The sequence below is a fragment of the Macaca mulatta genome, chromosome 18, assembly GCF_049350105.2.
Source record: "Macaca mulatta isolate MMU2019108-1 chromosome 18, T2T-MMU8v2.0, whole genome shotgun sequence".
Lineage (NCBI taxonomy): Eukaryota > Metazoa > Chordata > Mammalia > Primates > Cercopithecidae > Macaca > Macaca mulatta.
Window position 1 is genome coordinate 71,890,593 of NC_133423.1, and position 113,535 is coordinate 72,004,127.

A 113,535-nucleotide genomic window follows, 5' to 3' on the forward strand; every position below is an offset into this window, starting at 1 on the left:
ATGAGTACAATTATTAGCTAGTACCATTCAACAAGCACTAAAGAAACAAATACCTCTACAATACATCAAAGGTATGATTATAGTAGATTTTATAATGCCATATAAGGTTTCTTATTTAACTTCATTCTTAATTCTCAAAATAAAATGAAATTACATAGAAGCAAAGTAATATAGTTACCAGAATAGTATTTTTACATGTCTTTAAGTGATTTTTGTTGTTGTTGTTGCTGTTTTTAAGGTAATTATGTGATGTTGTGGAAAGAACAGAGACCTGGGTTAGATAGAATGCTAGTTGTCTACCTTAACAGTTTGTGATAGTGAGCAAATTACTTACCTTCTCTGATCCTTATCTTGTTTATCTATGAAATAGGATTAGTAATATTCATCAGGTTGAAAGGATTAAATGAGGCTCTATGTAAAACTTCTAATATGGTGCCTGGGACAGTAGAAGATGCTTAATAAAGATAGCTTTCATTATTATTATTAACTTTTTCAGGTGATGGTGATTTTAAATGTTTAGGTAATTTTTTAAACTTTAGAAAGAGTCGATTTTCAAATGATTAAGACTGCTGATTTTAATCATTTATTTTTGTCACCAGATTTATTTTTATTACCCAAAATGTCAATGACTGTCATAAAGATAAAAATTAATAATAATTGGCCGGGCGGGGTGGCTCACGCCTGTAATCCCAGCACTTTGGGAGGCCGAGGCGGGCGGATCACGAGGTCAGGAGATCGAGACTATCCTGGCTAACACGGTGAAAACCCATCTCTACTAAAAATACAAAAAATTAGCCGGGCGTGTTGGCAGGCACCTGTAGTCCCAGCTACTCGTAGTCCTGGCTGCTCCTAGTCCCAGCTACTCAGGAGGCTGAGGCAGGAAAATGGCGTGAACCCAGGAGGCGGAGCTTGCAGTGAGCCGAGATCGCGCCACTGCACTCCAGCCTGGGCGACAGAGTCAGACTCCATCTCATGAAAAGAAAAGAAAAAATTAATAATAATTTAAACCCGAAGTATGAACTGAATTATTTCCTTCAATAGCACATTACATAGGCTGATGATAGTTTTGGTGACTGGTTTATCTATTCTTCCTAAAAGCAAACTGTTGTTAGATGGATGATCACTTGCATGTTGTGACTGAACTCAGCAGTTGGATTTTATTTTTTATTTGCTTCAGTAGCATTAGCATTTCCTACCAAGATTCGAACAATCCATTTGCCTTTTTTTCCCCTAAAATCTCTCATACATTATAAATAATGGCTAAATATTTCCTGGACAGACATAAAGAACACATAAATCAGTCTCTTTATGATGTTTCTCACTGTAAAGGAGTTTATCTGGTTCAAGACCAGGACATTTATTGCATATCAGGTTTCTACAGTTCAGCCAAAAGTTTGAGGATAAGGACTTACTGCAAAAAGTCTTCTATTGTTCTCACCATTTTCTCACTTAGCATATGCAGAGATGTGAAATGGTCAGTGGTGCAATCGTTGCGTCTGCGTATTTCTCTTGCAGAATATTAGAACAAGGGATTGGCAGTTTCCAGAGAAGGCTGGCAAGCTGTTTGGAAATACTCAGAAACCTGAGGAAATTAGTGGCAAGAGAGGCTTATTATTTCTAGAAATATGCTAGAGTATGTTTTGATTGTACACCTGAGGAATTAATAGATTAAGTAGTTTTATAAGGTTTGGGGTTACTAGAATACCGGCAGTGAAATTTGTCTTAGGACTTATTTATTTATTTATTTTGAGACGGAGTCTCGCTCTGTCACCCAGGCTAGAGTGCAGTGGCCGGATCTCAGCTCACTGCAAGCTCCGCCTCCCGGGTTTACACCATTCTCCTGCCTCAGCCTCCCGAGTAGCTGGGACTACAGGCGCCCGCCACCTCGCCCGGCTAGTTTTTTTTGTATTTTTTAGTAGAGACGGGGTTTCACCGGGTTAGCCAGGATGGTCTCGATCTCCTGACCTCGTGATCCGCCCCTCTCGGCCTCCCAAAGTGCTGGGATTACAGGCTTGAGCCACCGCACCCGGCCAAGAAGCTTTTATAAATTGCCTACTGTGTGCCATTTTCTGGAGGTGATATTGTTCAACTGATGGACGAGCATCACTGGTTGAAATATTTTGTGGTTCTCATGCTTTGTGTCTTGTGCTGATAGCCCCACATGGATATTTCTGTTTCCAGGTTTGTGTCACTTCTGGAGATATTAGCCTGAACTCAGCAAAATAGGATGATCAAAATGAACCTTTCCAGGGAATTCTGTCCTTGTTGTGCTGTTGTCATCTAACTTAGATACAATGGCCGGGCACGGTGACTCACGCCTATAATCCCAGCACTTTGGGAGGCCGAGGCAGGTGGATCACCTGAGATCAGGAGTTCGAGACCAGCCTGGCCAGCATGGTGAAGCCCTGTCTCTACTAAAAATACAAAAATTAGTTGGGCGTGGTGGCGTGTGCCTGTAATCCCAGGTACTCGGGAGGCTGAGGCAGGAGAACCGCTTGAACCAGGGAGTCAGAGGTTGCTGTGAGCCCAGATCACCCCACTGCACTCTAGCCTGGCAACAGAGTGAGATGCCATATCAAAACAAAAACAAACAAAAAAAATTAGCTGGATGTGGTGGTGCATGCGTGTAATCCCAGTTACTCGGAAGGCTGAGCAGGAGAATCTCTTGAACCCAGGAGATGGAGGTTGCAGTGAGATGAGATCGTGCCATTTTACTCCAGCCTGGGTGTCAGAGTAAGACTCCATCTCAAAAAATAAAAATAATAAAAAATAAATAAATACATAAATAAATGAATACATAAATTAGATATACCTAGAAAAGTATAAAAAAATCTTATGTGAACATAAATTAAAATTGGCCAAAATAGGTAACAGACAGGGTCAGGCATGGTGGTTCATGCGTGGAATCCCAGTACTTTGGGAGGCTGAGGTGGGAGGATCACTTGAGGCCAGGCGCTCAAGACCAGCTTGGGCAACAAAGTGAGACCTCATCTCTATGAAAGAAAAAAAAATTTTTAAGAGGTAATGAATAACTTGCTTGCCTTCCAGCCTCCCTTCCTTAAAATACTAAGTTAAATGCAATACATGCTCTGACATTGTAGTTTGCTTTCACAAGGACTTACTGAATACTTACTCTAGGTTAAACCTTGTGCTATGTGTGGGGCTACAGGGATGAAAGAGAATTGGTCCTGCCCTCAGGAACCTTTCATTTAGTACAGAGATTTAGTGTGGGCTGGTTGGTCTCTGTTCTCCCCCTCTCCTCCAGATCTATTCTCCACCTTTTTCTTCCCCTCTCCCTGCCTCCAGGGAGGGGGGCTGGATCACTGTGGTTCGTTGCTCTGTGGCTTCTGATTGAGTTCAGCCAATGGGAGGGATCATTTCGGCGTGGCAGCTCTGGCGGTTCCTCTGCAATTACAGTTCCCTCCTCCAAGGATCCGGCACTCACTGGGTTCCTGTATCCAATAACAGACTCCCTTAAATGCTCACTTCTGAAAATAGTTTCTTCATAAAACTATTTTTATAATTTCCTCTGAGTGTGCCTTCTGTTTCCTGTGCAGACCCTGATTCAATAGGAAAACAAATTATTGAAGTAGAGGAAGAGAAGTGTAATAATAGAGGTATACATAAGTAGAATGGGGCAATAAATGGCGCATTTTCACGCCATCAAGAGTGCCCATATAACAGAGATAAGTAAATATATCTTGAGTTGAACACTGAAGGATAAGAAACAAATGGGAGAAAGACCTAGAAGGGGCAATATACAGCAAGGAGGGAAAATAAACTATTGTACATTCATGCAAATGTTAGTGTTTAGGACATCTGGAACACAAAGTATATGGGAGAAAGCAGTGGGAGATAGTGTGGAGAGACAGGCCAGGGTCCATCTGTCTCATGTATGTATGGTAAGCAGTTTTGATCATTATTCACACCCACCCATCATGTACCAGACACCATCTAGCCACTTGAGATTCACTAAACAACAAAACAAAGATTCCTATCCTTAGGAAAACGTGAACAATAAGCAATAGAAGGCCAGGCTCGGTGGCTCATGCCTGTAATCCTAACACTTTGGAAGGCCGAGGTGGGCAGATCACCTGAGGTCAGGAGTTCGAAACCAGCCTGGCCAACATGGTGAAACCCTGTCTCTACTAAAAATACAAAAATTAACTGGGTGCGGTAGTGGGCACCTGTAGTCCCAGCTACTCAGGAGGCTGAGGCAGGAGAATCGCTTGAACCCGGGAAGGGGAGGTTGCAGTGAGCCAAGATCGCTCCACTGCACTCTAGTCGGGTAAAAGAGTAAGACTCAATCTCAAAAAAATAAAATAAAATAAAAACATAAACAATAGATACAACATAGAAATAAATTACGAAGCATGTTAGAAAGTGCTAAGTGTTTGGTAAAAGAAAAAGTAGAGAGAGCAAGGAAGGTCAGGAATGAGTTGGGAGGGTAGTAGGTTGCCATTAAAAAGGGGAATAGGCCTCATTGGAAAGGCCACATTGAGAAGAAAATTTGTGCACAGAGTTGAGGGAATTTAGGGAGTTAAGAATGTGGATTTCTGGAGGAAGAGCATTCCAGACAGAGGGATCACCAGTGCAAAGGCCCCATGGCAAGACTGTACCTGGGACATGATCCTGACATCAATAAGGCCAGTGAAGCTAGAGGTGGAGTGGAAAAGGAGAGAGTGATAGGAGCTGGGGTCAGAGAGTTTCAGGGTGGGAAGGTCTTGCAGGACCTTATAGGTCATTGTAAAGCATTTGGATTTTATTCTGAGGGTCACTGGGGTGTCATTAGAGACTTTTGAGCAAAGAGGTACATGCTCTGACTGAACTTTATTCTGTGAACAATGAGAATCAACTAGATGGATTTAAATATGGGTATCCCATGAAAGAAAATTACTTAACATCCTTGCTACTCAAAGTATGATCCAGGACCAGCCACATTGACATCAGCTGGGAACTTGTTAGAAATGCAGAATCCCAAGTCCCCAAGACAAACCGAATCAGAACTTGCACTTTAACAAGATCCCAGGTGGCCCATTTGTATGGTAGAGTTTAAGAAGCATTAGTTTAGGGCGGGGCGCGGTGCCTCAGGCCTGTAATCCCAGCACTTTGGGAGGCCAAGAGGGATGGATCACGAGGTCAGGAGATCGAGACCATCCTGACTAACACGGTGAACCCCGTCTCTACTAAAAATACAAAAAATTAGCCAAGCGTGGGGGCAGGTGCCTGTAGTCCCAGCTACTCGGGAGGCTGAGGCAGGAGAATGGCGTGAACCCAGGAGGTGGAGCTTGCAGCGAGCCGAGATCGCACCACTGCACTCCAGCCTGGGTGACAGAGCGAGACTCTGTCTCAAAAAAAAAAAAAAAAAAAAAAAAAAAAGCATTAGTTTAAAAGATCCATCTGATAGGAGCGTGGAAGATATATTTGAAACAGAATAGACAAGTCAGAGAGAGGTGGGAAGGGCCTAAAACAGGGCAGCAGTAGGGAGGTAAAAGAGGGGAAAAATATAAAGGAAGAAAATGCACAGCACAATGTAGACAATTCCTAAATACTTAAAAAAATTTTTTTGAAATAGTTATAGATTCACACGAGGTTGTAAAGAAATGCGTAGGAAAGAACAATGCACCCTTTACCCAGCCTCCTCCACCATTAACATCTTATACAACTATATTAAAATATCAAAAACAATCAAATGACATTGCTACAATCCGTAGAGCTTATTCAGATTTCACCAGTTATTAGATGCACTCGTGTGTGTGTGTGTGTGTGTGTGTGTGCATAGAGCTCTGTGTAATTTTATCACATGTGAAGCTTTGCTACCACAATCAATATATTCAAGCCATTAGCAGAAGACTTTCTGGTGTTACCTCCTTATAGCCACACCCATCCCTCCATCATTAACCCCTGGGAACAACTAATCTGTTCATCTCTATAATTATTTTGTTTCACAAATGTTTTATAGATGGGTATGTGCAGTATGTATTTTTTGGGACTGGTGACAGAGCAAGACAGGATCTCACTCTGCACCCAGGCTAGAGTGCAGTGTCATGATCTTGGCTCATTGCAGCCTCCACCTCCTGGGCTCAGGTGATTCTCCCATCCCAGCCTCCTGAGTAGCTGGGACTACAGACACGCGCCACCTCGCCTGGCTAATTTTTATATTTTTGTAATGGTGGGGTTTCACCATGTTGCCCAGGCTAGTCTAGAACCCTTGGGCTCAAGTGATCCAACCGCCTTGGCCTCCCAAAATGCTGGGAGTACAGGCATGAGCCACCACTCCCAAGAGCTTTTATTCATTCATAATTTCTTTGAAGTTCATCTAAGTTGTGTGTATCAATATTTCACTCCTTCTAATTACTGAGTAGTATTCCTTGGCTTGGATGTACTAGAATTTATTCATCCCATTCAACCCATTAAAGGACATTTGGGTGGTTTCCAAGTTTCCAGTTTTGGGCTATTATGAACAAAGTTGCTATGAACATTCATATACAATGAATACTTTTTGTATGAATGAATGGAATGGAATGGATAGGATTTAGTGATCAGTTATGTGGGATGAAGAGTGGCAAAAGTAGGAAAAAGTAACCCTCAATGCAATGTGCAGCCAGCAAGTACTACTACTAACAAAAAAGAGTTTATTTTGTTTCATACATATATTTCTATATATACATACACATGCTTTATTAATAACCAAAGAATATCCTTTTCAAATGAAAACAATAATTTAACATAAACTATGAACTTAAAATCTAAAGTAAAACTTGACAACAGTGATACAGGATTTTTTGCTCCTTAGCTCAGTTGGGTCTGTGTTCTTGTCTTATGCCCAGGAAGAAATAGGTACCCGGACATCAGAGAATGAGTGGCGTAGAATTTATTAAGCAAAAAGGAAAGCTCTCGGGAAAGAGTGGGGTCCTGAAAGCAGGTTGCCGGTTGCCGCTTCGTAATTGAATACAAGGGCTTCTATATAAAAGCTGATGGGGCTGAGTTCCCTGTTCATATAAGGCATGAATTCCTGGTGGCTCCACTGCACTCCCCCAGTGCACATGTGGGCCCTTCATCCGCTAGGGACATGTTTGGGCAAGCCGCCTGTGCACGCTCCCTTATCTGCACAAAGCATGGGTTGGAGGTTCTCTGGCGACTCTTCCCTTGCTTTCCACCTAAAGCAAGCTGGCTAACTCCTTTTAACAATAATAAAGACATACAGACAATGGTTCTCAGTACAATCATTTTAAATATTTAAGTAAACTTAAAATGGTGTTTGTTTTGATTTGACATTTTAAAAGATATTGCTGTTCTAAAAATTCTGTTTTTTTAGTTGTTTGGGCTCCTATTCTACAATGTGCTATTACTATTAAGCATTATTGTATCATGGCATTCCTCAAATAGTTTTTAAATTACTTTTAATTTGAAGAAAGAACATTCTATACAGTCATGGAAAGTGTCAAGAATGAAAATGAGGCAGGGCGCGGTGGCTCACGCTGTAATCCCAGCACTTTGGGACGCCTAGGTGGGTGGATCGCTTGAGCCCAGGAGTTTGAGACCAGCCTGGGCAATATGGTATAACCCCCTGTCTATAAAAAATACAAAAATTAGCCAGGTGTGGTGGCCCATGCCTGTAGTCCCAGCTACTTTGGAAGTTAAGGTGGGAAATCCTAGGTGACAGAATGAGACCCTGTCTCAAAAAAGCAGAAAAAAGAAAATGATAAAGGATACATACCAGGAAAACATGCATGGTATTTTGTATCATCTGCTTTAGAGTCATTCCAGTATAGTGGGTTTTTGTTGTTTATTTTATTTTTGAGAAAGGGTCTTGTGCTGTCACCCAGGCTAGAGTGCAGTGGTACGATCTTGGTTCCCTACAGCCTCCACCTACCAGGCTCAAGCCATCCTCCCGACTCAGCCTCTGAGTAGCTGGGACTACAAGCACACGCCACCACGCCCAGATAATTTTTGTATTTTTTGTAGAGATGGGATTTTGCCATGTTGCCTGAATGCCAGCCTCAAGCAATCCACCCCGCTCAGTATCCCAAAGTGCTGGGATTGCAGGCGTGAGCCACCACACCCGGCCCCCGTATAGCAGTTTTTTCTTTTCTTTTTTATTCTATGTTTTAATGAATTTACACGTTACCCAAATGTTCCTTAGTTTTTCTGCCCTCCAAGATCATTCTGGAAGAATATTTAAGAATATACCAAATAAGAATATTCAAGTCCTCCCCTGTGGGTGGCAGGAAGAACCTCCTTCCCCAGATGGTATCTAGCACCTTGGCTGGGAACTGCTTCCTCGTGCTCCTAGGTCCGGGTCCTCTCTTGGAACGACGCTACCACCACCGTGCAGACCCACAGCAGGAAGAAGGACAGCCACAGTCCCCCAATCCCCTGTCCCGGGGTGTGCACAGCCTGACTCCTAACTCCCCACCACTGACTCTAGGGGGAAAACAGCACAGGGCAGGAAACAATTTTCCTTGTCACCAACCTTTCTCTGAGGGAACCTACTGGCCACCTCCCTCTTAGGACCAGCCCATCATCCACAACATGGAAGTCCAGCTTCCCTTCAAATCAGAGTGCTTTCTTCATGACATTTCTTTGCAAAGTACCAGGACCCACAGCTCTGAGACTCTGGCCATCCTCCAACCCCTCATTCCCACCCCATCTTCCTTGTCCTCACCCCTGGTCAGGAGAATCCAAAACATCAGTCAGCGTCCCAGGAATTAATCGTGGCTTTCTCACCGAGGGCTCGCCCCAGATCAACCACCGGCTTCTTCTGATGTAGTCAAAAGGCTATTAGAGTCTTCTCAAATGAAGGAGATTTTATCAAAGACTTGGAGAATAAAAGCAAAAGAGGATTATGTAATAAAACATAAAACAACAAGCATACACACAAACAAAAATAAATGTGAGATATTATTCTCCCAGAGTGTTTAGAGCAGGAATGTTCTTGGGCATCTCTCTTTAGCCTTCCCCCTTGCCACAAGGCAAGGCCAGATCACCCTCAGTGCTCACTACTTTGCAGTGTTCATAGAATATCTGTAATAATTTTAGTAGGCTTCCTAAAACTTCTTTTTCTTTCCTTTCCTTTCCTTTCCTTTCTTTTCTTTTCTTTAGAGTCACGTCCCTCTCCATTGCCAGGCTGGAGTTCAGTGGCATGTTCATAGCTCAATGAAGTCTCAAATTCCTGGGTTCAAGTGATCCTCCCACCTCAGTCCCACGAGGATCTGGGACTACAGGCATGCACCGCTATACCTGTCTATATTTTATTTATTTATTTATTTATTTATTTATTTATTTATTTATTTATTTTGAGACAGAGTCTAGCTCTGTCACCCAGGCCAGAGTGCAGTGACATGATCTCAGCTCACTGCAACCTCTGCCTCCTGGATTCAAGCACTTCTCCTGCCTCAGCCTCCCTACTAGCTGGGCTTACAGGCTTGCACCACCTATATCCAGCTAATTTTTGTATTTTTAGTAGAGATGCAGTTTCACCATGATGACCAGGCAGGGCTCGATCTCCTGACCTCAAATGATCCACCCACTGTGGCCTCCCAAAGTGCTGGGATTACAGGCATGAGCCACCACGCCCAGCCTATTTTATTTAAAAAATTTTTTTAGACAAGGTCTAGCTCTGTTGCCCAGGCTGGAGTGCAGTGGTGCAATCACAACTCACTGCAGTCTTGATCTCCTGGGTTGGAGTGATCCTCCCACCTTAGCCTCCTGATTAGCTGGTACTACAGGTGCATGCCACCACCCAGCTAATTTTTAAAAATTTTTTTGTAGAGACGGGGTCTCACCCTGGTGTCCAGGCTGGTCTCAAACTCCTGGGCTCCAATGATCCTCCCACATTGGCATCCCAAAGTGCTGGGATTATAGGAGTGAACTACTGTGCCCAGTCTTTTAAAAAATTTTCAAGAGATTGGGGTCTTGCTATATTGCCCAGGCTGGTCTCCACTCCTCCTGTTAAGTGATCCTCCCACCTCAGCCTCCTTGAGTAGCTGGGATGACATTACAGGCACACACCACCACCCCTGGCTCTAAAACTTCTTCTGTGCCATTTGTGCACTTCACCCAATTGCCTCTTTATAGTAATTAATTAGGATCTTGGGTGAAAAAAAAAAGCCAACAGTTATATATAGTCCTCAAAATTGTGTATGTATCTGAGCAGTCATCAGTTGCACAGTGCAGAAGGATGAACTACAGTCCCTCCATCTAAAAAGCGTTAGTGACCATCACGGAACCGTCAGATGCGTGCCAGACCAAAGCAGAGCGAGGCTGTGCTGGGTGCTCTGTTTATGTCTGCCCGTGCTCTCACTTCTCTGTCTTGCTCTGTGCCCTTGCGAAGTTGACCCTGCGTTGGCATCACCAGGTCTGAGTCTGCTGGTTTCTTGGGTTCCCCTTGAAGGCTACTGCTCCCACAAGGCAACCACGGTCCCAGCTCTAGCTCTCACTGAGCTCCAGGATCATTGTTTCATCCCCTTAACCAAGTGAGAATAATTCTGTCTTATTCCAGGACCCTGACAAATGGACAGGCCAAAAAATTCCCTAGGTATTATCTGATCTTGGTGATCAGGGAGGTGTTTGTTTTGTTTTTTTAATGCAGACACACAATTTTAAAAATTATTCACTTTCACCTACTATAAGAAAAGTCATATTAATTCACAATTTTGATTAAAAGAACAAACAACTTCTGTGACATTTTGGCTAACAAGTGGTTCAGTATTAAAGCTTTGTCAACCAGGTGCAGTGGCTCATGCCTGTAGTCTAAGTGCTTTGGGAGGCTGAGGTGGGAGGATCACTTGAGGCCAGGAGGTCGAGGCTGCAGTCAACCACGATCTCACCACTACACTCCAGCCTGGGCAACAGAGTGACACCCTGTCTCTAAACAAACAAACAAATAATAAATAAAGTTTTTTCAAGCATGGCAGATAATGGCCTGGATCTCTTACTGCCTTTTAGATAAAAATCTGGCAATAACCAAAGAGTTTTCATAAGGCCTGTTGATCTATTTATAAGATATGCAAATAATTTACTTGACCATTATAATAATCTAAATCTATTGTCTTTATCTTCCAATAATCCAGAGTCAGCACACAAGGATTCTTTTTTCCGTATATAGAATAAGTATTCCTTATCTGATATGCTTGACGCCAAAGTGTTTCAGGTTCTGGATGTTTTGGGATTTTGAAATATTTGCATATACACAATGAGATATCTTGGGGATAAAATCTACGTCTAAACACAAAATTCATTTATGTTTCATATACACCTTATACACGTAGGGTGAAGGTAAATTTACACAATATTTTAAATAATTTTGCACATAAAAGAATGTTGGTATACATTGAACCATCAGAAAGCAAGGTGTCCCTGTCTCAGCCACCCACAAGGACAGTCTGTAGTTGTCTGGTGTCACCATCATTCCTCATTCCGAATTGATACGCTACTGATAAGCAATCATTTTCTTATACTTACACATAAGCACTTAGTTAAAAAATGACATATATATCTGGCATGCTCAGAAAAGTTATATTGCAGCAGAAGGGAGCTGGGAGGGTCCTTTTTCCCTTGGGGAACACTGAATAAATTGTGTATTATGTGCCTGTATTCTGACTGCGACCCCATCACATGAGGTTAAGTGTGGAATTTTCTACTTGTCTCTCTGTGCTTAAAAAGTTTAGATTGGCCAGGCACAGTGGCTCATGCCTGCAATCCCAGCACTTTAGGAGGCCAAGGCAGGTGGATCATTTGAGGTCAGGAGTTCGAAACCAGCCTGGCCAACATGGTGAAATCCTGTCTCTACTGAAAATTAAAAAATTAGAGTGGTGTGGTGGTGCACGCTTGTAATCCCATCTACTCGGGAGGCTGAGGCAGGAGAATTTCTTGAACCTGGGAGGCAGAGGTTGTAGTGAGCAGAGATCACTCCATTGCACTCCAGCCTGAGTGACAAAGCTTGACTCTGTCTCAAAAAAAAAGTTAGATTTTGGAGCATTTTGGATTTTGGATTTTGCATTAGTTCAGTTCAAGTTGAAAAGAAAATCTGATTTGCTCAGGACAAACTTAACAAAACAAGTGAGATATTCTGATACTATATATATGCTCCTGTTTATATTTCCTTAATTAATTTGGACTTAGAACAACTTAGCCAATTACGGATTTGAGGATGAGACTTAAATGTTACTGTACAATGGTTAGAAAGATTCATTCCTCTATGTTATCATCAACTACTTATGGTATTTTACCCATCCTGCTGTCATGGAGATCAAGAACAAAAGTAAAACACATTTGCCAGGGTCATAATAATGTGGCCAGAATTTAAAGAAAAACTTGATTTTTAATTATGTATGATTTTGCTTGTTTAGTCTACCGATTTCTATTTGCTTTAGCTTACTCAAAAATAAAGCGCAGCACTTCTAGGGCTATTGACTCATGTAGGCCTTTATACTGCATGGGTCCAGATGCAATACATCTGGCGGTGTGCTTGGATTGGCCACTGGATTGAAGGAGAGAGAGAAGTCTGGGATGATTCCCAAATGCCGGATCTGGTGACAGGGAGATACGGCAGGGCGAGCTTGAGGGGAAAAAGCTGGGTTAGGAACCGTTGAAACTGAAGTCCCTGAGGGCTGTGCCGACAGAGAGAGAGGCGGTAGAAGGTTGCCTTTGCCTGTCTGTGGTTCTGGGTAAGTTCATTGAAAGAGAGTTCCAGGCAGTAGAAATAAGAGTACCCAGGACAAAGCCCCAGGGAAGAGAAAACATCTGACCGAGGACAGAGGAAGAAGGGTCAGGAATGAGACTGAGCAGGCGTCATGTGTCTGACACCAGAGCCTGACACACAGTACGCAGTAGACACTCAGCAAATACCATAACAGAGATGAATCCAAGGCTGGGGGAGGTGGCTCACGCCTGTAATCCCCACACCTTGAGAGGCCTAGGTGGGAGGATCCCTTGAGTCCAGGAGTTCAAGACCAGCCTGGAAAACATGGTGAGACCTTGCCTCTAAAAAAGTAAAAACTAAACATTAAAAAAGGAGATGAATTCATAACCTGGCTGCTGGAGCCCACTGTGGGTTGGGTGGGCATAAAAACCCAGCCCACTCTTACCAGCAGCTAATCAATAATTTGCCTGGAATTCTGAGGCTCTGTCCCACATCTTGGCTGCTCCTCCTCTCAGATCACCTTCTGGCCGATCCCAAGTCCACTTCCCATGCTCCTTGCTTCCTTCCTCCTGGTCTCCCTCACACTTTCCTTTCCTACTCCCCTTCCCCCCGGGGCCCTGGCTCAGCCCAGCACAGGGAGAGCCCTGTGCCACCTATTACAGCTTGCCTGCACCTTTGCGTCTTTCAGAGTGGAGCACCTACAACATAACCCTCCCCCCAACCTTTTTTTTTTTTTTTTTTTACCAGTACAGATTGCCTCTCATAGCATAATTGGGCTTCATTATTATCCTTAAAGACCCTCTCTCTGTGGCAGATTGGAATGGATAAGATAAAGAAGATTGAGAGGATGAAGAACCCATCCTGTTTTGCCAGTGAGAAGGGGGTAGAAATAAAAAGATTAGGAGGGCTCAGGCGTGGTGGCTCCAGCGTGTCATCTCAGCTACTAAGGAGGCTGAGGCAGGAGGATCACTTGAGCCCAGGAGTTTGAGACTATAGAGCGCTATGATTATGCCTGTGAATAACCACTGCACTCTAGCCTGGGCAACATATCAAGACCCTGTTTCTAGGGGAAAAAATATTTTTTAATAAATTTAAAAATTAAGGGAAAGGTAACCACATCCTGCTACAAATAAAAGAAGTTGGAGAGGTAAGAGGAGGACCAAGAGCTAGTGGCATCATTTACACAAAAAGAGATGCTTTAAAATCAGTTGCTCATCCAATTCCACAAGGACAAAAAGTAAGAAAGAGGATAGAGAGTCACCAGTGGATTTGGTCATCATTGGCTTCTTGATGACTTTAGCAACAAAAATTCTTGTTGGTAGTGAGAGTTAGACCCTGGTGGGCTGGGTAGAGGGTTTCTAGAGCACGAGCAAAGGCCCATGCCAGCCAATGGCCCCCACTACACTCTGCCCTAGCCTTTCTCATCTCAGAAAATGGCATCCCCCATCCAAAGCTCAAGTCAAGAATCCAGCAGCCACCCTTGATTCTGACTTCCCCTCACCTCACAGTCCAGTCCTGTCTCCAAAATAAGTCCCAAATCTCACCACTTCTCACTGTCCAGAGAGCCACCATTATCTCTTTCCTGGCGATTAAAACAGCTTCCTAACTGGCTTCCCTTCTACCTTGCTTTCTCATAGTCCATTCTTCTTAGGACAGCAACAGTGGCCTTTTAAAACTAGTACATTGGCCGGGTGTGGTGGCTCACGCCTGTAATCCCAGCACTTTGGGAGGCCAAGGCGGGCGGATCACGAGGTCGGGAGATCAAGACCATCCTGGCTAACATGGTGAAACCCCATCTTCACAAAAATTACAAAAAATTATCTGGGCATGGTGGCGGGTGCCTGTAGTCCCAGATACTTGGGAGGCTGAGGCAGGAGAATGGCATGAACCCGGGAGGTGGAGCTTGCAGTGAGCCGAGATCGCGCCACTGCACTCCAGCCTGGGAGACAGTGAGACTCCACCTCAAAAAAATAAATAAATAAATAAAAACAAAAATAACAATAATAAAATAAAACCAGTACATTATCGTTACCCTTTGGAAAATCCTCCACAATTACGCAGTCTTTCTTCAAAAAAATATATGTATTTCTGACTTCTTACACTGCCCAACTTAGAGGATACGCACGTTTCTGATCTCCAGCTAATATCACACTTCTTCTGTCCCCGCACTCTGCCACACTCGGACAGGTTTGTTCCCACTCCTCCTGCACTTGCTGTCAGATCTCAGAAGAGGCATGCTGCTTGTCTTTCAGGCCAGCCGGCTTCACATATGGGCCATGTGCACCCCTCACTCAGAAGGGATCTGTACTTGGTTTAGATCTATTGTTGCCATCTTGAAATTCTTAATACTCTTTGAACACGGGGTCCATATTTTCATTTTGCACTGGGCCCTGAAAATTGTGTAGCTGGTTCTACTTTCAGGGATTGTATTAGAAGTCTCCTCCTCAAAGAGGCCTTCCTTGGCCACCTATCCTCAAGTAGCCCCTCCCCTTCTGAGTTACTCGCTATCCCATTATTCCCATTTAATTTTCTTTATAACAGTTGTCATGCTTTTATACATTCTGGCTTCTGTATTTATTTGCGTGTTGTCCAGTTCCCTCCCTTTGGAATGCAGCGTGAGCACCTATAACACAGAGACTGCTGTATGCCCGGTGCAGAATGTAATGAGTGCTCGATACATTTGCTGAACAAACTATTCCAAGGGTTGAACTTGCTGGAAGCAAGAGAAGCACTATTTTGGGTATAATGGAAATTTTAAATGTACTTGATTTTAAATGTACATTCTAATCAATAATTAAATTTGTATAGTGCTGGTCCAAACAGATAAATTCTGGCTTCACAATGATGGTTAAGTGGAATATAATTTTCTCATTTTGTATTCAAACTAGACCTTTTTCATGAAGGAGTTTGAAGTCTAGATTCAATGCCTACCTTTGCTACTTATTATATGAAACTAAAACAATTATTTTATTTTATTTTATTGAAATGGAGTCTTGCTCTTGTTGCCCAGGCTGGAGTGCACTGCTGTGATCTCAGCTCACTGCAACCTCCACCTCCCAGGTTCAAGCAATTCTCCTGCCTCAGCCTAAAGAGTAGCTGGGACTACAGGTGCGTGCCCCCATGCCCCACTAATTTTTGTGTTTTTAGTAAAGACAGGGTTTCACCATGCTGGCCAGGTTGGTCTCGAACTCCTGACCCAAGTGATCCGCCCGCCTCGGCCTCCCAAAGTGCTAAGATTACAGGTGTGAGCCACCGCACCCGGCAATAATTTTAGTTTAGTCTGAAATTTTTTTTTTTGAGACGGAGTCTCGCTCTGTTGCCCAGGGTGGAGAGCAGTGATGCGATCTCAGCTCACGGAAACCTCTGCCTCCTGGATTTAAGCAATCCTTCCGTCTCAGCCTCCTGAGTAGCCAGGATTACAGGCACCTGCCACCACCCCCAGCTAATTTTTGTATTTTTAGTAGAGATGGGGTTTCACCGTGTTGACCAGACTGGTCTCAAACTCCTAACCCAAGTGATCTGCCTGCCTCAGCCTCCCCAAATGCTGGGGTTACAGGCCTGAGCCATTGTGCCTGGCCTAGTCTGAATTTTTTAAAAAGGTTATTGTTCTACCTTCCAATGACATTGCACTCTATGTGGCTCAATAAAACATTTTCATTTATAATGACTAATTTGACCTGCTCAGCAATCTCTAAGAGAGACAAAGTAGCTGTAATTCTTCATTTTACGGGTCACGTCAAATCATTTCGTACATTCCAGCTATGTGGAAGCTTGGGGAGAATATGTGAATAATAATCACAGAACTTCAGAGCTGGGAGTAACAGTTGGAAATATTTCTTCCAATAATCACATTTTTTATGAGAGGACGATGAGGTCCAAGTGGACAGGCCCATGAGACAACCGTGTGGCAAGGAAGTTAATGAAACTTGACCTCTTAAGTCAGTGATCTTTATGCCCATCGTTCCTTTTGAGCAAGTGAGTTAGCCAACCTTTGTCTGCAAAGGGGGAAATTTTTGATTGAGAATTTATATTCTGCTTCTAAAATTTTGCTTATTATTGTGAATCATCTTCTTTAAGTTTATTAAATGAATGACTGAATAAATGGACATAAAGAAAGAAGGAAGGGAGAAAGGAAGGGAGGGAGGAAGGGAGGGAGGGAGGGAGGGAGAGAGGGAGGGAGGAAAAGAGGGAGGGAGGGAAGGAAGGAAGTAAAAGGGAGGGAGGAAGGGAAAGAAGGAAGGAAAGAAAGGGCGGGAGGGAAAGAAGGAAGGAAGGAAAGAAGGGGGGAGGGAGGGAGGGAAGGAAGGAAGGAAGGAAAAAGAGAGGAAGGGAAGGAAGGATAAGTCTGATGACATTAGCTGCTATTATATTCTACGTGGATAATTTATTTAGATCTTTATCTTTTGTTTTACTTCTCTTATGCATATTCTCCTCAACCTTTTTTCAATGGGCCAGAGGAGGAGGACTGCCTCTTGAGACTGCGGAAAGACTTCTATCAGGCTAACGCGCCTGGCCTCTCACCCTCCCGGTTCTCACCCTGAAAAGCAGAGTGTTATTTGATTCATGTTCTTAGTCTGTGGTTGTCAGTTGAGGAGAACTCGTTAGAGATTTGCCCTCTTTCCATCTTTTTTGGACCTTACTGGTGCAAGACAGCAAATCCTAGCTGGTGTCTATGGGACACATGCTCTCCTGGATTACATAACTGCAGGGACCACTGTCATTGTATCCTGGAGCTGGTTCTATATGAGACACAGCCTGAGTAGTTAGTATACAGGCTTCCTAGTCTGCTCTGGGCCAGATGTCCCAGTCGGAAGCCCAAAGGTTGTCTGGCTATGCCAGTGGCAGGATGGGCAAGTCTAACTTAAGGGTGAGATATTAGCAAGACCACTAGGTCATGCATCTAAGATGCTCTGTCCAAGCCTGAACTTAGCAACAATAAACTTGACATTTTGAAATCCATCGATTCCTCTATTTTCCAGTTGATACCACATGCATCTTGTTGCCATCTTTCTTAATTAAGATGACTTTGCTTCTAAATCTCCTTAATTATCAAACTGCTATGTATAATATTTTGTAATCCACTTAAATCTTGAGTATAATGATGTCATAATTATGAAAGTGACCGGATTCACATGAAGTATTGCTTAATCTTAAGAACAAAATGGCAGCTGTGAAAACAGATGAAGTAATTAGAGGAAGAGCCTTTTTGGAAGCTTCGAGGTATTTTCAAAGTAATTAGTACTAGTTAGCAATAAAGCTCTGTTCTCAGAAATTGCTCTTAAAGGAGGAACATGGATTAAAGAAAAAAACCTGCTACTAAGAAGGAAGCCACTAGACTTCCTAAAAACTGGTTCCGTTTTCAACAAAATTTGGGTCTGTTGAAAAAGAACACATCAGGCCGGGCGCGGTGGCTCAAGCCTGTAATCCCAGCACTTTGGGATGCCGAGATGGGCGGATCACGAGGTCAGGAGATCAAGACCATCCTGGCTAACACGTTGAAACCCCGTCTCTACTAAAAAAAATGCAAAAAACTAGCTGGGCGAAGTGGCGGCGCCTGTAGTCCCAGCTACTCGGGAGGCTGAGGCAGGAGAATGGCGTAAGCCCGGGAGGCGGAGCTTGCAGTGAGCTGAGATCCGGCCACTGCACTCCAGCCTGGGCAACAGAGCCAGGCGTCTCAAAAAAAAAAAAAAAAAAAAAGAAAAAGAACACATAGATGCCAGCCTTGACGTCAAACGGACCCAAACTTGGACAATAGTAAACTAATGAGCAACGGTGCACAGAGTCAGGGTAGAGCTGGACAGTTTCCTATAACCAACTTTTCCAGGACTCTGCTCTGCTCCTGAGAAAAATATCCAAAGTGCTGCCTCTTCCATTGGCCAACCATGCATCTTTCAGGATAGGACACATCTGTTTATAGGTGTGGATTGTAGTTGCTCAGAAGTGACATTAGGCTGTTAAAAATAATAATAGTTTGAGTCTTGCTATGAGCTGATCTGTTTTCCAACAGAGCTAAGAGGTTTCCAGCTAAAAGAGGGCATTAATGGGTAATCAAGGCAGCTGACATGGGGTGTGGCTGGGCCTTGAATGTGGGTCACTCTCTGTGCCCAAGCAGAGCAAAGATAAACTCCAGACTGCATGTTGCTCAGAGACCAGGACCAACTTCGTAGGCCCCTAAAATGTAGGTGGCCAAGTTCAGAATTGTCAAGGTCTGACCTGCTTAGACAAGTACTGAGTACATAGTAAGTAAGGATTGGCTAGTCTCTCAAAACTTGCAAACAGGGCCCAGGGTGATCTTGAGATTTCAGTTGCCGGAGAGACCCATTACATAGATTCCAGAGTTGGCTATTGTGACTAACAGCTGTCTAAGTTGTTTTTAAATGAATCATTAAGGGCTACATTTTCAGTTCAGCTAATCAAGTAGCAAATTGCAGTGGACCTAAAATACTCATCTATTGCATTATGTATATGCTAGGCTTTATCACTTTAGTGGGTTATATCGCTTCATATACTAATAGTCAAAAAATGTCAAAAGAACAAACAAACAGAACAAAAATGCCACATGACTGTGTAAGTACACTTTTCAAACTGTTTTATCTAAGCGTTTACTCACTTTCACATTGTGGTTTCTAGTATTTCCAATCTAAGAGACTTATTTTGCCTACCTAGGAAACTACATATTTTAAATTGAAAATTAAAAAAATATTTTTAAGGTTTTAATGAGTCCTATCAAAACACATTTGTATAAAGGAAGGTAGCCCAAGGTCACTGTTCCCAATTGTGTACACAGCCTGCCCCCTAGTGTTTTCTTCTAAACAGTATCAAATTTTAGATCATAGTTTTAATCTCAAAATGTTGGGTTAATAGGATTAAACACTGTGTCATCAAATTGATAGGACACAGGTAAATCCCTGACACAGATGAAACTTAAAGCAGAGAAAAACAAAGGTCCTTCCAGAAGCTGGTGGCAACTTCACTGGGGAGATATTGCAAAGTTAGTGGTAAATATACTATATTAAAAAGTTTTGTTTTGTGAACAGAGTAATGATAAGAAGAAGAGTTAGTTGAAATGATGTATGTAAAATGTGATAACTATATAATTACTAGTACAGTTGCTAGTTTATGATTGTATTAAAAAGATATTCCAAATGTTGATCAAATAATGGAGGTTTCTGTGGTTTTCTTTTTAAAATAGTAAATATATGTAAAGCAGATAAATATCCCCTTTGTGGGAGTTAAAATAATCTAGCTTATTTTATAGTTTTAACTTTATTAAAGCATACGGCTATTCTAACTTATTTAACTTTTCTTAGTAAAGTTTTAACCTCTGTATTTGGAATATGTGTAACTAATGTATATCAAATTAAACTCAAAGGGAAATTCATTAACTGAGAAGAGAAAATTTTAACTGTGCACTATTCACACCGCATAATGGGTTTTATAAGGAGTATGAGAAAAATGTGTGCGGTTGGTTTTGCTTTTTTAAAAAAAAAAAACATAGCGAACCACCTAGGTAAAAACTCACTTGAGAACATAGAATTTTGGAGGGAGATGCCTGGTGCGGTGGCTCACGCCTGTAATCCCAGCACTTTGGGAGGCCAAGGTGGGCAGATAACCTGAGGTCAGGAGTTCGAGACCAGCTTGACCCACACGGAGAAACTCCATCCCTACTAAAAATACAAAATTAGCCGGACTTGGTGGCACATGCCTATAATCCCAGCTACTTGGGAAGGCTGAGGCAGGAGGATGGCTTGAACCTGGGAGGTGGAGGTTGTGGTGAGCTGAGATCGTGCCATTGCACTCCAGCCTGGGCAACAAGAGCAAAACTCTGTCTCAAACAACAACAACAACAAAAAATTATAATAATTTGGAGGGGAAAAAAAATCAATCTAACAGATTCGAATCAATTCTGTGTTTCCAGATGTTTACTGTTGACAAGAAAATAAAATGAAGCTTGGACTCTGAGAGGATGTGATCTATCCTCTCCATTGCATTGAGTTTCAAGTACTTCACATGGCAGCCTTATTTAACTGTCATGAAGAATTTAAACCAAACAGGGACTCTAATTTGTTTGTTTTTTTAACTTATATTTCAAGCTTCCTTATGTCTCCGGCACATTAGCATAAGTTGTCTAAAGTCATAAAGAAAAATCGACAGAAAAATGCTTTGGAGCCCCACGTGTTTTCAACTGATGCCAACAGAAACTAACCTAATGGAAGGCATTTGATGCGAGTTTATTTTTCCTTTGCAGTAACAGCGGGAACATGAAGCCGCCACTCTTGGTATTTACTGTGTATCTGCTATGGTTGAAAGATTGTCACTGTGCACCCACTCGGAAGGACAAAACCGCTATCAGTGAAAACCTGAAGAGTATGTTCGGTTTCTTGTCTGTGCTGTGTCCTGTTTGCATGCTGGCTGTCCTGCTGGCATTTATAGTGAGTCGCAGTTGAGAGATAACCATATTCGCTGTTTTCACGGTGAAATGTTCTCAAGGCACTTAAACCAAGTCATCATGACGCCAAACATCTGGATAAAAATAGAAAATTCCAATGACGTCTCTGCAGGCGTTCACATTTCCAGATGTTCGTATCATGTAGATAAAACCTGCCAATTTTTTCACTGCATTTTTTTGTATCATCCAGATGGTTGGTGTCATCTCAGCACAGCTCTAATGAACAGTGAAATACTTTTCAAGCATTTGAAAAATTTAAACCATTAGAGTAATCTGTGCAATTATTCTTAAACTAGTGAAAGAACGGGTTATAATTACATTGAATCTGGTTGTTCTGTGGCCATTAACTTGCAGCCTTTGCTTGGTGATATATGCTTTGGGTACTTAATATTTAAAAGAACAAATTAGCTAAAATGTAGCTGATTTAGGTCTGTAATTAAAATCAGAGTCAAAAATAAGCTCCTTAGTAGGCCACATTAGCTATTTTGAACAGGGAATGACAATGAATTTTAAATTTATTAAAGGTGTATAAGACACATCCATTAGGTTATTAAGGAAGCTTGTATTACATGGGATACTTTCTAGGTTTCATGCCTCCTTATTAGGTGACTGAAGCTGAAAGAAAGAGAAATTGCTGACTCTGTTTGAGGTCCCCAGTTGGGCGCTTACTATAAATTGTGAAGAAAATGCGAAATTTTATCTGATATAAACACACTTGAGTCTTAAATGAAAGAAAAAAATGGATAAATGAAAACAGGGCCTGAGCAAACTGACAAGAATGAGGTTCAGTGAACTCTGTTTAGGAGCTTACAAGTGAGGAACAGAAGGTATGGTCCATGTGGCAGCTGACAGCTAATTCATTATGATCTGCTTTCAGAATATGAGCCTATAAAAGAACAGTGAAGCCTATCTTTAGGAGACATGAAAGACTGGTGAACTCGGTGTTTTGTAATCTGATCAGATCTCAAAGAAAAAATTGCCACGTGTCTTTTAGGTTTTTCTGAGGTGGGGGAGGTAGACACAGATGAAGAGGTGAAGAAGGCTTTGATTGGTATTAAGCAAATGAAAATCATGATGGAAAGAAAAGAGAAGGAACACACCAATCTAATGAGCACCCTGATGAAATGCAGAGAAGAAAAGCAGGTACAGTCATTGAAAATAATATCTGTTCTTACACAGATCTGGACCGGAAATATTATACTTGTTAGTGCTCTTGATGAATTACTTGCTTTCCTTAATAACACATTTTATGGGTATCTGCTTTTATTAGAGGAAAAGTTTGAGGGAAGCTTCAGACTTCCTTGAAGAACATATTTCGTGTAGGATAGGCTTCTGCAAGACTCCAAACCGGAGTCTGGGGGAGTCATCTCTGTTTAAGCGCTGCTTTCTCAAAAATGGATTATTCTTGGTCTCTTCTGAGTTAGCATATTGAGTCAAAAGTATTTGAAGAGTGTTTTTTACTAGATCAGTGGTCTCCAGAATTGTTTTTGTGTTCTGTTTTGGTTTTGTTTTTGAGACAAAGACTCGCTCTGTCACCCAGGCTGGAGTTGATCCCAGCTCACTGCAACCTTGGCCTCCTGGGTTCAGGCGATTCTCCTGCCTCAGCCTCCCTCGTAGCTAGGATTACAGGCTCCTGCCACCACGCCTGGCTAATTTTTGTATTTTTAGAAGAGATGGGGTTTCACCATGCTGGCCAGACTGGTTCCGAACTCCAGGGCTCAAGCGATCCACCTGCCTCAGCCTCCCAAAGTGCTGGAATTACAGGCATGGGCCACCGTGCCTGGCCCAGAGTTTTTTGGTCTCTCATTCCTATGACTAAAAAATGTGTTAGCACTCACTCCTAAATATATGCATATTAACTTACTTATAAATTAGATATATAAATTGCTACCATTAATATCTCAAGACACAATATGTATGTGAGGTGGGATTCACCACTAGCGAGTGTGGATGTAAGTCCACATTTCAAATAATCTTCTAAATATTTTGAAACTTTTAGTTGACTTGCCAGATCTGATTAGATCACCATAGTTTTCCATTGTCACATGACCAATAAAGAGCTCATAATAATCAAGTGTCAGCTCTGCCATGTTGCTTTTGGTCCACTTGAGCTTAAATTATTCATTTTTTAAAATCTGCCAATTTTTTTTTTTTTTTTCAAGAATCTTGTTAACCATGCTGTGCATTTAGTGAAGGTTGGTTTAGTTAAAACTAGATAATAAAATCCATCAGTCTACCTGAGTTCTCTTACATGGCAACTCATTACAATTGGCTGCATGTGCACAGAGCAAGGGAACTATAGTCGATTCTTCTGGAATGTAGAGGATCCCCTCTTTCCCAAAGTCATCACATACAGTTGGGCACATACGATATCTAACATATGCATCTCAAGAGAGTACCATGTATATCCAATAATGCATCAGCCTAATTCACTTTTTCAAAATCAAATAGCTTTATTTAATAGCTATAGCTTGAACTACATATTTTATCAATGGAGAACACATATTCAAACGTCTTTGGAAGATGTAAAAAATTGTTCCTATGCTACAATATAAAGTTCAGTAAATTTCTAAACTATAAACATTGAATAACTTGCAGTTTAATGACATTAATAATTAACATCACACTCAAAACAATGACTTTTTTTTAAAAAGGTTATCTTCAAACATTACCCTTAAATCAAAGAGGAAATTAAAACTGTAACAAAAATAATTTGGAAAATGTTTCCAATTTTAATATTGAGAGTAAATTACTTTTTTTTTTTTTTTGGCAGAGGGGACGGAGTCTTGCTCTGTCGCCCAGGCTGGAGTGCAGTGGCGCGATCTTGGCTCACTGCAAGCTCCGCCTCCTGGGTTCACACCATTCTCCTGCCTCAGCCTCCCAGTAGCTGGGACTCCAGGCACCCGCCACCACGCCCGGCTAATTTTTTGTATTTTTAGTAAAGACGGGGTTTCACCGTGTTAGCCAGGGTGGTCTTGATCTCCTGACCTCATGATCCGCCCACCTCGGCCTCCCAAAGTGCTGGGAGTACAGGCGTGAGCCACTGTGCCCAGCCAAGAGTAAATTACTTTTTAAATTTATTTTTATTTTTTGAAAAACGTTAAGTTGTAAAATACGTATAACAAAATTTACCATAATAACCATTTTTAAGTGTACCATTCAGTAGTGTTAAATACATTCATACTGTCATGCAACCAATCTCCAGAAATCTTTTCATCTTGCAAAAACTGAAAGTCTATACATATTAAACAATGCCCCATTCCCCCCACCCCAGTCAGATTTTTAATTTAAAAATACAAGTGGAAGTTCTAATATTTTCCAACTATCCCTCTATCTATAAAGTTGGGGGCCACTGAATTTCAGATTGCTGCTTGCATCTTTTTACTACTGAGCATCATGGCCTCTGGGAGTCCATTAAGCAACTGGAGCCGGGTAGTGTGACAGGCTGACCCCAAAGCTGCGTGTCAGCCTGTCACCGGACTGGTTGATGTTGCAGCCCCACCTACTGCCCTGAGTCAGTCAGGGTTCTGGCAAGGAAAGGAGAATGCGGGACCAGCAGCTGCAAACACTTCTCCCTTTTGGCAGCAATCAAAAGGTTTTGAGGAAATCTAAAATAACTCCTCATCAGGAAAATGTGGAAGCCCCTCCAAGACACTAGATAGCAGTAATACACTCTTCACCAAACACATTATCACATGGAATGCTTTAAACATCTGGGTAAACCACTACTTTCATTTTATAGCTAAGAAAACTGGGGTTTGAGATTTTTTTTTTTTTTTTTTTTTTTTTTTTTGAGACGGAGTCTCGCTCTGTCGCCCAGGCTGGAGTGCAGAGGCCGGATCTCAGCTCACTGCAAGCTCCGCCTCCCGGGCTTACGCCATTCTCCTGCCTCAGCCTCCCGAGTAGCTGGGACTACAGGCGCCCACCACCTCGCCCGGCTAGTTTTTTGTATTTTTTTAGTAGAGACGGGGTTTCACCGTGTTAGCCAGGATGGTCTCGATCTCCCGACCTCGTGATCCGCCCGTCTCGGCCTCCCAAAGTGCTGGGATTACAGGCTTGAGCCACCGCGCCCGGCCGCGAAGTAGGTACTATTATTCCTATTATTCTTTTTTTTTTTTTTTTTTTTTTTTTTTTGAGACGGAGTCTCACGCTGTTGCCCAGGCTGGAGTGCAGTGGCGCGATCTCGGCTCACTGCAAGCTCCGCCTCCCAGGTTCCCGCCATTCTCCTGCCTCAGCCTCCTGAGTAGCTGGGACTACAGGCGCCCGCCACTGCGCCTGGCTCATTTTTTGTATTTTTAGTAGAGACGGGGTTTCACTGTGGTCTCGATCTCCTGACCTTGTGATCCGCCCGCCTCGGCCTCCCAAAGTGCTGGGATTACAGGCTTGAGCCACCGCGCCCGGCCTATTCCTATTATTCTTATTTGCAAATGAGGAGACTAAGGCTTATACGTATTAAGTAATTTGCCCAAGGGTACACAGTCACTGTAGTTTGGAATTGGGAATATTAGGATTTTGGCTTAAGAGGACAATGAGCAGAATATGTAAAATTGGGACTAATTGAGAAGATCCTGGAGGTATTGTTACTTGCCTTGGAGAAACAACCTTTTTTTTTTTTTTTTTTTTTTTGAGACGGAGTCTCGCTGTGTCACCCAGGCTGGAGTGCAGTGGCGCGATCTCGGCTCACTGCAAGCTCCGCCTCCCGGGTTTACGCCATTCTCCTGCCTCAGCCTCCGAGTAGCTGGGACTACAGGCGCCCGCCACCACGCCCGGCTAGTTTTTTGTATTTTTAGTAGAGACGGGGTTTCACCATGTTAGCCAGGATGGTCTCGATCTCCTGACTTCGTGATCCACCCTCCTCGGCCTCCCAAAGTACTGGGATTACAGGCTTGAGCCACCGCGCCCGGCCTTTTTTTTTGTTTTTGACACAGAGTCTTACTCTTGTTCCCCAGGCTGAAGTGCAATGGTGTGATATTGGCTCACTGCAAATTCCGCCTCCCGGGTTCAAACAATTCTCCTGTTTCAGCCTCCCAAGTAGCTGGGATTACAGGCACCCACCATCACGACCAGCTAATTTTTGTATTTATAGTAGAGACAGGGTTTCACCACGTTGGTCAGGCTGGTCTCAAACTCCTGACATCAGGTGATCCACCCGCCTCGGCCTCCCAAAGTGATGGAATTACAGGCGTGAGCCACCGTACCCTGCTGAAAAACAACCACTTTAAGATGTAAGATTCAGCTGGGTGCAGTGGCTCATGCCTGTAATCCCAGCACTTTGGGAGGCCAAGGTGGGCAGATCACTTCAGTCCAGGAGGTCGAGATCAGCCTGGGCAACATGGTGAAACGCCATCTCTACTAAAAATACAAAAATTAGCCAGGCATGGTGGCACGCACCTGTAGTCCCAGCTACTCGGGAGGCTGAGGCCGGAGAATCACTTGAATCTGGGAGATGGAGGTTGCAGTGAGCCGAGATTGCACCACTGCACTCCAGCCTGGGTGACACAGCCAGACTCTGTCTCAAAAAAAAAAAAAAAAAAAAAAGATATAAGATTCCACAATTGTTCTGCAAAGTCCAAGGACACACACACACACTCCTGTCTGGGTCAAAATGTGTATTTGGCAAGCTGGGGCCCTGGTAGTTTTCTTATGTGGATCATAGCAAATGCTACCTGGCTTAGCAGCTGAACTTTACAGTGAGAGCAACTGACAAATCCTAGCCAGGCAGAGAACATGTGGAAGACTGTCAGTGCCCAGGTGATTCTTTGGGCTTAATACTCCAGGAAAGGGTCATTTCCATTAGCTCTGAGGCTCTCTTCTTATGGCCAGATCCACTATACTCACTTAATTCCCCTGCACAATATCTCGGCATGTAGGGGGCTGGGGTGCAGAAGTCCAAACTTGCAGGGAAGCCAGAGGTTTAGGCAGGGGCACAGGAAGAAGGTTCTGTTGCACCATAGTGCTGACCCATGAGGCACTCCAGGGGCAAGGCTGAGGCTGGCAGGGACAGGTGCCACCGCTGCTGGGCTCCTCACCACCCAGAGCAGGACTTGGCCAAGTACAGCAAGCACCACAAGGGGGAGCGCTGGGAATATAAACAAGAAGAACAAAGGCTTGTTTATATTCCCATTTATATTTATTTAATATTACATTATATAGAAATATAATATATTTATTATATTACATTCTAATTGCAGAGATGCAGGATGGCATCTCTGCAATTAGAATATAACTCAACGGGAACATTTAATTTGACATACAAGAATGCACTTTCTTGCAATGTTTAAGCATATACAACAACTAAGACAGCATAAATGAAAGAAATAAAATGTGCCAGCTTTATAAAGTGTAAAGCCCTCTTTCCCCATGCCCCAGTGGACGAGAATTGAAGACAAACTTCCCAGTAAATAGGTAAATCACAATTGTTCCCAGATCGGGATGGCATCTTCGTTGTCAGGTCACCCACACCTAGAGTAATGTTTGTCACATAGCAAACACTCAGTAAATACTTAATGAACAAATGAATGAACAGATGAATAAGATTTACAATCTTCAGTAGGGATCAATCAGCACTCTTTTCTTAAACTAAACAGAAAGCTTTGGAGGAGATCTGATAGCTGCGAGGCACCTGAAGGAGAAAGAATGAAAAAGCAGTTTAGAATGTACACATTTCAAGGGGTGAAATCAATTAAGGTGCACATAGATCATGAAATGGAAATTGGACTTTTGTTTCTACTTTTAATTAGGAGGCCCTGAAACTTCTGAATGAAGTTCAAGAACATCTGGAGGAAGAAGAAAGGCTATGCCAGGTGTCTTTGGCAGATTCCTGGGATGAATGCAGGTCTTGCCTGGAAAATAACTGCATGAGAATTTATACAACCTGCCAACCTAGTTGGTCCTCTGTGAAAAATAAGGTAAAAGAAAAAGAGAGCTCAAGATTTCACAGGTTTTTGTTTTGTTTTGTTTTGAGACGGAGTCTGGCTCTGTCGCCCAGGCTGAGTGCAGTGGCCGGATCTCAGCTCACTGCAAGCTCCGCCTCCCGGGTTTACGCCATTCTCCTGCCTCAGCCTCCCGAGTAGCTGGGACTACAGGTGCCCACCACCTCGCCCGGCTAGTTTTTTGTATTTTTTGAGTAGAGACGGGGTTTCACCGTGTTAGCCAGGATGGTCTCGATCTCCTGACCTCGTGATCCGCCCGTCTCGGCCTCCCAAAGTGCTGGGATTACAGGCTTGAGCCACCGCGCCCGGCCTGATTTCACAGTTCTTAAGGCACCTGTTTCAGCTTACTATTTTATTACTTTATGTTAATGTTTAGAACAGAGGCCTTTTGCTTTCCAGAATCTAATACTAATGCTTACATCCCATCACCTGTGTATACGTGATTTATAAGGTAGAGCATCCATTCAGTGGACACTGAATGCATCTCTTAAAATATCCTGGCTTTCTACCTTGTTTTGTTATTTGTGAACATGTTCCCACTAGATAGTAAGCTCTCTGAAGGCAGGGATCATATCTTATTTGTCTTCATTTGCTCATTGGTGGCATCCAGTAAATGTTTACCAAATCGCATTTGGAATCATAGCATTGCAGTCTCTGATTTCAATCCACATTAATTTTTCCTTCTGGAGGCCAAATATTTAAAGATATTCTCTGCCTCCCAAATGTCACCTTCAACATGCTTGCCCCTTATGCATAACACACACACACACACACACACACACACACACACACACACACCCTTTCATGTCCCCTTTCGCCCGACTCATGTATGTTCTGTAGGACTGGCATGTTTTCTTTTTTGTCCCCTTTGGTTATCTTCTGAGCAGAGGGATCACAGAGGGTGGTGACCTGAATAGGATGAGCTCTGCCCCACTAACGGCTCCAATTAGCTGGATTTTCCTCCCCCTTCAAGAAGTGAGCTGAATACAAAATTGAGTGGAATTTCACACTCCATATTAGAGCACATACTAATTAGAATACGTTCCTGGCTTGGCAATGCCATACTCAATTACAAAGGGAGCAACTACTAAGATAATGAATGCGCCAAGTTAATTTGCCTCCACTATTAATTGCATCTGCTCTATTTTTAGAGCCACTGTCACCTGCTAATACACCAGAATATGGCGTAATGAGCAGCAGCAGGAAGTCAGGAGATTTGGGGACCATTCCCATCTGGGTCAGTTGTGTGATCTTAAGAAAATTTCTTGGGGCTTTAAAGGTTTGTTTTTGTGGATGAAGAGTCAAGTAAACAGAAGCTGGAAGAGGGAGAGGCAGACAACCCACCCAAATTCTTTTCTTTATATTTTTCATGAGATGGGGTGTGGCTCCTTTGCCCTGGCTAGAGGGCAGTGGTGCCATCTTGGTTCACAGCAGCTTCCACCTCCTGGGTTCAAGTGGTTCTCCTGCCTCAGCCTTCCAAGTAGCTGGGATTACAGGCACCTGCCACCATACCCAGCTAATTTTTGTATTTTTAGTAGAGACAGGGTTTTACCATGTTGGCCAGGCTGGTGACCTCAGGTGATCCATACGCCTTGGCCTCCCAAAGTGAAAACTTGACCTTTTTAGGTTATTGGTGGGCAAATGTAAACCAGGAGAAATTTCAGATCCTGTTTCCATAGGCAAAGGCAAAGTCAGGTATAAGAGGGTTAAGAAATTATCTTAAAGTTCATTGCCTCATCCTAGCTTGCCAAGAATTATTCTTGATTTGAAATGACTACTGTAAGTTGACTTTAAAATTTGCAATAAGAAATGGTCCAGGGCCAGGTGCAGTGGTTCACCCCTGTTATCCTAGCACTTTGGGAGGCCAAGGCATGTGGATCACCTGAGCTCAGGAGTTTGAGACCAACCTGGGCAACACGATAAAACCCTGCATCTACTAAAATACAAAAAAAAAAAAAAAAAAATTAGCCAGGTATGGCGGTGTGTGACTGTAATCCCAGCTACTCGGGAGGCTGAGACAGAAGAATTGCTTGAACCAAGGAGGTGGAGGTTGCAGTGAGCCGGGATGGTGCCATTGCACTCCAGCCTGAGCGACAGAACAAGACTCCATCTCAAATAAAAAAGAAAGAAAAGAGAGAGAGAGAGAGAAAGGAAGAAAGAAAGAAAGAAAGAGAAAGAGAGAAAGGAAAAGAAAGAACAAAAAGAAAGAAAGAGAAAGAAAGAAGAAAGAAAGAGAGAGAGAGAAAGAAAGAAAGAGAAAGAAAGAAAAGAAAGAAAGGAAGGGTCCAGAAAGAAAGTAATTTTTTATTCCATTTCTGTCCCCTACTCTACTCCACAGATTGAACAGTTTTTCCGGAAGATATATCAATTTCTATTTCCTTTCCATGAAGATAATGAAAAAGATCTCCCCATCAGTGAAAAGCTCATTGAGGAAGATGCACAATTGACCCAAATGGAAGATGTGTTCAGCCAGTTGACTGTGGATGTGAATTCTCTCTTCGATAGGAGTTTTAACGTCTTCAGACAGATGCAGCAAGAATTTGACCAGACTTTTCAATCACATTTCATATCAGATACAGACCTAACTGAGCATTACTTTTTTCCAGCTTTCTCTAAAGAGCCAATGACCAAAGCAGATCTTGAGCAACATTGGGACATTCCCAACTTCTTCCAGCTGTTTTGTAATTTCAGTGTCTCTATTTATGAAAGTGTCAGTGAAACAATTACGAAGACACTGAAGGCAATAGAAGATTTACCAAAACAAGATAAAGGCAAGTATTAAAAGATAACTTTTACTTAGAGGTCTATACCAAAGTCAAGTTTTGTTTAGCTTCAGAAATGGTAGACATTTCTGAGTCATATTGTATGGTGTTTCTTGAAGAGATAATTTATGGAAAATGTTTCGGAGCCTCTTAAAAGAAGCTTTGAAGTCTGCTAAACACCATCCCTCTTCCATCATTGTTGAGAACTGAACTCTTTCTAGAGCAAATTTTCAAAGCAGAAAGAAAAAATGCTAATAGGTTGAGAACTTAAAAAAAAAAAAAAAAGCAGTTCCCTCATTTATTATTTGTTTATTTATTTCATTTTGTGACAGAGTCTTGCTCTGCCTCCCAGCCTGGAGTACAGTGGTACGATCTTGGCTCACTGCAACCTCTGATCCCAGGTTCAAGCAATTCTCCTGCCTCAGCCTCCCGAGTAGCTGGGACTACAGGCACATACCACCACTTTGGGAGGCTGAGACGGGCGGATCACAAGGTCAGGAGATCGAGACCATCCTGGCTAACACAGTGAAACCCCGTCTCTACTAAAAAATACAAAAAACTAGCCGGGCGAGGTGGCGGGCGCCTGTAGTCCCAGCTACTCAGGAGGCTGAGGCAGGAGAATGGTGTAAACCCGGGAGGTGGAGCTTGCAGTGAGCCGAGATCGCGCCACTGCACTCCAGCCTGGGCAACAGCGTGAGACTCCGTCTCAAAAAAAAAAAAAAAGAATAATAGGAATAATAGTACCTACTTCGCGGCCGGGCGCGGTGGCTCAAGCCTGTAATCCCAGCACTTTGGGAGGCCGAGACGGGCGGATCACGAGGTCGGGAGATCGAGACCATCCTGGCTAACACGGTGAAACCCCGTCTCTACTCAAAAAATACAAAAAACTAGCCGGGCGAGGTGGTGGGCACCTGTAGTCCCAGCTACTCGGGAGGCTGAGGCAGGAGAATGGCGTAAGCCCGGGAGGCGGAGCTTGCAGTGAGCTGAGATCCGGCCTCTGCACTCCAGCCTGGGCGACAGAGCGAGACTCCGTCTCAAAAAAAAAAAAAAAAAAAAAAAAAAAAAAATCTCAAACCCCAGTTTTCTTAGCTATAAAATGAAAGTAGTGGTTTACCCAGATGTTTAAAGCATTCCATGTGATAATGTGTTTGGTGAAGAGTGTATTACTGCTATCTAGTGTCTTGGAGGGGCTTCCACATTTTCCTGATGAGGAGTTATTTTAGATTTCCTCAAAACCTTTTGATTGCTGCCAAAAGGGAGAAGTGTTTGCAGCTGCTGGTCCCGCATTCTCCTTTCCTTGCCAGAACCCTGACTGACTCAGGGCAGTAGGTGGGGCTGCAACATCAACCAGTCCGGTGACAGGCTGACACGCAGCTTTGGGGTCAGCCTGTCACACTACCCGGCTCCAGTTGCTTAATGGACTCCCAGAGGCCATGATGCTCAGTAGTAAAAAGATGCAAGCAGCAATCTGAAATTCAGTGGCCCCCAACTTTATAGATAGAGGGATAGTTGGAAAATATTAGAACTTCCACTTGTATTTTTAAATTAAAAATCTGACTGGGGTGGGGGGAATGGGGCATTGTTTAATATGTATAGACTTTCAGTTTTTGCAAGATGAAAAGATTTCTGGAAATACTAATGATATAAGTAAGACATACGATTTTTAAAACATATAAAAGAACAAAATTAACAAAAGCTGCCCTCTCCTACCTTATCTAGTCCCTCTTCTAAAAGATAGTTGTTAATAATTCTTCATGACTCCTCCTAGAAAATAAAATTACATGCATTAATATATTTGTGTATATACTAATACTAAATGTCTAGTAATGAGATTCTTGGATTCAAGAGTATGTGCAATTTTTAATAGATGTTCAGTTGTCCTAGGAAATTATTGCACCAACATGCGTTTCTGTGTCTAAATATAGGAAAAAGGGCCCAGCACGGTGGCTCATGTCTGTAATCCCAGCACTTTGGAAGGCCGAGGCGGGTGGATCATTTGAGGTCAGGAGTTCAAGAAACCGGCCTGGACAACATGGTGCAACCCTATCTCTATTAAAAGTACAAAGATTAGCTGGGTGTGGTGGCTGTCACCTGTAATCCTAGCTACTTGGGAGGCTGAGGCAGGAGAATCACTTGAATCTGGGAGGCAGAGGTTGCAGTGAGCCAAGATCCCGCCACTGCACTTTAGCCTGGGCAACAGAGCAAAACTGTCTCAAAAATAAATAAATTAAATACATACATACATACATACATGAAAAAGATTTTGAAAGCACCGGTAAGAAAAAGCAGTGGCATTGTCTTCACTTCTTTACAGTGCAAACTCTTAGACACTAACGTGTAAATGTTATGTTCCCTGTAGCCCCTGACGACGGAGGCCTGATTTCAAAGATGTTACCTGGGCAGGACAGAGGACTGTGTGGGGAACTTGAGCAGAATTTGTCGAGGTGTTTCAAATTTCATGAGAAATGCCAAAAATGTCAGGCTCACCTATCTGAAGGTAAATACTTGCTATTTTTTTAAATTATACTTTAAGTTCTGGGGTACATTTCGTTATAAAGTTTCGGTGCCACAAAAGAAATAGCACTCGAATATAAAATTTTCTTTTTAATTCTCAGCAAGGCAAGTTACTTCTATAGACGGTTGCACCCTTACAGATGGAACAACGGTGAGCGCGCACTTCGACAAGGGAGGGGAAGGGGTTCTGGCCCCTGCTGCTGTGTCGTTCCCCTATTGGCTAGGGTTAGACCGCACAGGCTAAACTAATTCCGATTGGCTAATTTAAAGAGAGTGATGGGGTGACTGGTTTGGCGGGAAGAATGGTTAGGACAGAGCAGGTAATTGGAATTAGTCAGGGTGAGTAGGTACTTGGAATGGGTCGGGGCGGGGCAGGGTAATCGGAATGGGTCGGGGCGGGGCAGGTAATCGGAATGAGTCCAGGTGGAGCAGATAATCGGAATGAGTCCGGGTGGAGCAGATAATCCGAATTAGGGTGAGTAGGTACTCCGAAAGAATCGGGGCAGGGCAGGTAATCGGAATCAGTCGGGGCGGGGCAGGTAATTTAAAAAGGTTGCTTTAGGAGGAAATCAAGTTTAAAAGTAGAAGGCAAAGAATTGAACATACTGACATATTGATTGATTGAAAAGAAATTCAAAACTCATATCTAACAATTTTTTTAGGGTTTCTTTAGTATTCTGGACAGAGGACAAAATCTCATTCTCACAAGCATGGTGGATTCATTTGCTTTCCTCCTCCAAGCACTTTTTTGCAGGCTCATTTCCATGTGGGGGCGTTCAATGTAGGTTTATAAACTGTTTTTTTTTTTTTTTTTTTTTTTGAGATGGTGTCTTGCTCTATTGCCCAGGCTGGAGTGCAGTGGTGCAATCTCGGCTCACTGCAACCTCCACCTCTCGCGTTCAAGCAATTCTCCTTCCTCAGCCTCCCGAGTAGCTGGGATTACAGGTGTGCGCCACCACGCCTGGCTAATTTTTTTGTATTTTTAGTAGAAACGAGGTTTCACCATATTGGCCAGGCTGGTTTCTAACTCCTGACCTTGTGATCCGCCCACCTCAGCCTCCCAAAGTGCTAGGATTACAGGCATGAACCACCGTCCCCGGCCCGGTTTACAAACTTTCGTTCTTGTGTGTGTGTTTTTTTTTTTTTAAATGATTAATGACCAAACACTACTGTGCGCAAAAGAAAAACCTTGAGCAAATTAGGGCAACTCTTTCCTTCTTACCGCAAAAAAAAAAGAATCCCCGCCTCCAACCATGAAAGAAACCTTTTCATTCTGTAAATCAGTGTTTAGACAAGTGAAATCTTTTTTTTTAAGCGGCATTGGCTCTCTCCCATTGGTGGGTTAATTAACTAATTAGCATTTAAATTGGGAAAATGGCTTCTCCTTCCAAACCCCGGGAATCCTTTTCCCTCTCAGAGTGGCCTTTCTAGTTCCTTCCCCATTTAGGAAATCATTCTCCCTTTCCTCCATCCCTCCCCTCATTCCCTTTTCCTTCTCGAACTAAAGTCACTCCTCCTACCCCACCAGGGCCAAATTACAAATTTTCTTATATAAAACAAGAGCTTGTGATTCCTATGCTTCTGCATTTTATCTCACTAAAGCCCTAAGGGAAGGAAATTTTTAAAGTGTGGCTAATGGCTTAGAGTTGGAAATTGGAAGATACAGGACGGACAGAAATCAATATGTCAGTAAATTCTACAACACTAGCTAGAGATTTTGGGCAAGTCATTTATGCTGTCTAGGCCTCAGTTGAGTATAAGTAAAGGACCCAAGATAATCTCTGGATTCTAACAAAATTCTTCTATAAAACAGTGGTCCCCAGCCTTTTGGTACAAGGGACTAGATTCGTGGAAGACAATTTTTCCAAAGATGGTGGGGCAGGGGGTACGGTTTGGGGATGATCATCAGGCATTATTCTCCTAAGGAGCGTTCAACCTAGACCCTTTGCATGCACAGTTCACAACAGGGTTCGTGCTCCTGTGAGAATCGAATGCCTCTGCTGATCTGACAGGCTCAGGCAGTCATGCTTGCTCACCTGCCGCTCACCTCCTACGTACAGCTCCCTTCCTAAGAGGCCGCAGGCTGGTACGGGTCCATGGCCCGGGGGTTGGGGACCCCTGCTATAAAGGATGTTCAGAAAAATCAGATTATAATTCGTTTACTACCAAGTAATAGCTCTTGTGCCCTTAACTTCCCACAGTGAAGACCGCTGGAGTAATTTTTATCAACAGAAAGAACAAAAAGCATAGTCAGTGGAAACTCCTGTCCCTCCCTTGGCTTTGTCCCCTCAATCTAACAATGAGCAACTTGCAACGAATTTTGCTGTTCAGAGAAAAGGGAGAATGGAATTGTTACAATCTTTTCTGTCACCTAGGCTGGAGTGCAGTGGTGTGATCTTCGCGCACTGCAACCTCTACTTCCTGAGTTCAAGCAATTCTGCTGCCTCAACCTCCTGAGTAGCTGGGATTACAGGCATGTGCCACCACACCTGGTTAATTTTTAGTAGAGACGGGGTTTCACCATATTGGTCAGGCTGGTCTCGAACTCCTGACCTCATGATCCTCCCACCTCGGCCTCCCAAAGTGCTGGGATTACAGGCGTGAGCCGCCGACCAAGAAATTGTTACAATCTTAAACAACATAATATCCTGAACATATTTGGCTTTTAAAGTATCATTAGATACACCACAATAGTAGTAAAGGTTACCTTTGGGTTTTAAGATTAAACATGATTTTAGCCGGGCGCGGTGGCTCACGCCTGTAATCCCAGCACTTTGGGAGGCCGAGGCAGGCGGATCACAAGGTCAGGAGATTGAGACCATGGTGAAACCCCGTCTCTACTAAAAATACAAAAAATGAGCCGGGCGCGGTGGCGGGCGCCTGTAGTTCCAGCTACTCGGGAGGCTGAGGCAGGAGAATGGCGAGAACCCAGGAGGCGGAGCTTGCAGTGAGCCAGGATCGCGCCACTGCACTCCAGCTTGGGCGACAGAGCAAGACTCCGTCTCAAAAAAAAAAAAACAAAAAAAAACCAAAAAAAAACCATGATTTAAAAAAATACTTCTTTCTGTATTTTCCAAACTTTTAACCATAAGATATTCCTTGACTTAGGATAGGATTATGTCACAGTTAACCCATCATAAGTTCGAAAAATTGTAAGTCGAACCATTGTAAGTTGGGGACCATATGTACATGTATGCATATATAATATATTAAAAAGTATTAGACATCTTTAAAATTTATTTGACTTTTTAACATATTACTTTTATTTAATCACCTTGCTCAAGGAGCCTGTAAATTACATATTAATATTCTCTATTATGAAATAGGTCTTTCCATTGTGCAAATTAACGCATTGTAGGGGTTCTAAACATCTATATGCTTTCCAACTCAAAAGGAATAAGGTTCCCTTTCTAAATTTTTTATTCAATTAAATAAAAAAACCATGAATTTAATGGAGTCTATTAAATTAGATCATTATTCGAGTAGTTATTAAACCTTTTTAGAGTGGACAACACTCCCTTTCTCTTTCTTTTTGAGCCAGAGTCTCGCTTTGTCACCCAGGCTGGAGTGCAATGACACGATCTCGGCTCACTGCAACCTCCGCTTCCCAGGTTCAAGTGATTCTGCTGTCTCAACCTCTCGAGTAGCTGGGATTACAGGCACCTGCCACCATGCCCAGCTACTTTGTTGTATTTTTAGTAGAGATGGGGTTTCACCATGTTGGTTAGGCTAGTGGTGAACTCCTGACTTCAAGTGATCCGCCCGCCTCCACCTCCCAAAGTGCTGGGATTACAGGCCTGAGCCACCACGCCCAGCCCCTTTCTCCTTTTTAAACATCACCAGCCTAGGTTCTTATTTCCACTGAATTCTCAGGCTAGTTGGGCTAGTGAGGGAGTCAGGTTACACGGGCCACAGAACAAGAACAAGGATTGTTCTTTCTCTCCCTCTTCCACTTCATTCTCTCTCAGCCTCTCCCCACCTCAGTAGTTGGTCTTTTCTCCCCCTTCTTTTGAAAGCAGAGTCCATTATACAAATGGACTTGTCTACTTCTCCACATCCCTCTTGGGCCAAATTTTCTGCCATGGGCACATCTACCCCGCCTTAGAATGTATATTAGACAATTTGACATCTAGAATGTCTTGTGGCAGAAAAGGTTTTGGAAAGCATTGCTCCAAGTAGTTTTGATTATAAACTGGACCTTTTCGCTGGGTAACCTGAGCAGTTGAGAGTGCTCTTTCTCCTGGCCTGGAGCAGTGGCTCACACTGTAATCCCAGCACTTTGGAAGGCCGAGGTGGGCAGATCACCTGCGGTCAGGAGTTTGAGACCAGCCTGGTCAACATGGCGAAACCCCGTTCTACTAAAAATACAAAAATTAGCCGGGTGTGGTGGCATGAACCTGTAATCTTAGCTACGCAGGAGGCTGAGGCAAAAGAATTGCTTGAACCTGGGAGGCGGAGGTTGCAGTGAGCTGAGATCAAGCCACTGAACTCCAGCCTGGGCCACAGAGCGAGACTCTGTCTCGAAAAAAGAAAAAATAAATAAATAGATAAATAAAATTAAAAAAATAAAAAAGGAGTGCTCTCTCTCCTGAATTGCTGACTCGAGGACTCTCTCAGCCTGTTTTATCATTTGGAAGGTGGGAATAATATATCTGCTTCATACACATCTTTTGAAGATTAAATAAAATGTCTGAAGTATCAGTGATTCTCATTATTCAAGTATTTGTTTTTTAAGTCACAGTTGCAAAGTTATATACAGAAGCAGAGGTTTTTATAACAGAAAAATATACACTTCATATACTGACCTCTTACAAAAATAGTCCCGCTCAAGCATCCCTCTATGTATCATCAACATCTATTTCCTTCTACCCAGCTAAAATAGTTTATTAATAATTCTTGAATGTCACAAGATAATACAGAATAAATCAGATAATACATTAAAATGCACCTGATAATCTATATGCACCAGATAATAGATACAGTATACATCAGGTAATACAGTACAAATTCAATGAAAGTTTAGTGTTGCAAAGGTAAAATGTAAAGAATGTCCTAATGTGCTCCCATACTGCTTAAAATTGTTATTATAAATTGCATTTTATTATAAATATATAAAGAATGATGTAATAGGCCAGGCATGGTAGCTAACGCCTGTAATTCCAGGTCTTTGGGAGGCTGAGGCAGGAAAATCACTTGAGGTTAGGAGTTCGAGACCAGCCTAGCCAATATGGTGAAACCCTGTCTCTACTAAAAATATAAAAATTAGCCAGGTGTGGTGGTGCACACCTGTAATCCCAGCTACTCCGGAGGCTGAGGCAGAAGAATCGCTTGAAACCAGGAGGCAGAGGTTGCAGTGAGTCGAGATCGAGCAACTGCACTCCAGCCTAGGTGACAGAGCGAGACTTTGTCTCAGAAAAAAAAAAAAAAAAATTCTCAATCACCTAGATTGAGAAATAGAACATTACCAAAACAGACAAAGCCCCACTATGTCCCCTTCCACATCACATTCACTTTATCTCCTCAAAAGGAAAGTGCTATTTTGAATTTGGTATTAATTATTTCCTTGCATTTCTTCCTACTCATATCATGTCCCTTATACATATAATATATACACATGCCTATATCCTACATAGCAATGTTTTACATTTTGATTTTTGCATTGTCAATGTAGAACTTTTAACCTTAAAAATATGCTTCATACAGCCAGGCGTGGTGGCTCATGCCTGTAATCCCAGCAATTTGGAAGGCCAAAGTGGGCAGATCACAAGGTCAGGAGTTCCAGACCAGCCTGATTAACATGGTGAAACCCAGTCTCTACTAAAAATACAAAAAAATTTAGCTGGGCGTGGTGGTGCGTGCCTGTAGTGCCAGCTAGTCAGGAGGCTGAGGCAGGAGAATCGCTTGAACTCGGGAGGCAGAGGTTGCAGTGAGCCAAGATCGCACCATTGCACTCCAGCCTGGGCCACAGAGTGAGACTCCATTAAAAAAAAAAAAAAAAATGCATCATACAAACATGAAATGGACACATGTCTGGCTGGGCGTGGTCACTCATGCCTGTAATCCCAGCACTTTGGGAGGCCAAGGTGGGCAATTACTTAAGGCCAGGAGTTTGAGACCAGCCTGGTCAACATGGTGAAACCCCATCTCTACTAAAAATACAAAAATTAGCCAGGCATGGTAGCGTGCACTTGTAGTCCCAGCTACTCGGTAGGCTGAGGCACAAGAATCACTTGATCCCAGGAAGCAGAGGTTGCAGTGAGCCAAGATTGTGCCACTGCACTCCTGCCTGGGCAACAGAGTGATACTCTGTCTCAAACATAAAAAAAGAAAAAGAAAGAAAATAAAAAGAAAAAAGAAATGGGCATGTATCAAATGTCAATTTGACTATTTGACTTATTAATGAAGGAACCAGCAGGGCGTTAGAGCTGGGTCAAAGGAGTATAAGAGAGACTGGAGTGCTTACAGTCAAGGACAGACAGAATGCTGAAAGATTATGGAATTAGATGTAAGTTAGTTAATATTCGAAAAGGCAACTAAACTGTAAATTTTGCCATTATCCTTTCTAACAGACCAAAATAATTTACATCTCTACTAGACAAACATTTGCCACTTTTCATTCCATAATTTACAGGTAATTTCATGGAGTCAGGCCCTAATCAATAGTAAATAGTGAAGACAACAAAGTATCTCTTCCTTAGACCTTGAAGTGATCTTTGGGTCAACCTCTTAGACAATAATTTAGTATGACATTGAAAGGACATGCAAGCCTGGGCAGCAAAGTGAGACCCCACCTCTACAAAAAAATTAAAAATTAGCTGGGCATGCTGGTGTGAGCCTGTAGTCCCAGCTACTCAGGAGGCTAAGGTGGAGATAGCACTTGAGCCCAGGAGTTCCAGGCTGTAGTGAGCTATGATCATGCCACTGCACTCTGGCCTGGGTAACAGAGCGAGAACCTGTCTTGGAAAAAGAAAAAAAGAAAAGAAAAGAAAAAGAAACGAAAGGAAATGCAACCATTCTTTTGCCTTATTTCCAAGTTCTGGATAATTTTTCTTTCCTAACAATATAAATATTATTACTTATGTATTCTTTTGCAATGTGGCTTTTCACTCAGTGTAGTTTGCAAGGGTTAGCCATGTGGATACGTGCTGCTCTAGTTCATTAATTCACTGTTGTATGTTGGTCTATGTAGGCAGATCACTATTTATTTATTCATTCCCCAGCTGAAGTACATTTGCTTTCAAGGTTTTGCTATTATAAACACATCTCATACCTTTAATCAAATAATAATTTTGTCTCTTCAATCAGCTTTGATTTACTTTGTTCTAATACTAAACACGCAACTGTAATTATAATTTCATTATTGATAAATATAAACTAATTTCCAAAACATCACAAATCTTTTTTTTTTCACTATTTACTATGCACTTTTGGTCTTAATTTTAAGTGGCTTCACTATATGTGGTTCTTTTCCTCTTTTCCCATACTGATTACTGGTACTGGACATATACATCCAAAATCAAACAGTAGTGTCCTTTTTAAGGGATAAATGGGATGTGATGTAGAAGGGGCATAGTAAGGACTTCATCTGTTTTGGCAAATGTTTTCTTAATATAGGTGGTAGGCATGTGGAATTTATGACAAAAAGTTCTGTCTCCAGCCCAGTTTCTGTTACATAAAACCATATAATTAACAGTTAAACTGGATCTGGTTTGACACAGATGTAGGCGATATTAGTAATTACTCCAGAATAACAGACATAACTAAAAACTCCCACAGGCAAAAGGGGAAAATAGTGTAAGGGCTGGGACATAAGCCCATGTCGCCCACCTCCAAGTTTCATGGACCTTTTCCTTCTCCACGTTACTTTCTTTGCTAGACTGTCCTGGCGTACCTGCTCTACACACAGAATTAGACGAGGCCATCAGGTTGGTCAATGTATCCAATCAGCAGTACAGCCAGATTCTCCAGATGACCCGGAAGCACTTGGAGGACACTGCCTATCTGGTGGAGAAGATGAGAGGGCAATTTGGCTGGGTGTCTGAACTGGCAAACCAGACCCCAGAAACGGAGATCATCTTTAATTCAATACAGGTAAAGGCGAGACCCAAGAGCAGATACGGAGATGACATGTGCACACCTTGATTTCACTGTTAATTTATGTATTAATTGTATCTGAATTTGAAGACAAGCTGCAGGGGGTATTCATATTTCCATTGTGATTGCCTTCAGGCTGACTTGATTTAACATAGTTCATGGTCTTTAGAAAACAAGAAACTCTATAAAGAAAATCAAGGCCGGGCGCGGTGGCTCAAGCCTGTAATCCCAGCACTTTGGGAGGCCGAGACGGGTGGATCACGAGGTCAGGAGATGGAGACCATCCTGGCTAACACGGTGAAACCCCCTCTCTACTAAAAAAAAATACAAAAAACTAGCCGGGCGAGGTGGCTGGCACCTGTAGTCCCAGCTACTCGGGAGGCTGAGGCAGGAGAATGGTGTGAACCCGGGAGGCGGAGCTTGCAGTGAGCCAAGATCCGGCCACTGCACTCCAGCCCAGGCGACAGAACGAGACTCCATCTCAAAAACAAAACAAAACAAAACAAAACAAAACACACAAAACACTTTCTAATCTAGAAATGGCCAATTCTGCTTAGAGTTATAGGGCTATAACTGATAGAGGTAACCTTGAAGAAATCTGGCCAACGTAGTTTTTAAGAGAGAAGACTTACAAATAAAGCAATTTGAGTTCAAAATTTGACGCTGAAACTTACCAGCTGAGTAAGCTTGGGAAAGTACCTGAACCATTGTAGGCCTCAGTTTTCACCTGTAGTAAAATGGGAATAATAACAGCTATCTTAACATGTACACCTATAAAGTGATTAGTATAGATTTCTTATACAAAACAAGAGCTCTGTAAATTATAGCTCTTATTAGTTGCTGACACAATAAAGCCACTGAGTTATCTTGAGAATTAAACATGTATATGTTACTCTTCACATAAAAATATATTGCCAGCTGGGCACGGTGGCTCATGCCTGTAATCCCAGCACTTTGGGAGGCCGAGGTGGGTGCATCACTTGAGGTCAGGAGTTTTGAGACCAGCCTGGCTAACATGGTGAAACCCCATCTCTACCAAAAACATAAAACATTAGCCAAGTGTGATGGCGCACACCTGTAATTCCAGCTACTCAGGAGGCTGAGGTAGGAGAATCGCTTGAACCCGGGAGGTGGGGGTTGCAGAGAGTGGAGATCGTGCCACTGCACTCCAGCCTGGGCAACAGAGTGAGAGTCTGTCTCAAAAACAAAAACAAAAATAAAAACATATTGCCATCTTAAATTCCACCTATACCATGACTCCCAGGTTCAGTCAATAACTTTTTGCATAATACTCAAGTGACTTTTCTTCCTAAGACATCCCCACTCCAACACACACACATTACCTTAATCTACAATCAGGCTAGTGATTCCTGATGAGTCTGGTATCGAGGGGTTCCCAAAAAGACCCGGATAAAAAAATTACTGGGCAGAGCAATTGAAGATGCAATATTCTGTGTAGTATGTTATGTTGGTGCCCTATCCAGATCCCTGGGGATCCCTTTTACCAGCTCCCACTGGTGCTGGTGCTGCTGCTAACTGCTTATCTCTGAAACTTTCTCCCAAAGATTGCCCTTGGGGCACTTATGCCCCAGAGTTTCCTGCAGGATCAGGCTGAGGCTAATGGTCATCTGAAGCCATATTCTTGCTTAGTTGCTTTCTCTTCTCTAGTTTGCTTTCCTCTCCCCTTAAAAGTCACACCTGAGAGCACTCTTTTCTAAACCATTTCTGTCAGAATCTCAGGCACTGCTTCTAGGAAATTTGACTTACAGCATTCTGTAATCCAGCATTTCCCTCTTTCAAACTACAAAGCTGTGGATCGTGCATGATTTCAGAAATAAGTTTGGAAAGTCACAGCAAGCTCATTAAAAAACAAGGTTAAAAACCATACAAAAAATAGAATAGGACAGGCCGGGCGTGGTGGCTCAAGCCTGTAATCCCAGCACTTTGGGAGGCCGAGACGGGCGGATCACAAGGTCAGGAGATCGAGACCATCCTGGCTAACACGGTGAAACCCCGTCTCTACTAAAAAATACAAAAAAACTAGCCGGGCGAGGTGGCGGACGCCTGTAGTCCCAGCTACTCGGGAGGCTGAGGCAGGAGAATGGCGTGAACCCGGGAGGCGGAGCTTGCAGTGAGCTGAGATCCGGCCACTGCACTCCAGTCTGGGCGACACAGGGAGACTCTGTCTCAACAAAAAAAAAAAAAAAAAAAAAAAAAAATAGAATAGGACAAACTAGAAAATATTAGCATGTATTGCATTTCATAAGTCATATGCACATCATGGAATTTCATTTCCATTTGGTATATGTGTATGTGTGTAAACATATACACACATATGTAGACATACGTGTGTGTTTTGAGTCATGCTATTAAGTGTATTCATTACTACAGACCACAGTCAAAGAGTTTTGAAAGCCACTGTTCCAATCCCTGCCAGCTCTCTGATTCTGTAACTCCATTAGATCATACTCAAGGAAGGTAAAGTAATTCAATATATTCGATCATCCTCGTATATACAGACTTTAAGTTTAATGAGGAAAACGTATTGTCTTGAAGAATAAAACTTGAAGAAAAATTTTAGCAGTGCTTTCAACCTTTAGAAATCTACAGTCAGGCTGGGCGCGGTGGCTCAAGCCTGTAATCCCAGCACTTTGGGAGGCCGAGACGGGCGGATCACGAGGTCAGGAGATCGAGACCATCCTGGCTAACCCGGTGAAACCCCGTCTCTACTAAAAAATACAAAAAAAACTAGCCGGGCGAGGTGGCGGGCGCCTGTAGTCCCAGCTACTTGGGAGGCTGAGGCAGGAGAATGGTGTAAATCCGGGAGGCGGAGCTTGCAGTGAGCTGAGATCCGGCCACTGCACTCCAGCCTGGGCAACAGAGCAAGACTCCGTCTCAAAAAAAAAAAAAAAAATCTACAGTCAATATTTAGTTGTTTTTACCATTGTCAGTATTTCCTATTCTGTGCTTCAATTTACTTCCATTCTAGTGTCTCTGAGTAACACTAACAGATGTATCTAAAATTCTTTATGCTGATAGCAAAGGCACTTCTATATAAAAACCTCCACATAAAATAAAATTATGGTTTTCAATTATATACTTTTATAACAATTATTACCACTAAAGAGCATTTACTAGGTGTCAGGCAATGTTCTAATAACTTTTCCCATATATCAGACCATTTAATACCCTCAGTGACCCTATAAGGGAAGTAGAATTCTTTCCCCAGTTTTTCAAATGAGGCACAAAGGAGGTTAAGCAACTTGTCTGAGCTCACACAGCTAGTAAATGGTAGAACTAGAATTCAAAGTCAAGCAGTATTTCTCTAGAATGAGTGAACGTAACCACTTTGCTAAACTGCCTGTGAAGTTACTTTTCTCAAAACAGCTCTTATGTCACCATGTAAAGAAAAATACAAACCCATAAAATAGCAAGTGCTGAAGAGAAGCCTTAGGAAAGAAATATGCAAATTCCAGCAAGTGAAAAGGGTTATGGCCCCTGGCTGTATAATAGTTACGTAAGTGTTTACTTTACAATTATTTAAACCAAACAAATACTTTATGCCATTTTTATATATGTTATAGTCACAGAAAGAGAAGGGAAAATTTAAAAATCATTCTCTTAAGGTTACATCAAGTTGCCTATCAGTTCAGTTCCATTTAAATGATTCAAATCAAAGTCTATGCACTGGAGAATTCATTAAGAGAGTAACATACATGTTATTCGTTAAGACTGACATAAATTTTGCACTGATTCTTGCCAAAATCACACAAACAACCATAAAGTGTAAATTTTTAGGAAAACTCAGTACAAAGCTTGGTGCAATGCAATAAAGTTTGTGGCACAGACAGTAATACTCAGCAAACATCCCACCTCCTGTCTCATATTTTCCAGCTCCCCCTGTGGTTAAACGTTGCCATGTGGCAAGTTCTGGCCAATGAAGCGTGAGCAAAACTGAGAAGGGTTCTTTGTAGACTGAGACAGTGAAGAGCCTATGTGTGCTCATCTATTCTCTTTTTCTGCTGAGGGCACAAAGAAAGTCATGAATTCATCTGCTACAGCTATGAGATAATGTGCCTCTGCCTACCAGGCTCCTCAGTGTTTACTGGTATGCAGCCCTTGTAACGGACACATAACACGAGCAAGAAATAAATCTTTGTTGCATGAAGCCCTAGGAATGCCGGGACTAATCTGTTACCTCAGCACAGCCTAGCCTATCCTGACTAAGGTGGTATTAAATTACTATTGAACGTGTATTGGGATTTAGTAATTTTTTACTGTATAATCCTTCTTCTGTAGGTAGTTCCAAGGATTCATGAAGGAAATATTTCCAAACAAGATGAAACAGTGATGACAGACTTAAGCATTCTGCCTTCCTCTAATTTCACACTCAAGATCCCTCTTGAAGAAAGTGCTGAGAGTTCTAACTTCATTGGCTATGTACTAGCAAATGTTCTACAGCATTTTAAGGAACATTTTAAAACTTGGTAAGTAGAGTGGCTGGTTAGGAATGCCTTGTTGACAGGAATAGTTAATTCTCAAAAGGGAAAAACAAAACTTGTTTGAAAATACCTGGAAAATATGTTTAACCTCATTAATAAAGACATGAAAACAAATAAGATGGCATTTTCTGCCTATCAAATTTGCAAATTAAAAAACCCCCGGGAAATCCTGATAGGAATGTGATGAAATGGGGATTCTCATATATCATGTATTAGTGGGAACATACATTGGTTTTGCCTTTTTGAAAGCTATTTGATTATGCATATGAAGAGCCATAAAATTTCTTTTTGATATGATAATTACACTTCTGAAATCAATCCTAAGGAATAAATCTAAATTTGATGAAAAGTTCTCCCTCCAAGATCTACATTTACAAAATTATTTAAAATATTAAAAATGTTAAACATTATCTTAATGTGTAAAAATGGGACAGTGGTTAAATAGATTATGGCTAAATACATTCAATACATTTTATGAAATGTTAAAAATATTCAAAAAATTTAAATAATGACTTGCTAACTACTTTAACAAGAGCTTTAATATAAGCCAGTCTTGGAGGTAATATTATTATCATCATTTTACAGAAAAAGATCCTGAGGCTCAACGTCCAAGGTCCAATGAACTACTCAGGTCGGAGGTGGTAGAGCAGAATGTGGAGCCAGGTCTCTCTCTGACTCCTTCATCACACTGTACTGCTTCCTGTTAAGATATTTGCTCAAAACATGCAAGATATAAAAATCTGGGTAATATGCTCAATCTTAAAGAATAATTACATTTTAAGTTACTCATAAAGGACCTTGTTAGTAGGTCACCATCAATGTGTAATTAAGCCAGATGTGACAGGATTTGCTGCCTCTCCCTTTACTTCTGAATTCTGGAGGCCTTTTTTTTTTTTTTTTGGTTGTATCAGTCAAACGGCCAACATCTTTTTAGCATCTACTAAGTTTAGATACAGGAACTAGGTACTGTGAAAGAGAAAATGAAAAATTTGACAAGATCCTGTCCCCAAGGAGCTTCCTATCCAACAGGGAGCACAAGACAGATAGACAGACATACACACAACTATAAAGCAAGGCAGGATTTAGCGAGTTCACAGGAGCAGGCTCTGGGAGTTCGGGGGAGGGTCGTTCACGTTCTGGTAGGGAAGAAACTTCTGAGCTGGATATATTCCCTTTCTCACCGTCCTTCTATCCCCTCTCTTCTTCTCCTTTCCTCTTTCCTCTTCCTCCTCCCACTCTCTCCTCTCCCTTTCTTTCCTTTTTCTCCTTTTTTTTCTTTTTCTTTTTCTTTTTTTTTGAGACAGAGTCTTGTTCTGTCGCCCAGACTGGAGTACAGTGGCATGATCTCGGCTCACTGCAACCTTGGCCTCCTGGGTTCAAATGATTCTCGTGCCTCAGTCTCCTGAGTAGCTGGGATTACAGGTGCACACCATCACACCTGGCTAATTTTTGTATTTTTTAGTAGAAACAGGGTTTCACCATGTTGGCCAGGCTGCTCTCGAACTCCTGACCTTAAGTAATCCACCCACCTTGGCCTCCCAAAGTGCTGGGATTACAGGCATGAGCCACCATGCCCAGCCTCCTCTCCCTTTTCTTTTCCTTTTTTTTTTTTTTTGAGACAGAGTTTAGCTCTTGTTGCCTAGGCTGGAGTGCAGTGGTGTGATCTCAGCTCACTGCCACCTCTGCCTGCCGGGTTCAAGCCATTCTCCTGCCTCAGCCTCCCGAGTAGCTGGGATTACAGGTGCCCTCCATCACACCCGGCTAATTTTTTTTTTTTTTTTTCTTTTTGAGACGGAGTCTCGCTCTGTCGCCCAGGCTGGAGTGCAGTGGCCGGATCTCAGCTCACTGCAAGCGCCGCCTTCCGGGTTTACGCCATTCTCCTGCCTCAGCCTCCCGAGTAGCTGGGACTACAGGCGCCCGCCACCTCGCCCGGCTAGTTTTTTTGTATTTTTTAGTAGAGATGGGGTTTCAACGTGTTAGCCAGGATGGTCTCGATCTCCTGACCTCGTGATCCGCCCATCTCGGCCTCCCAAAGTGCTGGGATTACAGACTTGAGCCACCGCGCCCGGCCCACACCCGGCTAAGTTTTTGTATTTTTTGTGGAGACGGGGTTTTGCCATGTTGGGCAGACTGGTCTGGAACTTCTGACCTTAGGTGATCCGCCTGCCTCAGCCTCCCAAAGTGCTGGAATTACAGGCATGAGCCACCACACCCTGCCATCCTCTCCCTTTCTTAAAAATACATCAATTAATTAAATATATAAATGTAGATACACACACAGGCAGCATCAAAGTGTATAGGTTGGAGAGGAGACTATTCCAAAAAGGGGGACGGCATGGGCAAATACAGCAAGAAAGAGTAGAACATCTAGGTACTGGGGGCGCTGGGAAGTCCTGCTAAACTGGTCCCCTCACACTGTGGGGCCTTTAAGCTTCCCTGTGTCAGGGCACCTCCCCTCTGTGAGTTTGGGTTCCTTCTTTGGTTGCAGGCAACCAAGACCAGCTCAGCTGAAAGAAATGGAAGGATGCTGACTCACGAATCAGAGGGGAAGCTGGACGACTATGCCCAGAGCCAGGCAGAAACGGGTCGGGTCTAGAGTCTGGGAGGAGGAAACCCATGGACAGTTGCTTCAGGGCCCAGCGCTCACGGTGAAGCAGCTGCAATTGTTTTTAGTCCTCAGATCACTCTGCTCAAGATGTGACTTGCCAGGAGGAGTCTGGCTGGCCCAGCTGGGACATGTGTGTCCACCTCTAGATCAGGAGAGAGGAGAGTGTTGGTTGACAGTCCCCATGTCTACCTCTTTGTCTAGGTTACTGAGTCATCAACAGATCTCAGTTCAAAAAGTCACTTGTTCAGGGGCAATATACCCTCTTCTACCCATAAACTCTCCCTCCCCTTTCATACATGACCATAACACCATGCAGCACTCAGCTCTTGTAAGTTGACATTTACCCACGTGGCTCTTTATGAACGTTCATCTCCATCCCGAGACCTACAGTCCATGAGGGTACCACCCTTCTAGGGTTTTTGTTCTTCTCTTTGTCAGTGGGGACTTAGGACTGTGCCTGGCACAGGGCAAACCCTCAATATTTGTTGAACAAATAAATTAATAAACACATGTAAATGAATATTAGTAGAATACAACAAGAGTGACAGTAGGTGAAGGTGGAAAGCAAAGGTGGGAAGAGGTCAGGGCTCTGAGTGCCGGCCTGTGGAGTCTGAGCTTCACTCTGCAGCGCTGGTGAGACGCGATAGGTTTTAGAGAAAGGAAGCCTCATGCTGGTGCCCCAGTGGGTACTGACTTCGCATTTGTAGCCAAATCAAAGTTTTTCCCGTAAAGTCATCTATCTCTTTCCCAGATGTTGGGACTTGCAATGGCAATGGGAAGTGAGATACTGAGTAATTGAGAGATCAAGTATTTTGATCTCTCAAAATATTTTACTAACAAGGCATACAAAGTGATTTTTCACAGGCAATGTTAATGTTTTTCTTTTTTTTTTTTTTTTTTTTTTGAGACGGAGTCTCGGTCTGTCGCCCAGGCTGGACTGCAGTGGCCGGATCTCAGCTCACTGCAAGCTCCGCCTCCCGGGTTCACGCCATTCTCCTGCCTCAGCCTCCCGCGTAGCTGGGACTACAGGCGCCCGCCACCTCGCCAGGCTAATTTTTTGTATTTTTTAGTAGAGACGGGGTTTCACTGGGTTAGCCAGGATGGTCTCGATCTCCTGACCTCATGATCCGCCCGTCTCGGCCTCCCAAAGTGCTGGGATTACAGGCTTGAGCCACCGCGCCCGGCATGTTTTTCTTTTTTATGTATAGTTTTAAAATTCTAAAAGTAACAAAATCACAACTACCAAACATTTAGACGACAAAAGTTATCCATAATCCCACCATCGTAACACAACCACTATTATCATTTTACTGTTTTCCTTATTCACATTTTCTACTTATTTTCTTAGATTCCAAGAAATAGAATTACTTGTTTAGAGGTTATTAACAATTAACATCTTATTTTTCTGGATATATATATTGCTAAATGTAATAACAGCAATGTCTGCAGTACCAATTTCTCAAATACTAATTTGCATTTCAATTTTTTTTTTTTTGAGACAGAGGCTCTCTCTGTTGCCCAGGCTGGAGTGCAGTGGCATGATCTCGGCTCACTGCAACCTCCACCTCCCAGGTTCAAGCGATTCTCATGCCTCAGCCTCCCAAGTAGCTGGGATTACAGGTGTGCAGCACCACACTTGGCCAATTTTTGTATTTTTTAGTAGAGATGTGTTTTCACCATGTTGGCCAGGCTGGTCTCAAACTCCTGGCCTCAAGTGATCCTTCCGCCTCAGCCTCCCCAAGGGCTGGGATTACAGGCATGAGCCACTGTGCCTGGCCTGGCATTTCAATTTTTAAAATCTTCAGTAGTAAATGAAAAATTTTATCTTATTGTTATAATTTTATGGTTTTTTATTGTTCATGAGAATAAACATTTTCCAAGTTTGTTTACTCACTGAATTTCTTTTTTCTGCATCTTATTCAGTATCATGGATACAATTTTGTCAATTTTCTGATTATATCAATGCATTCAGGGTCCCAAACCTGCCAAAGTTTAAAGGCAAAGATACTAAGGGAAAAACCAGGAAAAGATGGTAGAAAAGAGTCACCCTGGCATTGTCAGTCATGTAAACATTTGTCGGGTGCCCTAGCTGCAGGTATGTGGCTCACTGAAACATGAATTCCAATTATAGGGTGAAATATATATTTAGAACCCTCTTTTGGAACTTCCATCTAGTTATCTAGCATCCTAAGTTATCCCGGCCCGCGGGATAGTCGAAGCAGGCCCTGGAGGAGGGGGTGGGAATTTGGGGAACAAGAGATACGAGAAATGGAGACAAGACAGTGCCCTGATCAAGTCTCTTTTAATGGCGGTAATGCAATGCCTTATATACACTTGGAGGGAAAGGGGTTGGGCCAGAGCGAAAATGATCTCATAGTGGAGGCGTGGCCAGATAGGTATTGGTTTCTCTGGTCGAACGTCATGTTGCACCTGCGCTGTCAGTAATTTTCATGGGCGCGGGAAAAATGGGTGAAGAAGCAGCAGGAAGAGCGCCATCTTCAACGAGGTATTAGTACAGGGGAAAAAAGGCAAAGATAGGGAGAAGGTGTGGGGTGGAAATGAATATAGCTCAGGCGTTTTTAATCGTCAGTTATTATTCGCTATGGCCGGGGCGTGCAGCTCCGGACACTAAGTGCCTGGACATTCCTGATTGGTTTGCAATGTGTTTTGTTTCCCATCCCCAAGTTTCACAGCTGCTGGCCCTGGGATTAACAGTCACAGGCTGTAACACAATGTCTTGCACATCCCGAGTACTGAATAAGCTTTTGTAGATGGATTCTTACCATCAACATCATCATGAAAGGCAAACATACAAAATTTGTTGACTAATGTAATGAGTCATGAGTGACCGAAGTTTATTGACCAAACACTACGTACATGTAGAGTACAGAATAAACACTTTATTATCACATCTGAGGAAAAGACCATTTTAGAAGCTCAACAACCCAGGAAAACCGTGAAGATTTCTTCAAATTGTTAAGAATATCCATGCATACAGGTTTCACATTATTTTGCTATATACAGTATCAATTTTTCCAAAAGCCAAGAGCATTTTATTCTATCACCCATCCTGGACATTTACTCCAAGAAAAAATACACTGAGTCTATAAGTAATTGATTAGTATTTTGATCATTGCTGCCTTTTTTTTTTTTTTTTTTTTAAAGGTAAGAAGATCTAATGCATCCTATATCCAGTAAGTAGAATTATCTCTTCATCTGGGACCTGGAGATCCTGAAATAAAAAAGGATAATGCAGTAAACGTAGTTGCAGGAAAGTGTGTTAGCTATATACTATGAAGTACTCTTAGTTTACTTATGTTGAACGGCTCAGCTATTAATACTCAAATTGAGTTAAAATGAAAATTCCTTCTTAAAAAATGTAATGTAATATGTATTACATTTTACGGTACATGAGTAGTTCTTTGTATATTGAAAAAATACTAAATCACCTAGGTGTCTATGTTCTATCACATCTACAAACATGTCACTTTCTAATTAATAAAATGTTCTTCCATTAGTTTGCTTTTACACTTAAAATATATATAATTGACTTTTTGGAAAAAATATCTGAGATTCACTGCTTTGTTTCGTAAAAACCAATAGCTTCTGTGTAGTCTTTTTTTAAATTGTGGTAAAATATACATGGCATTAATTTACCATTTTAACCATTTTAAAGTGTACAATTTGTGGCATTAAGTACACTCACACTGTTGTGCAACCATCACCACTGTCCATCTTCAGAACCTTTTTATCTTCCCAAACTGAAACTCTGTGCTCCTTAAGCACTCACTTCCCATTTCTCCGTCCCCCAGCCCCCAGCCCCCAGCAACCACGACTGTACTTTCTATGAATTTGACTACTCTAGGTACTGCATGTAGGTGGAATCATTCAGTATTTGTCTTTTGTTTTGTTTTTTGTTTCTAAGACAGGGTCTTAGTCTGTTGCCCAGGCTGGAGTGCAGTGGTGCAATCATAGCGTCCTTTTGTGACTGGTTTGTTTCACTTAGTGCAATGTTTTCAAGGTTCATCCATGTTGTTGCATGTGTCAGAACTCCTTCCTTTCTTTGGCTAATATTCTTGCATAGATTTACCTAGTGTTGCTTATGCATTCAGCCACTGATGGACACTTGGGTTGCTTCCATCTTCTGGCTATTGTGAATAATGCTGTTTTGAACATGGGTGTACTACATAGTTACTTTTTAAAACTGACACAACAGCGCTGTCTTTTGACATACTTATTTTATGGAAAACATGAGGTTTTTCTGGCTGACGCTCAACCTCATAATTTGGAGCTTGGTGCAACACAATAGGAGAGCTTTTTGTCAGTATATATCACTAAGGATTACAATGAGAGTACATATAGTCAGTATTTCAAATTATAAAAAAAAAAGTAGGCTGGGCGTGGTGCCTCACACCTGTAATCCCAGGACTTTGGGAGGCCAAGGTGGGCGGATTACCTGAGGTCAGGAGTTCAAAACCAGCCTGGCCAACATAGTGAAACCTTGTCTGTATCTACTAAAAATACAAAAATTAGCCAGGCATGGTGGTGCATGCCTGTAATCGCAGCTACTCAGGAGGCTGAGACAGGAGAACTGCTTGAACCTGGGAGGCAGAGGTTGCAGTGAGTCAAGATTGCACCACTGTACTCCAGCCTGGGCGACAGAGCAAGACTCTTTAAAAAATAATAATAATTAAAAATAAATAAATAAATAAAATGTAATGAAAGAGAGAGAACTCTGAACTTTTAAAGAACTTTTCACCCAGTCTTGATCTATCTGATAGAAAGGCTTGTCAGAGAACGTTAGAGTTCAGAGGCAGCCAGCTGAATATAATTGACTCCAAATTGTCACGCACGTCCGTGTGAAGAGACCACCAAACAGGCTTTGTGTGAGCAACATGGCTGTTTATTTCACCTGGGTGCAGGCGGGCTGAGTCCAAAAAGAGAGTCAGGGAAGGGAGATAAGGGTGGGGCTGTTTTATAGGATTTGGGTAGGTAAAGGAAAATTACAGTCAAAGGGGGGTTGTTCTCTGGCGGGCAGGAGTGGGGCTCACAAGGTGCTCAGTGGGGGAGCTTTTTGAGCCAGAATAAGCCAGGAAAAGGAATTTCACAAGATAATATCATCGCTTAAGGCAAGGACCGGCCATTTTCACTTCTTTTGTGGTGGAATATCATCGGTTAAGGCGAGGCAGGGCATTTGCACTTTTGTGATTCTTTAGTTACTTCAGGCCATCTGGGCGTATATGTGCAAGTCACAGGGGATGCGATGGCTTGGCTTGGGCTCAGAGGCCTGACACAAATGAAGATAAACCTTTTGTAAATCATAACTAAAGGCTATAAAAAATGAGAGTTATATTATTTTTTTGAGACAGGGTCTTACTCTGTTGCCCAGGCTGGAGTGTAGTGGCATGATGTGGGCTCACTGAAGCCTTGACCTCCTTGGCTCAGGTGATCCTCCTGCCTCAGCCTCCTGAGTAGGTGGGACTACAGGTACCATCACGCCTGTCTATTTTGGGGTTTCTCCATGTTGCCCAGGCTGGTCTCAAACTCTTGGGCTTAAGCAATCTGCCCGCCTCAGCCTCTAAAGTGCTGTGATTACAGGCATGAACCACTGCTCCTGGCAGGGAATTATTGATAGAATCCCGGGTTCCTCGGTGTGCAGTAAATCTCAAATACAGTCTATTCAACCATAGATTTTATATATTTGTTAGTGAAGGTGACAAAAAAGTGATTAAGACAGCCTATTTTCTATCCAATGAGCTATCAAAAGCTTATAGAGTGGAAAGACAGTGGGGGAAGTCAGGCTCAAAGCAGCTAAGTGGAAAGAAGATTTTGCATGCAGGCTGACCTGGATTTTCATCGTGGCTACTATATTTTCTAGATGTGTGACTTTGGGCAACATCCTTAACCTCAGTGTCATCTATAAGGTAATTTAAGGACACTAGTGCACCACTCATCTGTGGTTTTGCTTTGCAAGCTTTCGTTACCCAAGATCAACCGCGGTTTAAAAATATGTGGAAAATTCCAGAAATACGTAAGTTTTCAGTTGCAAGCCATTAAATCTCATGCCGTTCCTGCCCCCTCCTCTCTGGAGGTGGATGCTCCCTTTGTCCAGCGGCTCCGCAATGACTGCATTCCCCAAGTTGTTCTCTTAGGAACCCCTTCTGTGTTCAAGGAACCCTTACTTTACTTAATTATGGCCCCAAAGCACAAGAGCAGGGATGCTGGCATACTGTTATAATTGTTCTATTTTATTATTATTGTTGTTCATCTCTACCTGTGACTAATTTATGAATTCAACTTTATCATAGGAAGGTATGTATAGGAAAAAAAACATGGTATATATAAGGTTCAGTACTATCTGTGGTTTCAGGCATCCCCTGGGGGTCTTGGAACATATCCCCTGTGTATAAGGGGGAACTACTGCAAAAGTTTGTGTTTTATAGAGTAGTTGTGAGAACTACATTAATTCATAATGTGTGGTTCATGAGACTCATTGATAGACGGTAGTTGCAACAATAAAAAATTATATTACAAGTAACTGATTCAGACTCTCAAAAACATTAATTTCCTGCTTTCTTTTACCTAAGTTTACCTACATGTTTGAGTTTGTAAAGGGGAGGTTTTTCTAGACCAATAATTTTCAAATGTTTTTGCTCTCTCATGCTTCCTCAAAGGTAACTGAAAAAGTTGCAACATACTTGCATGTGATTTTTCTATATAAGTTGAAAGAATAGCAAATTGTTATTTTCCCATGCCTTGTAAATATTAGCAAGTCATCCCTCTTTAAAATGTACCAGATGGAATCTAAATATCATTGCAATTTGACCCTGCATCATCCATTTACATCTAATTCTTTTTTTTTTTTTTTTTTTTGAGACGGAATCTCGCTCTGTCACCCAGGCTGGAGTGCAGTGGCGCAATCTCGGCTCACTGCAAGCTCCGCCTCCTGGGTTCACGCCATTCTCCGGCCTCAGCCTCCCGAGTAGCTGGGACTACAGGCGCCCGCCACTGCGCCCGGCTAATTTTTTTCTATTTTTAGTAGAGACGGGGTTTCACCATGGTCTCGATCTCCTGACCTTGTGATCCGCCTGCCTCGGCCTTCCAAAGTGCTGGGATTACAGGCGTGAGCCACCGCGCCCGGCCCGCATCATCCATTTAAACAAATATACAAGTTTTTCTTTAACAGTGGGAAATTGTATCTCATTCCATTTTCTCCTTAAACTCTTATTTCAATCTACATTCCTCAGATAATTTTATCCTAATGTAGTACACTTTTATGCTTAAGTATCTTTTGTTGATCAATAAAATACTGATTTTTAAATTTTAAAAATTAAGAATATCCTGTGCATCAAATTCCAGGTATGAAATATTTATTCTAGATCGGGTGATCATTGTAATTATTATTTGTACATAATTGATCAAAATAACATAAATATACTACAAATTTCTATGACTATTAAATATAAAAAAGTAAAATTTTAAACAAATATATCTCTTAATGAGAAGGAAGAGCTTTTTATACTCCAATACGTTAATGTATCCACTAATAATTATTATTTCTTCCTAGAACAAGACAGGATTAAGCATCATGACCATCCCTATTGGGGGATGTTTTTATAGATGCAAGCACTGTGGCACCTACTGGCATAAATGCACCTGCTGATTGGAATGTTCTTTCCCCAGATCTTCCCTGCTGGTTTCTTCCCAGTATTCAGGTCTCAGCTCAAATGTGACTTCCTCAATGAGGCCTCCTGGTGATCAGATCTAAAGCACCTTCTACACAATCACTCTTTAGTGCTATACCCATTAATTTACTATCATCACACTTGTCACTACCACACAGATCTTGTTTGGTTACTTTTGTAGTGTTTGTCACTGCCAGAATGTCAGTTCTATGAAGAAAAGGACCTTGTCTGTCTTGCTGTTTGCAGACATGAGGAAGGTACTATGATATAAATGTGTGTCAGTGAATGAATGAATGATATTTGTCTGAGAGAACCATTCATTCTAACCGACATTTATAGAGTAACCACTTTGAAAAGAACCATTCTCTCTTTACTATCAAGTCAAGATACTCAAGGAAGGCAGTGGAAGAGGAAGGTCCATGTGGGCAGAGAAGCCTAGTCTTGAGATGTGATTTAGCTGGTATTTGGGTGGAACCAATAAACCAGCCTCAAAAATAACACAAGGGGCCGGGTGCAGTGGCTCACGCCTGTAATCCCAGCACTTTGGGAGGCTTGAGGCAGTCGGATTACTTCAGGTCAGGAGTTCGAGACCAGCCTGGGCAACATGGTGAAACTCCATCTCTACTAAAAATACAAAAACTAGCCGGGCATGGTGACGGGTGCCTGTAATCCCAGTTATTTGGGAGGCTGAGGCAGGAGAATTGCTAGAGCCTGGGAGGCAGAGGTTGCAGTGAGCTGAGATTGTGCCACTGCATTCCAGCCTGGGTGATAGAGAAAGACTCCGTCGAAAACAAAAAAAGAAAAAAGAAAGAAAGAAAGAAAAAAAATACACAAAGATGTGCAATTGATGCAGGGCAGGTGAGCCTGGAATTGGGCTTAGCCCAGGAGTGTTCTTGGTTTTGCTCAGGAAAGAATTTAAGAGCTACCTGGTAGAAAAAGCTCATGGCAGCTACAGCTCCCCAAGTGCTCCTGCAGAGCAGAGCTACCCTATAGGCAGTGGGCTGACAGCAGTAGCTCAAAGGCAGGTCTGCAGTCATATTTATAACCTACTTTCAATTACATGCAAATTAAGGGGCAGATGATGCAGAAATGTCTAGAAAAAGGGTGGTAACTTCCGGGTTGTTGGCTCATTGCCATGGAAAGGGGCAGTAAGCTCTGGGTGTTGCCATGACAATGGTAAACTGACATGGCACACTGGTGGGCGTGTCTTATGGAAAACTATTGCCCCATCCTTGTTTTGACTACTCCTCAATTTGGTCCCAAGTCAGAGCCCTGCCTCCAGAGTCAAGTCCCACCTACCTCACAATTATTATGTATCAGGTTTTTAAAAAGTAACACAAGGAAGGCTGGGCATGGTGGCTCACACCTGTAATCCCAGCACTTTGGGAGGCCGAGGTGGGCAGATCACTTCAGGTCAGGAGTTTGAGACAAGCCTGACCAACATGGTGAAACCCTGTCTCTTCTAAAAATGCAAAAAAAAAAAAAAAAAAAAAAATTATCTGGGCATGGTGGCAGGCACCTGTAGTTCCAGCTACTTGGGAGGCTGAGGCAGAACTGCTTGAATCCAGGCAGCAGAGTTTGCAGTGAGCTGAGTGCCACTGCACTACAGCCTGGGGTGCAGAGCAAGATTCCACCTCAAAAAAAAAAAAAAAAAAAAGAATAACAGAGTAACACATGGAAATTAAACACAGATAATGTGCATCTGGAGAATCTGGACTATTTTCAGCCTGGGATCTTGCTGGTGCTCCGAAACGTGTAAGGAAATGTGTAGGGAGTTTTCAGACGGTGTGGGGTGGGGGAATGCCAACATATGGTTGGCTTTCCACAGTCCTGCTAAAAAGCCCTGCAATGTGCAGAACAAACCAGTCCAGCTAAGAAAAGTCCCACCCAAAATGCTGAGAGCACCTCTGTGCTCAATCAACAGTTGAGGCAAAAGGATGCTTTGCAAGTACAACACATGTATCAGTGCATTTTAAACTCATTATAAAATCGTTCTGTAAACCCAAAATAAAATTCTAAGCCCCAGAACCATCTGAAAAGACCCCTCCTCTGGGCCAAAGGCATTCCAAATTTAACCTGAAACACTAGTTCAGGCCGGGATGGGAATGGGAGCCAGACATGCCTCATTATTCCCTCCTCCGTTTGGAATTTAGGCACAGCTGACCAGCATTGACATCAACACTGGCCTTAAGACAGGTAGAACACACTCTTTAAGTCTGACAAGAAACATTTACAATCTACAATCTATCTGTCTAAAGCCTGCTACTTTGAGGCTTAATCTGCATGATGAATCCTTGGTCTCCACAACCCCTTATCTTAACCCAGATATTCCTTTCTATTGATTCAAATCTTTTTTTTTTTTCCCCCCCAGACAGCTCTGTCGCCCAGACTGGAGTGCAGTGGCACTTTCTCAGGTACTGCAACCTCCGCCTCCTGGGTTCAAGCGATTCTCCTGCCTCAGTCTCCTGAGTAGCTGGGATTACAGGTGCATGCCACCTTGCCCAGCTAATTTTTGTATTTTCAGTAGAGACGGGTTTCACCATGTTGGCCAGGCTGGTCTCGATCTCCTGACCTCGTGATCTGCCCGCCTTGATCTCCCAAGTGCTGGGATTACAGGCGTGAGCCACCACGCCCAGCCTCCTATTGATTCCAAATCTTTAGATAACAATTCTTTCAACCAAATGTATAAAAAATCAAGTTGTAGCCCAACCACCTTGGGGACATGTTCTCAGGATCTCCTGAGGGCTCTATCACCGATCATTGGTTACTCATATTTGGCTCAGAATAAATTTCTTCATATATTTTACAGAGTTTAACTCTTTTCGTCAACAGTTCCCACTCCCCAGTGTTAATGTTATAAACAATTCAGTAAAATTGGAAAATGTGGTCTATTAAAAATTTGGGGCCGATTGCGCCAGCACTTTGGAAGGCCAATGCGGGTGGAACACCTGAGGTGAGGAGGTCCAGACCAGCCAAACATGGCGAAACCTCATCTCTACTAAACATGAAAAACAACAACAACAACATTAGCCGGGCGTGGTGGTGCGCCTCTAGTCCCAGCTACGCGGGAGGCTGAGGCAGGAGAATTGCTTGAACCCAGGAGGCGGAGACTGCAGTGAGCCGAGATCACGCTACTGCCCTCCAGCCTGGGTGAGAGAGCAAGGCTGTCTCAAACAAAAAAAAAAAACCTTAGAAAAGCCCAGGCGGTTTTTTTTTTTTTTTTTTTTTTTTTTTTTGAGACAGAGTCTTGCGCTGTCGCCCAGGCTGGAGTAGTGGTCGAATCTTGGCTCACTGCAACCTCTGCCTCCCAGGTTCAAGCAATTCTTCTACCTCAGCCTCCCAAGTAGCCACCACGCCCAGCTAATTTTTGTATTTTTAGTAGAGACGGGGTTTCACCATGTTGTCCAGGCTGACCTGGACAACAGTTGAACTGCTGACCTCAGGTGATCCACCCACCTCGGCACCCCAAAGTGCTAGGATTACAGGCTTGAGCTACCGTGTCCGGCGCCCTGGAGGTCTTTAATCAAGTAAAAAAGGTGCATTATATCACTTGCTCAGGTTGCAAGCCTTTAGTGAGAAAGAATAAATGGAAATAGAAATCACTTATTGAAACAGATCTCAAACAGCAGTTTTGTTGATAAGACCGCAGGAAAACGTGGGAACTGTGCTGCTGGCTTAGAGAAGGCGCGGTGGACCAGACGGTTCCCCAGGGGAGCAGTCCCTCCGGGCCACCGCACCTGCATCCAGGTTCCCGGGTTTCCGAAGACTCTCAGCTGTTACCCAGGGCTCCGTTCCGAGCCACACCTGTGGCTCCTGCGTTTCCCCCTGGCGCACGCGCTCCAGAGCTGGGGCCGCTTGGATCCCGCTGAGCAGGAAGAGGCGGAGCGCGGGACGGCGGCGGGAAAAAAGCGCGCGGAAGGGGTACTGCCACTGCACCACTTCGCCTGCCTCCGTCCCGCCGCGCCACTTCGTCTTCCTCAGTCCCGCCGCTCGCCGTGCCACTTCGCCTGCCTCTGTCCCGCCGCGCCATGCCCGTCGCCGGCTCAGAGCTGCCGCGCCCGCCCTTGCAGCCCGCCTCACAGGAGCGGGACGCCGAGCCACGGCCGCCGCACGGAGAACTGCAGTACCTGGGGCAGATCGAGCACATCCTCCGCTGCGGCGTCAGGAAGGACGACCGCACGGGCACCGGCACGCTGTCGGTATTCGGCATGCAGGCGCGCTACAGCCTGAGAGGTGACTCCGCGGGCCACTGCGGGACCGGCGGCGGGAAGGAGGGAGGCGCGGCTGGGGAGAGCGCCCGGGAGCTGGCGGGCGCTGCGGAGCCCGTTTAGTCCTAACCTCAATCCCGCGAGGGAGGGGACGCATCGTCCTCCTCGCTTTACAGACGCCGAAACTGAGGCTCCCATTAGAGACGTGACACACAGGAGCGAGAGCCGGGTCCCAGCGGCTCCACGGCCGGGGCTCGCAGTCACCCCAGTGATGCCGTGGCCCCTAAGGCGGGCATGATCGGGCAGCGTTTGCCCGGTGCTGGAGAGTGAGGGAGAGCTGCCCGGGCTTGACCGGGCGCTGGTCTAAAAGTCCTGCCTTTTGCCCCTCCTCCTTCCTCCCCTGTTGACCGTTCCTCTTTGCAGAGTTTTCAAAAACTGGAGCGAAAGTGATGTGGGCGGGGCACAGGCGGCGGGGAGAGGAGAGTTGAGGCTGGCGCGGGAACTTGGTTTCCTGGCGGCCTCCCATCCAATCCCCACGAACCAGCTTTCCTCTTAAACCTTGAAAAGAGAAATTCGGGAGTCCGATTATAAGTTCTTATTCGTCCTTTCCTCTTTTCCTTTCAGACAGGATCACCCCAGGCAAAAAATGCCTCGCGGGTTATTGGCGTCAGGCTTTCAGGGGACAGTGGGGCGGGTGGGCACAGGACGTTAGGCAGCCGATGGCCCTGCCTAACATCACACGGTCCTGTCATCCTGGATCCTGCGCCTGCTGCGTGGGGGAGGGGAGACTCCAAGGTGTGTAAGCCAGGGGCTGACCTTGACCTCTCAGATAAATGGAGCGCAGCCTTGACACAGGGTTGGAGGTGGTTTTGAGTGGGGAAACCCATTCTTGATGAAGCAGATTCACTGTGGTTAGGTAGGGGGAAAGCCGTCTAGCCCACGGAACCATCTAGAGACTGGAATACACACCAGCTGCTGTGGCTGATCCGCGTGGACAGCTTGGGGAGTTTTGTCTAAGCAAAGGGATCCACTTTTCTGCAGCTTCAAGCCCAGGGGACTTTGATAAGCCGTAGACCTCACTTTTAACCCATCTTTCTGCTTAGACATTGAGCAAATTACTTCTCTTTTCTTTTTTTTTTTGAGGTGGAGTCTCGCTCTGTCGCCCAGGCTGGAGTGCAGTGGCGAGATCTCTGGTCGCTGCAAGCTCCGCCTCCCAGGTTCACGCCATTCTCCTGCCTCAACCTCCCGAGTAGCTGGGACTACAGGCGCCCGCCACCACGCCCGGCCAAATTTTTTGTATTTTTAGTAGAGATGGGGTTTCACCGTGTTAGTCAGGATGGTCTCGATCTCCTGACCTTGTGATCCGCCCGTCTCGGCCTCCCAAAGTGCTGGGATTACAGGCGTGAGCCGCCGCACCCGGCCCCAAGTTACTTCTCATACAGCTTCCCTATATGTTAAAAATGGAGGAAATAATGCTTGGTAGGCAATTCTGATAAAAGCAGGTGCTTGCAAAAATCTCTCTCTGTTGTCTGAATATCAGCTATACCACAAGAGAGTGTGGGATGAACGAGTACTGCATTTAAAGATAAGTTTTTACACTTTTATTTCTCTGTGGCTCGACACTTCTGATGCCTCCCTTTTTGTCCCTGGGACACAGGCTTGGTGTTGTCTTCACACCTTTGTGACAGGATTAGCACTAGTGGGCAGTGGATAGTAGCTCCTCCCTTTTTCCACATGGTCATCCCTCCTCTTGCCACCATCTCACTGTGTGGAATTCCTGTGTCCAGTGGTCACCGGGGCACAGAAGTGCTGTCTCAGCCTGAATTGGGTTATGATGTGCCTTGCAGCCTGGCAGCTCCACCCTGATCTCTGGCGCACTTTGCGGGAGTCTAGGCTTTCTGGATGCTCCAGGGCCTCGTGTCCCAGGGCAGCTTTCTTCCCTGAAGAAAGTTGGATGGCATGATCTGTCTTCCTCTCTTGAAACTGTGTGGCAAATTGTTTTTCAGGTGAATTTCCTCTGCTGACAACCAAACGTGTGTTCTGGAAGGGTGTTTTGGAGGAGTTGCTGTGGTTTATCAAGGTAAAGAAGTCGCTCCTATTAGAAGTCATTAGTCTGTTTTCAACACAGCAGCCAGTGAGATCCTTTCAAAAGTCAAAGCGGCCAGGTGTGGTGGCTCTCGCCTGTAATCCCAGCACTTTAGGATGCTGAGGCAGATCACCTGAGGTTAGGAATTTGAGACCAGCCTGGCCAATATGGCGAAACCCCCATCTCTACTAATAACACAAAAAATTAGCCAGGTGTGGTGGCACATGCCTGTAATCCCGGCTACTCAGGAGGCTGAGGCATGAGAATTGCTTGAACCCAGGAGGTGGAGATTGTAGTGAACTGAGATCGTGGCACTGCACTCCAGCCTGGGCGACAGAGGGAGAACTTGTCTCAAAAACAAAAAAAGACAACACAAAAGGTCAAAGCATATCATTCCTCACCCGCAAGCCCTTAGTGGCTCCATTTCACTCAGTAAGAGCCACGGTCCTTATGGGGTCCCTTTTTCAGCTCTGGCCTTGGCTGCTGCTCTCTGCACCAGCCCTGCTGTTCTTGTGAGTTTTTGTGCACACCGGGACATCCCCGCTCCCTGGAACCTTCTTCCCCCACACTTGGCTCCTTCCTTTGAGTCTCTACTCAGGCAAGCCTTCCTAGACCTGATTTAAAACTGTGACTCTTCCCCCAACCTCCTTGGTTTTTCTCCATAGACAAACGTCACCATCTGATGTATGTCAGCCTTTCCCCTCCCCTGTTAGAAGGGGGACAGCAGACAGTAAATAAATAAGTGAAATGTGCTGTAAGCTTTATGAGGGCAGAGGATTTGTTTCTCGTGTTCACTGTTTTATCCCTAGGGCCTCAAACACAGCATGCCACATGGCAGGAGTCAATATGTATTGATCACTAAATATAGATACCATCTGTTCCCGTGTTCATATAAACTAGAAGAGTCTCTTCAGTAACAAGGTAAACCCCTTCCAGAGGGCTGAGTAGGTAACCTCAGGCCGGGGCCAGAGTGCTCTGAAGACAGGCAGCAGCCCAGCCCAAGCTCCTCTGTGTTCTGTGTCCTGGTCTAGAACCAGCAATGTTCTGACCAGTGCTTTTTGGAAGGTAGCTGGAGTCTGGGCTCAGGTCTGGGCCATGCTAGAAGCTGGGATCCCTTCTATAGAGCCCTTGATGTGGCTTGTATGGTCCTGGGGCAAGCCAGACCCAAGCCCTCCTCTTATCCCATTTTAGAAAGGGCTTAAATTTGGATCCAGCCCCAGTCTGCCTTAGCTCTGTATTGGGGTATTTTGTTCTGTGTTGGCCTATCTCGATCGACAATGAGCCTTGGATTTGAAACATACCATCAGAAACCTCAGAAGATGACATTCTTAAACCGGCTAGAGCCTGGTCTGAATGGATGAAAAGGAGAGGCTTTTGAAGCAATATGTAAAAGACTGAGAAATGATTTGTTGGGAATAAAGAAAATCAGGACAAACTCAACAATAGAAAGGGAGGAAGCAAGAGACTCAGGAATAAAATGCATTCCCCTGTTTCAACTTAATGCTTGAATTCAGGATTCTAAGAAGTCCTTGTCAGGAACGTCAGACTCACCTCTGATAGAGTTACTCCACTGGCGACTCGATCAAATACAGGAGTTGATGCACCTGTACTGTAAAATACTGATTAGTCTGATCATTAGGAATATCCTGCCAGGTAGCAGATACACGGAACAGATTGCATGTAGGCATTAAATTCATTTTGGGATATCACGTGTAGACAACACATTTGATTAGGAAACATAAAACTGTCAGATCGGTGGATATCACTTAGAGGTGTTTAGTCTAGAAAGCTTAGTTGGGGGGAATGGAAGGAAAGATCTGAGAGGGTGGTTCCAAAGAAGGGATCAGACCGTCCTAAAGCCCCCAGGAATCTGGGCTGGGACCAGCCTGCTTAAAGTTAGGATGGGCAGCTGGGCGCGGTGGCTCACACCTGTAATCCCAGCACTTTGGGAGGCCAAGGTGGGTGGATCACCTGAAGTCGGGAGTTTGAGACCAACATGGAGAAACCCCATCTCTACTATACAAAATTAGCCGGGCATGTTGGCGCATGCCTGTAATCCCAGCTACTCGGGAGGCCGAGGCAGGGGAATCACTGGAACCCAGGAGGTAGAGGTTGCTGTGAACCGAGATCACACCATTGCACTCCAGCCTGGGCAACAAGAGCGAAACTCAAAAAAAAAAAAAGGATGGGTTCCATATGGGTGATGTCAAGTGCCCACCTCCCAGCAAGTCAGCAGGGGCCAGAGGCCCTTGTAGGTGGTGTCTTGGGGGGATCAACTGAGATGGCTCAGGATTTACTTGGATGCCTGCTCTGCCCTCCCCATCTCTTCCAGGGATCTACAAATGCTAAAGAGCTGTCTTCCAAGGGAGTGAAAATCTGGGATGCCAATGGATCCCGAGACTTTTTGGACAGCCTGGGGTTCTCCGCCAGAGAAGAAGGGGACTTGGGTCCAGTTTATGGCTTCCAGTGGAGGCATTTTGGGGCAGAATACAGAGATATGGAATCAGGTAAGGAGACAGAACAATGCCTTCCATTTCCTGAGTGCCCTTCCTGGCATGTGTTTGCTCTGTTGTTTTAGATAAGGTCTGGGGGATGAGTCAGTGTCCCAGGAGCTGATGTATAGCTTTGACCTTGTGAGGGGTGGTGCCAGTGAAGCCACAATTAAGCCTCATGAAGGCCATTTCACACTTTTTTTTTTTTTTTTTTTTTTTTTGAGACGGAGTCTTGCTCTGTCGCCCAGGCTGGAGTGCAGTGGCGCGATCTCGGCTCACTGCAAGCTCTGCCTCCCGGGTTTACGCCATTCTCCTGCCTCAGCCTCCGGAGTAGCTGGGACTACAGACGCCCGCCACCTCGCCCGGCTAGTTTATCATATTTTTTAGTAGAGACGGGGTTTCACTGTGTTAGCCAGGATGGTCTTGATCTCCTGACCTCGTGATCCGCCCGTCTCGGCCTCCCAAAGTGCTGGGATTACAGGCTTGAGCCACCGCGCCCGGCCTCACACTCTTGATGATTAGTACTTACTGGACGCTTGGCACTTTCCATACCTGTGTCATCGGCAGATAGCCGCATGGTTGGTGTTTGTGTTGGGGAATGGGAAGTTCATCCGTGGGACAAGGGACAAAATGCCCCCATTGCTTTGTGGTGGCTTTAATTGCCCTTTCAAGGCTGAGCCACAACATGCTGTAGGTGGCGCAGCTGTGAAGCACAGTGCCAGGGTCACCCTCTGCTGCCAGCTCTGCAGATGTGGAGAAAGAATGAAACATCTCACTCCTGGACTTCCACTTTACTGTCACTGTTGGTGTCACCTCTTGCTGGATGTCAGCCCAGCCCCTCCCACCTGTCCCTAGGAAAAGCAGATGCCACCTTGGGATGTGGGGGTTGTGTGTGCAATTTACTAGCTGGGCAGAGACCAGCAACCTGGAGAGCATGTGTTTCATCTAAGGGGACAGTCACAATTTACCTCCAGCCACCTGGAGGAATTTGGGCCTGGTGATGTCAGAATTATTCGATAAAAGCCTAAAATCTACATTTTATGTGCGATCATGAGATCTTTTAAATGTTAGTAGTTTCGGGAAGTTTAAAAATGCTGTGTGGACCTAGAATAGGCAGGTTCCTAAAGGCAGAAAGTGGAATGGTGGTTGCCAGGGACTGGGGAACAGGGAGGAATGCGGAGTTCATGTTTAATGGGCACAGAGGTTTTATTAGGGATGATGAAAAAGTTCGGGAGATAGATAGTGGTGATGGTTGCACAACATTGGGCATGTGCTGAATGCCTCTGAATTGCACACATAAAAATGGTAAGTTTGATGTTACGTGTACTTTATCACAATGAAAACAGTTGCTGTGTGGGCCAGGTTATTTGTGCAGGTAAGGGTTCTTTAGGTCGTTGCCTGCACCTCAGTTGTAGGGTGTCCTTAGGATGTGAGGCTACTCCCCTGGCTTAATGATGCTTTAAATCCTGCCTAGTGTTCAATTATTTCTTGGCACTGAAGAGGCCTAATAAAATTACGGTTTTAGTTTACAGTTGTATGAGTGCTTAGCTGTTGGATTTTAGTAGGGAAGTTTGTCCCTTCTTTTTTTTTTTTTTTTTTTTTTTTTGAGACAGAGTCTCGCTTAGTCGCCCAGGCTGGAGTGCAGTGGCGCGATCTCGGCTCACTGCAAGCTCCGCCTCCCGGGTTCACGCCATTCTCCTGCCTCAGCCTCCCGAGTAGCTGGGACTACAGGCGCCTGCCGCCTCGCCCGGCTAATTTTTTGCATTTTTAGTAGAGACGGGGTTTCACAGTGTTAGCCAGGATGGTCTCGATCTCCTGACCTTGTGATCCGCCCGCCTCAGCCTCCCAAAGTGCTGGGATTACAGGCGTGAGCCACCGCGCCCGGCCAAGTTTGTCCCTTCTTATATTTGATTTTGTTTTACAGACTCACAGGACATTTTTTTAAAAAAATGCACAGGAAGTTTCCCTGGACTGTACCCAGTTTCCTCCAGTGATAGTATCTTGGGTAACATCCTGTATACATTCACATTGGTGCATTCTTCAGAGTTGTCAGATTTTGCTAGTTTTACGTGCACTTGTATATGTGTGTATTTGCAATTTTAGCACGTGTAGATTGTTGTAACCACTACAATCAAGTTACAGAACTACACCACCACAGTTTTATCTTTTTAAAATCTTCGATGTTACCTTTTTCAGAACTGTGACCATGAGAGGACTTTCCTCCCAAAATTTTGAGAACTACTGAACCAGAATATAGTCTGACACTAATAGGCAGAAATTTAACCAGAGGAGATTATGAAGCTCCACACTTCAGTTAACAAATCACTTCTCAGATTCCAGTTCCATCTCAGAAGGAAGGAAAGGGATTAAAATCCAGAAACCAGAAATGGGAGCAAAGTACAAGGTGGTGTAATCATTATAGAGGTTTCCTGACGTTTCCAAGTCAGTCGTGTGTTGAGCTGCTAAACTCTAAAGTAATTTTAGGTGGAAGTGTTGGAAGCATGCTGCTGAGGTAATAGAAAGGAATCCATGGTCTTCTGTTAGTTGGAAAGTACATGGAATGCTATATTCTACATAAGATACAATACTTTCTGTGAGACAAGGATAAACTAGATTTGTCAGTGAAATTGTGACAAGAATCGTTGATGGGTTTAGAGCATAAGTTCGTGGGGAGCACTGGAAGAAATTAAGATTGTTGAGATTAGAAAGGGTTAGCTATGAGGGGAACAGGAGGAGGTGACTCCATGACAGACCAGATATTCAAAGGACTGTGTAAAAGAGGAAATAGACTTTGTTAGGGCTCCAGAGGACAGAGCCGGGAGTCAGACAGGGCCTTGAACTCAACCCACCAAGATCTGCAAACTTTGTGGAATGCACCAGGTATCTTGTAGCCATGGATCAAGGGGGGACCCTGGGTGAGAGGCTGTAATAGATGACCTCTAAGGCCATCTCATGACATGTGTGATTAATGTGTGTACCTGTCCTCTCTTTTTGACAATTCTACAGATTATTCAGGACAGGGAGTTGACCAACTACAAAGAGTGATTGACACCATCAAAACCAACCCTGACGACAGAAGAATCATCATGTGTGCTTGGAATCCAAGAGGTTGAAAGAACCCCATCATCTTCATTTATACTAACCATACTCTTAGAGGGAAGCAATGTGGTTTTGTGCAGAGGCACCTGAGGGAGGCAGGACCCTGGGAACTTCCCCCAGCCACATGGTTGGTTGTGTGACCTTGGGCAAGTCACATTTTGCTCCACTTTCACCTTCAGATCATGAGGTTGGGTCCAGATGATTTTCTTTTTTTTTTTTTTTTTTTTCTTTCTTCCCCTGAGACAGAGTTTTGCTCTGTCGTCCAGGCTGGAATGCAATGGTGTGATCTTGGTTCACTGCAACCTCTGCCTCCCGGGTTCAAATGATTCTCCTGGCTCTGCCTCCCGAGTAGCTGGGATTACAGGCATGCACCACCACGCCCAGCTAATTTTGTATTTTTAGGAGAGATGGGGTTTCACCATGTTGGTCAGGCTGGTCTCGAACTCCTGACCTCAGGTGATCTGCCTGCCTCGGCCTCCCCACCAGATTATCTTAATTTGTGTATTTATACTCATTCTTACTCTGAAAAGGGCTTTAAATTGCCTAGAAACTACATGTAAGGTGTTAACATTTTAAATGGAAGCCGATGAAGTTCTAGGTCGCTGCCACCTCACTAACATTTTTAACAATTATACTGTAAAATTCAGCTCTACCAGGGTGTAGAGCCAGGTGTGGTGGCTCAAACTTGTAATTCCAACAACTCCAGAGGCCAAGGCAAGAGGATGAGTTGAACCCAGGAATTTGAGGCTGTAGTGAGTCATGATCATGCCACTGCACTCCAGCCTGGGCAAGAGTGAGACCCCGAATATTTAAAAACAAGAACAACAACAAACTCTATCAGGATATCATAAGTACTTAGGATGGAATATTTGCATCTGTAATAAAGACTTTTTTTTTTTTTTTTTTTTTTTTTGAGACACAGTCTCACTCTGTTGCCTAGGCTGGAGTGCAGTGGTGTGATCTCAACTCACAGCAACCTCCACCTCCCAGGTTCAAGTGAGTTCCCTTCCTCAGCCCCCGAGTAGCTGGGACCACAGGCATGTGAATTTTTTTATTTTTAGTAGAAACGGGGTTTCACTGTGTTGGCCAGGCTGGTCTCGAACTCAGGTTGGCCTCAAGTGATCTGCCCACCCTGGCGTCCCAGTGTTGGGATTACACGCATGAGCCACTGTGCCTGGCCATGTAATAGAGACTTTTAATATAGGAGGGTGTACCAGAAGCACCAGTTCCCTGTGGCAAACAATTATTCCTGCTGTATTTGTAATTTGGTGCCACGAAGGTAGCCCAGATCCCTTCAGCTCTGATGAAAGAGCATTGCTTCAGCGGACATCTGCAGAAAGCTTGTGCCAATGGATAGTCTCCCTCAGTTCCGTGCCATCGCTGCAGGGGCTGTGGGTTATGGACATCACTGCAGCCCAGTGGCTCTCCTGGTCTCCACCATATGAGTTGGCTTGTTTTTCTCCTGTTTTACTTGGCCTTTAGCTGTGGTCTTTCAAACCACCACCCCTCCTTATCTTCCTCTGTGCTGCTTCCTCAGATCTTCCTCTGATGGCACTGCCTCCATGCCATGCTCTCTGCCAGTTCTATGTGGTGAACAGTGAGCTGTCCTGCCAGCTGTACCAGAGATCGGGAGACATGGGCCTAGGTGTGCCTTTCAACATCGCCAGCTACGCCTTGCTCACGTACATGATTGCGCACATCACGGGCCTGAAGGTGGGCTGTCTCGGGAAGGGTGACTTGTGAGCCTAACACACTGAGCTCTTCAGTTCTTTAATATGGGAAGACGAATTGCAGAGAGTTTAGTCTCTGAGTTTTTAATTTGATATGTGTAAGTAAGACGTGAACGGGCTTTTACTTTGAAACCTTCCTTTTCTGGAAGGTTTTCTGGCCCTGTGGTATATGCACTAACAGATCTATACAGGTTGTTTGTGATACGGCTTCTATGAATTTTCTCAAAAGCTATGCTGAGGTTGGGTGTGGTGGCTCATGCCTGTAATCCCAGCACTTTGGGAGACTGAGGCAGGAGCAATTACTTGAGGTCTGGAGTTCAATACCAGCCTGGGCAACAAAACAAGATCCTGTCGCCACAAAAAAATGGAAAAGCTACACTAAATTATTATTTTTTTTAAAGCCTTGAGGTATCTGCATACTCTAATGTTTTTAAATGGTGTTTTAAAGGAATTGAAACTAACATACTGTTCTGCTTTCTCCCCCGGGTTTATAGCCAGGTGACTTTGTACACACTTTGGGAGATGCACATATTTACCTGAATCACATCGAGCCACTGAAAATTCAGGTAAGAATTAGATGTTATACTTCTGGGTTTGATACCTTCTCTTGATAAAAGGTTGATTGTGGAGCAGGCATCTGCTCAATGCTGTGTCCAAGATAAAGATGGCTGCTCCGAATGCGGGGCTTCAGTTTAGGGAGAAGTGGTAGGCAGGTGGGCAGGACAAGGCAGGCATCTGCCTCAGCAACCATGGGCACTTAACACGTCAGGTGCTGTGTGGTACTAAGCACCAGCACCAGAGAGGGAAGAGCCACATTCAGGCCAGGGGATTGTCCAAAAGGGGGCATTTAAACTCATTTTAACTTGAAGGAGAATTGAAGTGCAAATGTTTTTCCTTTTTTTTTTTTTTTTTTTGAGATGGAGTCTTTCTCTGTTGGCCAGGCTGGAGTGTGCAGTGGTGCGATTTTGGCTCACTGCAACCTCCGCCTCCCAGGTTCAAGCAATTCTCCTGCCTCAGCCTCCCAAGTAGCTGGGATTACAGGTGCATGCCACCACACCCAGTTAATTTTTGTATTATTAGTAGAGATGGGGTTTCCTCATGTTGGCCAGGCTGTTCTCAAACTCCTGACTTCAGGTGATCCGCCTGCCTCAGCCTCTGAAAGTTCTGAAATTACAGGCATAAGCCACCACCCTGGCCATAAATATTTTTCATTAATTTTACATTAAGTACAATATTTAGGTCTAAACTTCAAAAGTCTTTTGAAATCCCTAAGTTATAGCAGCCAACAATTGATTTGAAATGGCAATAAAAATATAAGTTCATCTGCTTCATGAGCCTTAAGGAAAAAAACTCAGAACCAGAGACTTTTTAGCCCCTTCCAGGTTAGATTCAGGTTTTAAAAGTTACTCCTTTGAGGGAGTTTGACTGCTCTTGAGTGGAGGGTGACTTTAGGCTTATTCTCTCTGGCTTTCTGCTCCAGTCGTTTTTAGACATAGTAAGAAGTTGTAACCTGTCTTCACATCCTAATTGCCACTGTCTGTTCATCCCAGGAATCCTGGCTTTCATCCCTTTCTGTTCACTGTCCATGCATGTTATCTTTCCTTCTTTCTGCCAGGGACAGATGGGTTAGGGATTGTGGAATTCAAGTAAACTTAGAGCTACTATGAGTTACAAATTGACTGTGTTTCTGTCTTTAATAAATTTGCCAAGAGTGATTAAAAGAACTTACACCTGATGAGGCGCCAGGCTCCTGACACTGTAATGTCACAAAATACCCTTTACTCTTGATCTGTGCAAGAAAACAGCTGGTTGCACTCCAATCATGTTATATAACCTACAGCAAGGTACCGACAGGACCATACTCCTGTAAAATAAAACTCTGTTGATCACCTCCTGTGTGCTTGTTTCATGCACATGAGGAGCAGTTACTACAGGTTTTACAATTATAGCAAAATAATGATCTTATTTTGTTTTTAGCTTCAGCGAGAACCCAGACCTTTCCCAAAGCTCAAAATTCTCCGAAAAGTTGAGAAAATTGATGACTTCAAAGCTGAAGACTTTCAGATTGAAGGGTACAATCCGCATCCAACTATTAAAATGGAAATGGCTGTTTAGGGTGCTTTCAAAGGAGCTTGAAGGATATTGTCAGTCTTTAGGGGTTGGGCTGGATGCAGAGGTAAAAGTTCTTTTTGCTCTAAAAGAAAAAGGAACTAGGTCAAAAATCTGTCCGTGGCCTATCAGTTATTAATTTTTAAGGATGTTGCCACTGGCAAATATAACTGTGCCAGTTCTTTCCATAATAAAAGGCTTTGAGTTAACTCACTGAGGGTATCTGAAAACGCTGAGATGATGAACAAAGGAGAATGAAATGTATGTGCTCTTAGCAAAAACACGTGCGTACATTGCAATCCCACGTCCTTATAAAGAAGGTTGGTGAATTTTAAGAATTTCACAAGCTTCCCTCAAATCTGAGGGAGCTGAGTAACACCATCAATCATGATGTAGAGTGTGGTTATGAACATTTAAAGTTACAGTCGTTTTATATGTTGCTATAAAAAAGTGTTCTGCATTTGTCCACGCTTTGTTCATTCTGTAGTGCCACTTACCTGCTCAGTTCCTTCCTAAAATAGATTTAAAGAACTCTCCTAAGTAAACATGTGCTATATTCTGGTTTGGATGCTACTTAAAAGAGTAGATTTTAGAAATAGTGACTATATTTTGTCCTATTTTTCTCATTTTAACTGCATCTTATCCTCAAAATATGATGACCATTTAGGATAGAGGTTTTTTTTTTTTTTTTTTTAAACTTATAACCTTAAAGGGTTATTTTAAAATAGTCTATGGACTGCCATTTTGCCCTCATTAGCTTCAGCATGGTATGACTTCTCTAATAATTAAGCAAGAAAAAGATGCAAAACCACTTAGATTAAGCAAGAAAAAGATGCAAAACCACTTCAGGGTTAATCAGTGAAATCTTTTTCCCTTCACTTCGTACCAGATACCCCCTGGTGTTGCACGACTATTTTTATTCTGCTAATTTATGACAAGTGTTAAATAGAACCAAGAATTATTCCAACAAGTTATGCAACATGTTGCTTATTTTTAAAGTACAGTTTAATGTCTAGGTGCCAGCCCTTGATATTTTGTAAGAACATCTTCCTGGACTTTGGGTTAGTTAAATCTAGACTTATTTAAGTATTAAGTAGGATAATGTGTATTGATTTGCTAAAAGAATCAAGTAATAATTACTTAGCTGATTCCTGAGGGTGGTATGACTTTTCATTGAACTAATCTTGGTAGGATTTTTAAAAATCCATTTCTGTAAAACTATTTCCAAGAAATTTTAAGCCTTTTCACTTCAGAAAGGAAAAAGATGTTGGGGCTGAGCACTTAATTTTCTTGAGCAGCAAGGAGTTTCTTCCAAACTTCACCATCTGGATACTGGTGTTTCTTTACAGATTCCTCCTTCATTTCTGTTGAGTAGCCGGGATCCTATCAAAGACCAAAAAAAATGAGGCATGTTAACAACCAACTGGAACAAAAACAGATTTTATGTATTTATGCTGCTCCAAGAAATGCTTTTACGTCTAAGCCAGAGGTAATTAATTATTTATTTTTTTATTTTTTGAGATGGAGTCACTCCATCTGTTGCCCAGGTGGCAGTACAGTGGCACAATCTTGGCTCACTGCAACCTCCACCTCCCAGGTTCAAGTGATTCTCCTGCCTCAGCCTCCCATGTAGCTGGGATCACAGGCACCTGCCACCATGCCTGGCTAATTTTTTGTATTTTTTTGTAGAGACGGAGTTTCACCATATTGGCCAGGCTGGTCTTGAACACCTGACCTCAAATGATCCACCTGCCTTGGCCTCCCAAAATGTTGGGATTACAGGCGTGAGCCACCACACCCAGCCCCGAATTAATATTTTTAAAATAAGTTTTGAGATTGTTGGAAATAGGGCAGAAGGACACATTTTACTGGCTACTTGCCAGAGTTAGTTAACTCATCAAACTCTTTGATAATAGTTTGACCTCTGTTGGTGAAAATGAGTCATGGTCTCTTGAACATGATCAGAATAAACGGCCCTAACCACACAATTGTAGTCAAAACTTTTTAGGTCACTAACTTGCTAGATGGTGCCAGGTTTTTTTGCACAAGGAGTGCAAATGTTAAGATCTCCACTGGTGAGGAAAGGCTAGTGTTACAGAAGCCTTGTCAGAGGCAATTTAACCTCCAAGCCCTGGCCCTCAGGCCTGAGGATTTTGATACTGACAACTGAAGAACCGTTTGTTTCTGGATATTGCAAATAGGAGTCAAAGCTTGGTGCTCCATGGTCTAGTTCACGAGACAGGCATGGTAGTGGCTGGCAGCATCTCTGCAGGGGCCCCCAGGCCACAGCTTACCTTGGGAGGCATGTAGGAAGCCCGCTGGATCATCACGGGATACTTGAAATGCTCGTGCAGGTGGTCAACATACTCACACATCCTAGGAGGAGGGAATCAGATTGGGGCAATGATGTCTGAAGTCGGATTATTCACATGGTGCTAACTTAAAGCAGAAGGGGCAAGTACCACTCAGAAATGACAGTGTGGGCCAAGGCTTAGCTGTGTTACCATGCGTTTCTAGGCAAGTTCCTAAACCTCTGTGCCTCAGGTGCTTTTCTTCTAAAATATAGCAATGTGGGGTGGGGACTTTGATGAAATGAACACATGAAGTCCCTCTAGAGGTTTTGTGATGCCCTTTAAAAGGCATCAATTCAGACTCTAAATATCCGGAATTATTTGGGTTCCTCTGGTCAAAAGTTAGATGAATAGATTAAAATCACCAAATTTTGTGATCTATTTTTTAAGAAGTGTTTGTATTTTTTCCTATGGCTGCATTAGCTGCCAGGGGCTTGGGGTTTTTTTTGGCTGGGAGGGCTGTTTTGTCACTGCCTCAGCTGGGCATCTAGGAAGCATTAGCACTGTGGACTTTCTCGGTGCACTTTGCACCTGATAAACAATCCGAACAGGTCCATGGGACCACAACTGAGGGAGGTGGGACACACCCACCTCCATCCAAGAACTGAGACATCTAGGGAACCAAACCCAGATGCAGAACAATAAAATATATTCCATGCTCTCCACCCAAAAAATAAAATCACCAAATGAGGTTCCTTTCAGCTATACAAATGATTGAGATGAAAAGCAGAGGATTTAGAATCGGGGCAATCTGTGTTCAGGTTCTGCGTCAGCCACTTTGTAGTTCTGAGCCTTGGGGCCAGCGACCGAGATCTGCTGCCTGACTTCCATCACCTGTTATTGAACAGCTGTGACAGGCAGGCTGATAATGGTTTGGATTTGTGTCCCTGCCCAAATCTCATGTTGAACTGTAATCCCCAGTGTTGGCGGCGAGGCCTGCTGGGAGGTGATTGGATCATGGGAAGTGGTCCTTCATGAATAGTTTGGTACCCTTTCCTTGGTGCTATTCTCGAGATAGTTATCACAAGATCTGTTGTTTACAAGCGTGTAGCATCTTCCCCCCTCACTCTCTCTTCCGCCTGCTCTTTGCCATAAGAAGTGCTTGTTCCCCCTTTGCCTTCCACCATGATTGCAAGTTTCCAGAAGCTGAGTAGAAGTCACTATGCTTCCCGTGCAGCCTGCAGAACTGTAAGCCAATTAAATCTCTTTTCTTTATAAATTACCCAGTCTCAGGTATTTTTTTATAGCAGTGCAAGAATAGACTAACACAGTATAAAATAGTTCCGCTATATTAAAAGACAGCACCTGTCTACTCACTACATACCCCCCCGAAGAGAGAAACGGTTACCATTATTACTGAAGCCTCCTATGTACCCTCAAGGGTCCCATTTATCTCTCACAGTCCTGAATTTGGCGTTTCCCTTTCCCAGTGAATGCTTTTTTGCCTTTGCTATATACTTGCAGTGATCTTTCTGTGGGACATTTAATTCCAGGAGACAAGAAAAGTGTAATAAGCAAAACCCTATGTGTGCAGATGACTGGAAGGAGATTGTCCTAATTTAAAAGACCACCTGGGGCATTCTGAGAAATAAGATGAAATAAATGTATGTCTACACCATGGAAGACTCCAGTACTGGGAAGAGGAGATGGGACAGAAGTATAGAATACACGTGATGAAAACAGGAGCTGGTTAAGGGAGTAGTGTGGTTGCAAGCCTCACTTTCAATGTACTGAAAAAATAAAGTGAGTCAGCTACCAGACCCTATCCTAGGAGGCAAAATGACTGTTCGTTGGTGGGTCTCTGCTGTTACTGCCCTGTGTGGAGAAGTGGAAGCAGAACCCACTCCGCCTGAGAGTTACAGGACGGGCCAGTGGACAAGGTCTTAGTGTTTTTTGGTCATGAAGGCAGAATTTACAAGCTCTGGCCTAGATTGAGGGACCCTACTGAAGCAGAAAGTATTAATCCCACATTACTGACCTGTTTTTAAGGCTTGCAGAGACTGATACGTAGTCAAATATAATCAAGTGCTGCACCAGTTCACAGAGGCCAACTCCACCAGCATGGGGGCAAACAGGAACTAAAAGGAAATTGTTTCTATGTAATACCAAGAGTAGGGCAGGGAGAGGAAGGGGTGAAAGGGAACTTTCTGGTTTTTCTTATTGCCCACAGGTGATTAAATCATTAATTAATATTTAGGGATGAAATTCCAAGATGAAAATCATCAATAATTCCCGGATTAAGGCTAAATGAGTTAGAAGAAATCAAAATGGCAAACTAGAGACTCCTGCGCATGTGAACTGCAAGCCATCAAGGGAGGTGTCTGATTAGTGGGGAAATGAAGGTCTGGTCTGCAGCCACTGCAGCACCCTTACTTTTAAACTTTTTGGCCATCAGCAATACTGAGAGGTTCTCATTGACACTGCCCAGTCTGCAACTGTCAATCTGGAGGAACTGCAGGGCCTTCGCCTGTAGGAGTTGCTTAAATATCACTCTATTGTGGCACTGGAAATAGAATTGAACATAACACCAACAGAAGAGTCAGCCTTGGCCCTCAGGATCTCTAAAACCTGGCAACGCGGCCCCTCTATGCCAATCATTACTCATCAGTGGCCTTCGGGAAGCCCAGACTGTATTTTGTCTTTGTTCTCGCCGGGCATGAGGCACGTTTTTCTAGTGTGGGCAGGGACCTTGTGCTCACTTTACAAATCTGCTAATGCAACAGTGTGAGTCAGGGTAAAATCACACTGGCTCGCCATTTATGAGGGAATGACTGTCACAGCGACTGGTAAGTGGGAGATGAAGCATCAGGATGAAATACGGTGACAGTGATAAGCAGGTGGCACAGACGAAAACGCGGAACCTCGGCAGAGCAGTATTGCTCCTTTTGCCGGGAAAACAGAGACTCTGCTCCTCACGCTGCTCTGCTCGTGGGCTGACTGCAGCAGGTTTTGGCAGGCACTTGGGCTTCGTTTATAAGCTCAAAAAGTGAACACAGTCATGTTTATTCAATTTGAAAGCTGGCTTTCTTAACACCATTTTCTGCCCTTGCAATAGCAACTTTAAATTGCTGCCTTGTCAATTTCAATTAGACACTTTGAAAAAGAACTGACCTTAGTCATATAAATTGGAGAAATAGCCACAAACTTTTTCTATATCTGACTAGACTCTGATAAAATGACCCAGTTTCTAAGATGATGAAAATTTCCCAACTGAAAGTACAGCAGGTAGTGGAGCCTAACACACGACTGTGTCCTTGGTTGCTGGTCAGCGTGTACTGACCCCAAGGGGATGTCACTCACCTGTTCTCCTGTGGCAATGCCAATTCCTAATGGGACGAGTGCCTATAAAATAGAAGGCAGCCTGGTGTTATTTTCCTAAGTTTTGAACTGCAACTCCTAATGTTTAAAAACATTTATAGCTGAAGGAGGAAACGGCCCTGCTGTTGAGCCATGTGAAGACTCAAGACTGGCAAAGGATGTCCAGGGGAACACATGCGTTCAGGAGGGCTCTGTGCATCTGCAGAGGAGAAGGTGAGCCCTGCTGAGCTGCCACCACCAGCCCTGTTCCTGACCAGGGCTCTGCAGATGTCCTTCTGCAGTGTCCTGGCCCATGCTCCAGCTGCGCTCCTCCCAACGTGGATGGCACCTCCTTCTGCAGCCTGTGCAGTGGCATAAGGACAGGGCCACTTGGAGTGGCTCATTGTGAACTCACGGGGTCCAACCTTTGGCCGACTCCTTCCTGTGGGTCATCACTTTGTCATTTCCCTTCTTCTTGCCTCCCTGAGAAACCTCCTAGAACCCTCTCATATCTTTTTTTTTGAGACCAAGTCTTGCTCTCACCCAAGCTGGAGTGCAGTGGCATGATCCTGGCTCACTGCAACGTCTGCCTCCCAGGCCGAAGAGATTCTCGTGCCTCAGCCTCCCAAGTAGCTGGGATTACAGGTGCATGCCACCATGCTGGCTAATTTTTGTATTTTTAATAGAGTTGGGGTTTTGCCATGTTGGCCAGTCTGGTCTCAAACTCCTGACCTCAGATGATCCTCCCACCTCGGCCTCCCAAAGTGTTGGGATTACAGGTGTGAGCCACTGCACCTGGCCTCGTGTCTTTGTTGATTCCAAAATCCTCTTCCTTAAGGAGGAAAACTCTGTGAAAAAAAAACTAAAAAAAAAAAAAAAAAAAAATTCCTCTTCCTTCCAGCTCAGTGGGTGGCCTTAGACCTCAATCTGCAGGTTAGGCTGAGACCACTGCTCACCTGGTAGACTCCTCACCTGCTGAGTTACTGGACTCTGCACCTGAACACAGCCCTGCTGCTCTCTGTCCTCTCACCTGGTCCCTGAACACTACCTCACTCACCTGCCACCTGGCCTCTGGGCAGTCCGTCCATCCTCTACTGGGACTGCGACTCCACAGCTACTCTGCGAAGGCATCCTTGGTTTCTCCCTGGTTTTCCTTCCCTTTTGTTTAGGATAATAGCAATCACACTAATAGCTCACATTTTTGGAGCTCTGAGTACCTGCCAGGCGCTGTGCAAAACACTGTCTTCAATGATTCCTGGTCTCAATCCCATGGGAGAGGAGCCATCGTTATCCCCATTTTACAGAAAATGAGAAAACAGGTGTGCCGGGTTTGAACTGTTCCTGGATCACAAAGCTAGAAAGTAGTAGAGCCTGGGTTGGAACTCCACTGATCCCAGAGCCAGAGGAGGCATCTGAATCATCAGACTAAGCCAACTACTCAGCAGAAAAATCCCTTCATTCAGCAGCCAAGTATCCCTGATTCCAGTGCTGGCCCTGAGTCTCATGGGATGTGTGGCCTTGGGCAAGCCCCGCCTGTGCCACCCAAGGCCTCAGCCTTCTCATCTGCAGAAGGTCTTAGTTTGAGCAGATGGTCTCTAAGGCACCGTTTCAAGCTAACATTTTATGCTTAAAATTTCTAATTTAAGTACTCTTGGTTCTTTATCTCAGAAGAGAAAGGGAGAAACGGAGGACAGGGGAGGAAGAAAGGCCATTTGACTTACTTGTTCTACCATTTTAAGCATGTATGTCAGACTAGGGGCCAAATGTTTTTCTTCCTTTTCAATATTTCCTGAATCTGCTCTATTCAAGCTGCCCTCTCCCTTTATGTCTCCCAGATGCCTGGAAAAGCCTCCTCACTCCCATCCCTGCCTGGATTTCTCCCTGCCCGTTCCTCACCTCCCACACACCCTCTGTCTCAATGGACTCTACATGTAGCCACCAGTCACATCATCTGTGCTCCAGCTGTCACTATGCTATTTTTTTTTTTTTTTGAGACAGAGTGTTGCTCTGTCACCCAGGCTGGAGTGCAATGGTGCAATCTCGGCTCATGGCAACCTCTACCTCCCATGCTCAAGCCATTCTCCTGCCTCAGCCTCCTGAGTAGCTGGGATTACAGGCACACACCACTGTACCCAGCTAATTTGGTTTTTTTTTTTTTTTGAGACAGAGTCTCGCTCTGTCACCCGGGCTGGAGTGCAGTGGCCGGATCTCAGCTCACTGCAAGCTCCGCCTCCCGGGTTCACGCCATTCTCCTGCCTCAGCCTCCCAAGTAGCTGGGACTACAGGCGCCCGCCACCTCGCCCGGCTAGCTTTTTTTTGTATTTTTTAGTAGAGACGGGGTTTCACCGTGTTAGCCAGGATGGTCTCGATCTCCTGACCTTGTGATCCGCCCGTCTCAGCCTCCCAAAGTGCTGGGATTACAGGCTTGAGCCACCGCGCCCGGCTTGTTTTTTTTTTTTTTGAGACGGAGTCTCACTCTGTTGCCCAGGCTGGAGTGCAGAGGCACGATCTCGGCTCACTGCAAGCTCCGCCTCCCAGGCTCACCTCATTCTCCTGCCTCAGCCTCTCCGAGTAGCTGGGACTACAGGCAGGCGGATCATGAGGTCAGGAGATCGAAACCAGCTAATTTTTGTATTTTTAGTAGAGATGGGGTTTCACCATGTTGGCCAGGCTGGTCTTGAACTCCTGACCTCAGGTGATCCACCCACCTCGGTCTCCCGAAGTGCTGAGGTTACAGGTGTGAGCCACCATGTCCGGCCACTATGCCGTTCTTTCATTGGAGAAGCTGCAGTGGCTTTCTCTGACTGGCTGCATCCTCTGAGTGGACAGACCCCATAATCCAGCCCCACGTGGCAGCCTGTCTGACAGCTCCCCAGCGTGTGCCCTGTACTCCCTGGGGCATCTCCATTGCCCCCACCTGGACCTGCAGGCTGTGCAGCTGCTCCTTCCTCAGATGCTCCTAAGGGGATGGCCTCCCTCCTGTAAGCAAAACCTGGGAGGGTTAAAGCCCAGAGCAGCTTCCTGGGAGATGCTCAGTTGGGCAGAGATCAGGTTGGTGCTAGGCCAGCTGGCATTCAGCAGGGCACAGCCACCCTGCAAGAGCCCTAAGGAGGAAAAAGCAAGTGGGACCCAAGGTGAAAAGTCTTGTTTCCCAGGGGCTCATCAGCTGAGATTCTTGTTGTGGAATGATTCCTCGGAAAGTATTTGTCACACACTACAATTATTTCAGCTACTTCATCAGGAAATAAATGCAAGAGGGAACAAGTGAAGAAATTTTAGGATCCGTCCCCAGCACTCTGGGAAACTAAACAAAAAATAAGGTGCCCCAGCAGCAGCCGCCGTTTTCCTACCTTGGAGATGGCAGCATGCCCCAGAATGTCATCAGGGGAGGTTGGCTCCTCAATCCACAATGGCTTGAACTTGGCCAGCTTGGACATCCACTCCACTGCCTCAGGCACATCCCAGCGCTGGTTGGCATCCATCATCTGCAAAAAGAGACTCTTCACAGGGAGGTCTGCTCTGAGCCAACCTCGTGGCAGGGCTGTGGCTCCCAGGGAAGAAATGCTGTCACTCAGTGCCACCAACAGCCGAGTGAGACCCCCTAACACCTCCGCTGAGGCCCAGCACACAGCCCTAACAAAAAGAGTCCGAGAGCAGCCACTGAGACGGGGACTCTGGCTCCAGGTACAGTCTTTAGGAGGAGCTGTGAATTGTTCAAGGAGCCGCTGGGAGGTCCGGCAGTGCCCTGGGCTGGGCCATGAGAAATGCTCGCTGGCCCTGGGCTCTGGTCCAATCTCCATTTAGATACCACCCAAATACATGTGTCTTACAGTGTTGGTTCTGTTTGTAGAAACCATTTTGTCACATTCTGAATCATGTACAATCAACATTAAGTTTGTTCAACAGTCATTTATTGACTATAGCCCACTATGTGTCTGGCATAATAATAAACAGCCTAAACTCTTCCATAATGGCACACCTTCTCCACTAGGCACTTTATGGATTTTGTTCCATTTAATATTTATAATAATGGGCCAGGCATGGTGGCTCATGCCTGTAATCTCAACACTTCGGGAGGCTGAAGCCCGTGGATTTATTTTCTTTTTTCTTTTTTTTTTTTTTTTGAGACGGAGTCCCGCTCTGTTGCCCAGGCTGGAGTGCAGTGGCGTGATCTCGGCTCACTGCAAGCTCCGCCTCCCGGGTTCACGCCATTCTCCTGCCTCAGCCTCCTGAGTAGCTGGGACTACAGTCGCCCGCCATCACGCCTGGCTAATTTTTTTGTATTTTTAGTAGAGACGGGGTTTCACCATGTTAGCCAGGATGGTCTCGATCTTCTGACCTCGTGATCCACCCGCCTCGGCCTCCCAAAGTGCTGGGATTACAGGCGTGAGCCACCACGCCCAGCCGAGCCTGTGGATTTCTTGAGCCCAGGAGTTCAAGACTAGCCTGGGCAACATAGCAAAACCCTGTCTCTACAAAAAATACAAAAATTAGCTGGGTGTGGTGGTTCTCACTTGTAGTCCCAGCTACTCAGGGGGCTGAGATGGGAGGATCCCCTGAGCCAGGGGAGGTCAAGGCTGCAGTAAGCTGTGATCTTGCCGCTGTACTCTAGCCTGGGTGACTGAGTGAGACCCTATCTCAAAAAATAATAACCCCATGAGGCAGTTCATATTAACCCATTTTACAAATAAAACTGTCATGCAGAGAAATAACTTGCTTAAGAACAATAAGTCAAGTGAATGGTGAGTTCAAGTCCAGTCCTCTCCCTCCTAGGCCCTGGCTCTCTGTGTACCACTATCCTTCTTGGAAGCCAGGTGCTGGCTGTGCCCAGCTTAAGGGACAGCCCCTCATCCCTGATCTTATCATGCTTGGAGAAACGGTATCTCCATAGAATGTGCTAAGTGATAAGAGCTCCCTCCCAGGACACTATGAAAACCAGAGGACAGTATGCCTAGAATGATTTTTTTTTTTTTTTTTTTAAGAGACTAGATCTCACTCTGTTGCCCATGCTGGAGTGCAGTGGTATTATTGTAGCTCACTGCAGCCTCCACCTCCTGAGCTCAGTGATCCTCTTGCCTCATCTTTCAAAGTAGGAGGGATTACAGACAAGCACCACCACACCTGGTTAATTTTTTTTCTTCTTTCTTTTAGAGATGGAGTCTCACTATGTAGACCAGGCTGGTCTCAAACTCCTGGCCTCCAATGATCCACCCGCTTTAGCCTCCCAAAGTGTCAGGATTATAGGCATGAGCCACTGTGTTTGGCCCAGAACCAATTTTTTTTCTTGTATTTTTTGGCACAGATGGGGTTTTTCCATGTTGCCCGGCTGATCTCGTACTCCTGAGCTCCGGCAGTCCGCTCACCTAGGCATCCGAAAGTGCTAGGATTACAGGCATGAGCCACAGCGTCTGGCCAGCCCAGAATCAATTTTTATCATAAGTTATTTGGATAAAGATGACCTCATTAAAAAAAAAAACAGCATTAATTCATGTATAAATACTGATCCTGGGTCAAGAACTCAAAATTTCTATTTTAACTTACGCAAAAAAGCCTCTGAAGCCTCATAAAAACATCTTACTGTGACTTTCTTTCATGAAAATAGTTTACACATAAGAACTGGTTTATAAAAATACAAATCAGAAATGACTGATCCTTACATTTATCTCAGTGAAGTTCCAACATTTCTTCAGTAATGGCCCTGACACCCTCCTACCTGAGGAGCTGGGAGGGGAGATTCAATGACTGACACACCAGAGCACCAATGGGAAAACTGTTTGCTCAGGTGCATCTGTGTTAGCAAGAAAGGATCCTTAACCCCAAACTTACTTAACTAGTTCTGCAGAATTGGAAAATGTAAAACTATTAGTCCCTTTGCTTTTTTTTTTGAGTTTTCCTACTGCAAGACTATAGAACTGTACTTCCTCTGACAATTACGTTTTTAAATTCCCATTGTTTTTTAATCTTGAAACGAGTTGCATTTAGCCCTGGACAAAGGCCGCTGCTTCTCAGTGGTGTGAGAGGATATTTACCAAAGTCTTCTCTGGTCCAATCATGTCTCGGATGATTTGGCATCTTCGCACGTCATCCTGGAGATCAGCACCCACCTTTACTTTAAACCTAGAAAATGCATTTGGTTTGCTAGTTTAGACCTGTACCTGGACTTGGCGAGGGCACCTGGAGTTTCTGCAGAAGTGACTGTCTTTCTGTCAACAATTCACAGACCATGTTTTCTAGTAACCTCTTGCTCTTTCCTCATCTTCAGATAAGTCACTTGAAATAAACCTGTGAACTTTATCTCTTCATTCAGTATCAGGGCAATGACTCTCAATTATCTACTGACCTGGAGTTAAGAGGCTAGACAGAGAAGTCAGGTCTTTTTTTTGAGACGGAGTCTCTCTCTGTCGCCCAGGCTGGAGTGCAGTGGCCGGATCTCAGCTCACTGCAACTGTCACCTCCTGGGTTCCCGCCATTCTCCTGCCTCAGCCTCCCGAGTAGCTGGGACTACAGGCGCCCACCACCTCGCCTGGCTAGTTTTTTGTATTTTTAGTAGAGACGGGGTTTCACCATGTTAGCCAGGATGGTCTCGATCTCCTGACCTCGTGATCCGCCCGTCTCGGCCTCCCAAAGTGCTGGGATTACAGGCGTGAGCCACTGCACCCGGCCGAAGTCAGGTCTTTAATACAATTAACTCAGTTTTTGCTGTGCCATGAAAAGGAATTAAGAACAAAAAAGCCACAGTGAGAACTGAAAAGGAGAGCGGGGCTGACAAGGGGTGCTGAGCTACCCTCTGATAGCCTGAATGGGAAGGGTCTGGTTTACAAAGGAGAACTCTGTCTTGAATTAACTCAGTGAGAGGAAGGCCACAGGGATGGTCTGTCCCCTGCAGTGCAGGGGCCTGAGGTTCCGGCAGGGAAAATGATGAGGTCACATAACTAGGGAATAGCAAAGTGCAGCTGGATCCTGCGTGCAGAGGTCTCCTTTACACCACATCCAGACACTTATCGGGAGCTCCTTAATCTGTGTGGATGTCCAGCTATCTCTCGAGACACGGGCCTCTACGTCCACACCCCGTGACGCTGCTGTCAGAAGGGTGTGTTGCTGGCTTCAGTGTGGGCACTGGCAGGTGAAGGAGGGGGCACCACCACAAGGAGGCCAGCATCTGCCCCCTTGAACGCCAGCCTATCCTCCTTGTGCACCTCCCTGGCTGAAGTCCTCCGGCTGCTTTGCAAAGAGCCCCAGCTTACAGAGTGCCTGCGGCACACTCTCAGGCACCTGCCGTTCTCTTCTGTGCCAGCTAGGGGCTTCAACTACATGATCCGTGATGCTCCAGAGAGGGTGGCTGGCCTTAGGCTCTGAGTGCCAGGCTTCCTGTGCTGAGAAGAGGCCCTTTAAATCTCCCCGCAGCCTTCTCTGCCTTACCAGATACGTTGCTGCAGCCTCCCCCGGGTATGTAGAGGGCGGGCAAGCAGCCAGCACTTACAGCAGCTGCTCTGAATCCTGCCCTGTGCTGGTCCTTCTGAGATATGGCAACTTTGAGGAGGACCCAAGCTCATATTATTTCTACTGATAGACAGAAAATGAAGTTCAGAGAGGCTGAGCAATTTACTCATGACCACACAGCAAGTACTTGCAGGGGGTGAGGGGAAAAGGCAAGATGTGATTTCAGTTCCATCAGATGCCACCGCCTCTTTCCATGGCTTCATGCTGCCTCCTTCAAGCTCTCACTCCTCAACCCTTTATTTAGCTGAGGCATTAACAAGAATTCAGTGCCTCTCCAACTTAAGTGTGCACAGGAATCACTCGGGGCTTTTGTTCCAATGCAGATTCCCATGCAGCGGGTCTGGGGAGAGGCCCAGGCTGCATTTCTGACAAGCTCCCAGGTGATGCTGGAGCTCCTGCTCCACAGGATACACTGAGTAGCAGGAGGCTCAGGGGCCAGAGTGGCTGCAAGTCAGATAGGAAGCCTGGTGACATGTCACAGGCAAAAAGTGCCACCATGAGCTGCGCTGAGGGACGCACAGTGACTGGCTCAAGAGAGATGATGGTCCCTCTGCATCCTGCCCTGTGTCAGGACGCAGGGTCGTCAACCATCGAGGCTCATCCAGAGAAGGTCTTAGGATGGCCAGAGGTCTTGACCTGCACAGGCAAGAGTCAGAAGGGAGAAGCGCAGATGAGCAGTGTGGAAAGGAGGTGGCCTGGAGGGAGAGGAAGGTTGTCACTCAAGTGGAAGAGGAACAGCCTGGCTCTTGGGAACTGGGACCTCTGGCTGGGAATTACATGGAAGCAAAGGGTTCCTGACATCAAAGACCCACCTGGCTGGGTGCGGTGGCTCACGCCTGTAATCCCAGCACTGGGAGGCTGAGGCAGGCGGATCACCTGAGGTCAGGGGTTCAGGACCAGCCTCATCAACATGGCAAAAGCTTGTCTCTATTACAAATACAAAATTTAGCCACGTGTGGTGGCAGGTGCCTGTAATCCCAGCTACTCAGGAGGCTGAGGCAGAAGAATGGCTTGAACCTGGGAGGTGGAGGTTGCAGTGAGCAGAGACTGCGCCACTCACTCCAGCCTGGGTGACGAGAGTGAAACTTCGTCTCAAAAGAGAAGAAAAGACCGGCCTAATACTTAGAGCCCTCAAAGAATGGAAAGTGCCTAACCAAGTTAAGCTCGCTGCCTCTGGAGGTGTTCATGCAGAAGCTGAATCAACGCTAGTTACTGATGGTAAAGACTGGATTTCTATTCTAGGTTAGTGCCTGAAATCAACAACCTCCCAAGCCTCTTTCCACTCTGATGTCCTAGAATTCTACTGAGGACACACATCCTGCCTTTAGAGAAAGAGCCTGGCCTAAGGGGAAACTTCTCTTATGCAGCCCTGTGAGCCACAGTGATCCTAACCCGTGGGTGCCTTTTACTCCTTGGCTCCCCTCCACTGCCTGAGTCTCTCCTGCCACCAACTGGGCAAGTCAGGTCCATCATCACACTCACCTGGTCCAGCCGTCCTTCAGCGCCTGGGCACAGAGCTGTGGGAAAGGAGCACAGGGTCATACACTGGAGAGAGCCCCTTGGTCTGACCAGGACATCAGTCATTGCTGATCCATTTCACAAGCACTACGGTTATAGCACAGACCAGAGTAACACTCATGTGTTGTTGAAATTAACAGCAGAAACAGCTTGGTTGACAGAGATCACTTTTTACTTGTAGGGTGACTTTCTTTCCTCATCTCTATGGGAACCATTTTTTTAATGGTCACAACCTTCCTGGAAGGAGAATAAAGCATTGATCTTTCTCTTTTTAAAGCTAGAATATTCTGTGGCATCCACAGAACGATGTAAGAGTAACGTGCAGAAGCCAGCCCCTCCCTCCTCACTCTTTAAAAGTAGGCACAGCGTAAGGAGAAACGGTAATAAATCAACCACGTGCCGACTCCATGCCGTGTGCCAGCCAGGAGGCCTTGAGCATGACACAACTTACAGCATGTATCTGAATCCTCAAAACCACCGCATGAAATAGGCATTATTTCTCCATCTTGCAGTGGGTCTGCCGCTGGTGCTGCCTGGGAATCATACCCTAGGCTGTCACCTTCCAGAGCCCAAAGTGATTCACTAAGTCACAGAGTCCCAGGGTCCAAAAGGTGAATGACTTTGCATTTGCTTGTGTACCTTCAGAACGAGAAAAAATACTTTTTTTTGTTGTTTTTTGAGATGGAGTCTTGCTCTGTCGCCCAGGTTGGAGTGCAGTGGTGTGATCTCGGCTCATTGTAACCACCGCCTCCCAGGTTCAAGTGATTCTCCTGCCTCAGCCTCCTGAGTAGCTGGGATTACAGATGCACGTTACCACGCCCAGCTAATTTTTTGTATTTTTAGTAGAGACAGGGTTTCGCCATGTTGGCCGGGCTGGTTTCGAACTTCTGACCTCAGGTGATCCACCCACCTTAGCCTCCCAAAATGCTGGTATTACAGGCATGAGCCACCGCCCTCAGCCAAAATGATTCAGAAAGGTGAACAAGAAAATATTAAATTTCTCCCGGAGAGGCTGGAATCTAAAGCCCATGTGACATGAGAAGGAATATATATTTGGTCTCTGCCCCCATTGCTGCTCCCCTATTTCCTAGCACACAGCCCCTAAAACCCTTGGCATCTCCTGAGTAACAGGAGTGTCTTTTGTATGTGAATGAGACAGCCCTGCTGAGGTCCCCTATGTAGCTTTAGGATGGGACTGGGGACAAGAAAGACCTGAAAGGCATGATTGTGGGTTGGAAACTTTAGCCTATTCCCAGATCTCTGGGGAGGGGAGGGGGCTAAAGGTTGAATTGATGGCCAATGGCCAAATACTGAATCACACTTAAATACTGAAGCCTCCATAAAACCCCCAAGGGACAGGGTTCAGAGAGCTTCCAGGTTGGTGAACACGTGGAGGTGGTGGGGGCGTGGCTCACCTGGAGGGGACATGGAAGCTCTGTACCCACTCCTCACACCTTGTCCTACGTGTCTCTTCAGTTTGGCTGTTCTTAAGTTGCATCCTTTATAATAAATGAGTAAACATAAGTAGTGTTTCCCTGAATTCCATGAGCCATTCCACCAAATGACTGAACTCAAAGCGGGGTTTGTGGGAACCTCTAATCGGAGGTAAAGCCAGTCAGAAGCACAGATGACAACGTGGACTTGTGATTGGCATCTGCCATGGGCCAGTCCTCCAAGACTGAGCCCTTAACCTGCGGGGTCTGAGGCTAGCTCCAGGGAGATGGTGTCACAATTGAGTAAAATAGCAGGACACCCAGTTGGTGTCCACAAAGCAGCGGAAAACTGGTTGGCGTGAGAAGGAAAACCATACAGGTCTGGTGTCAGAAGCGAGGTACTGAGAGTAGTGGTGTGAGCACAGAAGGAAAAACAGGTTGGTTTCTCCCCATTCAGCCTGTTTACAAAGCCAGGTTAAAATGCCCACCTGCTTCAACGTGTCATCTGAGTACCCCAGCCAGGCGCACGAGGTGGTGTAAGCAGGGTAGCCTTGTGCCAGCATTTGCTTCTCTGTGAAAACACAGCACCGTCAACACTTTGCCCTTCAGAATTGGAAGTGCCTGTAGCTAAGCTGTTTCCCCTGGAGAGTCCAGCTGTTCTCCTGACCTGGCCTTTTACACACACCCAGCCACAAATTACTAGGATGTGAAACCCAGGTGGTCACAATACCCTCACAGACTGCCCTGCTCCCCAAGGGCCCTCCCTACAGTGTAATCCTAAAGCCAAACTTCCTTTCAGCAGTGGCTGAAGCAAACTCTGCAGTCAGAGGTCAAACTCAGGAGGCTTCACCATGCAGACCTGAATGTTGATTTGAGGGCCTAGCTACTCAGCACGGGGCATTTGGGAGGACAATGTGTCCCCAAAAAGGACAGGGGCACTCAAAAGTGGACAATGTTAGCAAAAACAATGAAGAAAAATTTCTTACAACCTACCTCTTTCTTTTTTACCAACTTGACCTTTCTGCAGTATTTCTGGAAGAAATAAAAAGCATCACTCACTATTTTAGGCAACAAAGCATGCCACTACTGTATGTGCACATTGTGTACCCGAGAAAGCTTCCAAACTCACCTAGGGCATCCTCCTCAGTCAGGACATCGGTGATGTACCTGAAATCTATGCAGGACACCAGCGTCCTGGGATCCTGGCAACGTGATAGGAGGGGAAGAGGCCTGAATCAATTCTAAGGTGGGTTATATTTTGTTTTAAAAAATTATTTATTATTATTCTTTTAGAGACAAGGTCTCACTCTGTTGCCCAGGCTGGAGTGCAGTGATGCCATCATAGCTCACTGCAGCCTCAGTCTCCTGGGCTTATGTGATCCTCCTGCCTCAGCCTCCTGCGACTGAGGAGCTGGGACTCCAGGTGTGTGCCACTATGCCTAGCTTTTTTATTTTTGTAGAGATGGGGTCTCACTATGTTGACCAGGTTGATCTTGAGCTCCTGGCTTCAATCCTTCCTCCTTGGCCTCCCAAAGTGCTGGGATGACAGGGGTGGGTTATGTTTCTAAGAAGTTGCTTATGGTGACACATGGGGCTCATTCTTTCCTGGCAGGGACCTTTAGGGCTTTGTTAAATTGTTTGACTCTGTCATTCCTAAGTGTAGAGTCCTTTAGTGGCTCCTCACTGCCCTGACAAAGCCCTCAGACACTGACGCTCTGGTCCCTTGCACCCGCCCCTACCCTGTTCTTTCCAGCTAACATGGCTTCCTGGAAGGAGGGCATGGCCTCAGGCAAACACTCAGCAGGAGCTCAGTGGGGAGATGAATGCCTGGCATCACTGTACATCAGCTTCACACCGCAGGGCTGTCCACGGTGAGCTACGAGGCTGGGGATTCGTGCTGAGACCTCTCCCCACCCTGACGGAACAGTCAGTTGGAAAACAGCCAGTAGTTCCATTCCCACTAACATCTTATAGTGACCAGTGATACTCTACCACAACTGTCGAAAATCCTAAAATCTCTTTCAAACCTGAGATTCTATTTCCAAGAGTTCTGGGCCAGGTGCAGTGGCTCACATCTGTAATCCCAGCACTTTGGGAGGCTGAGACGGGTGGATCACCTGAGGTCAGGAGTTTGAGCCCAGCCTGACCAATATGGTGAAACCCCATCTTTACTAAAAATACAATTAGCTGGGCATGGTGGCATTACAAGCCTGTAATCCCAGCTACTCAGGAGGCTGAGGCAGGAGAATCGCTTGAACCCGGGAGGTGGAGGTTGCAGTGAGCTGAGATCACGCCACTGCACTCCAGCCTGGGTGACAAAAAGGAAACTCCATCTCAAAACAAGCGAACAAACAAACAAACAACAACAACAACAACAATAAAGAAAACAAGAGAGTACTGGCATTGAAAGGGAACAAGATCCAAAAACGGAGAGTCCACAGGTGGGACCTCAAACACATTTCTGGTGGCCTGCAAATCATTCCCTTTTGGTGGCTACCTCCTCCAGCACTGTAAAAGGCCGGCCTTGAGTCTGGAAGGGGGCTCAAGAGCTCTGTGTCCTTCCCCTACGGATGGCCCCGAAGCTACTCTCCATGTCAGAGGCGATGTGACAGCTTCCTGTCTCCACTTTCCACCAGAGGAGGAGTAGTCTCCTGCCCAACACTCTTCAAGGCCATGGTATTCTTTGTTTTTCCTTAATTTTTTGCCAACTAATAACAAGGGCCTTCATTTGTGGATCACGAGGTTTTTAACCACCACCCAGGTGTTGCAGTGAGGCCACCGCAGCTCAGAGTGGGGAAGTCACATGCTCAAGGTCATGCAGCTGGTGAGCAGTGAAACCTGGACTCACAGCCAGCTCTGCACAGGTCTGAAGCTCATTCCCCTTTAATTTGCCCAGTTTTTTCCTCCTCAGCATCCAGTTGCTCACCCCTGCTACGAAAAGGTCAAGGAGAAAGAAAACAGTCAAGTGCATAGCTTTAGAACTCACTGTTGAGCTCCTTCCCTGCTGCAACTGTACAGTACAGGCTACAATGGCCTCATCTTACTCTTGGTGTCATAGTGACTGGATAGTATTTTTTCTTTTTTCTTTTTTTGAGACAGGGTCTTGCTCTCTCACCTGAGTGCTGTGGTGCAATTACAGCTCACTGCAGCCTGAAACTCATGGGCTCAAGCCATCCTTCAGCCTTCCAAAGTGCTGCGATTACAGGCTTGAGCCACCACGCCTGGCCTGGATAATATCTTCATAATATCATCACATCTTGCTTTTCAGAGTTTAAGAGTTGGTTTTCTCATTGATCTTTAATTTTGTGAGGTTCCTAGAGAAGTTAGGATGATCCTCTTGTCATAGTCAGGCAACGGAGGCTCAGAGAACTGGCATCGTGTGTTACAGATGCACGGTGGGGGAGGCAAGACCCCCTCACTGCTTCCCCTCGTGCCACACTGCCTGCATGAGCACAGCTATCCGTTACATCAGATATCAGAAAAGGAATGTCATGTTTTATTGGCTTTTTGCTTTATCATCACCATAGTGATCAACAGATAGTCCTGAATATATTTACTGATCATCAAACGGCATGTCATTCATGAAATCCATTTCATTTACAGAAACAATTGTAACATTAACGATCCTACTCACCATGTCCACAAGTAACTTCCAGACAGGCTTGAAGTAAAAAAGAAAGGATTTGTAAGATATATGTGTAAAGTCCCCATTTTTTTCCTGACAGTAAATGCATTGGCAGTAAATGCTGGCTCTCAGCCACCGGGTCCCTACACCCACCTCTACTGCTGCCTGTGCCTTCCGCCATCCCATCCCCTCTTTCTCCTCCTCCTGCAGTTCCCTACCTACTGCCAAAACCTCTCAGGGGAGAAAAAAACACCAAAGCAATTCTCTGTATTTCCTTTTGGGGGCTGCAGTGTGTCTGTCTCTCCTCTGTGCGTAGGGAAAGTCAGTGTGGTGCAGTTCCCAGGGGCCTCCTAAGCGTTTGTGAGAGGAGTTACCTTTCCCTCCTGCTTGGCCCACAAGTCCCACACCGCATTTAGGACAGCCGCTGTCGCCAGGTGCACCACGCCCTTCTCTGGACCAATCTGGTTAGGAAGCAAAGTACAACAGCACTTTAGAAATGAAAAAGAGGGCTGGGTGTGATGGCTCACGCCTCTAATCCCAGGACTTTGGGACCACAACCAGCCTGGCCAACCTGGTGAAACCCTGTCTCTACTGAAAATAGAAAAATGAGCCAGGTGTGGTGGTGTGTGCCTGTAGTCCCTACTCCAGAGGCTGAGGCGAGAGGATCACTCGAACCCAGAAGGCGGAGATTGCAGTGAGCCGAGATGGCACCACTGCACTCCAGCCTGGGCAACAGAGCAAAAGTCTGTCTCAAAAAAAAAAAAAAAAAAAAAAAAAAAAGAAAGATATTTAGGTCTTCCATCCAGGGACACATCTCAAGAATTAAAAGGCAGCAATAGTAACCCACCAACCCACCTAAAGGTGAAGTTTAAAAAAAAACAAACAAACAGTTGCTAACCCATTGAAGAGTTTCAAGAATAGAAGGAAAAACACCTGTGTTTTCCTCTCTTCTCTCTCTCTATATATACACACATATATATGTATATGTATGTGTATATATGTATATGTATGTATATACATATGAACACACACACACGTACTTCTTTTTTTCTGAACCATTTGAATAAAGTTGCAAATATCATGCTCTTTTTACCCTAAATACATCAGTGTATAGTTCCTGAAAACAAGGATATTTTCTTACATAACCATAGTACAATGATCACACTCAGGGAATACAACATTGATAGAATACTGTTATCTAAAGCCCAGTCCATAATCAAATGTCAATCAAATGGTTTTTTCCTATAATGTATTTTATTTGACCCTAATCCATATCCCATCTGGGATCACATATTGCATTTAGTCGTCATGCCTCTTTAGTCTCTTTTTACCTGGAGTAATTTTTCTTCTTCTTCTTTAAATGTTATTAGCAGGCCGGGCGCGGTGGCTCACGCCTGTAATCCCAGCACTTTGGGAGGCCGAGGCGGGCGGATCACAAGGTCAGGAGATGGAGACCACGGTGAAACCCCGTCTCTACTAAAAATACAAAAAATGAGCTGGGCGCGGTGGCGGGCGCCTGTAGTCCCAGCTACTCGGGAGGCTGAGGCAGGAGAATGGCGTGAACCCAGGAGGCGGAGCTTTCAGTGAGCCAGGATGGCGCCACTGCACTCCAGCTTGGGTGACAGAGCAAGACTCTGTCTCAAAAAAAAAAAAAAAAAAAAAAAAAAAAATAAATAAATAAATAAATAAATGTTATTAGCATTTTAAAAGAGTACAGGCCAGTTGATTTGTACAGCATCCCTCAATTTGGGCTGATCATCAGTTCCTTCATGATTAGATTCAGGTAATACATTTTTTTGGCATAAATACTACATAAGTGATTATGTCATTTGTTTTATTATTAGGGTTGTTAACTTTTACCACTTGGGTAACTTAGTGTCCATTTGGTTTCTCCACTGTGAAGTTACCATTTCATTTTCCAAGTAAGGAGGTTATTATTGTCCCAAAATTTGGGCATCCCTTGATGACTCTTGCCTCAAATTAATTGTAGCTATGACAGTTATGGTGATTTTCTGATGTTATTATTCCTTTTATATTTATTAGATTTTAATCAGCTGTAATGGTGGGCTTGACCTTGTTATTTATTATCTCCTTAAAAATTTTTATTTTATTATTTTTATTTTTAAAAAGTACAGATGGGGGTCTCACTATGCTGCCCAGGCTGGTCTTGAACTCCTGGCCTTAAGTGATCCTCCTGCTTCAGCCCCAAGGTGCTGGGATTACAGGCGTGAGCTACTGTGCCCAGCCGATAGTTCATTATCTGAATGGACTCATGGATTTTATTCAATGGGTCATAAGCCATTACTATCATATTTATTCGGATGCTCAAATTGTCCCAGATTCAGCCAGTGGGAACTTCTTCAAGGTGACATCTTTCAAGGTAAGTTTAATATTCTGTGTATAAAGTAAAATATGAAATCCCAGGCACTATTGAAAGTACATTCTCTTGTGCCCTTCTCTGTGCATGGATGGGAGACTGAACTGAGTTAGGAAAAGACAAAATCCGATATCGTGGGACAAAGACAAAGGTCAGGGTATTGAATTCACCTTACTGTGTTAGAATCCTTTCTCCAGAGCCTAACTTTCTCATGCCTTGAATTTACAGTTCAAATACCAAGCTATGCACATAAAAGGCACGATGGTCTTCCATCTTTTTAAATTTGTTCTTCTCTTACTGTTTTCTCTTTAATGACCTTCTCTTCTATCTCTAATACTACTCACATTATTTCTCCATAAAAAGATTGCCCATTCAGTAGTTTATCTCTAAACCATTTCTCAATTCAGGGAGGATGAGATGAGGTCCTTAGAGAAGAGATAGCTCTCAAGACCCAAATCTCAGGACCTCATCTCCTTAGTAGAACATTTTATTCAGCTAAATTTGGGCTTGAGTCATTTAGATCATCAGTCTTACAGAAATGACTTGTTTACCTCAAAATACTGATGATCTAAATGACTCAAGCCCAAATTTAGCTGAATAAAGTTTATACTTTATTTATACTTTAAATTTATACTTTAAATTTATACTTTATACTTTATATATATACTATATATACACTATATTATATACTTTATTTTATATTATATATTATTTATATTATATATAATATATATACACTATATATAGTATATAATATACTATATTATATACTTTATTTATACTTTAAATTTATACTTATACTTTACTTTAAAATTATAAAGCCATCTCTAGGCCGGGTGTGGTGGCTCATGCCTGTAATCCCAGCACTTTGGGAGGCTGAGGAGGGCGAATCACTCAAGGGCAGGAGTTCAAGACCAGCCTGGCCAACATGGCCAAACACCATCTCTACTAAAATTATAAAAATTAGCTGGGTGTGGTAGTGCGCATCTGTAGTCCCAGCTACTCAGGAGGCTGAAGCAGGAGAATTGCCTGAACCCAGGAGGCAGAGGTTGCAGTGAGCTGAGATCGCGCCACTGTACTCCAACCTGGGCGACAGAGTGAGACTCCATCTCAAAAAATAAATAAACAAACAAATAAACCCATCTCTATTTTCACATTTGTTGCACTCAAAGGATATCTCAGACCTTGGTAGTATTACTTATATAAGCATTTTACGAAATAGGTCCCTTACCCATCTGAGCTGCCCATCACTCGTCAGCTGCCTATAGAAGCCTCTGAAGTCACCAACAATGTCCTTGAGGTCCTTGTTGAGCACATGGTGGGCGAGGGCATTGACAGCACAGACAACTATTTAAAAAGGATTGAACTCTTGTTTATGTTTTTATATTAGGTCAAGAAATTAACACCCGAAAACATCACAAACAAACAAATGTGAACATTTTATGAAAAAAATGAAATCTAGACCAGGTGCGGTGGCTCATGCCTGCAACCTCAACACTTTGGGAGGCCGAGGCAGGCAGACAACTTGAGATCAGTAGTTCCAGATCAGCCTGGCCAACATGGCGAAACCTTGTCTCTACTGAAAATACAAAAATTAGCAGGGCACAGTGGTGCGCACCTGTAATTCCAGCTACTCAGGAGGCTGAGGCAGGAGAATCGCTTGAACCCAGGAGGCAGAGGTTGCAGTGAGCCGAGATTGTGCCATTGCACTCCAGCCTGGGCAACAAGAGCAAGACTCCATCTCAAAGGTATATTCTTTTTAAAATTGCATTAAATATGTTTTTTTTTTTTTTTTTGAGTCTAGCTCTGTCACCCAGGCTGGAGTGCAGTGGCGTGATCTTGGCTCACTGCAAACTCCGCCTCCCAGGTTCACACCATTCTCCAGCCTCAGCCTCCCCAGTAGCTGTGACTACAGGCACCTGCCACCACGCCCGGCTAATTTTGCTTTTGTATTTTTAGTAGAGATGGGGTTTCACCGTGTTAGCCAGGATGGTCGCGATCTCCTGACCTTGTGATCCTCCCGCCTCGGCCTCCCAAAGTGCTGTGATTACAGGTGTGAGCCACCACGCCCAGCCGTTCTGTTCTTTTCTTTTCTTTTTTTATTTTATTTTTATTTTTATTTTTATTTTTTGTCAGAGTATTACTCTGTCACCCAGGCTGGAGTGCAGTGGCACGATCACGGCTCACCACAACCTTGACTTCCCCAGCTCAGGTGATCCTCCCACCTCAGCTTCCTGAGTAGCTGGGATTACAGGTATGTGCCGCCAAGCCTGGCTAATTTTGGTATTTTTTGTAGAGATGCAGTTTTGACATGCTGCCCAGGCTGGTCTCAAATTCTTGGACTCAAGGGATCCACCCGCCTTGGTCTCCCAAAGTTCTGGGATTACAGGCATGAGCCACTGTGCCCGGCCCCATATATGTTTTCTGTGGTTGTCATAAGAAATATCACACAAGTAGAACAGGTGTTAATCCATATATTGAGCTAAACTTCCTGAGTAGAGAACACATTGTGATTGGCTGTCACATGAAAAACAGAATCACAGATTGACAAGTTTAAATAATGTTCCCAAATTATTTTCCTATTTACTTTGTAAAGTGTTTAAACAATCAGATTCAAAACCAAACCATGCTGGTTCATGTTCCTAAGGAATAAGAAGGCTGACTTAATAGAATTTTTAAAAAGAGAAATGCCTTTTTATTATTGACAAGTATAGAAGATGCCTTGAATTCACAATATAAACTATTAAAGATTAAATAAAATGAATTTGCAATTAGCATGCTATTTGCAAAATGTTAAAATACATGAAAACACTGTCTACAAACATGAAATTTCTTACTACTGACTTTCTTATGATATACTACATTTCTCATAAGTAATTTGAAGGTTAAATTTAATTTGTGTTAGCATTACCATCAATTATTTATTTTTGGTACCTTTAATTATTATTATTATTTTTTAGAGATAGGGTCTCACTCTGTCACCCTGCCTGGAGTACAGTGGCAGGACCTTGGCTCACTCCAATCCCCACCTCCTGGGTTCAAGTGATCCTTCCACCTCAGCCTCCTGAATAGCTGGGACCACAGGCTCCAGCCACCATGCCCGGCTAATTTCTTGTATTTTTGGTAGAGATGGGGTTTCACCATGCCTCCCAGGCTGGTCTCGAACTCCTGAACTCAAGTGATCCACCTGCCTCGGCCACCCAAATTGCTGAGATTATAGGGGTGAGACACTGCACCCAGCACCTCACTGTAATCTTGAATGCCTAGTCTCAAGTAATCTTTTTGTCTCAAGTAATCTTTTTGTCTCAGCCTCCTAGTAGCTAGGACCTACACATACCACCACACCAGCTAATGCTTAAATTTTTTGTAGTGACAAGGTCTTGCTGTGTTGCATGGGGCAGCAGGTAGAGAGGTTCTAGAACTCTGGGCTCAAGCGATCCTCCCACCCCGGCCTCCCAAAGTGTTGGGACTACAGGTGTGAGCCACCACGTCCTGTGGTATTTTACTTTAAAAGGATTTCTTGGACCTGGCATTCACTCCTGTAATGCCAGTACTTTGGGAGGCTGAGATGGGCAGATCACTTGAGCTCGGGAATTCGAGACCAGCCTGGGCAGTGTGGCAAGACACCATCTCTACAAAAAATACAAAAATTAGCCGGGCATGGTGGTCCCAGCTACTCGGGATGCTGAGGTGGGAGGATCACTTGACCTCTGGACGCAGAGGTTGCAGTAAGCTGAGATTGTGCCACTGCACTCCAGCCTGAGTGACAGAGTGACAGAGCTGGACCCTGTCTCAAATAATAATAATAATAATAATAAGGCTTTCTTGTGTTGTTTAAGATGATGAATAAGTAAAGTAACCCTTTGATCCTTTGCCAATTGTAGGAAACATTTAGCCTATGTTGTGTACATGGCCACAATAATTGAATCAAGCCATCAACTTAGCTTCAAAGAAAGGAACGTATTCCAAAACATTTTGATAAATTTGTTTGGTGCTGCCATGGATTCAATAGTAAAAGTTTTCAGTCATTTAATAGGACAGTTGTAGAGGTACAGTTTTACTGTCAATAAGATCCTGAGAAGGACACTATGAAAGTGGTGCCCCAGGCTGGGCATGGTGGCTCATGTCTGTAATTCCAGCATTTTGGGAGGCGGAGGCCGGTGGATCACCTGAGGTCAAGAGTTTGAGACCAGCTTGGCCAACATAGTGAAACCCTGCCCCTACTAAAAATACAAAAATTAGCTGGGCATGGTGGCGGGTGCCTGTAATCCCAGCTACTTGGGAGGCGGAGGGAGGAGAATCACTTGAACCCAGGAGGTGGAGGTTGCAGTGAGCCGAGACTGTATTATTGCACTCCAGCCTGGGCAACAAGAGTGAAACTCCATCTCAAGAAAAAGAAAGAATGTGATGCCCCAAGTTTTTGTTTTTGTTTTTTTTCCCTTGAGACAGAGTCTCGCTCAGTCGCCCAGGCTGGTGTGCAGTGGCCGGATCTCAGCTCACTGCAAGTGCCGCCTCCCGGGTTCACGCCATTCGCCTGCCTCAGCCTCCGGAGTAGCTGGGACTACAGGCGCCCGCCACCTCGCCCAGCTAGTTTTTTTTGTATTTTTGTAGTAGAGACGGGGTTTCACCGTGTTAGCCAGGATGGTCTTGATCTCCTGACCTCGTGATCCACCCGTCTCGGCCTTCCAAAGTGCTGGGATTACAGGCTTGAGCCACCGCGCCCGGCCTTTTTTTTTTTTTTTTTTTTTTTTTGAGACGGAGTCTTGCTTTGTCTCCCAGGCTGGAGTGCAGAGACCCGATCTCGGCTCACTGCAAGCTCCATCCCCCGGGTTCACGCCGTTTTCCTGCCTCAGCCTCCCGAGTAGCTGGGACTACAGGCGCCTGCTACCACGCCCCGCTAATGTTTTGTATTTTTAGTAGAGACGGCGTTTCACCGTGTTAGCCAGGATAGTTTCGATCTCCTGACCTCGTGATCCGCCCGCCTCGGCCTCCCAAAGAGCTGGGATTACAAGCGTGAGCCACTGCGCCCGGCCTCCCCAAGCTTTTAGCACATGCCTGGCTAAGGGTGAAACAGCTCTGGGATGACTGCACACTTGTGGTCACATGTAGCAGTTAGGGCTGAACCAGCCATTCCAGGTTCTCTAGGGCTTTTGTTAATGGGATACGCAATCATTCTGGTTCAGATATTCGTTCCCTAGAATTGTGAGAAGACAGAATCCTCCTCACTCCTTGAAGGTGGATGCTCTTGAATTAAAGAAAATCTGAAGTAAGTCAGTGACTCACAGTGAGGTACACTGACACCAAACCACCGTCTTGGCGATTTGATTGTTGCTATAAATCACTGACTGAAGCATACCTCTGGTTCACGTCACAATACCAAATGCACTTAACAAAAGCTAAGGATGATCTCATCTTTATGACTCTCAGCCTTCACAAGCAGCACTTATGCATTCATCTACAGTGTGTGGATTTTTCTTGCTCAACAGGAGACTAGAATTTGTGGCATTTAATAGAAATTTGGGTTGTGAGGCCAGGCACGGTGGCTCATGCCTGTAATTCCAGCACTTTGGGAGGCCGAGGCGGGCGGATCACCTGAGGTCAGGAGCACAAGACCAGCCTGATCAACATGGTGAAACTCTGTCTCTACTAAAAACACAAAAATTAGCCAGGCATGGTGGTGTGTGCCTGTGATACCAGCTACCTGGGGGGCTGAGGCAGGAGAATCACTTGAACCCAGGAGGCAGAGGTTGCAGTGAGCCAGCCAAGATCACGCCACTGCACTCCACTCTGGGTGACAAGAGTGAAACTCCACCTCAAAAAAAAAAAAAAAAAAAAAGAAATTTTGGTTGTGGCAGGAAATTGACTTGGAAAAGAAAAAAAGGCCCTTGAAGGCAGCTTCTTGCCAACTAAACATAGGGGGTTTTCTTTTGTTTGGGTCTGCTCAGGGACTTCAATTCTCTGGAGCCTCTAGCACTGGAAGGACATTGAGTAAAGTCTGTGGGTGACTTGTGGGTGTCTGAAGTAAGAGTGGTGTCACAAACTATTAAGGCTGGGTTTTTAAAAATTTTTGTCTATTTGAAAATTCTTGCCGGCCGTGATGGCTCACGCCTGTAATCCCAGCACTTTGGGAGGCTGAGGCAGGCGGATCACCTGAGGTCAGGAGCTCAAGACCAGCCTGACCAACGTGGAGAAACCCCGTCTCTACTAAAAATACAAAATTAGCCGGGGTGGTGGCGCAGGCCTGTAATCCCAGCTACTTGGGAGGCTGAGGCAGGAGAATTGCTTGAACCCGGGAGGCGGAGGTTGTGGTGAGCTGAGATCATGCCATTGCACTCCAGCCTGGGCAAAAAGAGCGAACCTCTGCCTCCAAAAAAAAAAAAAAAAAAATTATTTCTCTGTACATCTTTTTCTTTTTTCTATATATTCTTTTAAAAACTAACTTAGTCTACATTGTACATATTATTATATATGTGTCCAAACCCACCAAATATACAACACTAAGAGTGACCCCTATTGTAAACTACAGACTTTGGGTGATCATGATGTGCCGATGCAGGTTCATCAGTTGCAACAAATGGGCCACTCCGGGCAGAATGTTGATAAAGAGGGAGGCTGTGGCTGTATGGGGACAGGGGTATGTGGGAAATGTTGATAATGAGGGAGGCTGTGCCTGTGTGGGGACAGAGGTATGTGGGAAATCTTTGTAACTTCCAGTTTTGCTGGAAGTTTTGCTTCAGTTTTAACTTCAGTTTTGCTGTGAACCTAAAACTACTCTAAAACAAATTAAGTCTTAAAAAAAAAAAATGGCTGCCTCTGGTTGCTCACGCCTGTAATCCCAGCACTTTGGGAGGCTGAGGCGGGTGGATCACCTGAGGTAAGGGGTTCGAGACTAACCTGGCCAACACAGTGAAACCCCGTCTCTACTGAAAAATACAAAAATTAGCTGGCATTATAGTGGGCACCTATAATCCCAGCTACTCGGGAGGCTGAGGCAGGAGAATCACTTGAACCCAGGAGGTGGAGGTTGCAGTGAGCCGAGATCACGTCACTGCACTCCAGCCTGGGAGACAGAGTAAGACTCTGTCACAAAAATAACTAACTAAATAAATAAAATAGGCCGGGCGCGGTGGCTCAAGCCTGTAATCCCAGCACTTTGGGAGGCTGAGACGGGCGGATCACGAGGTCAGGAGATCGAGACCTGGTTAATACGGTGAAACCCCGTCTCTACTAAAAAGTACAAAAAACTAGCCGGGCGAGGTGGCGGGCGCCTGCAGTCCCAGCTACTTGGGAGGCTGAGGCAGGAGAATGGCGTGAACCCGGGAGGCGGAGCTTGCAGTGAGCTGAGATCTGGCCACTGCACTCCAGCCTGGGCGACAGAGCGAGACTCCGTCTCAAAATAAATAAATAAAATAAATAAATAAATAAATAAAATAAAACAGAAACAGGCCAGTCATGGTGGCTTATGGCTTATGCCTGCAATCCCATCACTTTGGGAGGCTGAGGCAGTGGATTGCTTGAACTCAGGAGTTCAAGACCAGTCTGGGCAAAATGATGAAACCCTGTCTCTACAAAAAATACAAAAATTAGCCCGGCATGGTTGCAGGCACCTGTAGTGCCAGCGACTTTGGAGGCTGAGGCAGGAGAATCGCTTGAACCTGGGAGGTGGGTAGGTTGCAGTGAGCAGAGATCATGCCACTGCACTCCAGCCTTGGCAACAAGAGCAAAACTCCATCTCAAAAAAAAAAAAAAAAAATTTTTTTTTTAAAGAAAAAAGCAAAACAAAGCCAAACCCAGGTCAGGTGTGGTGGCTCACACCTGTAATCCTACCACTTTGGGAGGCTGAGGTAGGCGGATCACCTGAGGTCAGGAGTTCAAGACCAGCCTGGCCAACATATAGTGAAACCCTGTCTCTATTAAAAATACAAAAATTAGCTAGGCATGGTGGCACATACCTGTAGTCCCAGATACTTGGGAAGCTGAGGCAGGAGAATCATTTGAACCCAGAGCTGGAGGGTGCAGTGAGGCAAGATGGCACCACTCCACTCCACCCTGGGCAACAGAGCAAGACTCTGTCTCTCAAAAACAAAACAAAACAAAACAAAAAACCCAAACATTAGCTAGGCGTGGTGGCTTGTGCCTGTGGTCCCAGCTACTCGGGAAGCTGAGGTGGGACAATCATTTGAGTTTGGAAGGTCAAGGCTGCATGAGCCGTGATTGCACCACTGTACTCCAGGCTGGGTGACAGAGCAAGATCTTATCTCAAATCAATTAATCAATAATAAAAACTTTAAAAACATAAAGAAGGATAAAAAATGAATATTAATTAAGTAAATTTAACAAAGACATGATTTAAAAAAATACCCAACCAAAAACTACATTGGTGTATTCTATACATTTGAAAAACAGCCCTCCTTCTCTTTCTCACACACAAGCACTCTCTTCACAGTAACCCTATGTTTTTTTAATCATAAACGGATGATAAGGTAAGTAAGCAGAAGAACCAGGATGAGCTAATGGCATTTTTCATCTTCAGTGTGAGTGCCGTGTAACACATTTAGCGAGACTGCAGTGAGTCACCTGAAATATGTAGCAAGGTTAAAGTTAGAATGGGTTCTGTCATGTTGTGGTCTGAAAAAGGCAGAAGCCAAAAACCTTAGCATAAAAGAGTCATTAATTAAAGTCATGGAGAGATGGAAATTGATTTACCCCTGCCTGAGACATCCACCAAGACAGTGGTGTGGGGCTGGGAATGGAGGAGGGGACGGGGAGTGAAGGCCCTGAACACTGAGCTCAGCACCCATCCCAGAAGAGCTTCTTATCTATCTTAGTGCCCAGGGCCCCTCCACGTGTGCCCGAGTCGGCAAAGTTTAAAGTCTTGGCTGTTAACAGAGAGTGGGTCCAATGGCCTAACATACCTTGTAAGCTCGCTGAGTTTTATCCAACCTTTGGGGGGGTGTGTTGTAGGGTTTGCAGGATGGAGAAAGACAGCAGCTTCATCAAGTACTCAACTTACAAACAAGAGATAATTAAAGTTGCAGGATAAGCAGAAACATAGCTCACAGCTCTACCTTAGTAAGTGGTTACTATTTTGGGGAAAACTTTTTTTTTTTTTTTTTTTTGAGATGGAGTCTCGCTCTGTCGCCCAGGCTGGAGTGCAGTGGCGCGATCTCGGCTCACTGCAAGCTCCGCCTCCCGGGTTCACGCCATTCTCCTGCCTCAGCCTCCCGAGTAGCTGGGACTACAGGCGCCCACAACCGCGCCCGGCTAATTTTTTTTGTATTTTTAGTAGAGACGCGGTTTCACCGTGGTCTAGATCTCCTGACCTTGTGATCCGCCCGCCTCGGCCTCCCAAAGTGCTGGGATTACAGGCGTGAGCCACCGCGCCCGGCTATTTTGGGGAAAACTTTAACAGTAAATTGTTTACTTAATAGAGAAAAGGGGGACTGACTCACAGTATGGTCTCCTCTCTCTGCCTGGCAAATTCCTGTTGGCTCTTCGAGACTCACCTCAAAGCAATACTTCTGCTCTGAAGCCTTCCCTGAGCCGTTTGGACAGAGTGAAGATAATATGGGTTAGACATTCTGCACAATTTTCATGTTGAAATGTAATCCCCAGTGTTGGAGGTGGGGCCTGGTGGGAGGTGATTAGATCATGGAGGTGGATTTCTCATGAATGGTTTAGCACCATCCCATTGGTACTGGCCTTGAGACAGTGAGTTCTCGTGAGATCTAGTGGCTTAAAAGCGTGTAGCACCTCCCCACTCTCTTTCTCTTGCTCTTGCTTTCGACATAGGACGTGTCTGCTCCCCCCTCGCCTTCCACCATGACTGTGAGTGTCCTGAAGCTTCCCTAGAAGCTGAGCAGCTGGCACCATGCTTTCTGGAAAACCTGCAGAACCATGAGGCAATTAAGCCTCTTTTTCTTTATAAATTACCCAGTCTCTGGTACTCCTTTATAGCAATGCAAGAACAGCCTGGCTTGGAGTGGTGGTTTGTGCCTGTAATCCTACCACTTTGAGGGCCCAGGTGGGCAGATCATCTGAAGTCAGGAGACCAGCCTGACCAAACATGGTGAAACCTTATCTCTACTAAAAATATAAAAACGAGCCAGGCATGGTGGTGTGTGCCTGTAATCCCAGCTACTCGAGAGGCTGAGGCACAAGAATTGCTTGAACCCGGGAGGTGGAGGTTGTAGTGAGCGAGATTGCGTGACTGCACTCCAGGCTGGGCAACAGAGCAAGATTCTTGTCTTCAAAAAGAAAAAAAGAACAGCCTAATATATCCTCTCTCTGTAAAACTTGTACATAATTTTAAAAAATAGTCATTCTCAGACTGCATTATGATCATGTCTTTTATGTCTACTTCCCCAATAAGTTTGTGTGCTCCTGATATGTGGGATTCTGTTTTCTTCATCCTCCTTCAACTTTTTTTTTTTTTTTTTTTTGACAGAGTCTCGCTCTTTCACCCAGGCTGGAGTGGAGTGGCAAAATCTCGGCTCACTGCAAACTCCAACTCCCAGGTTCAAGCAATTCTCATGCCTCAGCCTCCTGAGTAGCTGAGATAACAGCCACGCATCACCACGACCAGCTAATTTTTGTATTTTTAGTAAAGACAGGGTTTCACCATGTCAACCAGGCTGGTCTCGAACTCCTTGACTCAAGCAATCTGCCCGCCTCAACCTCCCAAAGTGCTGAGATTACAGGCGTGAATCACCACGCCTGGCCTATCTTTCTCTTTTTAAAATTACTTCAGTGCCTGATGCATGGCAGCACTCAGGAGAAGTCTGCAGAAAGACTGACTTGCCAGACAACTGACCGCCAGCCCTGTGAAGAGCAGAAACAGCAGCCACCTGGGCAGTGTCCGTTGCAAGTTCAAGGAAGGTTCCCTTGCCATTCACACATACACACACTCAAACTCACACACTTCTTTTATATGCTTAACAATTTAAAATCTCTCAATGGGCCAAGATTTTTTTCTACAACTACTCAGAGTGCTGATGGTGCAAATGTCCATGGGAGAGGTATCACAATACCACCAAAGTTAGAGAAACTCTATCCCCTCCTTCTAGACCCTTACCCTTCAATCTATCATAATTTGGCTTCAGCCCTTAATAATCCACTGAAATTGACCTGGCAAAGGTCACTGTTTTGTGCTTCTTGAATTTTGTACCATGTGCAGGTATGATGTGTTCAAAAAGAGTTGCATTTAAAAGTTCTGAAGAGAAAGTGCTTTGGGCAGTCAGGCGATTCTGCCATGACTTGCTGGGTATCTGCCTGTGCCTCAGTTTTCTTCTCTCTAAAAAATGAGATGGCTCAAGATCACCATTGAGATCACATCCACCTCTGAGAAAAGTTATGTTCTGTATCTTGTTTAAGAAAATAGAAAATGCAAATAAAAAAAGAATGACGTATACACGGCTCAGTATGTATCTTAGATTGGGCGGGGCCAAAGCCCTTTTTTGCCATGAAAATAGTGAACTTGAAACCAATTTGGTGTGAAATATTTTGAAAAGGCTGGCTGCGGTGGCTCACACCTGCAATCCCAGCACTTTGCTAGGCTGAGGCGGGCAGATCATCTGAAGTCAGGAGTTCGAGACCAGCCTGGCCAACATGGTGAAACCCCGTCTCTACTAAAAATACAAAAATTGGCTGGGCGTGGTGGTGGGTGCCTGTAATCTCAGCTTCTCGGGAGGCTAAGGCAGGAGAATTGCTTAAACCCAGGAGGCAGAGGTTGCAGTGAGTTGAGATTGTGCCACTGCACTCCAGCCTGGGCGACAGAGTGAGACTCTGTCTCAAAAAAAAAAAAAAAAAAAAGAAATATATATATAAAAGTGAGTAGACTCACTGTGCACATCACAATGAGCCTTTTTTTGCTGTGGGAACTCACATCTCCTCCCTCTCCTTGCCCTTGGTTACTCACCCACGGCAGGTTGTTAAAGCTCGACAGTGGCCCCGGGTGAAAGGCAGGTGAAAAACATCCTTGTAGCTGTCATTTGACACAGAGAAACAGACTAAAAGTCAAGGATTTTCTAACAGACTAGAGATGATTACAAGGAGAGAGGCCAAATTCTGTCACTTTTAAATTTCTCCCAGTGAAATAAATAACAAACCATGAAACACTGTTTTTACTCACTTTGAGCAGTTAAACACAGAGAAAAACAAGATTGGAACTGAATCTAAATCAAGATTCTAATGAATCTAAAAATCTAAGTTAGAATCACATCTGAAAATTAAGCATTCTGGAACCTTGAGAGAATCTTCAACTCACCAACTTCAGTGCCTTTTCCCAGAGTGAAGGTGATTCCACACCCCTTGATTCCATCTTCTGCATCAGTTTCTATGACGACATAGGCGGCTGAGTAGTCAGGATCCGTGTGCTGCAGGAGAGAATTCCCCGCCGAAACAATGCCAGCATGAGAAACCCGAAAAGAACCATGAGAATGATGTCACATGAGGACAGACAATGCCACAGGGGCCATGCCACAAGAGCTCCCACAGAAGGAACTGTTGCTATACCCCAAAGAAAACAAAGGGCTCTGAATGGAGAAAAGGAATGTCCTCCTGAAAGATCCAAAGTGTTTCAATAAGTGCAACGTATACTTTTTTTTTTGAGACGGAGTTTTGCTCTGTCACCTCGGCAGGAGTGCAGTGGCGTGATCTCAGCTCACTGCAACCTCAGCCTCCCAAGTTCAAGTAATTCTCCTGCCTCAGCCTCCCAGGTAGCTGGGATTACAGGCACATGCCACCACACTCGGCTAATTTTTGTATTTTTAGCAGAGACAAAGTTTCACCATGTTGGCCAGGCTGGTCTTGAACTCCTGACTTCGGGTGATCTGCCTGCCTCGACCTCCCAAAGAGCTGGGATTACAAGTGTGAGCCACTGCACCTGATCGCAATGTATACATTTTTATCACCTGCTTTCAATTAGGTCAAAAAGTGAGGCTCATTTTTATTTATGTATTTATTTTCTAAATAAAAAAATAGAGATGGAGTCTTGCATGTTGCCCAGGCTGGTCTCAAACTCCAGAGCTCTAGTGATCCACCCGCTTAGGCCTTATCTTAAAGTGCTGGGATTACAGGCATGAGCCATCATGCCCAGCAGCGGCTCAATTTTAAGCCAAGGAGTTTTCACTCGCAGCTATCTCTGTCAGCTCTTTGAACAAAGTTACATTCACAAGCAGCTTCAAATTGAACAAGCCAAAGGTTCAGAAAACTCTTACATAAAATTGGACTGATCTCACAGCAGTTTATAGCAGGGCTGAAAACACAATGGCTCAAGGTCAGACACCAGTGGGGGAAAATGAAGAAGTAAAGCTTCTAGATGAATTCGCTCTTTTTTTGTTTTGTTCTATGTCACGGAATAATGGAGACCCCGAAAAGCCAGGTAGAAGATCTGAATGCATTCTTAAAGAAGAATTTTGCATAAGGCTATAACAATTTATTACTGTTATTATTCTATAATATTTATTGTGCCAGACACACTATATTCTAAGAGCTCTACATGGTTTAATTTAATCCTATAACAGTATTATCAACTAGGTGCTCTTATCCCTATTAGAGAAGAGGAAATGAAGTTTTAAGGAGGTTTAGTAATTTGCAAAAGGTCACACAAGTAAATAATATATTATTATTATTATTATTATTATTATTATTATTATTGAGACTGAGTCTCACTCTGTCCTCCAGGCTGGAGCGTAGTGGCATGATCTTGGCTCACTGCAACCTCTGCCTCCTGGATTCAAGTGATTCTTCTGCCTCAGCCTCCCAGCTGCACAGGCACCCGCCACTATGCCCAGCTATTTTTTTTTTTTTAGTAGAGATGGGATTTTGCCACATTGGCCAGGCTAGTCTTGAACTCCTGACCTCAGGTGATCCACCTGCCTCGGCCTCCCAAAATGCTAGGATTACAGGTGTGAGCCACCGCACCCGGCCACAAGTAAATTATGAAGGCAGATTGTAATTCCCTGTATTGGGGATGTTGTGGCTGAGGGAGCTGTATGTGATGGATGGGAGCCCTGAGTCTGGTGTCACAGCCCAGTGGCAGGAAATCAGTGTGATGCATCACTGAGCACCAACTACGTGTCAGAGCTGGTGCAGCTTGCAAGGGTGTTACAGATATGTCTGCCCTTGAGGAGGTTACATTTGAGAAGACCTGGTTATAGGACGGGCATGGTGGCTCATGCCTGTAATCCCAACACTTTGGGAGGCCAAGACAGGAGGACTGCTTGAGCCCAGGAATTCAAGACTAGCCTGGGCAACAAAGCGAGACGCCATCTCTAAAATAAATAAATAAAAAGACATGGTTACAAAAACCTTAATAATATAAGGCAGAACATGCTAAGGCCTGGGAGAGATGCAAACTATGAACGACCGGCAGAGAGCACTGTTAGCTGAATGTGCTTCTTGAAGCGGGAGAAGGCTTTACGATGAAGACAGAATCTGAGCTGGCCGGTCGAGGAAGGGGAGCTTCTCAACAGTGGCAAGGGGAGTGAAGGGTCTGGGAGGGAGGAATATCTCAGGTGAGGTAGCAGCAGCAGTGCAGAAAGTAAAGGGTTCAGAAGAGGGAGAGACTGGAGTGTATTCAAGGGTTGGTGCCCATCCTGGCTTGGCTGAGCCACTGGGTTCCTGAAGGAGTTGAGCGATGAGGCTGAGAAGGAGACTCCAAGAATTAAAGACCCATCGACAGTTGCTGGGTTCCAAGAAGAGGAAGCAATGGAAAAAGGAAACCTTTCACTGAAGCCTCAGATGAGGGTCAACAGGACGAGATGAGCCAAAAGTGACTTGAAGCTTTTGGATCCCTGTGATTAGCAGAATGATCCAAGATGGGTCAGGAGGGAGGGGCGGCAGGGTATGGAAGATGACTTCCGATTTAGACAAACCGCGTTTTGCATGAAGGTGAAAAACCTAACAGGAAGTATCCAGACCTATGGGTTAAGGAGGCAGCTCTGGAAATGAGATCTGGGAATCTCCGGCATAAAGGGCGGCACCAAAGCCAGAATGCGGAGAGGGTCTTCATGGGAATGTGCAGGGAGATGGGGAAGATGCTGAAGCCTGAGTCTGAGAGAGGGAAGAAGGGGCCAGTGGAGGAAGGAGGAGCCGTCAGAAAGGCAGGAGGCCATGAGGGGAGAGAGCCCACGAAGAGGTGGCTGACAGCAGAAAAAGTATCCGAGGGTAAGGACAGGCAAAGGAGAAATAACAGGGGCAATTCACAGAGAAGAAAGGAACATAAATCGATTTCAGATTAAGAAGGAGGTAAGCCCAGCATAGTGGCTCATGCCTGTAATCCAGCACTTTGGGAGGAAGAGGCAGGTGGATCACCTGAGCTCAGGAGATCGAGACCAGCCTGGACAACATGGTGAAACCCTGTCTCTATCAAAAATACAAAAATTAGCCGGGTGTGGTGGTGCACACCTGTAATCACAGCTACTCCAGAGGCTGAGGCATGAGAATCATTTGCACCTGGGTGGCAGAGGTTGCAGTGAGATGAAATCGCACCACTGCACTCCAGGCTGAGCGACAAGCGAGACTCAGTCTTTAAAAAAAAAAAAAGCAGGAGTCTTTAGCAGATTTTGAGGATAGCTTTATTGCTCTTTCTTGAAAATATCCTACTTGTGATCAGGGAGGCTCACTTTGCTGCTAAGTGCTGATGGTCCAGCATGCCTCAAGGGCAGGTGAAGCCATCTCCATGGTGAACTGCAAAGCAGCTCATTCTAAAAGATGGCACTTGAGAGTTGGCCCACAACATGCGCCCTATGTTCCCAAGATAAAATGCTTAAATATTTATGAGCTTGCAATACAGGCATTAGATAATGTCTCCTCACCATGTGTTAGACACCACTCAGGCCCAGAGGCAAATTCCATTTCTTGAATTATTCTACAGTAAACCAGGCTGTCTTTTGAGACAGGGTCTCTGTCTGTCACCCAGACTGGAGTGCAGTGACACAATTACAGCTCACTGCAGCCTCGACCTCCCAGGCTGAAGAGATCCTCCCACCTCAGCCTCCTGAGTGGCTGGGACCACAGGTGCACGCAACTAAGCCCAGCTAATTTTTGTATTTTTTTTGTTGAGACGAGGTCTCACTATGTTGCTCAAGCTGGTCTCGAACTCCTGGGCTCAAGCGATCCACCTGCCTCGGCCTTCCAAAGTGCTGGGATTATAGGCTTGAACAACCACCACGCTCAGCCAAACCAGGCTGTCTTAACATTTCACAAATCCAAAGTCAAGTCTAGATTAGGGGTTCCTTCTGCTTCAGTTTCCTCAGAGGGAATATAATTACAGCCAACCCCTCCTTTTTTCTTTAGAAACAAGGTCTCACTGTGTCATCCAGTGCCCAGGCTGGAATGCAGTGGCACGATCATAGTTCACTGTAATTGAACTTCTGGGCTCAAGTGATCCTCCTGCCTAGGCCTCCACTTAGGATTACAGGTGTGAGCCTCCTGCCTGGCCTATAGCCAACTTTACTGATGGCCTTCTCTGAGCCAGGCTCTTTACAGGTATCTCATTTACAGGTATAAAGTGAATATTATTATACCCATTTTACAGATGAGAAACCTAGGCTTAGAAAGATTGTGTGACTTACCCACAGCTGCTAAAGCTTCACAGAGGCAAAGGCAGTTGCATAAGATTGAGTGGATTCTATAAGACAGTAAAATTTCAAACATTTGAGTTCCATAAAGGATTGCCTGCTGGGTGTTTAAGTCATTTACCAACATCATATAAGAAAGGACACATGAAGATTTTAAAGAGGATGACAGCCTGGGCCCTGTCAAAAAATACAAAAAGAAGCTGGGCTTCATGGCGCACACCTGTAGTCCCAGCTACTTGGGAGGCTGAGGTGGGAGGATTGGTTGAGCCAGGGAGGTCAAGGCTGCTGTTAGCCATGATAGTACCGCTGCACTCCAGCTTGGGCAACCAATAAAAGACACTGCCTCAATAAATAAACAAATAAATTTAAAAAATAAAATAGAATAAAATTTTAAAAATGCAGGATGAACTTAATCTCAAAAAGGACATTCTTTTGCATTTAAAAACTTTCTTTAATGAGAGGTCTATTTTTATAAAACATTTCAGGTACAGAAAGAGTATAGATAATGTAATGAACACCAGCTTGCCATCTACCCAGTTTAGGAAGTAAAACATTACAGTGGGAATTAGAGACCTCGTGGTCCCCTCCGTGACCCCATTTCCTTTCCTCCCTACTGGTAACCATTTTCCTAACATTGCCGTTCCTCACTTCCCGGCATACTTTCACACATTCACTACATGCCCATACAACTCTGCTTTTCTAGCGCGGCCAGTCTCATCAGTGGACCAAGACGGGCACTGAGGACCTAGAGGGGAACAGGCTGCCTGAAGACCCTGCACAGTGTTTGGGAAACACCGCTCTAGATGGGGGAGGGGAGGGAAGGCCTGACGTTCTAACACCCTCAGTAAGCAAAAAAGACCTTCAGTATTTAGGTAGGAGTCAGAGTTCCTGCCCTTACTTTATTACATCTCTTAAGACTGATACTTGCATCAATCCTTTCTAACCATGTTTGAGGGTAATTTCATGAGACCTCCCTCTCATGTGACCCGGTTATCACGCGCTTGCTTTCTCAACCCGACTGTGACACCTTCATTTCATGGACGGGTCCAAAAGACCCAGAGGTTTGGATCTTCTCCAAGTCACACAGCAAGTTGCGGAGGCGGGATCACCACTCCAAACTCCCAGCCCCGGCCTTCCTGTTCTCCCTCACCGTGAACTCCGTCGCGTTCAGGGTACAGAGGAAGCCAGCTGGCGCTGTGCTCTAGGGTTTCATTGGCGGGAACCCAAGAAAATAATTTTGCTGCTATTGCCTATTATGCATTCTACCATTTCCAGCAAAATGTGAGTCGTAAAAGTAAAACCAGCATATTCTAAACTCCAGCAAAGAAAAAACCCAGGAGAGTGGAAAGTTTCTGGATACTTATACAATTGCTCCAAGGCATGAAAAACGGGTGTCTGCTCCAGGCGCGCCTCCCACCGTACAGAAGCAATGGGTTCGAAGTCGGGAAGCTACCCGGGGCCTGCAGGTCTGCAGTCGGCAGGGCGAGACGGACCCGGGCCGCAGGTCGCCCTTACCATGGCGTCTGAGCCGTGGCCCCCAAGCGACGTCGGGAAGCGCACGTCCCGGACCGAGAGCCGGGAGATCCTGCCGCGCACCATGCTCCCCGCACCCCGCAGCCGCGCCACCCGTGCGGTCAGGAGTGGTCGGGATCCCCAGTGCGCGGCGGGAGGGCGGGAGCGCGGCGAGGCGGGGCACCGTAGGGGCATAGAGGGCGCTCATTGGCCGCGCGGCCGCACCTCGTGAGCTTGGCCCCACGGGAGCTCCAGTCCCCGTTCGGGGCTCCCCGCGGCGCGCTCCGCCTTCCGCAGTTCCCTTCTCAGCCTGGAAGGAGCTGACCCCGCCAGGGGTCGCTCAGGGCCGCCGCGGAACCTGGGCGGGCAGGAGGCCTCGCGCCAGGTGGGCACCTCCGCGGGACCCTGCTCGGCCCGAATTGAAGACTCATGAAGGGACTTGCCCGGGAGCGGCGCCCTGGAGGGAGACGTCGGGTCTGAGCGAGTGCATTTGCTCAGCGGCAGATTCCGGCCAGTGGCTCAGCTCCCGACCCGAGGCCGCAGGTGTCGCCAGCGTACCCAGGAGAGCAGTGCGCTAGAAAATGCTAGGTCTTTTTAAGTGCCCACAGTCTCAGTTTGCCACCTGATAAATTAAGAGGCAGGTCATCATTTATTACACCCATACCGATGCAGGGTGTTTTAAAGACCTTACCTCAGCCTGTAATGCCAGCACTTCGGGAGGCTGAGGCGGGCGGATCACCTGAGGTCAGGAGTTTGAAATCTGCCTGGCCAGCATGGCGAAATCCCGCCTCTACTAAAAGTACAATAATTAGCAGGGTGTGGTGGTGCGAGCCTGTAATCCCAGCTACTAGGGAGGCTTGAACCCGCGAGGCAGAGCTTGCAGTGAGCCGAGATCAAGCCGCTACACTCCAGCCTGGGCGACAGAGCGAGACTCTAAATAAATAAATAAATAAATAAATAATAAATAAATAAATAAATAAAAAGGCTGGGCGCGGTGACTCGCTCACGCCTATAATTCTAGCAGTTTGGGAGGCCGAGGCGGGCGGATCCCGAGGTCAGGAGATGGAGACCATTCTGGCTAACACGGTGAAACCCTGTCTCTACTAAAAATACAAAAAATTAGCCGGGCCTGGTGGCGGTCACCTGTAGTCCCAGTTACTCGGGAGGCTGAGGCAGGAGAATCATTTGAACGTGGGAGGTGGAGGTTGCGATGAGCCAAGACTGTGCCACTGCACTCCAGGCTGGGCGACAAAGCGAGACTCCGTCTACAAAATAAAAATAAAAATAAAATTTAAAAATTAAAAAAAAAAAAACAGGGGCCAAGAAAATTCAATGAGTAAGGCAGTCTTTCCAACAAATGGTGCTCGAACAATTGAATATCCCTATGAACGAACAAAACAACCCTGGATCCTTACCTTATATC

General features: G+C 44.8%; 3 protein-coding genes across 5 annotated transcripts; 2 read left to right on the top strand and 1 right to left on the bottom strand.

The window, feature by feature from the left end:
* Positions 1 to 20,907: 20,907 nt before the first annotated feature.
* On the top strand, positions 20,908 to 45,888 carry CLUL1 (clusterin like 1). The gene is made up of 7 exons (XM_028838058.2): positions 20,908 to 21,013; positions 22,090 to 22,238; positions 27,836 to 28,003; positions 30,366 to 30,798; positions 33,149 to 33,286; positions 41,180 to 41,394; positions 45,697 to 45,888. Exons 1-7 carry the CDS (start codon positions 20,908 to 20,910, stop codon positions 45,886 to 45,888), a joined length of 1,401 nt encoding a protein of 466 aa, XP_028693891.2.
* A 14,206-nt stretch (positions 45,889 to 60,094) lies between these two features.
* On the top strand, positions 60,095 to 72,375 carry TYMS (thymidylate synthetase). The gene is given in 7 exon segments (NM_001195507.1): positions 60,095 to 60,425; positions 62,407 to 62,480; positions 64,819 to 64,993; positions 67,985 to 68,086; positions 69,615 to 69,790; positions 70,302 to 70,373; positions 71,785 to 72,375. Coding segments are annotated over 7 exon segments (942 nt in total). The 5' UTR covers positions 60,095 to 60,220; the 3' UTR covers positions 71,923 to 72,375.
* A 438-nt stretch (positions 72,376 to 72,813) lies between these two features.
* On the bottom strand, positions 72,814 to 112,260 carry ENOSF1 (enolase superfamily member 1). 3 transcript variants are annotated; one of them, XM_015121636.3, is made up of 16 exons: positions 112,116 to 112,260; positions 106,283 to 106,391; positions 95,249 to 95,364; positions 92,015 to 92,101; positions 91,650 to 91,676; positions 89,145 to 89,217; positions 89,009 to 89,047; positions 88,504 to 88,586; positions 86,547 to 86,581; positions 83,594 to 83,681; positions 80,915 to 81,049; positions 77,568 to 77,609; positions 76,641 to 76,770; positions 76,246 to 76,345; positions 74,211 to 74,292; positions 72,814 to 73,299 (listed from the first exon to the last, which is right to left on the bottom strand). In XM_015121636.3, the coding sequence occupies exons 1-16, from the start codon at positions 112,197 to 112,199 to the stop codon at positions 73,198 to 73,200; spliced, it is 1,332 nt and encodes a 443-aa protein (XP_014977122.2). In that variant the 5' UTR covers positions 112,200 to 112,260; the 3' UTR covers positions 72,814 to 73,197. The 3 variants fall into 3 exon arrangements, with proteins under 3 accessions (XP_014977122.2, XP_014977121.2, XP_077830930.1); XM_015121635.3 differs by having other exon boundaries at positions 80,915 to 81,064; XM_077974804.1 differs by lacking the exons at positions 89,009 to 89,047; positions 89,145 to 89,217; positions 95,249 to 95,364.
* Positions 112,261 to 113,535: the final 1,275 nt, after the last annotated feature.

Coding starts and splice junctions, on each gene's coding strand:
- CLUL1 (XM_028838058.2), top strand. CDS start 20,908: ATGAAGCCGCCACTCTTGGTATTTACTGTGTATCTGCTATGGTTGAAA. Junction 21,014..22,089: donor TATCAGTGAAAACCTGAAGA/GTATGTTCGGTT, acceptor CGTGTCTTTTAG/GTTTTTCTGAGGTGGGGGAG. Junction 41,395..45,696: donor TCATCTTTAATTCAATACAG/GTAAAGGCGAGA, acceptor CTTCTTCTGTAG/GTAGTTCCAAGGATTCATGA.
- ENOSF1 (XM_015121635.3), bottom strand. CDS start 112,199: ATGGTGCGCGGCAGGATCTCCCGGCTCTCGGTCCGGGACGTGCGCTTC. Junction 95,365..106,282: donor GGGAAAAGGCACTGAAGTTG/GTGAGTTGAAGA, acceptor CTTTTTAAATAG/TTGTCTGTGCTGTCAATGCC. Junction 73,300..74,210: donor CTTCCTACATGCCTCCCAAG/GTAAGCTGTGGC, acceptor GGTCTTTGATAG/GATCCCGGCTACTCAACAGA.